Raw genomic sequence first — 125,217 nt, forward strand, 5'->3', positions numbered from 1 at the left:
ACATTCTATATTACATTTTACAGCTGTATGTGTTGTATGTGTGAGATGAGGTAGTTTTTATTATAGTGTCTATGTTAGACTATATATTATATATTAGACTATTATATATATTAGACTCTGAGTTATATTATATACATTACACTATGCATTATGTATTATATAGACTATATATTTTATGTTAGACTCCATATTATATGTTAGACTTATATATCATATGTTAGACTATATATTATATGTGTTAGACTACCTATTCTATATATTAGATTATATATTATATGTCATATATTAGACTATGTAATATATGTATCAAACTGTATACTATATATGCTAGACTGTATGATTATATATATGACTATATATTATATCTCAAATATATTAGACTATATATTACATCTAGGTTAGACTATATTTATATATGTTAAACTATATATGTTAGACTGTATATGACATATCAAATATATTAGACTATATATTACATGTAAATTAGACTATCTATGTTAAATTATAGAATTATACATGTTAGGCTATATTATATGTCATATATTTTAGACTATCTATTACATACAATTACCTCTAATACTATATATTACATATAAATAGATACCACATATTAGACTAGACGTTATATGTGTGAATCTATATATATTATACATCTCATGTTAGACTATATATTATATATGTCAAACTACATTATATACGTTAGACTATATAATTCTATGTGTTAGACTATATCATTATATGTTAGACTAGCTATTAGATATGCTACAGTATATTATATATATATTTACATTTATAGAAACAATTTGTGACAGTCCCAGGGCTTGAACTCAGGGCCTCATGCACTCACTTGATTCTTTTGCATTCCACGTCGGCCCTCTACCACCTGAGTCAAAGTTCAACTTCTGGTTTCGGTGGCTTCCTTGAAGGCTGGCCTCAAACCAGGATCCTTCCATCTCAGCCTCCTGAGCCACCAATGTCCAGCTCTCTATCTTTGCCAAAGACTCCACTCTAGTGGCTTTCCTACTTTAGTTCTGGGATTAGTCGTTAGGGGGCCACCCTAGAAATGGCGTGTGGTAGGGCGTGGGGGGGTGTCATCCGTTCCTTCTAATGAGCAAGGAGGAATTTACCTTCCGCAGACGCTGTATGGCCAGGGTGGTATCTTCATCAGGGAACACGTCTATCTCAGCCAATTCTCCTGGGCTGGTGGACATGTTGGTCTCTGGAGTGAAACCATAGGCCTGACAACAGAGAGATTCGGAGTAGAATTAATCGACTCTCGGGAAATCTCACTTGAGAGGAAATACCATTGGGTTTCTGTCAGCCTTGAGAACAGTCTGGGGTGTCATTCTTCTTAGCCAGGGAGCTGGTGGCTCACACCTGTGATCCTAGCTCCTCGGGAGGCTGAGATATGAGGATGGCAGTTCGAAGCCAGCCTGGGCAGGAAAAAGAAAAGCACATGGAGACCACTCCAAAGAAATAAAAATAAAAAGCCAGGGGCCAGGAGTGTGGCCTAGTGGTAGAGTGCTTGCCTAGCATGCACAAAGACCCGGGTTCGATTCCTCAGTACCACAGACATAGAAAAAAAGCCAGAAGGGGTGCTGTGGCTCAAGTGGTAGAGCTCTAGCCTTGAGAAAACCCAAGGACAGTGCTCAGGCCCTGAGCTCAAGCCTTGATCCAGGCAGAGAGAGAAAGCAAAGAGAGGGAGAGAGGGAGGGAGGGAGGGAGATGGTAACTCTGGCTCTCTATTGCCACATGAGCTCTCACACCTGTCTTTCAGCCTCGGATTGCACGGTGGTGGGGGAAGCATTATTCTCTCCATTCAAATCTTCTGCATCGACTTCTTCCTCTGCAAGTGGGGCCAGTCGAATGCCATCATTCCCTGGGCTTGAGATCTTCCGGGCTGGGGTGAACCCATCCAGCTCCTCCCAGGACTTTAATCCTCCTTTTTTCATCTCAGTGACCAAAGGATTCCTAGCTTTGCTCTTGGCAGCAGAGCTTTCCTCCGGCTCCTCCTCCGGCTCCCCGGGCTGGGGTCCGGGGCGCCTCTTGCATGCCTTGCAGCAGAACTGGGCAAGAGTTCGGGCCAGAAAGGTGAAGGCCCGCTGAAACCGCTCCATCGCCAGCTGAACTTTGGTCTTCCTGACATCTCCATCGGGGCTTCCACCTCCCTCCTCGTTGCTGAAGGAATTGAGCAGCAAGGCAATGAAAAGGTTGAGCACCTGTACACGGGGTCATGGAAGCAAGGGAATGAAGGAAACTGAGGTATCAAGGACCAAAAAAAATCTCCCCCACACCCCAGGAGTCCAACTCTCACAAGGAAGGGTAACCTGGCCTCCCAGCCTCTCAGGAGGCTGAGATCCGGAGGCTCCAGGTTCGAGGCTGAGGCCAGGTAGGGAAAGGCTGTGAGTCTATCACCTCCCAGTGAACCACCAGAAAACCACACGTGGCGCCAGGTAGTGGCAGAGTGGCCAATCTGGAGCCCCAAGAGGCCCCACGAGGCCCTGAGTTCGAATCCCCGTAACCCCCAACCCTCCGAAGCCGGCTCACCACGAGCTTCCCGATGACCATGATAGACACGAAGACCACGATGCAGAGCGGCTTGCTGGCCTCGTTCATGCACTCCCACATGTTCTCAATCCACTCCCCGCACAGGATGCGGAACACCACCAAGAAGGAATGGTAAAAGTCCCCCATGTGCCAGCGCCGGACACAAGGCTGCTCCTCGGCCGTGCACAGACTCCTGCTCTTCTGGGCACCGAACTTATTGCCAAAGAGCTGGGTGCCCACCATGGAGAAGATGAAAATTACGATGGTCAGGACCACCGTCAGATTGCCCAGCGCGCCCACCGAGTGGCCAATGATCTTGATGAGCGTGTTCAGGGTGGGCCAGGACTTGGCCAGCTTGAAAACCCGCAGCTGTTCAGACACAACATCAACCGGAAACGAACGAACGAATGAATGAATGAATGAATGAATGAGGTACCAAACAAAAAGAAAAAGTGGGGGAGGGGGAAAGCCTGGGAGTTTGGCCTTGTGGTTAAAGTGCTTGCCTAGCATGCATGAAGACCCGGGGTCGATTCCTAGGTGCCACATACATAGAAAAAAGCCGGAAGTGGTGCTGAGGCTCAAGTGGTAGAGCTCTAGCTTTGAGAAAGCTCAAGGACAGTGCTCAGGCCCTGAGTTCAAGGCCCAGAACTGGCAAAAGAAAAGAAAAGGGGGGGAGAAAGAGCCTATTAAAAGCAAAGGAGTCTAGGCAAATGGAAATTTTGCTCTGGAATCTGTCATCCCAGCTACTCAGGAGGCTGAGATCAGGAGGATCAAGGTTCAAAGCCAGCCCCAGGCAAGACAAAATAAATCCATGAGATGGTTATGTCCAGTTCATCAGCAAAAAGAAAAAGGAAACTGCAAGTGAGGGTGCCTGGTGCAGGGGGTAGAACGCCAGCGGTGGGTGGAGAAGCCAAGCAAGAGAGCAAAAGCCTTGCATTCAGGTTTCCAGTACTCCTATGAGACAGGGGAGGACAGGGAAGAAGGAATGGAGAAAGAAAAGGAAGGAAGCAAGGAAGAAAAAGAAGGTGGAAGGGATGCAGAGGGGAGGAAGGGGGAGGGAGGGAGGGAGAGAGGAGACGGAGGGAAGGGGAGGAAAGAAAGGAGGGCAGGAAGAAAGGAAAGAGAGAGAAAGAGGAAGAGTGGAAGGATGGGAGGATGGAGGGAGGAGGAGGAAGGAAGAAAAGAGGGAGAGAGGGAGAGGGGAAAAGAGAGGGAAGAAGGGGAGGGGAAAAGGAGGGAGGGAGGGGGAGGGGGGAAGCTCACCACTCGGAAGGAGCGGAACAAAGACCAGCGTTTGTTGGAGAGATTGATCATGACGTCGACAAAACTCAGAAGAGCAACAATGCAGTCGAAGACGTTCCAGCCATGGCGGAAGTAGTGGTAAGGATCCAGTGCCATAATCTTCAGGAACATCTCGGCGATAAAAATGCCAGTGAAAACCTGGCGTGGACGAGGGGAGAAGGAGACCAGTGAGCATGGCGACCTTCAGAAGGCAAATGTCTGAGAATGGTTCAGGATGGGCCAGGGGGTGCAGGGGCTCACGCCTGTCATCCTGGCTACTCACGAGGCTGAGATCTGAGGATCGTGGTTCAAAGCCAGCCTGGGCACTAAAAAATGTGAGACTCTTATCTCCAATGAACCACTAGAAAACCAGAAGTGGTGCTGTGGCTCACAGGGTCGGGCGGTAGCCTTGAGCTGAAGAGCTCAGCGACAGCGTCCAGGCCCAGAGTTCAAGTCCCAGAACCAGCCCAAAAATAAATGGAATAAACCAATGGAATGGTTCAGAGAATCAGCATGCCGATTTGAAGAAGCCAGGCTGAGAAGAACATAGGTTGGGGGGGGGTTCTCTCCTAAATATGTATGGATTGCACACACAGGCATGGAGTATGTATGTGTGCATAGATGTATGTATGTACGTATGTGTGTATTAGAGCTGGATGAGATAGACGACAGGCACACATACATACATGTATAGCATAGGTACATAGGTAAGTAAATAGATACATGGATGGACAGACAGACAGATAGATGTTAATAGCTGGGTAGATAACAGATACATGCATAGATGCTAGGCATATAGATGATATAGATACATGATATATAAAAGGTAGATAATACATAAAGGTATAGATTATAGAAAGATAATCAATAGATGAAGGGAGGAAAGAAGGAAGAAAACAAAGGAAGGAGGTGGAAAGGAAGGGAGGGAGGGAGGGAAGGAGGAAGGGAGGGAGGGAGGGAAGGAGGGAGGGAGGGATGGAGGGAGGGAGGAGAGATGTTTATGAGACTGTTTAGAGAGGAAGACAGAAAATATCAGAGCGAAAATACCAGAATACATAGTATCTGTGAATCAAGATTGGAGGGGGGAAAAAAATCAAATATTGCTAAAAAACTGTTGCCGACAGAACCCATGGTGAAAGAGAGTGGATGAAGAGAATACATGGCAAACCTGCTTTGAACAATAAATATTCATTTTTGAATCCCTTTTTGTTCTGTATCATGGTGGTGATCTCGAAATAAGTGCACAGGGCAGCTTCAACCTATCCGTTCACGATGGCAATGCATCTTTTGGGTTGGTTGTTGTTTTTGGTCCCTTATGGGTCTTGAACTCAGGGCCTGGGTGCTATCCCTGAGCTCTTTTGCTCCACATTGGCAACTCCATCACTGGAGCCACATATGGCGCCACTTCCGGTTGGTTTGTTTCTCTGGTGGCTCCCTGGAGATGAGAGTTTCACAGACGTTCCTGCCTGGGGCTGGCTTTGAACCACGATCCTCAGATCTCAGTTTTCTGAGTAGCTGCAATGCCAGCCAGAAGTCACCATCTTGGCCCAGTTTGTGTGTGTGTGTGTGTGTGTGTGTGTGTGTGTGTGTGTGTGTGTGTGTGTTAAAAGCCATTACCTCTTCCCTGGACCACTTTTGACAAGAACCCGAGGCCTCATTGCATTTATAACACCCACGACATTTGCAGGGTGGTGTCTGAAGGGTGGGAAATTACCCAGTTGCCTTTCCTCAGAATATCCTGCAACTGCTCCGGCATCTTGTAATACTCCATAGCCAAGAACACTGTGTTGATGATGATACACAAGGTGATGGCCAACTCGGTGAAAGGATCCATCATGATTATCTTCAGAACCCTCTTGATGCGAACCCAGTAGGGGCTACAATTCCATACCAGGTATCTGGACGCCATGTTTTCCCCACAAGGGAGACAAGGCTCCTGGGATTTTTTCTTTTCTAGGAAATGATGAAGGAAAAGAATTCAAATCTAACTCGCTGAGTGGTGAGGCTGAATAATTTTGTTGTTACTGTTATTGTTTCCCCTGGGGCTTGAACTCAGAGCCTGGGCACTGTCCCTGAGCTTCTTTTGCTCAAGGCTAGTGCTCTACCACTTGAGCCACAGCACCACTTCTGGCTTTTTCTGTGTCTTTGGTCCTGAGGAATCGAACCCAGGGCTTCATGCATGCTAGGCAAACACTCTACCACCTTCCAAGCCAGGGTGGGGGGAACCATTTTCTCCAAATCACTTTGTATACATGCCCCCCCATCCCTCCCCACTACAAGAAATGTGGGTGCCATGAAGTGGGGGAAAATCCCAGAGGACTGAGGAGGGGAAGATTGAAAAGTGAGATTTCGCCTCAGTCCAGGCTTTACCTTGCAAGCTAATGGTGAGGATGCTGACAGCACTGAGTGCCCTCTGTCTCTGCAAAGGATCTACGTGATCGGCCTGCATATCCACTGGCAAATTCTGGGACAGCCGTTTGGTTTGCTGGAGAAGGTGTGGGGGCTGGGAAGAAAACCCATTTATTTGTATTTGTTTCCAGTCCTGGGTCTTGAACTCAAGGCCTTGGACATTTATTTGTTTGTTTCTTTTGTTGCTCCAAGCTAGCACTGTACCCTCCCTAAGCCATGAAGATGGCGCCACTTCCGGTTTTGCTGGTGGTTCAGTGGAGATGAGAGTTCTCAGGGACTTAACTGCCTGGGGTCAGCCTTGAACCTTGGTCCTCCCAAGTCTCAGCCTCCTGAGTAGCTGGGATGGCAGGTGTGAGCCAGCCCCCAGTGGAGCTATGTATGTGTTACTCTTTCTTTTTCTGGCTCCCCATGTGGACAGTTCCAAGAGACATTCATAAATAAGTGGGAAATTGGAGAGACAGCCATGGTGTGGAAATATGTGCAGATGGGTCAATGAGGGAATGAAGGAAAGAATCTTTCACGATTGGTCCTCAGGACATCGATTCCCACCCCCTTTCCTCCCCCCCAAAACCCACCCTCCCACACCTCCCACACCAGACGTCTTGAATTCCTTACAGGAGACTTACATTTCTGGGAGATTCTTCATCGGAATCGGATCCTGGAGTGTGGTCTTTTCGAGATTTCCTTGAAAAGAAGGATTTCCTGTTCTTGCTTCCAAAGAACTTCCTTTTCCTGGGGGAAAAGGATGAGGCTTCCAGAGAATTGAGTGACGTCCTGTCGATTCCCATAGCAACCAGCGCCTTAGGACAAAAAGGAACAAACGCAGTGAAGGAAGCCGAGTTCAAGCCTGTCGTCCTTACTAGTCAGGAGGCTGGGATCGGGAGGATGGTGGTTTAAAGCCAGCCCAGGGCGGGAAAATGCGTGAGACTGATCTCCAAGGGAACACCAGAAAACCACAAGTGGTGCTGTGCCTGAGGTAGGGCCGTGGCTCAAGTGGTAGAGCGCCATCCTTGAGCAAAAGAGCTCAGGGACAGTGGCCAGGCCCTGAGGTCAAGACTCAGGACACACACACACACACACACACACACACACAGTCTATCAAAATAAAGAATAAGTTGTTAAAAGAAAGGGAAAGAAGGGAAAGGGACAGGAAAATGAAAGGGAAAGAAAGGAAAAGAAATTAAAGAGAAAGGGAAGGGAAGGGAAAGAAGGGAAGGGAAGGGAAAGAAGGGAAGGGAAGGGAAAGAAGGGAAGGGAAGGGAAAGAAGGGAAGGGAAGGGAAGGGAAAGAAAGGAAAGGGGAAGGAAAAAGAGAGGGAAGGAAGGGAAGGGAAAGAGAAAGAGAAGGGGAGGAAAGGGGAAGGAAAAGGAAAGAGAAAGAAAAGGAAAAGGGAAGGGAAAAAAAGAAGAAGTGAAAGGAAAAGGGAAGAGGAGGGGAGAGGAGGGAGAAGAGGGCTGCAGAAAGGAGGAAAGGGAGGGGGGAGGTGAGAAGGCTGGAGTAGCCTCACCTCCTTCTCCTCCCGCAGCAGCTTCTGTGCCTCCTGGAACATCTTCTCCTTGGCCTGGGTCTCGTCAGCCACATTCTTGTTCTGCTCCTCATAGGCCATGGTGACCACAGCCAGCGTCAGGTTGAGAAGGTAGAAGGAGCCCAGCAAGATCACCATCACGAAGAAGAACACATAGTACAGCCCAGAGGTACGGAGCGTCTGCTCAGGAAACAGGGCCTCATTTGCATCTCATTCGCATCTCATTCGCATCTCATTTGCATGTGCCTTCGAGGATCATGGTTCAAAACCAGCCCAGGGCAAGAAAAAGCCCTGAGACTTTCATCTCCAAGGAACCATCAGGAAACCAAAAGTGGCTCCACATGGTACAGCCCAGGCTCTGAGTTCAAGTCCCAGGAGTGACACAATAAATATTAATTGACTAATTCAATGTTCCAATTGATGACAATAATTTTCTTGTCAGTCCTAGGGCTTGAACTCAGGGCCTGAGCACTGTCCTTGGGCTTTCTCAAGGCTAGAGCTCTACCACTTGAGCCACAACAACATTTCCGGCTTTTTCTGTGTATGTGGTACTGAGGAATTGAACCCGGGTCTTCGTGCATGCTAGGCACGATAATCAGATAACCAAAGTGGGAGACAAATGTTAGGCTTGGGGGGAGTTTGGGGACTTGAACTCAGTGCCTGGGCACTGTTCCTGAGCTCTTTGTGCTCAAAGGCTGGTGTTCTACCACTTTGAGCTATAGATGGCACCACTTCTGATTTTCTAGTGATTCATGGGAGATAAGAGTCTCATAGATTTTTTTTCTGTCCAGGGTTGGCCTCAAACTGTGATCCTCCAGATCTCAGCCTCCTGAGGAGCTGGGATGACAGATATGAGCCACCATTACCTGGCAAATGTTAGATTTGGGTTTGTTTGCTTTACTAAATAAATAAATACCAGATCCTATGGGGGATTTTGGTGGAGAGAGATAGGAAGAGATTTCGGAGAGCTAACCTGTCTGTACAGTTTCTCCCAAGAATCTTGGGTCATGAGCCGGAACATAGCAAGAAAAGACCAGCCAAAGTTGTCAAAATTCGTGAAGTCATAGTCGGGGTTCACTTCCGTTTTGTTGCACGTGGAATTAATGGGACAAGCGCTACATTGGGGAAATGAAGAAGCAAAAAAAAGGGATCATTTTCCCAACCCAACCCAACCCTCTCTCCATTTATAAGGATGTACTTTTTTTGGGGGGGGGGAGTGCCAGTCTTAGGACTTGAACTCAGAGCCTGGATGCTGTCCCTGAGCTCTTTTGCTCAAGGCTGGTGCTCTACCACTTGAGCCTGAGATCCACATCCAGTTTTTTTTTGGTGGCTCATTGGAGATAAGAGTCTCGCAGACTTTCCTGTCCAGGCTGGCTTTGAACATGCGATCCTCAGATGTCAGCCTCCTGAAATCTCACTATGGCAATGTTCTTTAGAAGGAACTTGAGCAACCCTCAGAAAGCCCTAGAGGATCCTGAAGACAGGCTTTGCAGGGCTCCCCCATTCCCTGTCTCCTCCCGTTGTCCTCTTAAATGTGAGGATTCATTGATTATTCTCCATTGAACTAACTCACACATTCCTATTAGCTAGCTTTTCATGGAAATATAAAGCGCAATTCTCGCTACTCCAGAAGGCTGACATCTGAGGATCACATGTTCAAAGCCAGCCCCAGGCAGAAAAGTTCATTGAGTCTCTGCTCTCCAATGAACCACCAGAAAACCAGAAGTAGCGCCATATATGTTTCCACGTGGTAGGCCAGCCTTGAGCAAAAGAAGCTCAGGGACAGCTCCCAGGCCCTGGGTTCAAGCCCCAGAACTGGCCAAAACAAAAAAGGAACTGTTTGAGAAGTGTCCCCATTGCTTCCTTCATTAATGTAGATCCTTGCATGCACATTATTCTGAAAGGTCTGGAAGCGTCCCACTTGATATCAAACACAGCATTTCAACCTCTTACCTGCTACCAAGCCAGTTGCCACACATTATGAATTCTTTGCTATTGTTTTTTCTTTCAAAGCAAGACTCTGAGAGAAGGGAGGAAGTAAAATCAGATTTGAACCAAAAGCACCAAAAAAGAAAAAGAAGAGAACGTAGGATAGATTATCCATATTTTTAATTACATATTCCCCACCACTCATCCATCTAACTATCCATCCACCTATCCATCCATCCACCCATCCTCTAGCCATTCATCTATCTACCTGCCCACCCACTCATCCAGCTATCTGCTCACTCACTTACCCATCTACACATCCATCTATTTAGCCACCCCACCCTTCCACACCTATCCATGCAATCATCCATCTATCCATCCATTCACCACCTATCCATCCATTAATCCACCCACTTATCTATCCATCCATCTACCCATCTATTTTTCCATCCACCTGTCCACCCGTCCACCCACCCATCCACCCATCCGTCCATCCACCCATCCACCCATCCATCCATCCATCCATCCACCCATCCATCCATCCACCCGTCCACCCATCCATCCACCCATCCATCCATCCACCCATCCACCCATCCATCCATCCACCTGTCCACCCACCCATCTATCCATCTTTCCATCCATCTACCCAGCCATCCAACCACCTATACATTTAACCAGCCAGCAGGCCTGAGTAGACAAAATCTGAGGCTCATAGCTCCAATTAATTAGCAAAAAAAAAAAAAAGCCAGAGGTGGAGCTGTGGCTCAAGTGGTAGAAAGCTAACCTTGAGGGAAAAACATAAATAAAAATTTTAAACTATAGAATAGTGTCCAAGCCCTGCATTCAAGTCCCACTACTGGTACTTATACACATTAAGAAGAAAACTAGCCTGAATAGTAATAATAATAATTTTTTAAAGGAAGTTCTATCCCATGCTAAGACCTGAATGAACCATTAATTAAATGCAGATCATTAAAAGTAGATCCCACACGCCCGGAAGAAAGCAAGCTGGGGTGCTTACTGTTGGTTTTCCAGTTGGTGGTATTGATACAGATGTCTTTGACACACTTCTGGCTCAAATTCCCCATGAAGAGTTGCTGACCTACCAGTGCAAAGATGCTAAGGCAGAACAAGGTGAGTACCATCACATCGACCAGCTTCTTCACTGAGCGGAGCAAAGCGCCCACAATGACCTTCAAGCCTGAGGAGAAGGACAAAAAGGCTGGAACAGCACCGCTGTGTCTATGATCAGAACTAGGCAAGGAACCAGGCACTGGGGGATTCACACACCGCCAACCCCAGCAGACAAATCCAAGAGACTCTTTTGTCCAATCAACCAGCAAAACAAGAAGGCAGAAATGGAGCTATGACTCAAGAGCCTGGCATGGGAGAAAAACTAAGAAGAGTGAGTTCAAGCTCAGTACCAACACACACACACACACACACACACACACACACACACACACACACACACACACACACGTCCTTTCTAACACCCATGGATGGAAAAAAAAAATCACATACCTGACACTACCGAAATGGCTTTCAGAGCTCTGAACACACGGAAAGTTCGCAGAAAGGACAGTTTAATCTGGTTGTCAGCAATCCTGTCAGGTAAACACAGTGAAATCCAGACTGGTTCTGGAAGGTTCTACACCACTGTCTCCACAAAAGACTGAGGAAAGCAGAAGCTCAGCATCCACTGTGCAAGCTCACAATGGAGAATCCTTGAAATGGCTCACACCGCTGGGCAGAATTGATGGGTGCAGAGAAATCCTTACAACAAAACCAGGGGCCAATGGCTCACACCTGTCATCCCAGCTACTCAGGATGCTGAGATCTGAGGATTGGGGTTCCAGGCCAACATGGGGCAGGAAAGTCCAATAAACCACCAGAAAACCGGAAGTGCCGCCATATAGATCTGGCTCAAAGTGGTCAAGCACCAGCCTTCTTGAGCACAAAGAGCTCAGTGACATTGCCCAGGCTCTGAGCTCAAGTCCCAGGATGCGCTCTCTCTCCTCTCTCTCTCTCTCTCTCTCTCTCTCTCTCTCTCTCTCTCTCTCTCTCTCTCTCTCTCTCTCTTTCTCTCTCTCTCACACACACACACACACACACACACACGCACACGCACACACACACAGAGTGTTTTAATATTTTCTTACGCTGTTCCAATGACAATGGAATCCAACCAGTTCCATGGGTCTCGGAGGAAGGAGAATTCATCCAGGATTAAGCCCCTGGCCAATATTTTTATTACAGCTTCCAAAACGTAGACCCCCGTGAAGATATATCTGTGAGAGAAACCAGAAGAAGGAGGAGGAGGGGGGGGGAGGGGGGAGGGGAGGGGAGGAGGGGAAGAGAAATAATGAGATAAATGGTGGCAGGAGAGGGTAAGAGAGCCCCTCTACCTTATCCAGCCTTGATATTTTATTCTGTTTCAGGGAAAGATGAAACATCCAGATCTTGGGTAAAAAAACCACATGTCAGGAAAGGCAGAACCTTCCAGTACATTCTAGCAAGTAGGATTTCTGAGATAACACGACAAACCCACTTTCTAAAGCCCGGAAACCATATTGTATCCAATATGGAGGTCTGAACTCAGGGGATCTCACATTCTTCACTTTGCTTTTTCCATCCAGGTTGGGCGCTCTACCACTTGAGACACACACACACACATACACACACACACACACACACACACACACGGCTCAAAGTGGTAGAGCACCAGCCTTGAGCACAAAAGAGGCTCAGGGACAGTTTCCAGGCCCAGAGTTCAGAATAAGGAAGGAGAAATAAATGCTTACTCAGCAGAAATAAATGCTTACTCAGCAGAAATAAATGCTTACTCAGCATTGCGGTCCAAGTTTTTGCTGCCTGTGGAGCCAGCCATGAAAATACAGTTGATGACCACAGTGCAGATGATAAACATGCTGAACAAAGTGACGGGGCATCGTTAAGACCAACACACAGCAGCAGCACGAAGGCCAGACCTGAGCATCACCAGGCTACCATTTTCCCTCTCTGTGTGGATATTCTCACTTGGTTGGGGGCAAAAACAATTTTGTTTAAATCCATACAGTCCCTTCCTCTGGGGAATGTAATTTCTTTGATGCCTGTGTTGAGAACTTGAACTCAGGACCCCGAGCCCTGAGTTTGGATATCTAATTCCACAATGAAAGTGAAGATTGGGACATCTGCTGGTGGCTCACGCCTGGCATCCCAGCTACTCAGGAGGCTGAGATCTGGAGGATCGTGGTTCAAAGCCAGCCCTGGGGCAGGAAAGTCAGTGAGACTCTTATCTCTATTGAACCACCAGAAAACCAGTAGTGGCGCTGTGGCTCAAGCGGTAGAGTGCCAACCATGAATGAATACACTTGTGGACAGTGCCCAGTCCCTGAGTTCAAGCCCCAGGACCAGCATAATGATAATAATAATAATAATAATAGATGATCATCATAATGTCTTCCTTTATCCCTTTCTGAAACCCAGGGCCCACCCACCCATAGCCCCAGTGGCCCAAGATTTGTGCAAACAATCTTTGCTTCCATCCGATCAATACAGCCAACTCCAGCATCAGAAAGGATATGAATGGACGGAGATTTTAATGGCGAGGCTCCTGAGAGGGTGGAATGGACTTAAGATGAACAAAGCCCGCTTGGCACTAAAGCGATAGATTGTCCTCTTCTTGTTCAGCACCATAAATGTCTGCAAGCAAGCAAACACACACCTCACACACACACACAGGCGTGATGGCCTGACTCAGACAGGAGGTTGAGATTGGGCCCAAATCCAGGCCAGGAAAGTCTACCCTGAGACTCTTTATCTGCAATGAACCCACAAAAGGAAAAAAAAAGGCTTGGAATGGTGTCGTGGCTCAAGTGGTACAGCACCAGCCTGGAATGAAAAATGCTCAAGGACTGCACCCAGGCCTTGAGTTCAAGTCCCAGGATCAACGCACACACGCATGCAACTTTCTGATCAGATACCTGGTGACTCTTCTTAAGGGCAAACTGATTTTTCTCCCACGTGGCCTGGAACTCAGGGCCGAATTCTAGCTGGAGCTGTGGCTCAGGTGGTTGTACACCTGCCTAGTAAATGCATGGCTCTGTGTTCAAACCCCAGTAGAGATGGGGTGGTGGGTTCTGAGGCTTGAACTCGGGGACTTGGGGCACTGCTTTGCTTTACTCAAGGCTGGTGCTCAACCGCTTGAACCACAGCTCCACATCTGGCTGGGGTTGATTGGAGATGAGAGTCTTTCTCATGAACATTCCTGGCCTCCAACTGCCATCCTCCAGACCTCAGCCTCCTCCCCCCGGAGTAAGCAGTCTGCATGGCTGCCCCCTCTCCCTCCAGTCCCAACCTTATGGTTTCTGTAGAAAGGGTCCAGGTCCTCCAGAGGCCTCGCCACCAGCCGGTGGGGGATGTCACCGTACAGCTTGGGCAGCCTCCGGGAGGCCTTGAGGTCCAGCTGCGGGCGTGGTGGGGCCTCCAGGCCCGGCTGCTGCTCCTGGAGTGGCTTCTCCTTCTGCTGCTGCTTCTCCTTCTTCTTCTTCTCCTTCTGGACAGCCAGCCGCTTCTCGATGGCCGCCAGGGAGTCGGCAGTGAACGGGCGGAAGTTCCTCTCGTCCGGAAAGATGATGGGGTAATAGCCATCTTCCATGGCCACCTGGGGACCCAGACCAGTTGCACACCCCAGCCCCGTGGACACAGACACGTGTGCACGCCCTCGGGGCCGTGTACACCCCCCACCCCTGTGGGCATTCTGCAGACAGGAAGAATGTGACATGCTGCTTCTCTCTCTCTCTCTCTCTCTCTCTCTCTCTCTCTCTCTCTCTCTCTCTCTCTCTCTCTCTCTCTCTGCTAGAACGGGGACTTGAACTCAGGACCTAGGTACTAGCTCTTTGCTTTTTCATTCAGGTTGCTGCTGACAAAGAAACTCAAACTCAGGGCCCCGGGCACCCATCAGACCTAACCAAATGACCAGCCAGGCACTGTGGCTCACGCCTATCATCCCAGCTACTCAGGAGGCTGAGATCTGAAGATTACGGTTCAAAACCAGCTGAGGCGGGGGGGGGGGAAATATCCAAGAGACTCTTCTCTCCAATGAACCAGGAAGGAGAAGGAGAAGGAGAAGGAGAAGGAGGAGAAGAAGAAGAAGAAGAAGAAGAAGAAGAAGAAGAAGAAGAAGAAGAAGAAGAAGAAGAAGAAGAAGAAGAAGAGGAGGAGGAGGAGGAGGAGGAGGAGGAGGAGGAGGAGGAGGAGGAGGAGGAGGAAGAGCAGGAGGATGAGGAGGAGGAGGAAGAGGAGGAGGAGGAGGAAGAAGAAGAAAAAGAAGAAGAAGAAAAAGGGGAAGAAGAAGAGGGAAAAGAAGAAGAGGAGAAGGAGGAGGAGGAGGAGGAGGAGGAGGAGAAGAAGAAGAAGAAGAAGAAGAAGAAGAAGAAGAAGAAGAAGAAGAAGAAGAAGAAGAAAAAGGGGAAGAAGAAGAAGAAGAAGAAGAAGAAGAAGAAGAAGAAGAAGAAGAAGAGGAGGAGGAGGAGGAGGAAGAGGAGGAGGAGGAGGAAGAAGAGGAGGAGGAGGAGAAGGAGGAAGAAGAAAAAGAAGAAGAAGAAGAAGAAGAAGAAGAAGAAGAAGAAGAAGAAGAAGAAGAAGAGGAAGAAGAGGGAGAAGAGGGAGAAGAAGAAGAAGAGGAGGAGGAGAAGGAGGAGGAGAAGGAGAAGGAGAAGGAAAAGAGGAGGAGGAGGAGGAGGAGGAGGAGGAAGAGGAGAGAAAAACCAGAAGTGTAGGTGTGGCCCAAGTGGTAAAGCAACAGTCTTGAGTAGAGGAGAAAAGAAAAACAAGACCACAAGACCCCTACATCTAAGTTCCAGTATTAACACCCCCCCAAAAAATAAGTAAATGAATAAATTCCAGACGTTAGTGTGGTGATTACCATGGCAGAGAGAGCCTGGCACCCCAAAACAGCCATTTACCCAGAGCGGGCGGGTGGTGGCTTTTGCTCTGAGGACCTCAAAGCCTTGTTTGTTGACGTACGTGACAGAAATAGCATCTCTTTCACCTTTCCTAGAAATGATTTGGACACATAAAAACGAAAAATAAAAAAGCATAAAAACAACAACAGCAACAAACAGCGTGAATAACCAAGGATCTGAAATTGGATTTTAATTTTTGTTTAGCCTCCCCGGATCCCTGTTCAAAAGCCTAATTCGCAAAAGATTGAGAGATCTCACTGTCTCCCAGAAAGAAACCCTAACATCAGATTCATCTCCAGGGAAAATCCATCCATTCGTCTTCTTCTTCTTCTTCTTTTTTTTTAAGGACACAGAACTTGAAATCTAGTCCAAAAATCTACACGATCGTAAAATGTCAAAGGAGACCAGAACAGAACCTAACAAGCAGAGACTCCCAGGTCTAACTGTGAGTCACACACACACACACACACACACACACACACAGGCCTCACCTGAGGTATTAAGCATTCAGGCTCTGACGCTCTGTCTTGGGTTCGATCCTCCGATCCTCGGATCCTGGCCTTGCTTTCAGGCGCAGCTGCTAGGGAGACTGGATGGATGAGCTAAGAGAGCCCAAGACTGGGCAGTTTGGGAAGAAAGCCAAAAAGGATGTTTTAGGGGCGTAGGCTAGCAAAACCCAGCAGACCCCAAAAGTGACTCCAGGGAGGACGGGCTGCTTCACTTTCTTACGTGGCATTCAGCGGCACACGCCTTTAATCACTGTTCAAGCTAAAACAGCCGCTTCCAGAAAGCATCATGAATAAAGAAACGAGCTGCTGGGATGGTGATGGCTTTTCCCCTCCCCTTTCCTCCCCCTCCACTCCCTCCCCTCCCTCCTCACCCACCCTCTTCCACAGCTGGGTGAGGAAAATACAGACAATTCCATGCAGCCTGCCTCAATGGGAAGCTTGAGGGGTGAGACTCCAGGAAGGACTTCCATGCAATGTCTTCTGATTTCTTTTCTTTAACTGTTAGGGCTAGTACTAGGACTTGAACTCAGGGCCCAGAGCACTATCCAGGGAGTTTCTTCACTCAAGGAAGGCTAGCACTCTATTGCTTTGTAATCCCAGCTACTCTGGAGGCTGAGAGCTGGAGGATGGAGGCTCAAAGCCAGTCTGAGGCAGGAAAGTCCATGAGACTCTCACCTCCAATGAATTACTAGAAAAAATAACCCAGAAGTAGCACTGTGGCTACTAGCTTTGGGTACATAGAGGCTTACGGACAGTGCCAGGCCCCAAATTCAAGCCCCAGGAATAGTATTAAAAGAAGAAGAATTTAAAAAAAAAGAATTGTTCTTTATTTTTATTTTTTGAAGAAGGAAAAGATATTTAAGATATTGGAGAGATGGGGTTGGGAGTTTGGCCTAGTGGTAGAGTGCTTGCCTAGCATGCACGAAGATCCAGGTTCGATTCCTTGGTACCCTATACATAGAAAAAGCCAGAAGTGGTGCTGTGGCTCAAGTGGTGGAGCTCTAGCCTTGGGAAAACCCAAGGACAGTGCTCAGGCCCTGAGTTCAAACCTCAGGATTGGCAAAAAAAAAAAAAAAGGATATTGGAGAGATCACTATCACTTAATTTCTCCAAGATGTAGCAGAAGCCTTGTAAAATGGCATGCTTTCCAAGCTTTCTACCCCTTAAGGAAGGAATTGGATAATAGCTATAAAAGCTGTTGGCAAAACACAGTGTCTAATTGCTAAAGTGTCCGGTGACTTGTTTGGCAGTGTGTGCGTGTGTGTGTGTGTGTGTGTGTGTGTGTGTGTGTGTGTGTGTGTGTCCTGAGTCTTGAATTCAGGGCCTAGGCACTGTCCCTGAGCTTCTTTTGCTCAAGGCTGGTGCTCTACCACTTGAGCCACAGCACCACTTGCAGCCTTTTGACTTCAGGGTAACTCTCAAACTCAGAGAACAAAAGCCATGAGCCATTTACTTCGGGTTAGTGGGCAATTCTTTCACAGATAGTCACATGTACATTTGAAGAGGCTAGAAGCCTCTAACTCCATTATCTTAAAAGGCTCTGAGTTGATTTGTGTATGTGTGTGTGTGTGTGTTTTGTGTTGTTTTTTTTTTTTGTCCTCTCCTTCCGCTCATTTTCAGCTCATTTTCAGCTCATTTCCGATGAATAAGTGAAGAAGAAGAATCTTCTAAGTGTTCCCTTTTCTCTCCTCCTCCAAGGATTCTGCGTTTAGGGGAAATGCAAAATGAAGAAAAGCTGAGATCTGAGGATCACGGTTCAAAGCCAGTCTGGGCAGGAAAACCCATGAGACATTCCTCTCCAATAAAACTATCCAGAAGAAGCCAGAATGGGGCTATGGCTCAAGTGGTAGAGCATAAGCCTTGAGCACAAAAGAACTCAGGGACAGGGCCATGAGTTCAAGCCTCAGGACTGACGAGAGAGAGAGAAAGAGAGAGAGAGACAGAGACAGAGACAGAGGCCTTAGCCACTCTGATCACCCGTCCGGCAGATAATGGATCTGATGTGATCCACAATATCATAGCATTATTATTATTATTAATTATTATTACTACTCCCCCCCATCCCCCCAAAAAAGCCAGAAATGGAGCTGTGGCTCAAATGGTTGAGTGCCAGACTTGAGCACAAAGGACTCAGGGACAATGCCCAGGCCCTGAGTTCAAGCCCCAGGACTACCCAAAACAAAAACAGATAAGAGTCTCCCGGGTTTTTCTTCCCACCGCCACCCCCCCCCAGGCTGGCTTTGAACTTCAATCCTCCAGATCTCAGCCTCCTGAATGGCTAAAATGACTGCCAGCCAGGGTTTGCTGGAGGGGCAGGGGATGGAGAGGCGTTCTGCCAGCTCGGAGCTTGGTAGGTTGGCTGGTGGAAAAGCCCAGCCCAGTGCAGGGACTGGCTGAAAGTCAAATGGGATATAATTAACTTAAAGAATCTCAATAAACTTGTTGTCATGCTTTATAATAGATTTCAAATACTGTCTCCATTTACCGTGTCTCCATTTCTAATTGGCTCTGGGCCTCCTATTGTCCTATTGAGAAGGAAAGAAGACTGGTAAGCCTTAAAGCAACAGACAGCCCTGCTGGTTTATTAGAGGGAGGAATTTTTAAAAAAAAAAAAAGTCTAACCAAGCTGGGTGCTGCTGGCTCACACCTGTCTTCCCAGCTATTCCAGAGGCTGAAATCTGGAGGATCGTGGTTCGAAGCCAGCCCCAGGCAGAAAAGTCAATGAGACTCTGATCTCCAAGGAACCACCAGAAAACCTGAAGTAGTGCTATGGCTCAAGTGGTAAAGCACCAGCCTTGAGTGAAAGAGCTCAGGGACAGTGCCCAGGCCCTGAGTTCAACACCCAGGACCCACACATACTGGCATGGGAGACAAAAAGAGTTTCTCCACTCACTAAAAGCTCAGAGTTCTAAGCAGCAGAACCCAAATAAATAAATAAGTAAATAAAACATTTTAAAACAAAAAAAACTCATTTAAAAGGGCCAAGGAAACACAAGCCAGCTGTTAATGGTACTTTGGAACTGGGATGAATTATTCTTTCAGCCACTTGGTTTCTGCTCTCGGTCGTTATGTATGGGGTTCACTGGAGGGAGAGCAAATGGTGAGCAGACCAGAGTTTCAGGGATCTGCTACCGTCTTGGGGTGGCAGGAAGGTTCTAGAACCTTCTAGAACCTTCAGTTGACTTGGCCTTCCAGCATGCTGGTCAGGTTTACTAGTTATATTACAGCTCTTCTTTCCTGGCAGAACCTGAGCCATCTGCAGATCTAAAGGGGAGAAAAATGGAAGATGTGATTTGTGGGGTCAAGAGTCACTAAATAAAGGCCAGGAGTTTGGCCTAGTGGTAGAGTGCTTGTCTCGCATGCATGAAGCCCTGGGTTCGATTCCTCAGTATCACATACATAGAAAAAGCCCAGAAGGGGCACTGTGGCTCCCATAGGCAGAATGCTAGGCTCAAGGAAAAGAAGCTCAGGGACAGGCCCTGAGTTCAAGCCCCAGGACGACAAAAAGAAAAAGGAATAAATAAGAATGCCTAAGAGTGAAATTCTAGACCATCAGAGGCAGCTCCGTGGTGAAAACTCTCCTAGAAAAAAAAAACAAAAAACCAGAGATCCTGTTCCAATGAGTGGCACGGTAATTGATGGCTGACACCTCAAAGCAATAAAGGAATTCAGAAAGACAATGGGAGAAAAGATCCTGTGTGCCCAGAGACACAGCGAAGAAATAGCAAACCTGTCAACCTGCAATTTTGCACTGACAAAACGAATCTGCCAAGAGCCACCATGAGACACAATTCCAGACAAAAGCCAGAAGTGTAACCCTCAACCCAGGAGGAATCTGAAAGAAATAGTTCAAGGAACAGAGACTTTTTTTTGTTCCCCCTCCTTACAGAGAAAAGTCTGAGATACTTAAAGGGATAATTCAGAGAGCATGGGGAGGGAATAGCTTAATATACAAATACCCCTCAAAGAGATGGTGAATCAAAACAGGTTCATATGGAAACAGACCTGAAAAGGATGGTAAATTAAAAGTAAGGTTAATATGTAAATAGTCCTTAAACGGATGGTGAATTTTAAAAAGGTAAATATGTAAAAAAATAAAAGTTAACATGTAAACATCCCTTAAAGGGATGGTCGATTTTAAAAAGGTTAACATGTAAATAGTCCTTTTAGGGATGGTGGAAATTTTTAAAAATCACTGTCTTCCTCTGAATCTTAATAATATATCCCAGAAGTCATTCCGAAAGCTGGGGAAATGGCTTAACGGTGGTTCCAGTATAAACATAGTTTTGGTGCTCTACTCCTTGAGCCACAGCACCAATTCAGGCTTTTTGGTGGTTCATTGGAGAGACAAGTCTCCTGCACTTTCCTGACCAGGCTGGCTTTGAACCCCGATCCTCCCGATCTCAGCCTCCTGAGTAATTAAAGTGTGAGCCACCATTACCAAGAAATGGCTTTTCTTTTTAGGTAAAGTGATTGTTCCCCCAAGGCAAAATATGAAAATAGCCATTCCGTAAGCCACAGAGAAATTTCCAACTGGAAACCACGAAGTGAAGAAAGGCCCAACTCATGCTTCCTTAACTTTCCAGTGAATCCAACAGGAAATGTAAAAGAGAGACTGCATTCATTCAGAATCGGGGGAGCACAAGTGCTGGTGGCTTAGCACCTATCATTCCCAGCTACTCAGGAAGCTGAGATCTAGAGGATCACGGTTCAAAGCCAGCCTGGGCAGGAAAGTCCATGAGACTCTTATCTCCAACCAACTGCTCAGAAAAAAGCCGGTGCTGTGGCCCAAGTGGTAGAGCACCAGCCTTGAGCACAAAGCAGCTCAGGGACAGTGCTCAGGTAGTGAGTCCAAGTCCCAAGACTGGCACAAAAAGAAAACAACATAAATAAATAAATAAACTGCCAAATGAAGAGTAACATTAGGTCCTTTGAGGACCAAAAAACCAAGAGAAAGCCAACAGTCCTGTTGTCTACTCTAAGTCCATCAGGGATCAGAAGAGGAAATTTGTTTCCACAATGGAAAAAGGAAATTAGCTTCCATCCCATGAATCTTCCTGGCCTACTCGGGGATCATTTCTTTTTAATGGCTTAATAGACTCTGAACAGAAAGGTTGTGTGAGGCCAGGTACCCGATGGCTTACATCTGTCATCTCAGCTATTCAGGAGGCTGAGACTCAAAGGACCGTGGTTCAAAACCAGCCAGGACAGGACTCTTCTCTCCAACAAACCACCTGAAAACTGAAGTGAAGCGGTGGCTCAAATGGTAGAGCGCTAGCCTTGAGCACAGGGACAACACCTAGGCCCTGAATTCAAGCCCCAGTGCCTGCCTAATAATAACAATTATTATTATTATTATTATTATAAATATAAATATAAATTAAAGTCAATCTTCCAGCCCAAGCCATTAGCTTCCCACAGTCAACCCCATTTGCCTCTTTCCAATCTCCAGTTTGCACCTTTCCAATAAACACATCACCTCCTTTGATTACAACAGAAATTCTCTCTACCCTAATTGACTTCCAAACATTAAAGTTTTACTGAGCCGATCTCAGAGGCTCTCTGGGGAATCCGGGGAAAGTGCTCAGAAACCCTGGCCTCCGGGACCCTGAGATTTGCAGGAGTGTTTGCAAAAGGGAAGGACAGAGCACCTTCTGCAGGAGCCTGAGAGAGAGAGAGAGACAGAAAGGGAAGGAGGGAGGGAAGGGAGGGAGAGAGAGAGAGAGCAGAAACAAAGCACCATAGACTGGCACTGGTAATTCACATCTGTAATCCCAACAACTCAGGAGGCAGAGATTTGAGATTTTTCTGCCCAAGTGGATTGTTTGTTTTTGTTTTGTTTTGTTTTTTAACAACTCCTGGTTGCCTGGCTCTAGTTGATGATTCCCTCCCTCAAATCCCCCCACACATACTAAGACAAAGTCAGCAGATGTGGAGAGGAAAAGAGGAACTGTTTGGGGAGGACAGGAAGGATTTGGGAAATCTGAGGTTCCATCTTAACTGGCTTTTCCAAGATGGAATAAAACAACAACAAAATTTTGCAGCTCAGAAGGTTCCAGAAAGAAAGCAGAGCGTGCAGGTGTGCTGTGAGATTGCTTGTCTACCTGTTCATCTTATTAGGGGACAAACAAGGCGAATACAATGTAACTACAGTCTTCCCCCTATGTAAAGCAGCCAATCGGGAGCCCTCTCTGAATAAGCCAATCACCAGCCGCCGGTGAACCTGAGCTCGGCCAATCCGAGCAGAGGGGCGTGGCCTCCTGTATGAGGGGTGGGGTTGGCCTGCCTGAGGGATACCCTAGGTAAATGTAGATCACCCTATCCACACTAGCCAATCACAAGCAGCATGCGAACCTGAGCTCGGCCAATCCGAGCAGAGGGGCGGGGCCTGCTGCAAGAGGGATGAGCTATGTAAATGCATCTCACCCTATCCACACTAAGCCAATCACGAGCAGGGCCTGAACCTAAGCCCAACCAATGGGAGCAGAGCGGGGGGACCTGCTGCATCCTCATGGTGAACCTGGGGTCTTCGAAGCTTGCTTGAGGAGTGAGAGATGATAGTTCCTGGAGTCTGTTGGACAGGGAATCTGAGCCAGACCACTGGGCAGAGCTGGCCAGGATCTGAAGCACACCCAGTTGTTTCTCTCAGATCTACTTTTATTTCTAGAAGCAAAAACAAAACAAAACAAAGAGTAGAGTTGAGACCTCATGGCCTGTCATCCCAGCTACTCAGGAGGCTGAGATCTGAGGATCACAGTTCAAAGCCAGCCCCGGGACAGAAAAACCCATGAGACTCTGCTCTTCCAATGAACCACCAGGAAACCAGAGGTGGGGGCTGTGGCTCAAGTGGTAGAGCACCAATCTTGAATATGAAGGAGCTCAGGGACAGCACCCAGGCCCTGAGTTCAAGCCCCAAGACCTGCAAAAAAATAATCAGTTTTTAAAAGTGCCCCTTGCCAGGAGATTCCTTGCTTTGCAAATTCTATTTCAGGTGTTGCTTTCTCTTTCCGATCTGTGTAGGTAGCAATGCTTAAGCAATAAGTAATGAGGGTTCATCTCTTCCTTTTTATTTATTTTTTAGACTCATTTCTATAGCTTCTCCTGTAATTATATGTGCCTCACGTCTAAAAATGTACCTGCAGCTAGAGCTGGGAAATGCAAGGTAAATGCTTGATGAGTTGCAATTAGGGGGTTCCTGAAAATAAATGCTGGAACGACAGTCTGTGCTGTTCATCAAAAAGCATTAACAGAGGCCAGAGAGACATCGTGTGGGGGGGTTTTCTTTTTTCTTCCTTCTTTAAAAACAACCAAATGTAGGGGCCAGGAGTTTGGCCTAGTGGTTAAAGTGCTTGCCTAGCATGCATGAAGACCCGGGTTCGATTCCTCGGTACCACATACATAGAAAAAAGCCGGAAGTGGTGCTGAGGCTCAAGTGGTAGAGCTCTAGCCTTGAGGAAGTCCAAGGACAGTGCTCAGGCCCTGAGCTCAAGCCCAGGACTGGCAAAAAAAAAAAAAAAAAAAAAAAAAAAAAAACAACCAAATGTAGAAAAGTCATCAAAAATGTTACCCCTCGGAAACATAGCTGCTTTTAACAGACTCAGCTACGAACAGTGTCTTCCAGTGTTTTTTCTTGCTGGGATGGGAAAAATGAAGCAGTGGAGGGCACATTTCAAAGATATAACCCACATAAACTTTATATATGTTATATATGTGTTAAATAGACATATTGTATATGATACACATTTATAATAGATATATGATATCTATCTATCATAGATACTATATATAATAGATATATTATTTATGATACATATCCATAGTAGATATATCATATATATCTATAATAGATATACATTACATACAATTGTAATAGATATATTGTACATAATATGTGTCTATGATAGGTATATGATACATGATTTTTATAATAGATATATGATATACACCTGCAATAGATATCTTACATATGTATCTATAATAGCTACATGTGTACTATTATAGATATATATGACTGCTGTCTATAATAGCTATATAGATATTTATAATGCATTATAAAATGTATATCTATGATAGATATTATATGATCTCTACCCATAATACATATACAACATATATCTATAATAGACATATTATATGATCTGTATCTATAATGGATATATTATACATCTATAATATATACTATTCATCTATGATAGATATCATATGTATCACAAGAGATGTGTATTTTATATCTATAAACTATTAGGTATCTATCTATAATACTTGATATATCTATGATAGATACATATCTAAAATAGGTCTATAATAGATGTCTATATATTCCTCCATAAACACACACATATATATATATATTTGTATATCTTGCCAGGCACTGGTGGCTCACGCCTGTCATCTTAGCTACTCAAGAGACTGAGATGTGAAGATGAGGTTCAAAGCCAACCTAGGCAGATACACCCTCAAGACTCAACTCTCAGTCACCCCCAAACAGCTAGGGGTAGTGGTGTAGCCCCAGCCAGTCATGAGAGCTGCAAGCCTTGAGCCAAGTGAGAGCCCCCAGGTCCTGAATTCAAGCCCCAGGACTGGGGCACAACACAATATGGATATCCTCAGTAACCACAGGTTCAGGGGTGTTTCCCATGCAATTTGTTACAGTTCATACCTGTGTGTATGTGGGGGGGGGTATGCACGCATGTGTGTGAATCTCACAGGCTTTCTTCGAATCATGACCCTCAGATCTCAGCCTTCTGAGTAGCCGGAATGGCAGATGTGAGCCACCAGTGCCAGACCTCCATGTATTTTTTTTTGCCAGTCCTGGTCTTGAACTCAGGGCCTGATCATTGTCCTTCGACTTTCTCAAGGCTAGAGCTCTACCACTTGAGCCTCAGCACCACTTCCAGCTTTTTTCTATGTTTGTGGTACTGAGAAATTGAACCTGGGTCTTCGTGCATGCTAGGCAAGCACTCTACCACTAGGCCAGACTCCCAGCCCCTCTCTGTGTAATTTTTAACGCAACTGTTAGTATAGCAGCAAGCTGAATTTCTACAAGAACAGCTACTCTATTTCTCCCTGCAGTCATTACATGCATTTACCCTCCCACTCAGAGTCAGTGAAATCATGGTTTTTCCCACATCATCTGAACATAGTGTCTTATTAAACTTTCAGATCTTTTCCGATCCGTAGGTGAGAAGTAATATTGATATAACTACATCTGTTTCTTCCTTATAAATGAGATGAAAGATATTTACATATCATTTAAGCCATTTCTTTTTCTTTTTTTTTGTGTCGGTTGTGGGGTTTGATCTCTGGATCTGGGTGCTGTCCCTGAGCTCTTCAGCTAAAGGCAACCACCCTACCCCTTGAGCCACTGCACCACTTCCGATTTTCTAGTGGTTAATTGGAGATGAGCCTCTTGATTTTTAGTGCCCGGGCTGGCTTTGAACCGCGATCCTCAGATCTCAGCCTCTTGAGTAGCTAGGGTGACAGATGTGAGCCACCACATCCAGCCATTTATTTTCTTTCTCCAGGGGATGCCTGTTCGTATCTGATGGTTCATTTTTCTTTTTCTAATGTGCTTTGGTAACTTACGAGAACCCTTTGTATATATTCTTAAAGGGACCGAAATGCCCAGTTTCTCATAAATATGAGCTCTTGAAGCTAATCACACTGGTGGCTCACGTCTATGATCCCAGCTGCTCAGGAGTCTTAAATCTGGAGGATCGTGGTTCAAAGCCAGCCTGGGCAGGAAAGTTCATGAGACTCTTCTCTCCAATAATTCCCATATACATGGCTCAGAATGATAGAGCACTTAGCCTTGAGCAAAAAGCAGTTCAAGAACAGTGGTGTTCAAGTTCCAGGACTGGCACAAAAAATAAAGAATACAACATTTGTTTTTAAATATAAAGTCCAAGGCCAAGTGTACTCCATGGGACTGGAGCTGGCTCATGAAAGACAGCTTTTCCACTGAAACAGATGGCAAAGGCCTCACCTTCCCCATTCACCCAACCCTGCCAGAGAGAGTTCACTTAATGGGTGTGCCAGCAGGGGAAAAGTGTGCATTAGCCTGTTACCATGGAAACCACCCCGCCCACTACATTTTCCCCAGCGGCTGGCTTTGTGCACAGCAAATTATCGGGGCCAGGAAGGGTTATTTTTTTTTTTTTAACAGCCGGAAATGCAGCTTGCAAGGCACTGGGCAGTGTAGAGAGAGAAAGGATGCCTGTGGTTTCTGTGGGGAGAGGCCTGCTCACCCCCCAGCTCCTGTGAGCTGGACAATTTCGGGGTATGCTTTTATGTGTTTGGAGGTGTCCTGTTCATTCTTGGTCTAGCAAGCCTGATGGGTCAATGGGCTGGGTTTCCATGGCTAGGCAGAAAGTACAGCTAACTTAAAAGCTTCCCTGAAAGCTTGCTTTTAGTGAACCCCAACCTTCATCCCCAAAAAACAGAAGTGCTGAAGGAATTCAGTGGAAAGCTGGGAGTTGGGGGGTTTGAGCAGCGGGGTCAATTCAGGGGATTGGGGGAGGAGGGGTTACTTCATTTTTTTTCTACTAAAGTCTGGCGCTCTACCACCTGAGCCACAGCTCCACTTCTGGTTTTCTGGTGGTTCATTGGTGATGAGTCTTGTGGACTTTCCTGTCCCCCAGCTGGCTCTAAACTGCGATCCTCCAGATCTCAGCCTGCTGAGTAGCTGGGATGACAGGTGTGAGCCCCCAGCATCTGGCTTATGCCATGTTTTATAAGAGACTTAATGCCGGGGATAGTAAGCAAGGATGTATTCACCGAGTGAGCAAAATAAAGATGGATGCCATCCTAGCTCCTCAGGAGGCTGAGATCTGAGGTTCGAGGTTCAAAGCCAGCCCAGGCATAAAGGTCCAAAAGACTCTTATCTCCAATGAACCACCAGAAAACCAGAAATGGTGCTGTGGATCAAGTGGTAGAGTATTTGCCTTGAGCTGAAGAGCTCAGGGACAGCGCCCAGGCCCAGAGTTCAAGCCCCATGAAAAACAAAAAATTAAAAATAAATTTAAGATATTTCCCTAAGGGTGGATCCACAGATATCCACCCCATTGGTACCAGTATCCTTGTCATTACACAAAAATTCCTTTATTATTTTATTTTTTTGCTAATCCTGGGGCTCGAACTCATGGCCTGAGCACCATCCTCGGACACTTTTGGCTCAAGGCTAGTGCTCTGCCACTTCTGGCTTTTCCTGTTTATGTGGTACTGAGGAATCAAACCCCCAAGGCTTTGTGCGTGTTCACAAGCTCTCTACCACTAGGCTATGCTCCTGGCCCCAATTTCCTTTATTTTCTTTCCCTACAGAGTTATAGCACCTTGTAGGAAAAAAAAAAAAATCTCCCCCAAAAGGTACTTCATGATTTTTCTTTTTCTTTTAGTTCCAAGATGTAGACTTGAACTCTGTTCCTGCTGCTTTTAACTCACTGGCTAGTGCTCTACCAACTGAGCCATGCCTCCAGCACCACTACATGGCTGGTATCACTGAGGATTAAACTAAACTCTCATGCCTGACTTGAGGCTTTAGGGCCTGCATGGGTCTCTGCTGCCCTCTAGTGGCAAGAGGCACAAGTAGGATGGAAAACGGACAAGGTCATCTATATAAATGTGTGTATATATACATATATACATATATGTGTATACATATGTATATATACATTAGGTTGTGGGGCTTTATAGTAGGTTGTGTGACTTGAACTCTGGGCCTGGGCGCTGTCCCTGAGCTCTTCACCTCAAGGCTACCGCCCTACCCTTTGGGTCACATCCCCACTTGCTGCTTTCCAATGGTTAACTGGAGATAAGAGTCTCAAGTCCTTTTGGGCCTGGGCTGGCTTTGAACCTCGATCCTCAGATCTCAGCTTCTTGAGTAGGTAGGATGACAGGCGTGAGCCACGACAGCCGGCTTGGGTTGTGTTTTTAATAGTGGCACGTAAAAAAAAAAAAAAAACCAAATAAAATAAAGGAGCTAGCAAGGCAATGATAATCATAATCCTTAGCTCCTCAAAAAAAGCTGGAAGTGGGGGCTGGGAGTCTGGCCTGGTGGTAGAGTGCTTGCCTAGCCTGCACAGAGACCTGGGTACCACATACCGAGGAAAAGCAGGTGGCTCAAGTGGTTAAGAGCTGTAGCCATGAGAAAGCCCAGGGACAGAGCCCAGGCTCTGAGTTCAAGTCCCATAACCACCACCACCACCAACAATAATAACGATGATGATGATGATGATGATGATGATGATGATGATGGAGGCTGTCACAGGAGATCTAAAAAAAATAAAGTCCATGCGAAGAGCCAGTGGCGCAGATGGCGGAGGCCCAGCCTTGAGTGAAAAGAATAATACAAATAAAATTAAAAGCCAGGGGCAGCGCCCAGGCCAGGAGGTCAGGCCCCCCAGGACTGGCATGCGCATGCGCCACCCGTCACCTAGGCAACCGCCTCCCCGCCCCGCCCCGCCTGTCCTGGACCAAACCGGGCCGAGCCGGGGGAGGGGCGAGCGGGGAGAGGGCGGGACATCCGGTCGGGACGCTCCTTCCCGGAAGTGACGTCGCAGTGTCAACATGCAAGATGGCGGCGCATCACCGGCAGAACACGGCGGGGCGGAGGAAAGTGCAGGTGAGGGAGGCCCCGCTCCTCCACCTCCCGGATGCCGCTCGCAGGCTGGGGCCCGCCGTGAGCGGGCGGACGCTTCGGGCCGCGGCCGGCCGGCTGCGCGCGGCGTAGCGTGAGGGGGAAGAGGGACGCCCAGGGAGGAGCGCGGCCGGGCGGCGAGGGGAGGGGCCGCGGCGCTAACGGACGGGGAAGGCGCGGGTGGGATGGGGAGGGACGCGGGGAGGCCCTGGCCCCGGTCCCGGTCCCGCGTGGCGAGGGGAGCGGGGAAGCGAGGAGGCCGCGGCGCCAACGGCCTGAGGAAGCCGGGGCGGCGAGGAAGGCGCGCGCTCGGCCGCGCGGTGCCGGGAACCGAGCAGGGGGGGGGGGGAGGGGGCGGGGCGAGGCGAGAGAAGGGGCGGGGCCGGGAGCCGCGGTGGGCGGGGCCGGGAGCCGCGGTGGTAGAGGCCAGAGGTAGCAGCTGGGTGAGTGGGCGGGGCGAGAGAAGGGGCGGGGCTGGGAGCCGACGTGAGGTGGGCGGGGCAAGAGGTGCCGCTAGGTGAGTGGGTGGGGAGATGGGAAGGGGCGGGACTGAGAGCCACGGTGGGTGGAGCGAGAGGTAGCAGCTGTGTGAGTGGGCGGGGCAAGCGTAGGGGCGGGTTAGAAATGACGGGCGGTGATGGATGGGGGCGGGGCTTGTGCCGTGGGAGGGGCTTTGCCGAAGGGGCGGGACCAGCTAACCCCTAGCCTTGCCCACTCATGCCCCCATTATATCTTCCATTGGGTGGAAAAGGCTCAGATCTGGATTGCCGGAGCACAGGGTGGTTAGATGATGAGGGAGAGAACCCGGCAACGATTTTGGATGCTGATGTTTGATCGGTGGTTTTTCTTTTGGTTGGTTGGTGTTTGGTGTGAGTCCTGAGACTTGAACAGCTATCTCATCTCCAAAGGACCCCCAAAAAGCCAGAAGTAGAGATGTGGCTCAACAGGGGAAAATGCCAGGGGCCAGGAGTTTAGCCTAGTGGTAGAGTGCTTGCCTAGCATGCACGAAGACCCAGGTTCAATTCCTCAGTACCACATACATAGAAAAAACCAGAAGTGGTGCTGAGGCTCAAGTGGTAGAGCTCTAGCCTTGAGAAAGCCCAAGGACAGGGCTCAGGCCCTGAGTTCAAGACCTGAAACTGGCACCAAAAAAAAAACAAGTAGAAACAACAACCCCATCTCTTGAAGAACAAAGCTAAGGGACCATGCTGGGGCCTTGAGTTCAGGTCCCCAGTATTAGCACACAAAAACCAAAAGCAAGTTTCCTGTGAGAAATAGCACTTGGTTTCCTGGCTGGTAACACGGATCGGGTGTCTTGTCAGGTTTCCTATGTCATCCGTGATGAGGTGGAGAGACATAACCGGAATGGTGTCAACGCCCTGCAGCTGGACCCTGCGCTCAACCGGCTCTTCACCGCCGGCAGAGACTCCATCATCAGAATATGGAGTGTCAATCAACACAAGGTAAACCCAGGAGCCCACCTTTCCTCTCTTCCTCACATTCATCCACCCTGAGCTCTCTGAGTGCTGAGGGCTTTTTGTTTAGTTGTGTGTGTGTGTGTGTGTGTGTGTGTGTGTGTGTGTGTTCGTTCCCATCCTGGGGCTCGAACCCGGGGCCTGGGCCCTATCTCTGAGCTTTTGTGCTCAAGGCTAGCTCTCTACCACTTGAGCCACGGTGCCATCACAGATTTTTTTCCTACCTGGGCTGGCTTTGACTCGTGATCCTCAGATCTCTGCCTCCTAAAGAGCTAGGATGACAGGTGAGCCACCAGCACCCCGTGTTTGTTTTGGCACCCACTACCAAGACATAGCCATCCGTGTAAGCCTCTGACCAAAGACATCCCAAAGGGAATTTCAGAAGTAGTTCAACTAAAGCAAGATCTTCATACATAAAAACTAGCTTTGCTTTTCAGAGCTCTCTGCCGTAAAGGAGCAGGAATAAAAGCTGCACACACACACACACACACACACACACACACACACACACACACACACACACACACGAGATTTGGGCTCCTAACAAAACTCTACATCCCAATTACATTGAATATAAATCAAATAAGATAAGGATAATAATATAAGACTAAAGGCTTCTTTTAAAGTGCACAACAAAACTTATATATGTGAAAAACCCCAGTGCTTTGGGGCCTTAGGTTTGAATGCCTATATTCTGAGGGACGTGGCAGAGAAGGGACAGGTAGGGCCAAGGGATATTTAATTAATGAGCACTTAATTGGTGACAGATATCTTGGCCCTTTCATGACCACCAGAATCTTAATTCTCAGCTAACCTCCCTCTCGCCACAGGCCCCCAGAAATCCCCAGTTAACTGATGAGCAAGAGACATCTAAGAGCCTTTGATCCTGGTACCAAGGCCTCTGCCTGTCATCCCAGTTGCTCTGGAGACTGAGCTCCGAGGATCATGGTTTAAAGCCAGCCAGGCCAGAAAAAGTCCGTGAGACTCTCATCTCCAATGAACCAGAAAAAAAAACAAAACAAAAAAAAAAGCCAGACATGGAATAGAACACCAGCCTTGAAAGGAAAAGGCCAAAGGCTAGTGTCCTGACCCTGACACAAGAGGGAAAAAAATAAGACCTTGATGAGCTTTTATCCCTGCGCCTAGTCTTTGTGTTTTCCAGTTTGTCTTTAAGAAGTTGCTCTATAGGCTTAATGTTTGGTGCAGGAAAAGAGATTGTCCTTAGCAGAATTGCTTTTTTTTTTATACTTTTAGTTTTATTATATTATATTTTTTAAATTTTTATTTAGGGGTGATGGCAGGTCCTGGGGCTTGAACTCAGGACCTTCAGGCTGTCCCTAAGCTTTTTTGCTCAAGGCTAGCCCTCTACCACTATAGCCACAGCTCCACTTCTGGCTTTTTTTTTTTTTTTCTTTTTTTGAGTCATTTCTTGGGAGATAAGAGGCTCACAGCCTGGGCTGGCTTCGAACCATAATCCTCAGCTCTCAGCTTCCTGAAGAGTTGCATTGGCTGCTATTATGAGCCTCCATGGCTCACCTGGCCTCTCCTTTATTTATGACAAGATCAAAACTCAGTTCTTTTCCACCCCGAAGGCTCTTTTCTCTGCCCAGGATGCATCTCCAATGCAGGATGTAACTAAATCCTCGTCTCTACAAAACTACTCCTGGCAATGAAAGCAGCGTGAGAACCCCGAGTCTAGTTTCTGAGTTGACATGGCGATCTCCTAGCCTCTGTGTGTAGCCTCAGGCTCCATTTCTTCTCGGAGGGAGTACAGATTGCAGGAGGAAGGCTTTGACAGCTAAAAGCAGACAAACAGCTTTCCCTGCCTCCAAGCCTCATGCTTCGTCACATCCCTGGGGCTCTCCTCTCCCCGAGTCTGCAGATTCCCCTCACGTCGTGCCTGTCCTCCCTCGGAAAGCCAGAGAGCCTCTAACTGAACAAAAGTCACTGAGGAGCTCAGCACGGTGGCTCACACCTGTCGTCCCGGCTACTCGGGAGGCTGAGATTGGAGGATTGTGATTGGAAGCCAGCCTGGGCGGGAAAGTGCATGAAACTCTGCTCAGGAACCACCAAAAAGCGGCCTTATGTGGTAGAGCGCTAACCTTGAGCACAGACGCTCAGGGACGGGGCCCGAAGCCTGAGTTCAACCCCATGACCAGCGCACGCACGCACGCACGCGCACACACCCGCACACAGTAAAGCATGTGTTGAGGGTTCAAGCTTTCCCTTCGTGAAAGGGGTTTATGTAGAAATATATTTTATGTCTTTTGAGTTCACCTGTCCATACATTATGCATTACAAAGAATCTATTTAAGGAAACTTACTTGGTACAATCATTGTAATTAAGAGTTCTAGCCCCTATTGAAATTTTATATTGTTCAAAAAACAATAATTAAGCATTTCTTCAGGACACTGAGGCTTTTATTACTGAACCAAAGCAGTGTTAGGGACTCACACCTGACTGAAATCTGAGAGTCATGGTTTGAAGCCAGCCTCGGCAGACAAATCCAGTTAACTAGCCACTGAAAACTAGACATGGAGGTGTGGTTCAAGCCACAGAGCACCAGCCTTGAGCAAAAAAAACCAAAAAAGGCTGTCATCTTTTTGGTCAAAGTCTTGTCTGAATGTAGTTTTTTTTAGAGCCGTGTGTGACTTAATGGAATAACGTGGAAGGATCTTTCATGTGTAACGTCCTTTAGTCTCTGGCACAGCTTTGTGGTTTTTCTTTTGATTCTAGCAAGACCCCTACATAGCGTCGATGGAGCATCATACAGACTGGGTGAATGACATTGCAGTTTGCTGCAACGGGAAAACCCGTAAGCATTGCTTTGGGGTACTTGGCTTTTGGGAGATCTCACTTCACATAAATAATTTATTATTTATTTTTTTAACATCCCGGTCCTGGGGCTTGAACTCTGGGCCTGAGCTGTCCCTGAGCTCTTTTACTCAAGGGCTACCATTCTAACACTTTGAGACTTTGAGCCATATATATATATATATATATATGGCGCCACTTCCGGTTCCCTGGTGATTCCTCGAAGATATGAGTCTCACAGACTTTCCTAGCCCAGGCTGGCTTCAAACCAGGATCCTTCAGATTTTAGCCTCCTGAGTAGCTGGAATGACAGCTGGTAGCCAGGACCAGCCCAAATAAGAAATGTTTTGGATCAAATTAGTTGGTGAACCAAAAGTGTGCCTCATACAAGACTTTGGGTTCAAATCTCAGTACTGCCAAGAAAAAAAAAAAATTCATTAGTTGAGCCTTCACTTAAACATTAACAGCGTTTCCTCTGTCTATTTTAAAACGTGTGTGTGTGCACACGTGTGTGATTTGAAGTAACACACAATACTTGTAGAGAACACCTTTAAGACTGTGTGTCTGGCTGGACACTGGTGGCTTCACGGCTGTAATTCCAGCTTCTCAGGCTGGGACAGGAGAATGGAGAGTGCAGCCGGCCTTCAGGGCAGGAAAGGCAAAACGCTTTCTCCAGTTAACCAGCACAAAACCAGAAGTAGAACTGGGGTTCAAGTAGTAGAACACCAGCCTTGATTTCCCCCGAAAAAAAGTTAAGTAAGAGCATGAGGCCTGAGTTCAAGCCCCAGTACTGGCATTTCGTTGCTCCATTCTGTCTCCTGAGGATTCTATCCCCCCTTCTCGGCCTCTTGCAGTGATTTCCGCGTCGTCTGACACAACTGTGAAAGTGTGGAATGCACACAAGGGATTCTGCATGTCGACGCTAAGGACGCACAAGGTGTGGTTTCGCAAGGGGCTGGCCCTCGGTGTTTGGGGAGGCTCGTTTGCCAGTGCTCGCAGAGATGACGGCGTGTGTGCTGTATTTCAGGATTATGTAAAAGCCTTGGCCTACGCCAAGGATAAAGAATTAGTAGCCTCGGCCGGACTGGACAGACAAATATTCCTTTGGGACGTGAATACTCTCACAGCGTTAACTGCCTCAAATAACACTGTCACAAGTAAGGTGCTGTGTGTGTGTGTGTGTGTGTGTGTGTGTGTGTGTGTGTGTGTGTGTGTGTGTGCGCGCGCGTGGGTGCGTCCAGGCGTGGGTACTGTCCCTGAGTTTTTCTGATCATCGCTGGTACTTTAGCACTTGAGTCACAGCACCACTTTGGGCTTTTTGGTAGTTCATCAGAGATGAGAGTTTCACATACTGTCCTGCCTCAGGCTGGCTTTGAACCTCGATCCTCAGATCTCAGCCTCCCAAGTAGCTAGGCTGACAGGCGTGAGCCACCTCGTCTGGCGCCAGCTGTCCTATCTTTGACTTTACCTTTCCCTGGCTGGCAGGAAATGGCTGAAGATCTGCGCATGCTCAGCTTGCTCTCCTTCATTTTTCACCCACGTAGAAACCCAGGGGCAGTGGCTCAAGTGGTAGAGTGCCAGCCTTGAGCAACAGGAACTCCAAGACAGTTCTCAGGCCCCGAGTTCAAACCCCAGGACTGGGAAAAAAATAAAGTTGCCTTTTCTCTTCAACAGCCTCTTCTTTAAGTGGAAACAAGGATTCCATCTACAGCCTTGCCATGAACCAGCTGGGAACCATCATTGTGTCAGGGTCCACAGAGAAGGTAAGGGGACAAGGGGGGGGGGGGGGGGGATTGGAACCAAAACAACCCGCCAAGGCATGGATGGCATCAGTGTGACAACCCCATAGGCAGACAGTGCCCTGCAGCGTGGCTCCTGCCTGTAGTCCCAACACTCTCGGGGCTGTGTGCTTGGGAATCGTTTGACTCCACGAGTTTGAGACCAGCCTGGGCAAACACAGGGAGGACTCTCACCTCAAAAAGAAAACAGAAAGGGGCTGGAGGCATGGTTCAGTCCTAGAGCCCCAGCCCAGGAGCAAAAGCAAGTGTCTGCTAACAGCTTCAAGTCCTGTGGTCTTGAACTCTGGTCCTTGCATTGTCATTTGGCTCTTTGGCTCTACCGTGTGCCCCCAGCCCTTTTTTTGGAGGGGGCCTAGTTATGTGGGGGACCCCTGGTCCCCTACAGTTTCCCCCGTGCCTGGGATTACAGTCGTGAGCCTCCGTCTCCAGCTTACTTGTTGAAATGAGAGCTCAGAGCCTCTGCTTCCTTCCGGGGCGGGCCTCTCACTCCGATCCTCCAGATCTCTGCCTCCCAAGTGAGCTAGGACGGTGCATGGCATGGCGTGGCCCTGTCCAGCGTGACACGCCCCCCTCCCCCGGGCTCTCACTCCACAGGTATTGAGGGTGTGGGACCCCAGGACATGCGCAAAGTTGATGAAGCTCAAAGGCCACACGGACAACGTGAAGGCTTTGCTGCTGAACCGAGATGGCACTCAGGTACCCTACCCGGCCATGCCCCAGACCCGGGCCCGGCCTGCCAGCGCAGAGCCACCCAGGCTGGCCCCACTCTTGAAAAAGAACTACAGCTGGGAGCGTGGCCTAGCAGTACAGTGCTCGCCTAGCATGCAGGAAGCCCTGGGTTCGATTCCCCAGTACCACAGACACAGAAAAAGCCAGAAGTGGCGCTGTGGCTCCAGTGGTAGAGCGCCAGCGTCGGCGTTGGAAGGGGTAAGTGTGCAGAGCCCCGCGTGACCTTCCTGTCGTCTGCTCGCAGTGTCTGTCCGGCAGCTCGGACGGGACCATCCGCCTGTGGTCGCTGGGCCAGCAGCGGTGCATCGCCACGTACCGCGTGCACGACGAAGGGGTGTGGGCGCTGCAGGTGAACGAGGCCTTCACGCACGTGTACTCAGGAGGGCGCGACCGCAAGATCTACTGCACTGACCTGAGGAACCCCGACCTCCGTGTGCTGATCTGCGAGGAGAAGGCGCCCGTGCTCAAGGCAAGTCCTCCCCTTTGCGCTAAAACACGAGGCCTGCCTGTAATCCCGGAGACTCGGGAGGCTGAGGTCTGAGGATCACGGCTCAAAGCTGGCATGGGGACCAGGAGTGTGGTCTAGTGGTTAAAGTGCTTGCCTAGCATGCGGAAAGACCTGGGTTCGATTCCTCAGTACCACATACATAGGAAAAGCCAGAAGTGGTGCTGAGGCTCAAGTGGTAGAGTGCTAGCCTTGAGAAAGTCCAAGGTCAGTGCCCAGGCCCCGAGTTCAAGCCCCAGGACTGGCACAAAAGTAATAACTGAAAGAGCAAAAAGAAAGCCCTCCGTCCTTCTTAACGGCATTCATTTAGGTCCCCCTGGCTGATGGTACTTAGAAAAAACTTGGCGTCGGCTGGGCTTGGGAGCGCATGCCTGTAATCCAGGTATGTAAGAGAATGGGGCAGGAGGATCTGAAGTTGGAGCCAGCCTGGCCTGAACGCCACACCAGTAAAAGAGCTGGGGACATTAGTATACGGGGCCAGCTCCTCGCTGTGCCATCGCTAAGGTGACAGTAAGGCTGTGTTAGTGGAACAGTGCAGCGACGCCACACGAGACCATCCCCCACCAAGCGTCCGTGCTTCTTTCTTCATTTCAGATGGAGCTGGACAGATCCGCTGACCCGCCCCCTGCCGTCTGGGTCGCCACAACAAAGTCTACGGTCAATAAATGGGTAAGTGAACCCCTGATGTGCTAGCCAGGTTTGGGGGTGTTTGTGTACTTGTTTGTTTTGATTTTTTTGTCCCAGACCTGGGACGTGAACCTAAGGGCTCCTGGCTAGTGTTCTACCACTTGAGCCACGCCTCCAGTCTGACATTTAGCCAGCCGATCCACGATGGCAATGAAATCTCACAGATGTGTCCGGCCAGGCTTACTTTGAACAGGGCTCTCGCACACCTCAGCCTTCCTGAGCAGCTGAGATGACAAGACGCTGGCACACCCAGGATGTGACTGGTTCTCACATTCAGAGGGGGTAGCCACACCAAACGAGACAGGGGACCCTTGGCTCCGCGGTCCACAGGTGGCACCACTGCCAGCCTCTCTGTAGTGTGAAGAGCAAGTAAAGAAAGCAAAGCAAAGTGGGCATCATAGACTCACGCCTGTCATCCCAGCTACTGGAGGCTGAGATGTGAGAACCCAGGTTCGAAGCCAGCCCCAGACAAGAAAGTCTGTGACTTTACCTCCAGGGAACCACCAAAAAGCCCGATGTGGCGCTGTGGCTCAAGTGGTAGAGCACCAGCCTTGAATAAAGAAAGCATCTGGGAACTGAGAGTGGGGCTTAGTGGTCGAGTGTTTACCTAGCACGCATGAAGCCCTGGGTTCGATTCCTCAGCACCACATCTACAGAATAAGGCAGGAGTGGTGCTGTGGCTCAAATGGTAGAGCACACTGGCAAAAAAAAGAGTGCTACTGGGCCGGGAGTTTGGCCTAGTGGTTAAAGTGCTTGCCTAGCATGCATGAAGACCCGGGTTCGATTCCTCGGTACCACATACATAGAAAAAAGCCGGAAGTGATGCTGAGGCTCAAGTGGTAGAGCTCTAACCTTGAGAAAGTCCAAGGACAGTGCTCAAGCCCTGAGCCCAAGCCCAGGACTGGCAAAAAAAAAAAAAAAAAAGAGGGGGCCGGGGGTTTGGCCTAGTGGTTGAGTGCTTGCCTAGCAGGCACGAAGACCCGGGCGGTACCATATACATAGAAAAAACCAGAAATGGAGCGAGGCTCAAGTGGTAGAGCTCTACTCTTGAGAAAGTCCAAGGACGGTGCTCAGGCCCTGAGCTCAAGCCCGGGACTGGCAAAAAAAAAAAAAAAAACAGAGTGCTACTGCTTTTGTGCAGTTTTTCTCCTATCCCATCTTCATCGTCGTGGTTGTTGTCTTTCTAATTATTATTGCACATTGTAATTGATTGCATTTGCAGTTAGTATTAAGTCATTATAGGAAGAGGTAAAAAGACCATAAGTCAGCTGACCAGCACGTGTTTCTCATCCTTTATTCTCTGATTTTTTTTGGTTTTTGTTTTTTTCTTTGCCAGTCCTGGGGCTTGAACTCAGGGCCTGAGCACTGTCCTTGGGCTTTTTCCTCAAGGCTAGAACTCTATCACTTGAGCCACAGCACCACTTCTGGCTTTTTCCTATGTATGTGGTATCAAGGAATCGAACCCAGGTCATCATGCATGCTAGGCAAGCCCTCTACCACTAGGCCAGACTCCCGGCCCCACTGTTGTTGTTTTTAATCATGCGAATAATTGCATTGTGACAGTTGGCTGCCGCTGTCACAGACAGGTGCAGCTCCAAAAAGAATGCACGGAGTAAGTAACTCTTGGTTTTTTCCTTCAGACACTGAAAGGAATTCATAATTTCAGAGCCTCGGGTGATTATGACAACGATTGCACAAATCCCATCACGCCCCTGTGTACGCAGCCTGACCAAGTCATCAAAGGTGAGACATGCACAAGCTGTTATTCCTTTGACGCCAGTCCCGGGACTTGAACTCACAGCCCGAGCACCATTTTTGCTCAAGGCTGACACTCTACCACTAGAGCCACAGCACCACTTCCGGCTTTTTGCTGGTTCATGGGAGGTAAGTGTGTCTCAGACGGCCTGCCTCAGGTTGGCTTTGAACGGCCATCTTCAGGTCTCAGTCGTCTGAGTAGCTGGGATTATTAGAACCGGCCTGGTATCGTCCCCTTTATTGGGGTTAATTGCAGCTATGTAAGAATCCACAATGATGAAGGTGTAATGGCCTCATTTTCAATGAAATCCCGCCATAAATGAAAGGGAAAAGACCCTAGAGAATGAGCCAGGAGCCAGCGGCTCACGCCTGCCACCCCAGCTACTCAGGAGGCTGCGATCGTGGTTCAAAGCCAGCCAGGGCAAGAAAGGCCATATGACTTATCTCCAAGGAACCAGCAAAAAGCCAGAAATGGGGCTGTGGCTCAGGTGGTAGAACGGCCACATGGAGCACGAAAGCTCAGCCTGGCTGTGTGTCTTCCTTCACCTGCAGGGGGCGCCAGCATCATCCAGTGCCACATTCTCAATGACAAGAGGCATATACTGACCAAAGACACCAACAATAACGTGGCCTACTGGGACGTGCTGAAGGTTGGTGTCATTGATTGTCCACTCTTCCTTTCTATGCGTGTGTGTGTGTGTGTGTGTGTGTGTGTGTGTGTGTGTGCGCGTGTGCGCACGCGCACCAGTACTGGGGACCAGAGCTTGAGCTGGGTCTGGGAGCTGTCCCTTTATTTCCCTTCCAGGCTGGTTTATATTACAAGTTGGGCCAAATGCTGTCCACGCATAAAATGACCACACTCAGGTTTCCCATCCTTGATTCCACTAGCATCTGGGCCTCTCCCACTAATTGCTAGTGGTGTCTGGGCACCAGCGCTCACGCCCATAACCCTAGCTGCTCGGGAGGCTGAGATCTGAGGATCGCTGTGTGCAGGCAAATCCATGAATCTTTAAATTTCCAGCTTTCCACCAAGAAGCCGAAGTGGCGCTGTGGCTCAAGTGGTAGAGCGCCAGCCTTGAGCAAAGAAAGCTCAGGGACAGTGCTCAGGCCCTGAGTTCAAGCTCTAACACCAGACCAGAGAGAGACAGAGACTTGTCAGTTGCTTCACTGCTTCTGGCTAAGTGTGACAGTGTATCAGTATTAGTGACCTTTTCTTTTTTGTTGGTCTTGGGTCTTGAGCTCTGGGCCTGGGCACTGTCCCTAAACTCTTCAGCTCAAGGCTACCGCCCTACCCCTTGAGCCATAGCACCACTTCTGGTTTTCTAGTGGTGAATTGGAGATAAAAGTCTCATGGACTTTAGTGTCAGGGCTGGCTTTAGACTGCAATCTTCAAATCTCAGCCTCCTGAGTAGCTAGGATGACAGGCGTGAGCCACCACACCCGGCCTCAGTGAACTTTTTTTTTGTCGTCTTTATTTGGTCCGACACTGGGACTCAAACCTGGTGTTTTCATTGTGACACTACCAACTGAACCATCAGCAAAAAAAAAAAAAAAAAAGACCATTCTTTTTGAAATGACACAAATGTTAAAACAACTACAAAATTTTGAGTGGCAAAGTCTCAAATCAGTCACTTTGTGTTGACGTGACCCTTCGTGTTTTATGTACAGGCATGCAAAGTTGAAGATCTGGGCAAAGTAGATTTTGAAGATGAAATCAAGAAAAGATTTAAAATGGTGTACGTGCCAAATTGGTTCTCGGTGGACTTAAAAACGGGGGTAAGTTAGCTGCTGTGCTTTGTGGCATTTGAGTAGTGGAAATCTCATCTTTGCTTTTCGGTTATTTTTAGTTTGTTCCTGGTGCCTCTCCTGGGTCTTGAACTCAGGGCCTGAGCACTGTCCTTGAGCTCTTCAGCTCAGGTCTAGCACTCTTACCACTTGAGCCACAGCACCACTTCCGGTTTTTTGGTGGTTCATTGGAGATGAGAATCTCACGGACTTTCATGCCCCGGCTGACCTTGAACCTCGATCCTCAGACCTCAGCCTCCCCAGTAGCTGGGATGGCAGGCGTGAGCCACCAGCCCCCAGCCTCATTCTCTTTTTGTAGATGCTAACCATTACTTTGGACGAGAGCGACTGCTTTGCCGCTTGGGTCTCTGCTAAAGACGCTGGCTTCACGAGCCCGGATGGGTCAGATCCGAAATGTAAGTTCTGCCTTCATCGCTTTCTCCATCTTTGGCAGAGTCCCTTGATTTTTGCCATACGTGGCCATTTTAGAGGCTTCGTAAGGGAGTAGATGTGCTGTGCTTTAGCTGGGCTTGGTGGGGTGGGGTATGCCTGTACTCCCGGCCTGGACTGAGTTCAGGAAGACACAGCCCCCCCCCCCATCTCTTAAAAATGAATCAACAAGCCAGGTGCCCTCCTCCTACTCAGCAGGCTGAGATCTGAGGATCTCGGTTCAAAGCCAGCCCAGGCACTAAAGTCCATGAGACTTATCTCCAGTTAAGCATTAGAAAACCAGAAGTAGGGCTGTGGCTCCAGGGGTAGGGTGGTAGCCTTGAGCTGAAGAGCTCAGGGACAGCGCCCAGGCCCTGAGTTCAAATCCCCCCGTGACCCCCCCTGTCCCCCCACCCCCAGAAAAAAAAAAGAATCAACAACAACCTAAACCTTGCGCCTGACATGTAAACGTTGTATTCCTTTCTTCCATTTTCACACGACAGCTAACGGGCTGTCTTTTCCGTTGTGTTTGTGTTTGCTCCTCGGTCCCCTGGCTGTAGTGAATCTGGGGGGGCTGCTGCTGCAGGCTCTCCTCGAGTACTGGCCTCGCACACACGTGAACCCCGTGGAGGAAGAGGACAATGACGTCAACCACGGTGAGTGGGTGGGAGTATGTGTGTGTGGTCTGTCCTGGGTCTTGAACTCAGGGCCTGGGCCACATCCCTGAGCTTCTTGTTCAGGACTCCACGGCCTTGCCACATCTCCCCCTGGCGGTTTCTGTCCGGGGTTCCTGGGAGAGGAAGTCTCTGGTGCTGCTTCACACACCCCGCTTCCCCCCCACCCCCGCTGTCTGGGAGCCCTGGGCGACCCCAACTCTGCGTGTGTTTTGCAGTGAATGGAGAGCAGGAGACCCGCGTGCAAAAGGGGAACGGCTACTTCCAGGTGCCCCCCCACACGCCCGTGATCTTCGGCGAGGCCGGGGGCCGCACCCTCTTCAGGTAGGCACACTGGGGAGCCCAGTGGGGAGGGTTCGGGGTCCCGGCCTGTGAAGCCCTGGGGTCAGCGCGTTCACACAGTAAGAATTGGGGCTCCCGTGCCTCCTCTCTCCAGAGTCAAGGGCAGGGTCTCCGCCGTGATAGGATGCTCTGGGGCCCGCCCCAGTGCCAGCACCCAATCAGGCGGGAGGGGCGGGGCTGCCCCTGAGAACCACGAACAAGTGAACTTCCCCACAGCCAATCAGGAAGAGGGGCGGGGCTACCTGGGACCCTCTGTGGAGTGGGCTTCCCCACAGCCAATCAGGCGGGAGGGGCGGGGCTACACTTGGGACCCGCTGTGGAGTGGGCTTCCCCACGGCCAATCAGGCGGGAGGGGCGGGGCTACACTTGGGACCCGCTGTGGAGTGGGCTTCCCCACGGCCAATCAGGCGGGAGGGGCGGGGCTACACTTGGGACCCGCTGTGGAGTGGGCTTCCCCACGGCCAATCAGGCGGGAAGGGCGGGGCTATACTTGGGATCCGCTGTGGAGTGGGCTTCCCCACAGCCCATTAGGCGGGAGGGGCGGGGTGCAGGTGGGACCCGCTAGGGTGGCACCGCCCCTGCCGCGAAGGGCTTGGTCTGGCTCGCTTCCAGGCCCGGAGTTCAAGCCCTGGGATAGGCAGTAGCGTATACTTGGGGGTGAAGCCTGCCCTCCGGGGCCAGGCAGGATCATGCAGGGGCAGCGACCCCTGACCCTCGACCCTGGCCCGTGTCTGCAGGCTGCTGTGCCGAGACTCGGGTGGCGAGACGGAGTCCATGCTGCTCAACGAGACGGTGCCTCAGTGGGTGATCGACATCACGGTGGACGTAAGAGCCGCTGGGGTCGGGCCGGGACGGAGCGGGGGTGGGCCGGGGTTGGGGGGGAGGTTGGTTGCAAGTGGCCCCACCCGGCCCCCGCCTCCCAGGAGGCCGGGATGCGAGGATCGCGGCTGGAGGCCGCCGGGACAGGGAGGCCCCGCCAGACTCTCCTCTCTTGACATGTACTTTACCGCCCAACTAAAACCCACATTTGTGGTGCATCTTCGGTAAGGCTGAGACTGTGACTTACAGTTAACCCTGACTTGTGGAGGAGGGCGGGGCCGGCCACGGTCTGTGGAACGCTTTGCATTTTATTTGCTCATAGAAACAGTGACTCTCCACCTCGTTCGTATTTCAGAAAAACATGCCCAAGTTCAACAAGATTCCTTTCTACCTCCAACCTCATGCGTCTTCAGGAGCAAAAACCTTAAAAAAGTAAGTCAACAGGGCCGGGAACATGGCCTAGTGGTAGATGCTCACCTAGCATGCACCAAGCCCTGGGTTCCATTCCTCAGTACCACAGACACAGGAAAAGCGGGAAGTGGTGCCGTGGCTCAGGGGGTAGAGCTCTAGCCTTGAGAAAGCCCAAGGACAGTGCTCTGAGTTCAAACCCCAGGACTGGCCAAAGAGAAAAGAGAAGGTAAGGCAACACACTCGCCATGCCATCCCTAAGCCACGTTAATGAGTCTTAATTACTATTATCCTTCCTCGGGAACGCTTAGGCAGCACATTTGAGAATTGAGGCTGATTTTACCTTGTCTCTGTGCAGACTCCCAGTTTAGGAGCCGATCTTTGTATCATGAGTTTTGTGGAGACTCAGGGGACAAAGGAAATTTTCAGCCAGTGCTGGTGGCTCGCGCCTGTCATCCCAGCTCCTCGGGAGGCTGAGATCTGAGGATCGCAGTTCAAAGCCAGCCTTGGCAGCAAAGTCTGTGACACTATCTCCAGTGAACCATCAGCAAACTGAAAGTGACGCCATCTATGGCTCAAAGTGGTAGAGGCTAGCTTTGAGCAAGAGCGCAGGGCCAGCACCCAGGGCCAAGTTGAAGCTTCAGGGCAGAGAAAAGGAAAAAGAGAGAGAGAATATAAGCCATTCTGTGTGGACGTCAGGAATGCCAGAACACGAGTCTCACCATCTAGTCACAGGAAACCCCAGACTTCCGGAATGGACAGAGCCTGAGGCCGAGCGGCACTGGGTTATTTGTGGTCACCAAACAAGAGAATCCTGGGAAAAAGGGTGCGGATGGATGGATGATGGATGGATACGTGAATGGATAGACGGATGGCTGGATGGATGATGGGTGGATGGATAGATGGATGGCTGGACGATGTCCCCCCCAGTGCCCACCTGCCCCTCCCGCAGAGACCGGCTGTCGGCCAGCGACATGCTGCAGGTTCGCAAGGTCATGGAGCACGTGTACGAGAAGATCATTAACCTGGATGGCGAGTCGCAGGCCACCAGCTCCTCCAACAACGAGAAGACGGGCGAGCAGGAGAAGGAGGAGGACATCGCCGTGCTGGCCGAGGAGAAAATCGAGCTTCTGTGCCAGGATCAAGTGAGTGGCCGCGAGCCTGGGGACGCATGTGAGTGCGGGGTGGGAGACGCTGGGGTCCTTACCCCACCCCCACACCCACTCCCCAGGTACTCGACCCCAACATGGACCTGCGCACCGTGAAGCACTTCGTGTGGAAGAGCGGGGGCGACCTCACACTCCACTACCGCCAGAGGTGCCCGTGAAAGGGCGGATCGCTGTCCAGGGCCGCGCACCTCCCTCCTCGTCCTCCCCCGGCTCCCCCTCCTCCCTTTCGAGCTCCCCCCAGCCCTGCCTGGCCTCCAAGTGGAAGCCACGGCCCAGTGTGGATTCCAGGTGTAAAGCAGACGGGAGACTGAGCCCACGTCCTCCACACCTGTCCCCGCGTGTCTGTCCACGTGCCCTGTGCACACGCGGCCAGCCTCGCCACGAGAACATTCCATGGCAGGCACTTCCCGCCAAGGCTTCTTTTTCAAAAGTTTGTCATAAAAAAAAAAAAAAAGATCAAAGTCATCATCTTGAGACAGTTCCTTCTCCGCGGAGGCCCTGCGCGTGCGCGGGTGTCGTGTCGGTTTTGCCACGGGAGCTGTGCCCTCGAGGGGGGCGGGCCACGACCCCACCTCACTCACCCATGGCACCAACGCCGCCACTGCCGCCGCCCGGAAGCCTTGCTCTTCTTTTTTATATGCAAAAGGTTCCCGTCCCCCCAAGCCTGGAGCACCGCCTGTGTGGGGAGGGAGGCCCCGGCCCCCCCAAAGTGACAAGGACTGGGGGGGGGAGGGGTTCCTTCCCCATTGTCCCCAGACTCCACTGACCCACACAGTTGAGACAACCCAAGCCAGAGGGAGACCAGGGCTCAACGCCTGTCAACCCAGCCACGCTCTCACGAAGCTGAGATCCCGAGGATCAGGGTTCGAGGCCAGCCCCAGCCAGAACATCCATGAGCCTCTTGGTTCCAATAAGCTATCCAGGAAAAGCTGGAAGTGGCGCTGGGGCTCGAGTGATGAAGAGCGCCAGCCTCGAGCGTGGGAGCTGAGCATGGCGCCCAGGCCTTGAGTTCAAGCTCCAGGACACACACACGCGCGCGTGCGCGCATGCTCCACAGACCTACCAGGAAGAAAGAAATAACCATTCCCCCACCCCTTCTTCAGAAAGCTGAAGACAGCAGCCCCCTCTTTGTCCTCCTCCGTCCTCGTGTTCGACAGTGCACTCTTGTTGCACTTTTTTTTTTTTAATTAGTTGTGAACTCATGGCAAAAAAAAAAAAAAAAGTAATTGCAAACTGGAAGAAAACACAAAGAAGCTCCATTCCTCAGCCCAGGGGCCCCCAGGCCTGAAGGAGTTAACTCAGGCCCCGACCAGCCATCGTTTCCAGAAAGTTCCACCGACTGCAAGGCCGAAGGTAAAAACAAAACCGCACCTCACAGTTGTATAGAATAAAGGCTTTCGTTGAATTATTTCGGGGGAGTGCGTTTATTTTCCCACCTCTGTTCCTTCATAGCAAACCACGGGGAAAGAGACCTCTGCTGCTCTGTCCATCCTGGAAATGGCACTGGTTCTTGCTTACATAGCAAGAGGGGCACTAGAATGTTCTAGAACCTTCCAGAACTTTCCAGTGAGCAAGCGTGGGTCAGACTACAGAGCTAGGGAAAAGAGCCAGCCCCAGACCCTGAAACACACACACACACACACACACCAAGATCACGGTGCGTAAAACTCAGTGCTTCTTTCTGGGTCCTGGTGACACACCTGTCATCCTAGCTACTCAGAAGGCTGAGCTCTGAGGATCACAGTTCAAAGCCAGCCCAGGCACTAAAATCCATGAACCTCATCTCCAGTGGCCCACCAGGACACCAGAAGTGGCGCTGTGCTCCAGTGGTAGAGCCTCGAGTTCAAGCCCTGGGACTGACGCACACAAATGTCCAGCAGGCCATCGGCCCCTCCTCCCCTCACCCCGTCCTCTCCACGCTGCACCTTTTTAAGACACCCAGTCCCCACAAGTGACAGCCACCCCCCTTCCCTGGGCACGAGGTGTCGTGCCCCTCAACCAGCAAAGGCTTTCCAACCTGGGGGCCCCCCAAAAGACTCCCCTGAAGCACTGGAACCCACAACCATCCACCAGGGGACAGGGGCTGGCACCTGTCCATCGGGCTACTCGGAAGGCTGAAACAGGAGGATCGTGGTTTATCTCCCATGGGCTGGCGGGAAATGGGGCTGCAGAGCACTCGCCCTGAGACCCCACCAGGAAGAGGCCAGGGCTTTAGTGGCCAACTTCCCGGCCCAGGGCGGGTCACGGCCCGGGCTGGGCCTCTGGGGAGCCGCGGGGGATCTGGCTGCCGGATGCCTGGGCCTCTGTGGGGTCGTCGGGGAGTCCGGCGCCGGCTGGCCTCTCCTCCTCATCCTCCTCTGCCTGGGCCTCCAGCAGCTCGGCCGACAGCCCGTCCTCGGGGGAGGCCGCGGAGGTGAGGCTGTCGGGGAGAGTCAGCCGGGGCAGGTGGTCCGCCTGGACGCCACCAGGGCTGTCCAGAAAGGAGACTTCAAACTCAGACCCCGACCACGTGGCCTCGCCTGGAAGGACAAGCACAGTGTGATCTGGAGGATCACAGTTCAAAGCCAGCCCGGGGAAGGAAAGTCCCTGAGACTCTGATCTCTGATGAACCACAAGAAAACCAGAAGTGGTCCCGTGGCTCAAGGGGTAGAGCGCCAATCTTAAGCGGAAAAGGTCAGGGCCCAGTCCCAGAGTTCAAGTCCCAGTACTCACACAAAAGTTAGAAGAGTGGGGTCCAGGAGATCACAAAATAAGACCACAGCACTGGCACCAGGGAAAGCTCTTCCCCCACCCCAGACCTTCAGACCCAAGGGTTGTTTTTCTGCCAGTCCCAGGACTTGAACTCAGGGCCTGAGCACTGTTCCTGAGCTCTTTATGCTCAAGGCTGGTGCTCTACCCCTTGAGCCACAGCACCGCATCCAGTTTTCTGGTGGGTCCTTGGAGAGGGATCGGGGGCTGGGGCGGGAGGGGGGAGGGAAGAACGGCCCAGTCCCAGCCACTCACCACCCCGTTCGTGGGAGCTGCCGCTGGAGCCCACATCCTCTGGCCCCGAGGCTGGGGCAGGGGCCTGGCTACCCACGCTGTCATGATTGCTGTCCAGGAGGGAGATGCCAGATACATCCAAGAAGCCTGGGGAGGGGAGGCATGGAGACCACTGTGGTTTAATTTGATGCCAGGCCTGGTGGGGTCCCTGAATTATTTTTTCCTCAAGGCTGGTGCTCTGCCACTTGAACCACACCTCCACTTCCGGCTTTTTGCTGGTTCGATGGAGATAAAAGAGTTTCATCCACTCCCCCCTCCTCATCCCCAAGGGGGCTCCTACATCCTCTCCCACCCTCAGGCAGCGTGGTTGGCAGCACAGAGTCTGTGGTCTGTCCACCTAGCACCCTCACCACTCGGGAGGCTGAGATCTGGAGGACGGTGGTTCACAACCAGCCCAAGCAAGAAAAGTCCGTAAGACTCTCATCTCGAATGAACCACCCAGAAAACCAGACATGGTGCTGTGGTTCAAGTGGTAGAGCGCCGGCCTTGAGCAAAAGAAGCTCAGGGGCGGAGCCCAGGCCCTGAGTTCGAGCCCCGTGGGCTCCTCCACTGCAGGTCTGGCTTGAGTACCTGGATCCATGACTCGCTGCACGGGAGGGGGCGGCTGAAGCGGGATCTGCCTGGAGCACGGGGGTCCCTCCAAGTCCGGGGCGGCGTGGCTGGGGCTCCCAGGGCCGTGGTGCTCTGGGAAGAGACCCGGGGCCTGCAGCAGGGCCTGGAGACCAGGAGAGGGAAACCGAGGCCGGGGTCAGTCAGGAGCCACGCTGGCTTCATGCACACCACCAAAACAAGGCCCCTCGCTCCACCATCCTGCCCCGATGCACGAAGCCTTCGTTTAATCTCAGCCGTGCTCCCGGCCTCTATGGGGTTCAGGCCGAGCCGCTCCACCACCCCAACCCCTCAGGAGGCCGAGCCCTGAGGATCACGGCCTCGAGCAGAGACAGTGGAGTCCAGACCCCGAGTTTGAATTCCAGGACCAGCACAAAATAATGAAGGCTGTCCCTGAGCTCCTTCACTCAAGGCTGGCGCTCCACCACCTGAGCCACGGCGCCACTTCCAGTTTTCTGGGTGATTCATTGGAGGTGAGAGTCTCATGGACTTTCCTGCCCTGGGCGAGCTTTGAACCCCAATCCTCAGATCTCAGCTTCCTGAGTCGCCGGGATGACAGGCGTGAGCCACCAGCGCCCGGCATGGGGCACAGCTCTCCGAGGCAGTTTTGGGGGGCAGCACAGAAGCAGCCACAAACCTCCTTGTATCCGCTGGGCTCTGGGTCTAGAGGGCCAGGCGGGGCGGCGGGCTGGGAGGTGACCGGGGGCAGGGTGTGCTCATGTAGTGGGGTGTCACGCAGCGGGGCAGCGGGCGGGGGGGTCCTGGGCAGCTTCTTGGGGTGACTGGAGGGCTGAGTGGGGATGCGGTGTAGATAGCCGTAGCCGATGCCACACCCTAAGCTGAGAGCCAAGAGGGAAACATCTGTTGTATCTCATCTAACGGAAGAGCCAACAAAGTAGCTCATTGAACCAAATGAGGTCGGCCCACCCCACCCAGCATGGGGCAGGAAAGGGGGACCGAGGGGAAACTGAGGCATGATTTCAAGGGAGAGAGCAAGCAGCCTGCGGTGAGAAAGCCAAGAGGGCAGTGAGGTCCTGAGTTCAAATCTCAGTAGCGGAGTCAAAGAAATTGAGCTGGTTAACAGCGGGGCAGGAGAAGGACAGACACGAGGAAGGAAGGACTCGGCTCTGGAGTCCACGCCAGCTGGCAGTACCTGCCCTCTCCACCCCAGGCGGCATTCGGGGTGACAGTCAGCTCCCGGCAGGCATCTGACTCCGAGTTGTACACCATGAGCTTGAGTGGCCTCCCCTCGTGGGACTCGATGAGCGAGAAGAAGTCCTCTGACTGTGGGGGAGGGCGGAGAGGGACACACACAGTGCCCACAGCCCGGGCTGTGGGGTCCACATCCCCCCCCAAGCCTGGGGTCCCCCTCACCTCCTGGAGAATCTGGTCTGAACCAACCACGTAGTCAGTGTAGGGGCGCAGGCCGGCCAGGGCGGCCGGGGAAGAGGGAGCCACGTCCTGGAGGGGGGGAAGGAGGAGGGAGAGCAGCAGTGAGTCCTCCCCCCACTCCCCAACTGGCCCCAGGTACAGCATCACACAATGCTGCCCAGTAAGTACTCCTGCGATCCCCGCCACTCAGGTTCAAAGCCACCCTGGGCAGGAAAGTCCACGAGACTCTCGTGCCCACCAGAAAACTGGACGTGGAGCCTTGAGCACCAAGAGTCAGGGACGGCGCCCAGGCCTGGAGTTCGAGCCCTAGGAGTGGCAAAAGGGAAAATAAGTAACACATGTAAGTGTACTAAACAATAGCGAAGTAATAGTAATCACAGGCGAAGCAGGGTCATCTGTCCGGGGAAACAAGGCCTGACGGAGCCTAAGCGCTCTACCACCTCTGGTTTTCATTGGACTTTCCTCCCCGGGCCAGCCTCAGACTGCCATCCCCCTATCTCAGCCTCCCAGCGGCCTCCGACCTCGATCCTCCTATCTCAGCCTCCCCCGAGTGACCTCACCGGCCTACCCGGGACTCACCAGCACATGCCAGACCTGCTCGCAGGCCCTGCGGAAGCTGCAGAAGCGCACGCTGGCCCCCAGCAGGCCCTGGCCGCCCCACAGGTTACTGGGTACCACCTCCACATCGCGCACGCGCAGCGTCTTCATGCTGTACACCTCCAGCTTCACCGGCTTCTCCACGTTGGCCTTCAGCAGCGCCTTCAGTGTGTCGTTGCCCTTGTTCTGCAGCGGAGTGGAGTGGGGGGATGACTGGGGGGGGACTTCCGAGCCCCACCCCACCCCAATCCACCCCAGAGGAGGCTGAGATCTGGATGGCAGTGGTAGAGTGCCAGCCTGGAGTTCCAAGAGCAGCTCGGGGACAGCGTGCCCCACAGGCCCCGAGTTCAAGTCCCAGGCCTGGCAAGAAAAGGGGGACGTGGGGGGCCATGGGGGGGTGGATATGGAGGGGGAACGTGGGGGGACGTGGAGGGGGGAGTGGGGGGGACGTGGAGGGGGGACGTGGCAGGGGACATGGGGGGGATGTGGAGGGGGAACAGGGAGGATGTGGAGGAGGGTGTGGGGGGACATGGAGGAGGGATGTGGAGGGGGGTATGTGGAGGGGAGATGTGAAGGGGGGATGTTGGAGGGGGGCGTGGGGGGACGTGGAGGAGGGATGTGAAGGGGGGACGTGGAGGGGGGACGTGGAGGGGGGAATGTTGGAGGGGATGTGGAGGGGGATGTGGAGGGGGACAGGGAGGATGTGGAGGGAGCGTGGGGGGACGTGGAGGAGGGACGTGGAGGGGGGGATGTGGAGGGGGGACGTGGAGGGGGGATGTTGGAGGGGGGATGTTGGAGGGGATGTGGAGAGGGATGTGGAGGAGATATGGAGGGGGGATGTTGGAGGGGGGATGTGGAGGGGGGATGTTGGAGAGGGGATGTTGGAGGGGATGTGGAGGGGGGATGTGGAGAGGACGTGGAGGGGGGATGTTGGAGGGGAGATGTTGGAGGGGGGATATTGGAGGGGATGTGGAGGGGGGATGTGGAGGGGGGATGTTGGAGAGGGGATGGGGTAGGGGACATAGGGGGGACGTGGAGGGGGGATGTTGGAGGGGATGTGGAGGGGATGTGGAAGGGGGATGTTGGAGAGGGGATGGGGTAGGGGATGTAGGGGGGGATGTGGAGGGGGGATGTGGAGGGGGGATGTGGGGGGGATGTGGAGGGGGACTGGAGGGGGACGTTGGGGAGGATGTTGGGACGTGGGGGGGCCATGGGAGGGATATGGAGGGGAAACGTGGGGGGGACGTGGAGGGGGGGTGTGGGGGGACGTGGAGTGGGGACGTGGGGGGGACGTGGAGGGGGGGTGTGGGGGGACGTGGAGTGCGGACGTGGGGGGACGTGGAGGGGGGATGTGGGGGGACATGGAGTGGGGACGTGGGGGGGACGTGGGGGGACGTGGAGGGACGTGGGGGGGGACGTGGAGGGGGTGTGGGGGGGACGTGGGGGGACGTGGGGGGGGCGTGGGGGGACGTGGGGGGGGACGTGGAGGGGGTGTGGGGAGGACGTGGGGGGACGTGGGGGGACGTGGAGGGGGTGTGGGGGGACGTGGGGGGACGTGGGGGGACGTGGAGGGGGTGTGGGGGGGACGTGGGGGGACGTGGCGGGGGCTCACCAGCCTGGAGTGTCCGATGGTGATGATGAAGTCGAAGTAGGGCTCCAGGCCGGCCTGCTGCGCCGGGGAGTTCTCCTGCACCTGTGCAGCGCGCCGGGCCTGAGGGCGCGGACGGCGCGGACCCCCGCGCTGATCCCCCCCTCCCCGCCCCCCAGCCCTCCCCGCCCGCTCCGCCCCGCCCCGCTGGCCCCTGGGCTCCGGGACGCCACGCACGCGCACGCACGCACGCGCACGCACACTCACGCACGCGCGCCGGCTCACCCCGTGCAGGTGGAAGCCCTCGGCGCCCCCGGCCGGCTGCTCCGAGCTGGCGCCCAGGCCCATGGCTCCGCTCCGCTCCGCTCGGCGCTCGACGGCTCCGGCCTGGACGCTTCAGCGCGCGTGCGCCCGGGCGACACTTCCGCCCCCCCCCTTCCCCTGGTCACGTGAGAGCGAGCAACCCGCCGACCAGGCCCCGCCCACTCGCGCCGGCGTCGGGCCCCGCCCACTCACGCCGGCGTCGCTCCCCCTTAGCAACCCGGCCGGGCCTCCTAGTTTCCCAGGACGCCGCCGCCGCTCGTCTCCTAGTCACGTGAGAGCGAGCGCGCCAGCCAGCGAGGCCTCGCCTGGAGACGCCGACGTCACCATCCCTAGCAACCAGCCCCGCCTCTTGGTTACCAAGGACGCGCGCGCACGCGCACTGCCTTAGCCTGGCCCACAGGGGACGTGGACCGGCGCCGTTCCGCCCGGCAGCGCCCGCCGACCTCCGGGCCTCGCCCGCCCGCCGCGTCCCCGCCATGAGCAGCGACGACTCCGCCCTCGTGGTGCGTGACCGTGAGGTGCCTCCCTCCACCCGGGCCCCGCCCCTGCGCCGACCCCCCTGCCTCAGTCTACCCGGAAGTGATGTCCCCCTCCCTGCCCCTAGCCCACACCACACCCCGCAGTCACCTCGAGGCGCGCTCCCGGGCCCCCGCACCCCAGCCCTGCGTCTCCCCTCCCTCTTGTGCAGTAGCTACACTTCTGGTGTCCCGGTGGTTCGCTGCAGATGAGAGTCTCATGGGGATGTTCCAGCCCTGGCTGGCTTTGAACTGCCATCCTCCAGGTCTCAGCCTCCTCCTGAGGAGCTGGGATGACAGGTGTGAGCCACTCTACTCGAGACACAGCACCACGTTCAGCTTCGTGTGTGTGTGTGTGTGTGTGTGTGTGTCAGTCTTGGGTCTTGAACTCGGGGCCTTGGGCTCTGTGTCCCTGAACTTTATTATTATTATTATTATTATTATTATTATTATTTTACTCAAGCCATCTATGGCGCCACTTCCGGTCTGCAGGTGGGACTCTTTTCTTGCAAGGAAGCCAGGGTTCATCTCACCCGGCTGGAATCAAAGCTGAAGAAAGAAATTGGGGTTACTCTCATCGTGGTGGGTGAGCGTCTGTCTGTCCGTCCCTCCACAGGCTGAGATCATTTATTACAGTCAACAGCAGTACTTTAACCAAGTTTACCAGGCTGCAGCCCAGGGCCTGGAGAAATTCAGCAGTGATCCTGTGCTGTTATTTTTTAAAGCCTATGGACTTCTCAGACAAGGTAAGAACCACAACTCTTGTTTTTTTTGGTTGTTGGTGGTGGTGGGTCTTGAACTCAGGGCCTGGATGTCATCCCTGAGCCTCTTTGTGCTCAAGACGGACACTCTACAACTTGGAACCATATATAAGGTGCCACTTCCGGTTTCCTTGGAGGTGAGAGTCTCACAGACTTCTCCTGCCCAGGCTGGCTTTGAACCGTGATCCTCTGGATCTCAGCCTCCTGGATGGCTGGGACCTCCTCCACTTCTTTTAGACTTTTCCAGACTCCTTTCAGATCTGTTGGTCCTTGGGGGCCTGGGTGAAAGAAAGATGGTGCCGAGCCTCTGGGGCTCAGGCCAAAGCCAGGGCCTACCTGTGTGTTTGCAGGGCACTTTGGAGACGCCATTAATGACCTGGAAAATATACAGAGCCATCCATACCTGTCGCTGTGCTCAGTTATGGCCCTCCTGTATGCTCACAAAAGCTACAAAGTTAGCGGTAAGTTCGGTCATTCACGGAACACACACACACACACACACACAGCCGGTCCCACCAGTAGTCTAGTCCTCTGCCACTGAAAGCACAGCTCCACTTCTGGCTTTTTGAGGTTGGGGGAGTCGTTGATGGGAGAGAAGGATCTCAGGACTCACACACCTGCTACTCTGGCTACTCAGGAGACAGAGATCTGGAAGCTCATGGTTCAAAGCCAGCCCCCAGGGGGAAGCGGGGAAGAGTAGAAGCACACTGATGCTGTGATTGATTTCTAAATTGGCTTCATGCTGAGAGCTGTCTATTGGTCTCCACAGTTGTCTATCGGTCTTTTGTATCTGTGTGTATGCTGGGACTTGAACTCAGGGCCTGGGCAGTGACCCTGAGCTCTTTTCACTTCAGGCTGGTTGGTGCTCTCCCACTTGAGCCACAGCATCACTTTTTTTTTTTCCTGGTGGTTCACTGGAGATGAGAGTCTCATGGACTCACCTGCCCTGGGCTGGCTTTTAATCGTGATCCTCCAGATCTCAGCCTCCTGACTGGCTGGGATGACAGGCGTAAGCCAAGACGCCCGGCTCTCGCAGAAGGAGAGTCAGTTCTGGGGCTGTGGAAGCCCGAGGGAGCTTGCTCTCTGCCTGGACCTCACCAGCCTCTGTCTCTCCTGGGCCAGCAGACCGGGAAGTGATTCAGGAGCTAGAGGGTAACTTGAAGGAGCTTCGCCGGAATGCCAGCCACACGGCCTTGTATTATGCCAGCCTCTTCCTTTGGTTGATGGGACGTCACGAGAAAGCCAAGGAGTACATCGACCATATGCTCAAGGCTTACAACAGCAGCGACACCAGAGAGGTACCTGCCACGGAAAGCCACGAGAATGCCTGCCCCCCACTAACCCAGCATACTTTTTTTTTTCTTTGTCAATCCTGGGGCTTGAACTCAGGGCCTGAGCACTGTCCTTGGGCTTTCTCAAGGCTAACACTCTTCCACCTGAGCCACAGCACCATTTCTGGCTTTTTCTGTGTGTGTGGTAGTGAGGAATCAAACCCAGGGCTTCATGCATGCTAGGCAAGCACTCTACCACTAGGCCACACACCCCGCACCTTTCTGGGATTTTTCTTGGGGGGTGGGGGGGCTGGCTTGAAATCCTAGCAGATCAGGAGCTTGGATCTGAGCAACCCAGTCCCCAGCACACAAAATCAAGAGACTCTTTAGTTCCCATTGAGTAGCAAAAAAGCCAGAAGTGGAGGTATGGCTCAAGCGGTAGAGTGCCAGCCTTGAGGAAAACAATAAAAAAGACTATGAGAGAGCATGAGGTCCTCAGTGAGGGTCCCATATGCCAGCACGAAAAAGAATTATCACTTATATTTATTTATAATTTTAGATAGTACAATTTTATTAATTTCTTTATATATGTAGATACTTGTATTTTTATTTTGATAGGTTCATGTGGTATTAATAAATTTATTTGTATTTCCTAATTATGATATTTAATTTCTTTTTTTTATGATATTTAATTTCTACTTTAATCTTATGTCCTTAACCCAATATACTGTTACAGTATAACATGTTATATAATATAGTCTTTAAACTTATCACTTAATGTGAATTTATAATTAACTATTAATACTTATAATATTACTATTGTTTATTTTTATCTGTTGCTGATTGTGACTAAATTTATCACGCATTTGATTTTATCCCAAATTCATTGTCTCAATAAGTGCATTGAGGGGCAGGGAGTTTGGCCTAGAGGTAGAGTTCGTGCCTAGCATGCATGAAGGCCCAAGTTTGATTCCTCGGTACCACATACATAGAAAAAAGCCGGAAGTGATTCTGTGGCTCAAGTGGTAGAGCTCTAGCCTTGAGAAAGTCCAAGGACAGTGCTCAGGCCCTGAGCTCAAGTTTCAGGACTGGCAAAAAAAAAAAAGTGTATTGATGCATTATAATTGTTAATAAATGTAATTTACTGTACATAATACATTACATATCATTTACATAATCTACTTTTATGCATTATATATTTACATGTGTGTATGTCTATCCCGCCTTCTCGTCTATCTGTCCTGCCTCAGTTTCCCCCTCAACAGTTGTGGGCCCTTTAATCTGAAAAGGAACAAAGTAAAGCCAATGTAGCAGATGGGGGGGGGGGAGTAAAGGCTGGATAGGATCGGACAAGGTCAATCAAGGTCACAGGAGCAGAAGCCTGGTGTCTCCCCCCATAGGGCCTGGTCCTCAAAGGCTGGGTGGACCTCACCTCTGACAAGCCTCATGTGGTGAAGAAATCCATCAGGTACCTGGACCACGGGACTCAGGACACCAAAGACCTGCTGGCACTCATGGGAAAGGTAGGTGGAGTCATGGGGGAGAAGAGGGTGGGTCCCCAGCTGAGTGGCAGGAACCGGAGACTTCAGGCCTCCCCTTCTGGTAAAAGAGAAGCCAAGGCCAAGAGATGTCATCTCAAGGTCATGTAATGGCCCCTGGCCTGGCTCGGTGCACACACACGCACACCCTTGATGGAACCTCTTCTCTCTCCACTTCCTCGCTTCCAAAGGCAACGTATCTCATGATACACCAGAACTTCTCGGCCGCTCTGGAGGTGACCCATCAGATTACCGCGGGGTCTGGGGGCTTCCTGCCTGCCCTGGTCCTGAAGATGCGGCTTTGCCTGGCTCGAAACGACTGGGAGCAGACCATAGAGACCGCCCATAGGTGAGCAGGAACACAGCCACCCGCCTGGCGGTCCCTTCTCTCCAAGCCCAGGGTTGCTGACCTGATCAGACAGGTGACTGGGTGCCAGGGACTCAACGGCTGTCATCCCAGCTACTCCAGAGGTTGAGCTGTGGAAGATGATAGTTCAAAACCAGGCAGGAAAAGTCCATGCCGGAAATGAAGCTGTAGCTCAATTAATAGAGTTCCAGCCTCAAGTGAAAAAGCCATGTATGTGAGCGAATGAAGCTCTGAGTTCAAGCCTCGATACTGGCATAAAAGAGAGACAGACAGACAGACAGACAGACAGATAGACCAGAGAAGTCACCAGTCCACCCTCCTAGCTGGCTGGCAATTTCGAGAGAAAGAGGAACCGTTAGGTAGATGGGAATTAAAAAATAATTAGCCTAACTGGGTGCCAGTGGCTCACGCCTGCCATCCTAGTTACTCAGAAGGCTTGAGATCTGGAGGCTTGTGGTTCAAAGCCAGCCCAGGAAGGGAAAGTCTAGGAGACTCTTATCTCCATTGAACCACCAGAACACTGGGAGTGGAACTGTGCCTCAAGTGGTAGAATGCCAGCCTTGAGTACGAAAAGGCTTAGGGACAGTGCCCAGGCCCTGAGTTCAAACCCCAGGTTGCCTTCCTTAATCCCAGCCTCCCCCTCCCTCACCAAGTAATGGCAGACAACACATAGCCCATCAGGCTTCTCCAAGGTCCTACATGCAAACACTTTTCATTCCTTGAATGCACTGGGTGCCCACTCAACCAATGAAAAGAGCAGGGGCGGGGCATGCAGGAGCCATTGGCCAATGAGCTTGCAGCTCAGGATTCAGGGCGGAGCCTAGTGGTATATAAACTGGCCTGTGAGAGGGAGTCCTTGGGCCTCCATTCCAAGCTCCAGTTGGGACTGATGGGAAATCTCTTCCCCTTTTTATGTTTTTTTCCCTCTGCTTTTCAAATAAACTTGTTTTTTGAGCCTTACACACACACACACACACATGCACACACACACACACACACAAAACCCTCTACTTGTGTGCTTTCTCTTCCTGTTCTAGAATCCTTGAAAAAGATGAAAACAATATTGATGCCTGCCAGATGCTAGCGGTGCACGAGCTGGCGAGAGAAGGAAACCCGATCATAGTAAGCTGTCTGGACCTGCAGAAATTCACTCTTAAGACAGAGGCAGCAGGAACAAAGCCCTGGCTCATGTGGTAGAACACCAGCCTTGAGAGGAGGGGGAAAAAAATCTTCAGCAAGAGCAATGAGGTCCGAAGGCTAAGTCCCAGTACTGACACACACACACACAAATAATAAATAACCCTTCATAACATTATTTAAAGAAGCCAGGTATCAGTAGCTTACGCCTATCTTCTGAGCAACTCAGGAGACTGAGATCTGGAAGAGCACAGTTTGAAGCCAGCCTGGGCAGGAAAGTCCGAGAAACCCTTATCTCTGTTAAACCACCAGAAAATCAGAAGTGGCACTGGGATTCACATGGTAGAACACCAGCCTTGAACAAAAGAGCTCAGGGACAGTGCCCAGGCCCTGAGTTTCAGTCCCACCACCACCAAAAAAAAAAAACAATCTCAGGGACTTACCTGCCCAAGGCTGGCTTTGAACCTCGATCCTTGGATCTCTACCCGAGTAGCCAGGATGACAGGTGTGACTCATTGGCACCCGGCTATGTTTTAGTTTTTATTTTTATTTTAGAAGAATCCCCAAACTGCCTTCCACAGTGGGTATGTTAATTTTCCTGCCACGCATGCTCGCGCGCGCGCGCACACACACATACACACTTTATGTTGCCTGTTTGTTCTCTCAGGCTGCCAGCTGTGTGGGAAATCTGATTAAAGCCCTGGAAACCAAAGAGCCCGGAAATCCAAGCCTCCACCTCCAGAAAGTTCTTGTGGTTAGCAGATTGGTAAGACGATGGCTTCTGGTTTCTAACAGACTGACGGCTGCTCTCTGCCATTTGTCCCCCAATGTCCTGCTCAAACGTGACCTTTTCTGATTGGTGACCCATGTCCTGTGTCTCCTAAGAAGAACATGTAGCTAAACGCTGGTGGCTCACGCCTGTCATCCCAGCAACTCAAGAGGCTGTGATCTAGAGGATTGAGCTTCCAGGCCAGCCACGGCTAATACATAGGCTTGGAACTCTACCACGTGAACCATGGCTCTGGCCCAGTATTTTATCAGCTCACTAGAGCCACAGCTTTGGTGGTGATTGCGGGGGGGGCGGGGGGGTTGGTAGTTAAGTAGAGATAAAAAGCCTTGGGCTTGGAGTTTGACCGAGTGGTAGAGTGCTTGCCTAGCATGCATGAGGACCCGGGTTCAATTCCTTGGTACCACATAACCTAGAAAAAAGCCAGAAATGGTGCTGTGACTCAAGTGGTAGAACACTAGCCTTGAGAAAACTCAAAAACAGTGCTCAGGCCCCGAGTTCAAGCCCAAGAACTAGCAACAACAAGAAAAAAAGAGTCTCACAGACTTCCCTGCCAAAAGCTGGCTTTGAACTGCGATCCTCAAATCTCAGCGTCCCGAGCAGCTGGAATTACAGGCATGCACTCCCCATCCCGCCTCATGTGTCTCTCCACCTCTGATGTGACGGTGAGGGGGACAGGCCAGGCTGTCCCCTGCACCCCAGCCCCACGCCCTGCCTGGTGTCCTTGCAGTGTGGAAGGCACCAGGAAGTGATCCAGCTGGTGAGCAGCTTCTTGGAACAAATTTTTGCGGACACTCCTTCCTGTGGCCTGGCAGCCACGGAGCTGGGCTACCTGTACCTCCTGCAGAACCAGCCAAAGGGGGCCCGCGTGTGGTACACCGAGGCCACGAAGCTGGAGGAGAACAGAATGGCTGTCTTGACAGGTGAGTGCAGAGACTAGGAAGACAAGATGTGACCCCCCTCTCCCTCTGGGACCCCAAAATAGTGCATGAGCAATTAACACTTGCTGGATACCACTGTGTAAGAAGCAGGCTTGGGCTGCGCGCGTGTGTGTGTGTGTGTGTGTGTGTGTGTGTGTGTGTGTGTGTGTGCCTGGACCAGCACCACGGCTTAAACTCAGGACCTGGGTGCTGTCCCAAGGCCCAGCCCTCTACCCCTTGAGCCACACCTTCTTGGTCTGTTTTGCTGGTTCCTTGGAGATAAGAGTCTCATGGACTTGCCTGCCCAGGCTGGCTTTGAACGTGCATCCTCAGATCTCAGCCTGCTGAGACAAGGTTGAGGCACTGGTGCTCAGCTCGTCATGCCTTTCACAGCCAGCTGGCTGCTCATCCTGTTCTGGTCCCGTTCTAGGGAACATCTGGTGTCACATCCTGCAAGGCCAGCTGGAGGAGGCCACACAACAGCTGGAATTCCTTAAAGAAGTCCAACAATCCCTTGGGAAGTCTGAGGTACCGGCCTGGGGACAGGGAACGTTTAGATTGGAGGAGGTGACCAGTCCTAGGACTTGAACTCAGGGCCTAGACGCTGTCTCTGAGCTCTTTTTTTGTTGGTATTCAAGGCCAGCGCTCTACCTCTTAGAGCCATATATATGGCGCCACTTCCAGTTTTCTGATGGTTCATTGGGAGATGAGAGTCTCCTAAATTTTCCTGCCCGGGCTGGTTTTGAACTATGATTCTCCAGATCTCAGCCTCTCGGTTGCCGGGATGACAGGCGTGAGCCACCAGCGCCTAAATGGCCTCTAGGCTGTCTTTCCTGCTGGTTTTTGCTTCCCTCTTGGGTTCGGCGCCATCACGTCCTGTTGGTGGGTTTCCACAGGTGCTGGTGTTTCTCCAAGCCCTCCTGGCCTCCAAGAAACACCAGGGCGGGGAGCAAGAAGCCCCAGCGCTCCTCAAGGAGGCCGTGGAGCTGCACTTCTCCGCCATGCAGGCCCTGCCCCTGGGCCCCGAGTACTTTGAGAAGCTCGATCCCCTCTTCCTCGTCTGCATCGCCCGGGAGTTGCTGCGCTTCTGCCCCAATCAGGTTAGGAAATGGCTGGGGAACAGGAAGGAAGGAGGGAGGGAGGGAGGGAGGGAGGGAGGGAGGGAGGGAGGGAGGGAAGATGGAAGGGGAGGGAAGGAGAGAGAAGGGGGAGGGGGAGCCTTGAGGGGGAGCCCACAGCCAGCACGCGTGTCCCCACAGCCACGGGCGCCGGGCCAGGTGGTGTCCCCGCTCCTAAAGCAAGTGGCCATGATCCTGAGCCCTGTGGTAAAAGCCGTTCCCGCCATGATGGAGCCTCTGTTTGTGATGGCCGAGGTCAAGTACCTCTCAGGTGGGTTCCGCCTCTCACGCCTGGCCTCCCGTCCCCTCCAGCTGCTTTTTCTCTTTTTGCCAGTCCTGGGATTTGAACTCGCAGCTTGGGCGCTGTCCCTGAGCTCGTTTGTGCAAAGGCTGGCGCTCTGCCACTTGAGATAGATATGGCGCCACTTCCGGTTTTCTGGTGATGTACTGAGGATGAGCGTCTCATGGGCTTCCCGGCCCAGATCCTCCAGATCTCAGCCTCCTGAGCAACTGGGACGACGGGTGTGAGCCACCGGCACCCAGCTCCTTCCCCCCACAGCCCCTCCTCACCCTCTCTCACCACTTGGGGGGGGCAGGGGGGGGTGTCTCCAAGCCTGTGATTGCTTCCTGCTTGGTGCCAGTTCGTGGTCCATAAACTTTGGGATGGGTAGCGAGAGGCTGAGATCTGGAGGATCGCGGTTCAAAGCCAACCTCAGGGCGGAAGAGCCCGTGAGCCTCTTAACATCCAGGGAACCCCGCAAAACAAAAGCAGAAGTGGAGGTGTGGCTCATTGGTAGAACACCTGGGCCTGGAGTTCAAGCCCTTAGGATCTGGCCCCCTGCCTCCACCCCTACCCCGCAACCCCGACACATCTGCCCAAGATTGCTTTGCCGCCGCCAGGAGACCTGGAGAATGCGCAGAGCACGCTGCAGCGCTGCCTGGACCTGGACCCCTCCTTGGCAGAAGCGTACCTCCTCATGGCCCAAATATACTTGGCCCAGGACAACTTCGCCATGTGTGCCCACTGCCTGGAGCTGGGCGTCAGCCACAACTTCCAGGTGTGTCATGTCAGGGGTCGCAAACACCACCCCCCAGCGCGTCACCCCTCCCCAGGGGAAGTGGGGTGCTGCCTGATCCCTCAGGCCTTCTTGATCTGAGAGCCTGTGTGCCCTCTCTCTCTCTCTCTCTTTCACTGGCCCCTCTGTAGGTTCGAGACTACCCCCTGTACCACTTCATCAAAGCTAGGGCCCTCAACAAATCCGGGGACCACCCAGAAGCCATAAAGACCCTAAAAATGATCATGAACCTGCCAGCCACTAAAGGGGAAGAAGGAAGCCGCAGACCCCGGGCACCATCTTTGCAGCCCAGCGAACGGGCATCCATCTTGCTGGAGCTGGTGGAGGCTCTTCGACTGAATGGGGAGCTGGTGAGAAAAAGCTGGGGGTGCAGGGGTTGGAGCGGGGGGGGGGGGCGAGTCTGGGACAGGAGGAGGCCCTGATGGAGCTGGGAAGCTGGGCGTCGTCCCTGAGCTGTTTCCTGCTCGAGGCTGACAGCTCTACCACTTTGAGCCATATATATGGCGCCACTTCCTGTTTCCTGGTGGTTCATGGGAGATGAAGAGTCTCATGGACTTTACTGCCCTGCCCCTGGCTGGCTTGGGACCGTGATCATCCGGATCGCAGCCTCCTGTGTGGCTGGGATGGCAGGCAGGAGGCACGGTCGCTCGTGGCCAGGATGGATTTGGGGTCGTCGGGGCTCTGGGGTGCGACGCCTCCATGTGGTTTTGCAGCACGAGGCCACGAAAGTCATGCAGGACGCCATCCACCAGTTCCACGGCACGCCCGAGGAGAGCCGTGTCACCATCGCCAACGTGGACCTGGCCCTGAGCAAAGGCCACGTGGACGCCGCGCTGGACATGCTGAGAAACGTCGCCCCTACACAGCCCTACTGCATCCAGGCCCGGGAGAAGATGGCCGACATTTACCTGGAGATGCACAAGGACCCTCGCCTCTTCATCAGCTGCTACCGGTGACGGCGCCCCTGCTGCCTCCGTTCCCCTTCCCCTTTCCTGTCTTCCCTTCCCCCTTCCTCCTTCCTTCCTCTTCCTCCCCCTTCTTCCTTTCCCACTCCTTCCTGCTTTCCCTCCATCCTCACTTCCTTCTTAACTGCCTTCCTTCCTTCATTTCTTTTCTTCCTTCTTTCCTTACTGCCTTTTTGTTATACTGTCCTTCTCTTTCTTTCCTTTTTATCTTGCTTCTTCTTTTCTTCTTCCTTCCTTCCCTCTCTCTCTCCCTCTCTTTCTAGCTTTTTCCTTATTACTCTGGTCCTGGGGTTCGAAGTCAGGGTCTGGGTGCTATCCCTAAGCTCTCCAGCTCTAGGCTGGCACTCTACCACTTCGAGCCCTATATATATGGCGCCACTTCCGGTTTTCTGGTAGCTCTTTGGAGATGAAAGTCTCACTGCCTTTCCTGGCCTTGAACCTTGACCCTCCGCATCTCAGCCTCCTGGCATGGCTGGGGTGACGGGTACCAGTCGTTGAGATGCTGGTTCTCCTCGCAGGGAGCTGTGTGAACACCTCCCCGGCCCTCACACCAGCCTGCTCCTGGGCGATGCCTACATGAAGATCCAGGAGGTAAGCGAGGTGCCCAGACCCCACCCCTCTCTCCACACACACACACACACACACACACACACACACTCTCACACACATTCTTCCTCCACCAGCCTGAAAAGGCCCTGGAAGTGTATGAGGAGGCGTACAAAAAGAACCCCCATGATGCCTCGCTGGTCAGCAGAATTGGACAGGCTTACGTGAAGACTCACCAGTACAGCAAGGTCAGGCCGGCCCCAGGGAGGGAGGGCAGGAGGAAGGGAGGCTGGGAAAGGGCTAGGGAAGATGGAACAGGGTGCAAAATAGCTGTTTCCACCACAGCTCCCTGCTGAGGGTCCAGCCTGCCAAAGAGCAGATCCGGCCATCACCTGTCCTCCTCCTTTCCTTCCTTCCCTCCCTCCTTCCATCCTTCCTTTCCCTTCTTTCCTTCCCTCCCTCCCTTCCTTCCATCTTTCTCTCCCTCTTTTCTTTCTGTCTTTCTTTTTTCTGTCAGCCCCAGGGCTTGAACTCAGGACCTGGGCAATGCCCCTGGGCTCATTGCGCTCAAGGCTGGCTCTCTACCATATAGAACTTTACATATGGCACCACTTCCTTATTTTCTAGTGGTTCCTTGGAGATGAGAGTCTCATGGAATTTCCTGCCCCGGCTGGCTTTGAACCACGATCCTCAGATCTCAGCCTCCTGAGTAGCTAGATATGAGCTATCAGGACGCTTGCTCTTTATGTATTCAGTGTGTGTGTGTGTGTGTGTGTGTGTGTGTGTGTGTGTGCGTGTGCGTGCGCGCGCGCTACGTCTTGAGCTCAGGACCTTGGGCGCTGTCCCTATGGCTTTTTCTTTTTGCTCAAGGCTAGTGTCCTATCCTTTGAGTCAAGGCTCTACTTCTGGATTTTTCTGAGACCGGATTGGCCTCGCATCATGATCCTTGAGATCTCAGCCTCCTGTCACTGGGCTGGCAGGCACAGCCACAGGCACCCATGTCTTTGTCCTTGGGTGTTGAAATGACCCGTGTATCCTGGAGACCTGAGATCCGAGGTCTCGGGGGTAAAGGAAGCCTGGACGCTCTCAGTCACCAAACCAAGGCCACCCCCCCTCCCTTCTCCAAAATGGTCTCAATTCTCACCAAGGCGATTAATTACTACGAGGCAGCCCAGAAGATCAGCGGGCAGGACTTCCTGTGCTGTGACCTGGCCGCCTTGCTTCTGAAATTAAAGAAGTTCAGCAAAGCCGAGAAGATTCTGAAGCAGGCGCTGGACCGGGATGCAGGTAACGTCGGGTTGAGCTCACACGCACACCTTTATCACCAGCCTTCCCCCACCGTGACCTGGCCCCCTCCTGACCTCACCCAGCACCCCAAGAACACAGAAACAAACGATGGAGATTTCCTTCCCACAGCCAAAGATATCGCATCCATGATGAACCAAGTAAAATGCCTGCTGTTGCTTACAAAGGTCTACAAGAGTCACAAGAAGGATGAGGTCATGGAAACGTTGAACAAGGTAACCCACAAGACTGGGTTGGTTTTCTGTTTGTGCCACTCTTGGGGTTTGAACTCACAGCCTAGGGGCCGTCCCTGAGCCTCTTGGTGTTCAAGGTTAAGCGCTCTACCACTTTGAGCCAGATACATGGCGCCACTTCCGGTTTCCCGATGGTTCTCTTGGAAATGAGTGCCTCATGGACTTTCCTGCCCAGGACTGGCTTTGAACCACGATCCTCAAGATCTCAGCCTCCAGAAACCTGAGCCCTAGGATTTAAGGTTCACCAGCCCAACTCACTTTTTCCCCCCAAGGCCTTGGAGCTGCAGTCAAGAATACTTAAGCGCTTGCCAATAGAGCAGCCAGAGCTCCTCCCCACCCAGAAGAGATTGGCATCCTCCATTTGCATCCAGTGTGGGGAGCACTACATGTCAGAGAAGGACTATGCCAAAGCTGTGCGGTCTTACAAGGACGCTCTCTCCTACTCACCTACTGACAATAAGGTGGGTGATCCCGGAAGCAAGATCTCAACTCCTCACCAGGGTGGCTGTGGAGTCTTTGTTCAGATAGGGAAGCTCCAGCCTTCTCTGGGGAGTTGGGGTTGGTTGGCACTGTCCCTGAGCCTTTTCATGCTCAAGAGGAGCACTCTACCACTTTGAGCCATATAGATGGCGCCACTTCCGGTGTCCTGGTGATTCTGTTGGAGATGAGAATCTCATGAACTTTCCTGCCCCAGGGCTGGCTTTGAACCACGATCCCCTAGCTCTCAGCCTCCTGAGTAGCTGGGATGGCCAGCGTGAGCCACCAGCACACAGCCTGGGAGACTCTCATCTCCAAGGAACCATCAGAAAGCCGGAAGTGGCGCCATATATGTGGCTCAAAGAGGTAGAGCGCCAGCCTTGAGCACCAAGAGGCTCAGGGACAGCGCCCAGGCCCTGACCAAAAATTAAAAAAAGAAAGTCATTAATGTGGGGTTCCCCCCCTACCCCCCCACCCCTACTCCCCCACCCCCGGTGGACATTGCTTGTGTCTGCCTGTGCAGGCAGTGTTGGAGCTGGCACGGCTGCATCTGCTCCAGGGAGAGCTGGACCTGTGTGAGAACCAGTGCACCACGCTTCTGCACGTGGCGCAGGCTGACACCTCCACATCTGTGGTGAGTGGGGGAAGGGAGGGGTTCCCTCCCCCCCCATCCACATCGGGACACCGGGAGACCACACTCAGGCTGTTTCCAGTCGTTCCATGGAAAGCCCCCAGTCTGTATCACCAAGGAAAAGATGGGGTGCACCCCCCCTCCCTCCCACCACCTGCCAGGCCCTTCCCTGGCTAGCAGGCAAGGGGCAACCAGAAAGCCCAGCCGAGCCCAGGGGGTGAAACTGATGGGCTCCAGACAGGCCACACCCACTGAGCATAGGGGATGAAATTGATAGGCTCCGGGGAAGCCACGCCCACTGAGCACCGGGGTTGGAAGTGATTGGCCCCAGGAAGGCCACGCCCACCACACACAGGGAATGAAATTGATAGGCTCCGGGGAAGCCACGCCCACTGAGCACCGGGGTTGGAAGTGATTGGCCCCAGGAAGGCCACGCCCACCACACAGGGAATGAAATTGATAGGCTCCAGGGAAGCCACGCCCACTGAGCATAGGGGCTGAACCTGATTGGCTCATGAGAATCCACTCTTCCTGCCAGTAAAAGTAGGACTGGCCAAGGTTCTTTTTGTGTTTTGTTCTGTTTTTATTTTTTGCCAGGCCTGGGGCTTGAACTCAGGGTCTGGGCACTGTCCCTGAGTTTCTTTTGCCCAAGGCTGACCACTCTACCACTTGAGGCACTGCCAGCTTTTTCCTTGTATGGGGTGCTGAGGAATCGAACCCAGGGCTTCGTGCATGCGAGGTCAGCGCCCCGGCCTGTGTGCTTTCTGACAGATATTAGCTGACCTGATGTTTCAGAAACAGAACTACGAAGCAGCCATCGGTCACTACCGCGAAGTCCTGGAGAAAGTTCCAGGTAACTCTGGCCTTTGCCAACCTCAGATCTCATCCAACAGCCACCTCAGGCCCCTGCTTCTCCCCAGCCCAGGGCGGGCCCGCTCTTCTTCTTCCGGAACGGAACGGGCAGAGGAAACCCTTCCTCTGGATTGTTCTAAAGAAGCAGGAAACTGATAACACAGACCCAGGATGTGTTGGGTCCTCTGCCCAAGGCCATAGCTGTTTCCTGGTCCAGGACACGCAGCCCTAGAATCAGCATATCATGTGTAGTGGAGCTCAGTGTACCCCTCTTTCTGAGATCACAGCCACTTAGAACTAGAAAGTAACCCCCATTTCCCTGGGCTGTAAATTAAGATCACCAGCTCCACCCCCTTTCATTTATTTATGTATTTATGGTGTCCATCTGAGGCTTGAACTCAGGGCCTGAACACTGTCCTTGAGCTTCTTGTGCTCAAGACTGGCACTCTACCACTTGAGCCACAGCACCACTTGGGGCTTTTTCTGAGTAGTTCATTTGGAGGTAAGAGTCTCACAGACTTTCCCCGCGCTGGGCTGGAAGTCACTGGCTCCTAGCTTGGTCTTCTTTCTTTTTCAGACAACTTTGAGGTACTGAACAAATTAATCAATCTGCTACGACGCTGTGGCCGACTTGAGGAGGCTCCCTCGTTCTTCGAACTAGCCAAGAAGGCGTCAAGCAGGATACTGTTAGAGCCAGGGTTCAACTACTGTAAGGGCGTCTACTACTGGTGAGCAGAGCTGGGGTGGCGAGGTGGGAGGGGGGGGTGAGGAAGGGTCAGCCATGCTTCAAGAGCTCGTCCGTACTGGATGGCTAGGATATTTTAGGAAAGCAAGAAGAAGCCGGTGGCTCACGCCTGGCGTTCCAGCTACTCAGGAGGCTGAGATCTGAAGGATCACCGTTTAAAGCCAGCCTGGGACAGGAAAGTCTGTTGAGATGCTCATCTCCAGTGAAGCACCAGAAAACCAGAAGTGGCACTGTGGCTCAAGTGGTAGAGCACCAGCCTTGAGCAAAAGAAACTTAGGGACAGTGCCCAGGCCCTGAGTTCAAGACCCAGGACTGGCAAAATAATAAATAAATAAATAAAACAATGGTTCCTTGCATGTGGTCTCCAGGGCTCTCCTGCCTGGGGCTGGCTTTGAACCATGATCCTCCAGATCTGTTTGAGTAGCTGGGATGACAGTCCCTGGTCTCTCATGAGACCCACCTGCCTGCCCAGCTTGGGCTTAGCCTCCAATTGCGATCCTCAAGATGGCAGCCCCCCGAGAATGACAAATGGCATCTGCTGGCATCCTGTGGCCTCTACAAAGGCTTCGTGTGTCCCCCCCCTTCCCCTTCAGTTCTTGGGGGGATTTTACCTTCTCCAACTCCAGGCATATCGGACAGCCCAATGAGGCCTTGAAGTTCCTGAACAAAGCCCGCAAAGATGGCACGTGGGGCCAGAGCGCAACCTACGACATGGTTCAGATCTGCCTCAACCCCGACAACGAGATCGTGGGAGGAGAAGCTTTTGAAAACACGGGGACTGAGAACAAGTAAGGAAGGGAAAATGCTGGGGGGAGGGTAGGGAGGGGGGTGTTGGGAAGAAGGGGGAAAAGGCCTCAGTCTCCAAAGGGAAGCCAGGGAAAGGGCCCTGGGGACGGGCCGGCAGTCTCCCCCCAGAAATCCTCAGCTCTGAGCCATACACGCTGGCTCACGGCCAACAGGCTGAGATCTGAGGATTGTGGTTCAAAGCCAGCCTGGGGCAGGAAAGTCCAGGAGCTTCTCTCATCTCCAGTGAACCACCAGCAAACCATATATATATATATGTATGTATATGGGGCTCAGAGTGGTAGTGTGCCAACCTTGATTGAAAAGAAGCTCAAGGATAGCGCCCAAGCCCTGAGTTCGAATCCCAAGACTGGGGCTATAGAAACATCTCTAAACAGGTAAAGCATATCCAGTCATGTAAATACTAACAATTGTGACCTGTGCATAAACGAGTCTGCACGCGGGGCAGGGGGGAGGCCCGGCAGCACGGGGTGCGCACGGCGGAGCGGCTGCTGCAGGAGTCCTCTCCATCCTGGGACCCGGGTCCAGCCCAGCTGCGACTCCTCCAGAGCCTGTGTCTGCTGGCCACGAGGGAGAAAGCCAACGTGGAGCTGGCCCTGGGCAACTTCGTGGACATGGCACAGGCCGAGGTGAGTGTGCCCAGGGTGGAGGGAGGGGTGAGGTGAGACAGGGGGGTGCAATAGGATCCCCAAATTCCACCCCACCCTACACACCCATCCCTCCCCGCTCTCCGTGTGCCAGAAGGAAAATGTGGCCCCACTTCTGGCCATGGCTCAGGCCTATACGCTGCTCAAGCAGATACCCAAGGCCCGCACGCAGCTCAAACGCCTGGCCAAGGCCTCCTGGACTCCGCCCGAGGCGGACGACCTGGAGCGGGCCTGGCTGCTCCTGGCTGATATCTACTGCCAGAGCGGGAAGTTCGACCTGGCCTCCGAGCTGCTGAGACGCTGTGTGCATTACAACAAGGTGAACTCTGTGGGGAGGGGGTGGTGGTCAGGGAGGAGAAAATGGGGTCCCGGGGTGAGGAGGACAGAGGCCAGGCTCCCAATAGACGAGCACACACATATGGCCAGAGAGAAGAGAAGGACTGGGAGTGGTGGCTCACGCCTGGAATCCCAGGGACTCAGGAAACTGAGATCTGAAGGGTCATAGTTCAAAGCCAGCCCTAGGCAGGAAAATGCCTGAGACTCTGATCTCCAATGAACCAACAAAAAACCAGAAGTGCAGCTGTGGCTCAAGCAGTAAAGCACCAACCGTGAGTGAAAGATCTCAGGACAGGACAGCGCCAGGCTGTGGGCGCCTCTCAGCTATAGAAGAGCTTGGTGGAAGGGGGTTATGCCAACACTATTATTCCTGTTATTATTATTTGGCACTTCCTCTCCAAGGCTGGCGCTCTACCGCTTGAGCCACAGCTCCACTTCCGGCTTTTGGGCTGGTCCGTTGGAGATGAGAGTCCTCGTGGCTTTGAACTGAGATCCTCAGGATCTCAGCCTCTTGAGCAGCTAGGATGACAGGCGAATGCCTGGCCATCCAGGCCCCTTTCTCTGGTGTTGGGGGACCCATGTGGCTCTTCAGGTGAGGAGCTCTGAGTGGCGTTACCCCCCTACCCCCCGCCTCCCTGCACGCCCCACAGTCCTGCTCCAAGGCCTACGAGTACATGGGCTTCATCATGGAGAAAGAGCAATCCTACAAGGACGCCGCCACCAACTACGAACTGGCCTGGAAATACAGCCACCATGCCAACCCAGCCATCGGTGAGGCGACCAGCTAGGGTGATCGTGGCTGGGGGGGGTGGGGCGTGTGGGTCCTTCAAGGCTGGGGATGAGGATGGTGATAGGCTCTCGCCACAGTCACCCACCTGAGCCCCGGAACTTAAAGTCCGCATGGTGCCACCTCCTATGCTGTCCCCCCCTTAGGTTTCAAGCTGGCATTCAACTACCTGAAGGACAAGAAGTTTGTGGAAGCCATCGATATCTGCCGTGACGTAAGCCGCCCGCTGTCACCCCCAAGAGGAGGGGTCCTGGGGTGACTGAGGTACCAGCCTTGGGCAACTGGGTTCCCCTCCCCTATTTTTTTTTCCTGCACTAGGTTCTGTTGGAACATCCCAGTTACCCCAAGATCAGAGAGGAGATTCTGGAAAAAGCCCAGGGATCTCTGAGGCCCTGAGGTGGCAGGGTAGAGGGGGGGATGGAGTTGGAGGGTGGGTTGCACCCCTAGATTGGCGGGAATCATTAAAGTCGGGAGGCAAAGTGGATTTCTGGAGAATTTAGACAATTCCCTATTCAGCTGCAGCTCTGTGTTGGAGGCAGATTATTCAGGGTGATTTTCCAGAGATGGGTTGTGGGGGAAGGGGAACCCCAGTTTTGAGGCCCCTAGAGTGATTTTCTTTCCATATTTTTTTGGTCAGTGGTAGAATTTGAACTCAAGGCCTGGGCACCATCCCTGAGCCTCTTGGAGCTCAAGGTTTGCCTCCCACCATTTTGGAGCCATAGGTTATATGGCGCCACTTCCGGTTTCCCGGTGGTTCGTTGGAGATGAAGAGTCTCACAGAATTTCCTCATCCCAGGAGGCTGGCTTTGAACCACGACCCTCCAGATCTCAGCCTCCCTGAGTGGCTGGGCTGTCCTCCCTCCCCAAAGCTTAGTCTTAACCCGGAGGCAGCGAGGTGAAACAACCTCCTGGACTGGGTGCGGCCTGTTGTTTTGGCCTGGGGCCCAGGGGTGGCTGCCAGGGACCGGGTAGACAGGTTTGGCTGGTGAGGATGGACAGGAGATTTCTCCCAAGTTTCCAAGTTTCCTGCCCCCCCCCCCCCGACTTCCTGAACTACATCTGTGTGGCATTCACTGACTGTCCCCCCCCCAAAAAAAATCCCATCCTGCACCAGGGTTATCTGTAGACACACTCACACACACAACTTTGGTGCTGGTACAGGCTTGAATCAGGGCCTCTTACACTTTTTTTCCCACTTAAAGCCGGAGCTCTGCCACCTGAGCCACACCTCCACGTCTGGTTTTTTGCTGATTGTATGTATGTGTGTGCGCGTGCGCGTGCATAGCAGGTGCAGATCTGAGGGCTTGAACTCAGGGCCTGGGCGCTGTCCCTGAGCTGCTGCTTTGCTCAAGGCCCCCCCAATCCCTTCATGGCCTATTGGGGTGAACAGGTGAAAGCGGACCAAGGCTGTGAAACATGCGTGTGTATGTGCGTGTATAGATATAGATTAGATATAGTCCTCTTTGATTTTTCTGTTTTTATTACTGTGTCCCCACAAGTACAAAGAGAGACCAGTGCTTCCCCCACCCCCCACCCCGCCAAGGAGAACTGGAGTTTCTTCACACAGATCCACAGAAGGGCGAATAAATTAAGGATTGTTGACACATCATGAGACAATATTAAAAAAAAAAAAAACAGGGGGGGAAGGTTACAAAATGACAGGAACAAAATGAAAAAAAAAAAAAGCCCTGAAGTGTCACCGTGCAATAGGTAAGACGCCAGGGGAGGGCTGGGAGGGCTGAGCCCCCCCCCCCCACCACAGATGGATTTGGATTTATTTCTAAGGCCCTGGGGCCTAAATTCAGAAGGGTGCAAGAAAGACAGGGCGCCGGAGTGCACACCTATCATCCCAGCTCCTCAGGTGGCTGAGATCTGAGGATCGTGGCTCAAAGCCAGCCCCAGGAACGGGAAAGCCCATGAGAACGCTCATCTCCCAGACAGGAAGTCGTGCCATATACATGGCCCCAAGTGGTAAAGTGCCAGCCTTGAGCAAACACACACACACAAAAAAAGAGCTCAGGGACAGCACCCAGGGCCCTGAGTTCAAGTCCCAGGGCTGACAAAGAAGAAAAAGACTAAATAAATAAATTGATCGATGATGTGAAAAAAATAAAACCAGGACACCAGTGGCTAAGCCAGTCAATGACAGATTTCCTTGTTGGGGGGACTGGGTGCCCCCAAAACACAAAATAAAGCAGCAATAGGGCTTTTACAAGTGTAGGGGGGCATCAGGGTACCCCGATTTCCTCCTCACACGGGCACAAGTTCGGCATTCTGACTGTCACTAAAGAGAGACGTGGTTTCTGTGGCTGGTTCAGAGAAGCCCAGGAGAGATTCCAGAAAGCCAGGGCTGAGGTCCCCGGATGCAGGGCCGTTGGCCATTTCGGGGGACGCGTAGCGGGGCCCCAGGCTGTAATCAGGTAACGTCTGTAGCAACCCCAACGAGTCACTGCCCAGCTGCTCCATGGGACTCGGGGCAGGGTCCACGCTGGACGGTGTGGAACCCCCATATGGGTGGGCGTCACCCCCAAACCCACCCGCATCCAGGTTGGCGTTTTCATCCAAAATCCCCGGGGTGAGATTCGAACCCGCGAAGTAACTCTGGGTCCAGTGGACTAGGCTGCCAGCCCCGAAGACGTCAGAGACGTGGAAGTAACTGAGCTGGTCTAGGGAAGATGCTTCCTCTTCCTCCTCTTCCTCGTCCCACGGGTTGAAGCTGGGGCTGGGGCGCGGTTTCTGGGGCTCCCCCAGACTGGATGACGATGACGACAAGGTGGTGGAGGAATCTGTCGTATCGCTGCCGCTGCAGCTGTGGTCACAGCCCGGATCGCTGGTGTCTCTCAAATCCCCGGCTTGTTCGACCTGCAGCCGGGCCAGGGTGTGGACGAAATGAGTCTGAACCCGGGCCTGGTTGAACTCCACACGGCCCGTGGGGTTGGCACAGCCCTCTTTGGTACAGCCGCAAGGAAACGAGGTGTGATCCATCTGAGGGAGACAGAGAAGGGGGATTGGGCACACTGAGATCTGAGGATCATGGTTCAAAGCCAGCCTGGGCAAGAAAATCCGTGAGACTCTCATCACCAATAGAACCACCGGAAGTGGCGCCATATAGATGGCTCAAAGTGGCAGGGCATTATACCCTTGAGCTGAAGAGCTCAGGGACAGCGCCCAGGCCCCGAGTTCAAGTCCAACGATTCTCTCTCTCTCACACACACACACCCCAATGCTTGTGTGCCCACCCCCGGATGTCCCACCTGGCATCGGATGCCTGCCAGGCTGCAGCTGCAGGTGTCGGGGTCGCAGGTCTCATCACAGTGACAGCCGCAGTCCTCACGAGACTGGCGCAGGATCTTCAGCTCCCGCTTCTCCTCCCGATCGATCCTGCGCACGCCGGCGGCTCGCAGCAGAGCCCTGCGCTGCCGAGCAGGCTGAGGTTGGAGAACAATCTCCTCCAGCCGGCCCTGAGCCACCGCCGACCTCAGCTCTTCCTCCAGCGAGGCATCGTCCACTGAGTCCACCATGGGACACGGGTTCGAGTCTCCCTCCGCTAGGCCGGCTGCTGCCAGCTGTGTGGGGAAGGAGAAGGAAGTCTTGAGAGGGAGATCTTGGTGTGTGAGGCAGGGGGAAAGCAGACCTGGGGCTTGAACTCAAGGCCTGGGTGCTCTACCACTTGAACCACAGCACCAATTGTGAGTTTTGTTTTTTGGTGTTTTTTTTTGGTGGTTTATTGGAGTTAAGTCTCATGGACTTTCCTGTTCCGGGGCTGGTTTTGAACCATGATCTCCAGGGACTGGGACTGGAAGCCAAGCCAGGCAGGGAAGCTCATCCGACTCTCATTTCCAATGGTATCAGCAAAAGGCAGAAATGGAGCTGTGGTTCAAGTGGTAGAACACTAGCTTTGATCAAAAAAAAAAAAAAGGGCTAGGTGACCGCTCACGCCTGTCAGCTACTCAGGAGCCTGAGATCTGGGGGACAGCAGTTCAAAGCCAGCCCAAGGCAGCAAAATCCACCAGACCCAGACTCACCTCCAAGGAACCACCAGAAAACCGGAAGTGGCGCCATTACATGACTCAAGTGGGTAGAGCTCCAGCCTTGAGCACAAAGCGCTGAAGGACAGCGCCCAGGGCCCTGAGTTCAAGCCCCACAACTGACAAGCTACGAGATCAACACCCCGTCTCCCCTACCTTCTGCCGCTCCGCCTCCAGCTTTTCCTCCTCCAGTCGCTGGCGGAGTTTCTCTCTGCGCAACCGCTCCTGTCTGCGAGTGAACCCGGCCAGGGAGAAGCGGTGCATGGCTCGGTGGCGGGGTGCCATGCCCAGGGTACAGCCGCCTCGGCTGGGCACGCTGATGAACCCCTGACACCGAGGGAAGTAGAAGACGGTGACATTGCCAAAGGCCACGCGGCCCGGGCATGGTTTCGGGGAGGTCCGTTTGAGGATGGAAAGAGCTGGAAGGCCGGTGGGGGGAGAGGAAAAAGGAGTTACTAGTCTGATCAAGGGAAAGGCCAGGGACCCCCGGGAGATCTGGAGAATGGTGGTTCAAAGCCAGCCCCAAGACCCTTCCATGTGATGAAAGCAGCTGAACGTTGGGAATATGGTTCTCGCCTATCATCCCGGCTACTCAGGAGACTGAGATCTAGAGGATCATGGTTCAAAGCCAACCCCAGGGGTAGGAAAAGTCCACGAGACTGATCGCCAATGAACCTGCAAAAACCAGAAGTGGTGCCGTGGTTCAAGTGGTCGAACGCCCAACCTTGAGTGAAAGAGCTTCAGGGACAGTGCCCAGGCCCTGAGTTCAAGTCCCACAAGTGAGAAAAGGAGAGGAGGGGGGGGGGAGGAGGGATACGGCCATTTCTCCAGGGAAGATCTGACTCACGGGTGAAACTTTTGGGGTTGCATAAATCCTGCTCCGGCTGGGGTTCCTGGATCCATGGCACCTCTTCATCAGAGTCCCACACGGGGGAGACGGAAGTGGAGGAACAGGGCGGTGAGATGGCGGACGTGGAGGAAGGGGAGGAGGAAGGGGAGGAGGGAGGGGAGGAGAATGAAGGCTCGCCTTCCTCCTCTAACTGGTCAAATTTCCTCTTCATGGCGGCTCAGCGGGACGACAAACCTCCTACAACAGAAGAACCAGAATGTTCTAAGTGGTGGAAAGGTGAATGGACAAGTCCTGACGAGAGAAACATGGCGCCCACAAGCCCCACCTCCACCACCATCCAGCCACCATCATACCCGCATTGTTGAGGTGTCTTGGGTTCTCTGACCCCTCCCAGCCGAAAGTTCTAGAACAGGCCAGATTTTGGGGGGGGGGGAGTTCTCTTCCCCAGACACTGCTATTCTTTCCCCCTCTAAGCAGAAAACTGGGAGTGGCTCACACCCAGCTAAGTCAGGAGGCCAAGATCCAGAGGCTGGAGGTTCGAGGCCAGCCCCACCCACCCAGGACAAGGAAGCCACGAGGCTCTATCTTCAAGAAACCAGCAAAATGCAACCTTGAGCCAAGCCCCACTTCCTGCTTTCTACAGGTTTAAGTGGAGATAAGAGTCTCTGGTCCGGGGCCAGGAGTTTGGCCTAGTGGTTAAAGTGCTTGTCTAGCATGCATGAAGACCAGGGTTCGATTCCTCGGTACCACATACATAGAAAAAAGCCGGAAGTGGTGCTGAGGCTCAAGTGGTAGAGCTCTAGCCTTGAGAAAGTCCAAGGACAGTGCTCAGGCCCTGAGCTCAAGCCCAGGACCGGCAAAAAAAAAAAAAAAAAAAAAAGTCTCAGGTCCTTTTGTGCCCTGGCTGGCTTTGAACCTTGATCCTCACATCTGAGTAGCTAAGGTGACGGGCGTGAGCCACTGTGCCTGGCAACAAGGACCATGTTAAACTCCCAAAAGAGCCTTCTCAAGAAATCCTGCTCACCATTTCCTGTAACCACCCACACATGTACGCGGGGAGGCAGACAGACAGATGGACAGACAAGAGTCTGGTCTAGATCGTTCTCTGATTTGGGGGGAGTGCGCTGACTCATGGAAGGCTGAGTCACTGGTGGCATCTGTGTGTGTGTGTGTACCCCACAGTCTGCACAGCCTCCTCTAGAAACACACCACACACACACACACACACACACATACACACCCTCTCTTTCCTATTCAAACAGAGGCTCTCACTCCCAAACCAGGCTGGCTTGAACAGACAGGAGAATAGGCTAGATTTATTACTGGGCCACCCTCCCCCCAAAAAATGGGGGATTTTCCCCATCCTATGACATGTGTGATTTTTCTCAGAAACTCCCTTCGGGAGAAAAGTCCCTGCCTTTCACGCCCTGCCATTTTCCCTGCTCACTGCAACTCACTCAGAGCTGGATATGGCGTGGCTCAGGCCTGCCATCAAAGCTGCTGGTGGGGAGGGGGGAGGCTGAGATCTGAGGATTGCAGTTCAAAGCCAGCCTGAGCAGGAAAATCTGTGGGACTCTGATCTCCAAGAAACCACCGGAAAAAAAAAAAAAACCCATAAGTAGAGCTGTGGCTCAAGTGGTGGAGCGCTAGCCTTGAGCTGAAGAGCTCGGGGACAGCGCCCCAGGTCCTGAGTTCAAGTCCCAGGACTGGTGCTGGTACATGCACACGCAGAGAAGTAAGAAACCTTTTCTCCTTGGCGCAGGGGCCCACCCCGGGGTCTGGGGAGGGTGGGGGGGGGAGAGGATGTGCAGGTGTTTCCTGGGGTGAGTTTCTCAGGCTTGGTTCCCCCCACCCCAGCCTTCCCTAGGCCAAAACCACAAACAAAAACAACCCCAGCTCCTGCTTGCACTACAGATGAGGACTTCTGATGAGCCAGGCCTGCGCATGCGCACACGCCCCTGACCACTATCTTGTTTTTTTTGGGGGGGGGACCCCCATCTTTCTCTTCCCTAATTCCCACGCCTGACTGAATGCAGTCACCCTAAATCAAATACTCTGATGGATTGAGAACACCACACACACATATACCCCAACACATGCACACTCTTCCCCTGTAAATACAATTCCACAGAGCCCCAAAGCTAACCCCCTTGCCTTTGTGCCCCCCACCCCGTTTCTCCACCCCCACAAGCGCCATCTTCCCCACCTGCCCCGACACACACCCCTAGAAGCACAAGCCAATTTGAAGCCACCTTTCTTTTCGTTTTGGTCAGTCCTGGGGCTTGAACTCAGGGCCTGGGTGCTATCCCTAAGCTGCTTTAGCTCAAGGCGGGGGCTCTACCACTTGAACCACAGCACCACTTCTGACTTTTCATGTGGTTCATGGGAGATCAGAGTCTTACACACTTTCCTGCCCCGGGGATGGCTTTGAACTGTGATCCTCCAGACTTCAACCTCCTGGATAGCTGGGATGACAGATCTGAGCCACTACCCCCAGCCCCAGTGAACTACATTGAGCAAAGGGAGTTTCTGCGAGCAGAATCGAATTGGATCGGATCTCACACAATACATCCAGCATTATAAATCCTGAGCTCCGGGCCTGGGCAGGGTGGCTCACGCCTGGCATTCCAGCTACTCAGGAGGCTGAGATCTGAAGGATCATGGTTCAAATCCAGCCCTGGGGACAGGAAAGTGTACTAAGACTCTTGATCTCCAATGTGACACGGGGTGTGTGTGTGGGGGGGGGAGCCTTGAGTGGAAAAAGCATAAGGGACAGCGGCCTGGTAAAGGCACACACGCATGTATACATACACACACACACACACACACACACACAGAAAAAGGAAAAGGAGAAAACAGACAAGAGACAAGGAGAGGCCGTGTCAGAGGGAATGAAAGATGGTAGCGAAAGAATCCAAGAGTGTCAGACAGTGACTCACGGGAGGGGGCTGGGCCCAGGGACTCAGGCTTTGGCCTGGGGCTGGGTTCCCAGGGAGAGTACAATCCCCCACCCCCACCTACCCACCCCACCCCCAGGGTCTTACAGGAAGGAACACGAACACACACTCACGCACACACACTTTCCCAGGATTTGGCTCAGAGATACCAACATACACATACACACACATCTCCCTAATATCTCTCTGACACAGCCCAGTGAGAATCTAAGCAAGCCAGAGGCAGGACCTCCCCAAGGGCTGTCCGATTGAGGGTTCAAAGCCAGGCTGGGGGGGAAGGGGGGAAGTCTGAGAATACTCTTAATCTCCAATGATCTGCTCAGAAAAAAACAGAAGTGGAGCTTTGGCTCAAGTGATAAGAGTAGAACAAAACAAAACAAAAAGCTCAGGGACAGTGCCCCAGGATTGGCACCCCCCACTTGGGCAAGTATCCCCCCCTCCAGCCCCCTCCCCCCGGAGGAGAGCTGATTAAAAGGGGGGCCTCTTTAGCTATAATCACCCCCCTCCCTGGAATCTCAAGAATGTGTCCTTTAACCTCAGAATCTCAGACAACCAAACTCCCCACCTCCCCCCACTCCATTCACTAAATCCCCTCTTCCCTCCCGCCCCCCAAATCCAACACCTGGAAGGTGGGGTTCACCAAGAATCCAGGGTCTCAAGAAATTACTTCCTGGGGAAGCAATAGGGGAAAAGACTCTAGAAGGTTCTTCCTCTTGGATCTTCAAACTGAAGAAGCAGTGAGAGTCTGAAAAGCCGGGAGACTGGAGGACAGGAAGTGCTGGCACATGCCCCTCCCCCCTGCCTGTCAGAAAATAATGGAGGGGGGAGGGGGGAGACTTCCTTAGCTTCAACCACTTAGGGCCAAGGCCCTGTGTGGGTGCCAAATTCTGGGGTGACCTGGGATGGGGGACGAGGATTGCACCTGACAATAAAGAACTACTTTGCTTCTAACCACTGCAAGCTTCATTCATTCATTCACACATGCAGTCATTCATTAAAATATCTTAGGGGGTACAGATAAGGGCTCCCCCAGGAAAGGAGCTCGGGAAGACTGGACTAGGGGGTGAGGAGGGCTGGAAGAGGAACAGGGGACCCCACCTCCTGGGCACACACACACACACACACACACTCTGGGACAGATTTCAGCCCTAGAGCACAGGAAGCCACAGGAGGGCTGAGTGACAATACCAGATTTGCATTTTTTTTTTTTCTTAAAGATGGCTCAGCTCTAGGTGGGGAGGTTGGGTGGTGGGGGTGGCAAAGCCAGCTGGCAGCTGGAAGACTGAACAGGACCCCAGGACACAAGAGAAAGGGGGTGACTTGAAGGACAGATGGATGGATGGATGGATGGATGGATGGATGGATGGATGGATGAAAGAGACAGGGCGTCAGGCATTGGGGGAGGGGGTTGGGGTGACTTTTGATGGGAAGTGGGGAGGATTCTGGGCTGAAGGTGTTGGGGTGGAAGAGCCAGGAGAACTGGGAGGAATCATGGGGGGGTAGTATCAGGAAATTGTGGGCTGCTGTGTGACTCTGCCAAGTCAAGAAAAGTGACTAAGCCTGGTGACTACAGTGCAGGCCACCTCCAATCCAAGCTCGAGGATGGGGGGAGGAGGGGAGGAGGAGGAGGAACACTGAGGCTCCCCAGAGGAAGTGTACCTGCCAGGGAAGAGAGGGGGGGAGGAGGGGGGGAGGAGGAGGGGAGGAGGAGGAGGAGAGGAGGACGGGAGGAGGCAGGCAGCAAGCCGTGTGCACCTGGGATCTTGAACCCTGAGGACAGCCCGAGCGTAAAGCTGGCCCCAGCTGGCCCCAGTGACTCATGGTCGTGGCTTTCCAGTGGGTGACGAGGACAGGGACAAACAGGTGAGTGCAAAACACAAGCCCTCCCTTTCCTGGGGGGGGGGGGGAGGAGGGTTCTGTGACTCACTCACTCAGCCTCGGAGTCAACTCCATGCTTCCCTCCCTCCATCCGCCTATCACTCCCTACATGTATCCCACCCTCCCCTCCTCCATCCATCCATCCACCCATCACTCCATCCGTGTATCCATCTATCCATCCTTCCATCCATCCACTCATCCATCCATCCTTCCATCCACTCATCCATCTACCCCTCCATCCTTCCATCCATCCACTCCTCCATCCATCCACCCATCTACCCCTCCATCCATCCTTCCATCCACTCATCCCTCCATCCATCCACCCACCCACCCATCCACTCATCCCTCCATCCAGGACCCCCTGCCCTGGCCTGGGGAGGGTGGTTAAGAAGAGAGGAGATAAGAGGTGTGTGTGTGTGTGTGTGTGTGTGAGTGTGTGAGTGTGCACCCCCGCACCCTGATGGGGGGGAGGAGGAGGGGAAGGAGAGCCTGAGGAAGGAAAAAGCCACCCGTGTCACCTGCTCGGGCCACGAGAGTAACTTAAAAAAAAAAAGTTCTCAAGCACCAACTAGGTCAAAAGGGAAGAGGGGAGAACACACGGCACCCCGAACCGTGGGGACCCCGCCCCCGGGGAGCGCGGCGGGCGGATCGGGGTCCGTCCGCCGGGGGGAGGGGCGCCCAGGCCTCCCCTCCCCCACCCACAGCCGGAGCCCCGCCGCGGCGCGCCCACTCCGGCGTGGCACCGCGGGGTGCGGCGGGGGTCGGGGGCGTCCGCGCCCGCCCCGTCCCGTGAACTCGGGGTGCCCCGGGGCTCACCTGAGACCCCGCCGACTCCCGGGCTCCGAGGGCCCCGCCGACGCTCGTTGGGTGCCGCCGTCCCGGGGAGAGCAGGAGGACGCGGCCCGGCTCCGGGTACCCGGGGGGCTCTGCGAGTCCGGCGGCGGCGGCAGGGGTGACCGCCGCGGGAGACTGCGCCCGCTCGGCCCGCCGCGGCGCTCCGCTCCGCTCCGCCTCCTCCGGGAGTGGAAAACTCCCGGGCTCCACGGCACTGACTCACCGCGGGCCTCCCGCCAGCCGTCTTCATCCCGCACGCCACGCCCCCGAGCGCAGACCACGCCCCCGAGGCACGCCCGTAGGGCCGTCGCCTGGAGGCCACGCCCCCTGCGCGAGCCGGGCACGCCTCCGGGCCACGACCATTGGCCCGTGCTCTCTCGGGACACGCCCCTTCCCTCCACTCCCGGCAGCCACGCCCCTTTGGCGAGCCCACCCTCCAGTAACCCCAGGAAGCCACGCCCCCGATCTTCCAGCCTCTCCTCCAGCCCCGCCCTCCTGTGCCACGCCCCCCTCGGCTCTCCAGCCACGATCATTGGGCCTATAGCCCAGGAAGCCACGCCCCTCGTTCACTCCCTATTTTCCCCGCCCACCCCACCCTACACGGACTCTGACCCCAGGGCCCAGCTCTGTCCACCCGCTTCCCAGCCCCCCTCCCTGGACCCGATCTCACTCCCAGCCCAGCTACATACGGGTAAACTGACTCCGCACACCTCCCCCCCCCCCGGAGAACCTAACACACACACCCAGGGCTTTTACAAAGTGGGTTTCTCATCCCCTTCCCCACCTACCCTTCCCCACTTCTTACCACAGCACCCCCTCCAACCCATCCTACCTTCCATTCTCCCTGCACCCCTTCCCGCCCTGCATCCCCCACCCCTGCATTCCTCTCCCCCTCCCAGATTGGCCATAAAAGCAAAAAAAAAACAAAAAAACAAAAAACACAGCATACTGTGAGCCTCGGGTTGGGTAGAGGTCGGGGAGGAGAAGCCACAGGGCACTGGTGGGCCTCAGTTTCCCCTCTTCCCCACAGGGCCCAGAATGGACAGAAACCTGCAATGAGTCAGGTGCTTGGTGGGTCACGCCTGTCATCCTAGCTACTAAGGAGGCTGAGATCTGAGGATCGCAGTTCAAAACCAACCCAGGGACTGGGACTGTGGCTTAGTTGGTAGAGTGCTTGCCTAGCATGCATGAGGCCCTGGGTTCAATTCCCTGGCACTACATAAACAATAAAACAAAAATAAATAAATAAATTTAATTTAGGGCTGGGAGCATGGCCTTGTGGTAGCATGCTCGCTAGCATGCACAAAGCCATAGGTTCAATTCTCTGGAACTACATACACAGAGAAAGCCTGAAGTGGTGCTGTGGCTCAAGTGGTAGAGCACTTGCCTTGAGCTGAAGAGCTCAGGGACAGCGCCTAGGCTCTGAGTTCAAGCCCCATGACTGAAAAGAAGAAACCTGCACTGACATTCTATCCCTGGAAAACAGCTCTTCTACCATAACAGCCCCAACTTTTTATTATTACTACTATTAATCATCATCATTTATTATTGTTATTTTGCCAGTCCTAGGGCTTAAACTCAGGCTCAGGGTCTGGGAGCTGTCCCTGAGCTTCTTTTACTTAAGCCTAGAACTCTACCACTTGAGTCACAGCACCACTTTTCTAGGTGAGTGTGGAACTGAAGAATTGAACCCAGGGCTTCCTGAATGCTGGGCGAGCACTCTAGCACTCGGCTACTTTTTTTTTTTTTTTTTTAAAGATATTCCAGGATGATAGGGTCAGGCTAGCTTCAAACTCACCATCACCTGCCTCAGCCATGTGATAACATTACAGGAATGAGCCACCCTATTGCACCACCTCCACGAAAATTCTTTGTTTCCTTTTGTTTTTTGTACTAGTCCTGGGGCATGAACTAAGGGCCTGGATACTGTCTCTGAGTTTGTTTGTGCTCAGGCGAGCCACGGTGCCATTTGAAGCTTTCTGTGTGTGTGTGTGATTAATGTGAGATAAGAACTTCAGAACTTCAAGCCAGGCACGGTGGCTCTCGCCTGAATTCCTAGCTAGCTACTCAGGAGGATGAGATCTGAGGATCAAGGTTCAAAGCCAGCCTGGCACAAAAGGACCTGAGACTCTTCTCTCCAATTAACCTCTAGAAGACAGGAAGTGGGGATAACACCCTTAGTTTATGCCCCAGTGGAAAAAGTTTCCACTTTTGCTTGCAGGTATTCCAACCCTGCCTTTTTTGTTTTTTTTTTCTATAACTAGACATTTATTTATTTGTTTGTTTTTGTGGGTCATGGGGCTTGAATTCTGGGCCTCAGTGCTGTCCCTGAGCTCTCCAGCTCAAGGCTACCACCCTACCCTAGAGCCACAACACAACTTTCCATTTTCTAGAGATTCTCAGATCTCAGTCACCTGAGTAGCTGGATTACAGGTGACAGCCACAGCTCCTGGCTCCAGTCTTGTTTTTTTTTGTTTTGTTTTGTGAGTCATGGGGCTTCAACTTGGCCTGGGTGCTGTCCTGGTGCTCTAACAGCTCAAAGCGACTCCCCTACCCCTGGGCCTAGGTGTTGTCCCTGAACTCTGCCGCTCGAGGCTCCCACCCTACCCCTTGAGCCAAGCCCCACTTCCCTTTTTCTAGAGGTTAATTGGAGATAAAGAGTCTGGAATCCTTTTGTGCCTGGACTGGCTTTGAACCTTGATCCTCAGATCTCGAGTAGCTAGGTTGACAGGCGTGAGCCACCACGCCTGGCACTCACGTTTTTTATTTAGTTATTTAGTTGGTTAGCTATTTAGTGCAGTCCTGAGGCTTGAACTGAGAGCCTGGGTGAGCTGTGCTGTCTCTGAGCTCTTTTTTATTCAAGGCTGGCGCTCTACCATTTGAGCCACAGAACCACTTCTGGCTTTCTGGTGGTTCATTGGAGATCAGATGATAGATAGATAATGATTACATGATGATATTACATGTTATGTTATTATGCATTTGGAAGTATTATATATCATGTAAATATATATGTATTCTGCATATGTAAATAAAATAGGGTCCTTTATGGGCGCAGGGGGTAAATCCAGGCCCCCTGGATTTGACATAAACAACTTACCTGGCAATCGTTTCACAAGCACACAAAACCCAGCTGTGCCACACGCCGGCCCCGCCAGGCTCCTTCCCCCCCCCCCCACCAGGCAGGTTTCTGGCGTCCAAAGGGCCTCCAGGTTCCCTGGAACCCTAAATCCCCGGCTGCCAGGTCCAGCCCGGGGGGAGGGCGGGGGAGGGGCCATGCACCTGCGTGAGCTCCAGCGAGATTCCCCAAGAAGAGAAAAACTTGACAGAAAATGAAAAGTTCCCCGGGCGACGGCTGCAAACCCCGCAGGGCGGGACGGCCCCGGGCCGGGGCCGGGGCCCAGGGCGCGGATCCCCCTCCCCCCCGCCCCTCCCCCCACGTTTTCCGGCTCACTCCTCCAGGCTTTTTTTTTTTTTTTCCTAACTCCTGCACAAACTTTGGATTCCGGGAATCGAGGCGTGACCTTCGTACATCCGGGACCTTCAGGGAACGCCTCCGCTCTGACGCGAAAGCAGAAGACAAACGACGTCTGGCGACGCCGGAGGAGCGGGAAGGAGGTGGGCGTGGCGTCGGGCGCTGACGTCAGCGCCGAGGGCGTGGGCTGCGGGGGATGACGCGTTGGTGGGGGGCGTGGCCCGTAGGCGGGGAGGACGCACGTCGTGGAGGCGGAGCTTTGCGGGTGGAGGACGCTCGTGGTGGTGGGCGTGGCTTGCGGCCGCCGTGACGCCGGAGGGGCGGGGTTCGGATTGGACGAGACTGGGTGGGCGTGGTTTATGGGGGGCGCGGAGGCCGGTGGGATGGTGCTAGGGATTAGACGAGACTTGAAGGCGGGAAAATTGGTGGGCGTGGTCTTTGCGGTGAACCGGAGGGGCCGTGCGTGGATTGGAGGAGAGTTGAGGGCGGAGTCATTTGGTGGGCGTGGCTTGGGGTAGACGCCCGCCGGGGCAGGTAAGACCCGGAGACTCTCAGCTAAATAAATATATTAAATAAATAAATAAACGAGGGGTTGGAGGCGTGGCCAGGGAGGAGGGCGCCAGCCAGTGAGCACCAAGGTCAAGATAACTTGGATTCCTGCGCGGAAACATTCCCCAATGAACCCGGCAGGACCGTTTGGTTCTGCAGTGTTGGGTCTCGGGGAGCAGCGAAGATGACTGGAAAACCTGCGGGGAGGAGAGGCAGGAGGTGTGACGGGGAGGAGGATGTCGTCCTTGGTCACAGCAGGACGGCAGAGGGGCTGATCAGAAAAGGCCCTTCGGGGAAGACGTGCGAGGTCCGATCTGAGTGCCAAGAGCACGGCCATTGAAGATCTTGGAGAGACAAGAAGGGGGATGGAGGAGCGGGAACAGCAAATGCAAAGGCCCTGGGGCTAGGAAACCCATTCGCCTGGCCTCTCTAGAGCTGGCCGGGGGTGAGGCGTCCCGAAGGAGCTGGAGGAAGGGGCGAGGGAGGGAGGGAAGGAGAGAAGGAGGGATGAGTGATTCTGCTCTGACAGGCCGGGGAGTTTCTGTCAGGCCACAGGGAAAGGGTGGAGATGATAGAACGGGCAAGGGGGGGAGCGGGGAGGAGCGCACCCCGGAGGCCGGGTTCTGAGCCCGCCTGTCAGTACCTGACTGACCCCGGTCAGGCTTCGGCGACGTCGGGTGAGGACCGGAATCGCCGTCCCTTTGGGATCTTGGAAGGAAGAAGGTGGAACAAAAAAAAAAAAAAAAAAAGGCTAGGCTCAGCCAGGACTGCGCATGCGTCCCGGCCGGCATCCGGCGGCGTCTCCGTGGTCATGGCAACGCGCGGGCCGGCTGGTCGTCTCCAAGCAACCACCCAACGCCCCGCTCCTTGCGTCTCCGTGACGCCAACGCCACCCTGGTAACGGCGGCAGGAAACCACGCCCCCCGGGCTGCGGAGTGGGCGTGGTCAGAGGCGTGGCTTCCTCCGCGGCTCAGGCCCCGCCCCGCGCGCTCCCCGGAGAGCCTAGGCCTGCGCAGTAAGGGAGGCCGCGGACGTGCAGGACGGGTGGGACGGGTGTGCAACACACCCGGGGTCACTGTCGGCCAGCCAGCTGGCTTCGACCTTTGACCTCCCACAGCAAGTATATTATAAATATATACCTATGCATGCATACCTCTACATATTTCTAGACAGGTGTATATTATATATAGGTGTGTGTTAGATATAGGTATATGTGGTGGAGGTATATATTAATGTGCATATGTCTATATTAATTAGGTCTATAGTAACTATGCCTATATTGTGTAAAGGTGTATATAAACTATATGGGTATATATATGGCAATGTTCTTGTATGTATGTTTCTACATGCATATGTATATATGTGCAAGCAGATATCCAGTCTGCTCATGCATCATCTTCTCTTTCTTGTGTCAGTTATGAGACTTGAACTCTGGGCCTGGGCGCTGTCCCTGAGCTCTTCAGCTCAAGGCTACCTCCCTACCCCTTGAGCCACACAGCCCCACTTCTGCTAGAGATAAGAACCTCATGGACTTTCCTGACCTGGCTGGCTTTGAACCTCAACCCTTCAGATCCCAGCCGTAGGCTACGGCGCGCACACCAATGCCTGGGCTCAGCCCAATGTATCCAGAACATTCTTCTTTTTGTGTGTGTGCCCATCCTGGGGCCTGAAATCAGGGCCTGGGCTCTGTCTTTGCGCTTATTTATCATCATCATCATCATTTTATTACTATTATTATTAATATGCTCAAGGCTGGCACTCTGCCACTTGAGCCACACGGCTCCTCTTCTGTCTTATTTTTAGTTATTTTTGTTGGTTCATTGGAGATAAAGAGTCTCTTGGATTTGTCTGCCTGGGGCTGGCTTTGAACTGCTTTCTTCTACCAACTCAGCCTCCTGAAGAGCTTAGAGGCCAGACATGGAGCTGAGAGCTTTCTAGAAAAAAAAAAAATCATTTCTTCCATGGCCAGTCTGGGTCTGTGAGCCTCTGTCCTCACCTCTGTGGCAAAGTCCAACCTCAATGGAAAATGTACAACTTGATGTATTCGGGTCTTGCTTCTAGAAGGTTCTGGAATCTTCTGGAAGACTCTGGAAGTCAGTGTGGTTCCTGTGGTTGGCAGGGCCGTGGTGCAACATTGTCCTGGAACTCGCACCCCCCTCCATCTGTGGGGTTCTGGCCTGGGTGGAGAAGACAGGGAGCTCGCACTAAGCATTTGGCCAGGTTGGAAGGTGGAGGGATGTGAGCTAGGTGTGCAGGCTTGGGGGGGATCGGTGGCTTCTTCCCGGGTGGCCTGGTGGGGTGCACTTTATGGGGGTCTGCTTGTGTCCCCAGAGGGTCACTTGGGCCAGCAGGAGCAAGGCTGAGGGTCTGAAGCGTGGAGTGGTGCAGGAGCTGGGCATTCGTCCAGATCGCATCGCCCTGGTGGCAGCCTGGGAGGGTGAACTGCAATGGACCGGTCACCGCTGCTGGGGGGGCAGGAAGGAGAGGAACAGAGACCTGGTTATGCGGCTGCAGGGTGGGGGGTTCAGAAGACTGGCCCACCCCAAAGGGATCCAAGGTCATCACGGGATGAGCTGTGTAGACACCATCTTGAATCATCTCCCCTCCTCGCCCCTGGGGAACCCCACTGACCTCTCCAGGGGCTGCTGCAATCTTGGGGTGTCCCACAGCCCCAGGGCCGAGGCGATGGCCCCGGGGTTCATCTTGAGCAGGCATGGCCGGGACTACAGGACTGCGGCACGGGGGGTGTCCATTGAGCACGGCTTGACTCATGCTCTTGGCCTCTGCCATGGCGGCCCGGAGATTGTGCATGGCTCCTTGGAGATCGGGGGTCCCGGGTCCTTTCAGGGTGTCCTTCTCTCTCTTTACCTTTTCCTCTTCCAGCCCAGGGTGGCTGTTGTCTACTCTTGGCTTCCTTTGGGGGTCCCCAGTCAGAGGTGAGCTTTCAGGGAACCCCAACTTCCCCTCACTGCCAAGTGGGGGACACTGGATGACGTCTGCCTTTGGTGGAAGGTTCTGGATCTCCTTTTGGGCCGGCACGGGAGTGGGATCTTCTGGGGTTTTCCATCTCAGGTGCTGAAGCTCAGCTGGGTCGCCATGGTTGATACAGCTGGCCACTAGCCGGACACCCCTTCTTTTGGGGGTGCCACCAGTCATGGGGAGCTGGAGAGAGTAAGCCAGCCAAGCCGCAAGGTCCCCTTCAGTTTCCTGCAACACCAACCCCATCTTGACCATGCAGGGGTCCAGGCTTCGTGTCAACGGCTGCTGGAAGTTGGGGTGCAGACCCAGGGCGGGCAGCTGGAGGTGGAGTAGCTGGAGCTGGTTCAACGAGTCACCCCAAACCAGCAGGCCCTGGGGAGCCACATCTGGCCGCCTGCACAGCTGGCAAATGACACCAGCCAGTTGGCCAGACACCACTTCCTCTTTCTGGATGGTGAAGTCTCCATGGCCCAGGCCTGGGAATCTGAATTTGGCCAGGTGGAGCTGCCCAGGTCCCAGAGCTTCGATGAGAACTCCACCATGATGCAGAAGACCCGGCCTGGACTGGAGAATCTCCAACGTCTCCTTGGCTCCCCCCAGGTCCTGTTCGGAGCCATCGAGAAAGTTCTTTTCAGGAACCAAAGGTACCACGTGATTGTTTTCAAAGAGCCAGGTGAATCTGCACACGGGTGGGGTCAGGCTGGCTTCCCCCTGGGTTCTGGAAGTTTCTTCTTCCTCTCCCTGGCCAGGCTGCAGAGTTTGGACAATCTCTCTGTGGCGAGACACCCGCCCCGAAGGCAGATAGACCCGGCTCCAGCACCTGACCAGCCCCTTTCCGCCATTGCCGGGATTACAGGAGGTCTGCAGAGGCTCAGTATCAAACAGGTGTCTGTCTGTCTGTCCGTCCCCAGCTTGCCCCAGGCTGGCTTCCAGCTGCTGTTCCTCAGAGCCATTCACCCAGCCCTGAGCTGGAGAATGGAACAACCAAGTACAAGATGGCGGGTTGGCCCCGGACCCCCGAGACAGTTCACTGACGGGACGGGTCTCGAACAACCACCGGATGGTCTGTACGGTGCCTTTGGGGGTGACCTCTGGCGGGGGTCCCTCTTTCTTCTCACCTTCTTCTGGCTCAGCCTGGGGGTGGATCGTGGCCAGAGGCTGAGTCTCGAAAAGCCATCGGGCAGTGGCCACATCACCGCATCTCACCTCCTCCCGTGTGACACCTCGTACAAGATCCACCATATTGGCATTCTCCCCAATCTGGTCCAACGGCTGAGTCTCGAACATCCACCTGTAACTCTGCACATCGCCCCCAAGCACCTGTTCTCTGCTGACCGAGGTCAGGGCATACAGCTGGCCTTGGCTGTCCTGCATGGCGTAAAGGGGGGCACTCTGATCCTGGGATGACCCCATCTCACCTCCTGTGCCTGCCTTAGGAATATTCCCTGGGATGGGAGAAAACTCCTCCTGGCCAATCCTATCCAATGGAAGGGTCTCGAAGAGGTGTTGAAAGGCCTTCACGTCCCCCTTGGACACATCTGTGTGGGGGGTGGCAGCAGAGGGGGACCCTTCCAGGTGCTCCACTTTCTGGAGTTCACCCACTTGAACCTGGCGTGTTGTGAAATCGTCCAAGGGTTGGGTCTCGAACAGCCACAGGGTAGATTGGACATGGCCGGGGACAATTGCTTCCTGGGGTGGAGCTTTCTCTTCCCTGTCTCCTTCTCCTCCTCCTTCTTCATTCTCTTCTCCTCTCAGTGTATCCAAAGCCCGGGTCTCAAACAGCTGTCGCTGCCGTCGAACCCCTGGGCCCTCGAGGACGAGGTCGGGCGAGGCCTGGAATTGATGCTCGTCCACTGCCACCTCCCGGATAGTGTCCAGGGGCTGCGTCTCAAAGATCCACTGCATGGCCCCCACATCAGGCCGGGCCACCTCCTCCAGGGACAGGCCCCGGATAACCCGCACCTGGCCAGGGTCTTGGTGGAAAGCGTCCAGCGGCCTGGTCTCGAACAGCCAGCGGGCGGCCCTGACGGCGTGGCTCTGGATCTCCTCCCGGCAGGCGGCCCGCACCTCATGCATGCCGCCCTGGGCGTCCTGGATGGCGCACAGTGGCTGCGTCTGGAAGAGCGCCACCGTCTTCTTCACATCGCCCCTCAGCTCCTGGATCTCGGAGCGGAGTTCCAGGGGGCTCCGGTCCTGCAGGGAGGGACTAGACCCCAGGCGATCCAGCGGCCGCGTCTCAAAGAGCTTCCGGGTGCCTTGAACGTCGCCTCCGGTCACTGCCATGCTGCTGCTGGCATCCATTGGTGATGTCTGGCCTGTCACCGCATGTGATGGCTCCATTGGTGATGTCTGGCCTGTCATTGCATGTGATGGCTCCATTGGTGATGTCTGGCCTGGCATTGCATGTGATGGCTCCATTGGTGATGTCTGGCCTGTCATTGCATGTGATGGCTCCATTGGTGATGTCTGGCCTGTGGCTGCACATGGCGTCTGTGTCTCGAACAAGCCTCGGGCTGCCTGGACGTGGCCGCCTGCCACCGGCTCCCGGGGGGGCGGCGAGTCCCGTTCCCCGATGGCGTCCAGCCGCCAGTTCTCAAAAATCCAGCGCATGCACTGTACATCGCCCTGGCCTGGCTGCTCCCCATCCTCCTCGGGGCCCAGGATGGTGGCCAGGTCCTGGGCCACCGCCTGGGCCAGCGGCCCGCGCAGCTCCGGGTGGATGTGACGAGACAGGCGGCGCAGCTCCCCGGCCCGGCGCTGCTGCTGGAGCTGGGAGAAGGCCGCCCTGGGAGGTGGCGGGGGTAGAGGCGCCTGGTCACCTGCAGTGGCCATCGGGGGACACGGCTGGACAGACGGACACACAGACAGATACTGCCACGACCTGCAGAGAAGGGAGGACTTGAGGTGACAGGGCGATCTCTCTCCCTTCCTGCCCTCCCTCCTTCCCTTTCCCGCCATCCTCCAGCTCTCAGCCACCTCAGCAGCTGGGATGGCAGGCGTGAGCCACAGAGCTCGGCTCTCCACGCAGTGTTTTCCTCTTACAAGGGATACCCAGATTCTCCAGTGTGTGTGTGGGGGGGGAATTGAAGGAGCCCCCCCCCCCCATGTGTGGAGGGGTGGAGTCTCTCCCACGGGGTGACTCCTGGTCAGGGAGATGAAATTCCCCCCAGTGGACACGAGAGGGCGCGCACGCCCCACCTGAATTTGCTCACCGGAAACCTCCTGGGTTTAGTCACCCCAAGATTCACCATCATCACCCCCAAGCCCATCTGCAATCCTCACTTGCTCAGGAGGCTGAGGTTGGAGGATCTGACTGCAGGTTCAAAGCCAGACCCCAGTAGCTGGAGAAAGTCTGTGCGATTCTCACTTTCAATGAACTACCAGAAAACCAGATGTGGGGTGGTGGCTCAAGTGGTAAAGCACCAGGCTGGAGCACAAAGAGCGGCCTGGGCCCTGAGTTCAGGTCCTGGGATCGGCATGTCTCAAAGGCTTCCCTGTCCCAGGCTGGCCTTGAACTGCGATCCTCCAGATCTCAGCCTCCCTGAGAAGCTAGGATGATGGGGGGGGGGTGAGCCCCAAGGCACTGGGCTTCTGTGTGTGTTGTCTATCCACTTTGTGACAGGTGACTTAACAATCTCCAGAGACCACAAGAGTCATTACTGGGGAAAGAATGAGAACCACGCAGGCACGCAGGCACGCACGCCCATGCCAGCCACCCTGACACACTGCTAAATATAGCGAAGGTCCTGGCCTGGGAACAATATTTCTGTGCTTAGAGAGAGCTCCCCCCCCACCCCACTTGAATGACAGAACCTGGGTCATCTTCTATGTTGAACCCCTACTCTCTTAAGAAGTCTGACTACAGTCCTGGGGCTTGAACTCAAGGCCTGGGCGCTGTCCCTGAGCTGCTTCTGCTCAACTAACACTCTACCACTCAAGCCAAAGTGCCACTTCTGGCTTTTTCTTTATGTGTGGTATTGAAGAATCGAACCCAGGGCTTCATGCAGGCATGCTACCACTAAACCACGCTCCCAGCTGGTAACAGCTGGGCCTGGGGCAGAGCTAGGCCTCCCTCTGGCCTGTTTCCAGTCATCTTCCTCCAGCCCACATGAGCTTTCCAGGGAAGGCTCCCACCCACTCCCCAAAGCCCTTCTGGATTCCTCCACAGGGCCTAGGCCCTCACACCAGCCTCTGTGACACACCCACAGCTGCCCCCCCCCCACATGGATTCCAGGGACTCAAGGGCTAAGGCTGGGTGCTCACTCGCCATCTGGACTCCTCAGGAGGCTGAGATCTGGAGGACGGCAGGTTCGAGGTCAGCCTGGGGCAGGAAAGTCTGTGAGACTCTCATCTCCAATGAACCAACAAAAGCTGGAAGCAGAGGTGTGGCGCAAGGGATAGAGCCCCAGCCTTGATCACAAAAGCCCAGGCCTCAGGTTCAAGCCCTGGGATGCGCACAAAACAACTCAAAGCCAGACCCACAGAGGGACCGGAAGGCCCCAGCCTGATGGGAGAAGTCATTCTGGAGAGTTCTCCAGGGGCAGTGACTTACCCGGGTCCTGTGGTTCTGAGGGGGTCCTGTGGTTCTGAGGGGGTCCTGTGCTGGGCAGCTGTGTGTGGGGTTCGGTGGTCTTGGCTCCTGGAGCTCCTGTGCCCCTGGTGAGACTGCAGCCGCCTTTATCCCCCCAGTGACAGGCAGGGAGGGGGTGGTGGGGCGGGGGCGGGGGTGACGGGGCGGCTATGTTGGGAGTATTAGGTGACTTGGTTATTTTTAGGACTCCTGGAAGTGGCTTGTCCATCCCGGAACGGGGTCCAGGGCCTGGGCTGGGAGTGGGGTGGAGGGGGTGGGGGTCAGAGGAGGGGTTGGGTGGAAGGGGCTGGAGAAAACTGGGAAGGAGGGGTGGAGGAAGTGGGGGTCAGGGGAGGGATGGGGTGAAGGGTGGAGGGTTAGGATAGAGGTGGGGGTTAGGAGAGGGATGGGTTGGAAGGGGAGGGGGACAGGGGAGGGTCTGGAGGGGAGGGAGGTGGAGTGGAGGACATGGGGGGGTCAGGGCGTGGAAGGGGTAGGAGGAGGGGCAGGGGTGAAAAAGGCGTGGCCCGGGGAGGGGCGTGGCCTGAATGAAGGGGGCGTGGTCGAGGCAGAGGTGGAGAGAGTGTGGCCTGGGTGCAGAGTGTGGCCTGGCCTGGCTGTTGTGTGGGCGTGGTTATGGGGCGGGGGCGGGTCAGGATGCAGGGGTGTGGTCGCTGGGGGCGTGGCAGGTGGAGGGGCGGAGCCTGGTGACTGTGGGTAAGGCCTATGAAGGGGCAAAGGCTGGGTGCGGTGAGGGGGCGTGGCCAGCACGATGGGCGTGGTCAGCGAGCAGGTGTGGACCATGCAGTGGGTGTGGCCTGTGAAGGGGCGTGGCAGGCACTGCCAGTGCATGGTCGTGGCCGGCGAGGTGTGGCCTGTCTGGTGGGCGTGGCCAACGGGGCGTGGCCTGCTTTGTGGGCGTGGTCAGAGTCATTCCCTCCAGAGGGGGTCTGGTGGCTCAGCCCTGGCTTGGGGACGATGACCAGCCGGCCTGTGACCCAGATGTCCCCTGCTCCAGTGACCCCCCCCCTCTCTGGACTCTACTGAGTTTTTCCTTTCTTTCTTTCTTTGTGCTGGGCCTGGGGCTTGAACCCAGGGCCTGGGCGCTGCCCCTGAGCTCTTTTTACTCAAGGCTGGCGCTCTACCACTTGAGCCACGACACCACTGTGGGCTTTTTGGCTGGCTCATTGGAGATGAGAGTCTCACAGACTTTCCTGCCGGGGCAGGCTTTGAACCGTGATCCTCAGATCTCAGCCTCCGGAGTAGCTAGGATGACAGGCGTGAGCCACGGGGCCAGTGGCCCCTGTGTGTCAGGTGTGTGTGTGTCAGGCGTGTGTCACTGGGGACTGGCGTGGAGTCACGGGCGTACACCGTGTCCTTCTGGACTCTTCCCCCATGTGACTCAGGCCCCAGCTCTCTGGAAGGGTGACAGGCTCGGGTGGCCTCTGGGTTTATTTCTGACCCCTGCAGTCATCCGCTGTGTGTCAGGAGCCCAGCACCTGCGCCTCCGACCCCGCCCAGCCTGGCCCTGGGCCTGCCAGGCAGCACAGGCTGCCTGGGCCCTGGCACTCAGAGACCTAAAGGCTGGGAGATGGAGGCCGGGTCTTAGAGGCCAAGACCTGGGGATTCACCTCCATCACACCAGCCCGCCCCCCAGCCTCCTCCCGGGGGGAGAGGGCTGAACAGCAGAAGCCACACTCCTCCTCTCCTTCCATCCTCCCTTCCTCCCTCCTTCCTTCGTTTTCCTTTTCCTGCCTTCCTCCTTTCTTCTCTGTTGATTGTGGGGCTTGAACTCTGGGCCTGCACGCTTCAGCGCAATGCTAAGTTGGTCAGTGCTTCTCGGGTGACATCTGGGCATCAGGGTTCCAGCACGGGCTATTTGCCCATGGCACCTGCTCACTGGGCCTGTGTGGGTGTGGAGGCCGGGCCTCCGTGCCCTGGCCTCCAGGTTTCCGATTGCCAGGGCAATCTGATAAACCCAGAGGCCACTGGACCCTGTCACCCTTCCAGAGAGCCAGCGCTGAGTCACAGGGCAGAAGAGTCCAGAAGGACACGGAGGAGCCCAGTGACTCCACAGTGACACACACACACACACACACACACACACACACACACACACACACGCATCTATTATATTTATATGTTTGAGGGTGGGACAGTCAGTGCTGAGGCTTGAACTGGAGACCTCAGGTTCCTGCCCTGGCGCTGAAAGCTGGCTATGGACAATTCAACATGAGGTGGCGCTGAGACTTTGTTTTTTGGAGTTTTTTTTAATGTGGTTTTGGGTTCTTTTTATTTTTAGGTCTTCAGGATCTTGTCACCCCAGCCCCTTCCTTTTTTTTTTTTCTTTCCTCCTTGGCTCACAACACTGGAGAATCTGCTGTGTCTCGAACTTCTGCCCCCATGATAGCAGAGAGAGAATGGGTCACCAGTTACAGCCCACAGAACAGCTCTCTCTGCAAAGTAAGCTGACCTTTGTTCTTTACTTCTACTATTGTCATTATTGCTGTTCTTTTTCCAGTGCTGGGGCTTGAACTTAGGGCCTGGGTGATATCCCTGAGCTCCTTTTCTTTGTTCAAGGCTGGCACTCTACCACTTGAGCCACAGCCCCGTTCAAGCTTTTCTGGTGGTTCAGTGGAGATCAGAGCCTCACTGATTTTCCTGCCTGGGGCTGGCTTCGAACCACGGATCCTCCAGATTTCAGCCTCCTGAGTAGCTGGGATGACAGGTGTGAGCCACGGGTGGCCTGGCTTGCGTGGGCTGGCTCTCTCAGGTTGTGCTTGGTGATTATTTGGTACTGGTTGCTCCGGGCCTGGCTCGTTTGATCTTCGTGCGTTTCGAATTCACAGAACTGAGAACTGGAAAGTGCTGACTGTGGTCTTCTTGCAAATCCTTGATCACGAAACACATCAAGCACGGAGGACAGACCACTCTTCCCACCCACCGTCCATTCCTCTTTCCTCCTCCAACATCCTGGAGGGACTGAATGGAACGTCAAAAGTCTCAGGGCCGGGCCTCCAAACTGGATCCTCAAGATCCATTGGCCTCCACTGCCAACATACAGTATTGCTGATGAGGGGAGCAGAGGGAAAGCATAAAAATTCAAGTTTTCCAGAAAGGCTTGGAGAAGCTAGCACCCCAGATCTCCTGAACCAACCTTGTATGCTGAGAGAGGAGAGGTTCGAGCCCCCCTGGCCCTCAGTGAAAGTGGGGTTCATGGCAGATTGGTTGCTCAGAGTTGCAGACTTCTGAGGCCTTTGCAGGGATATTTAAAATATATATATATATATATATGTTTTCTCTCTCTCCCCTGCTTCCTCTCTCCTTAAAAATAGATCTTGCTCCAGCCAGCCTGGATTCTTGTGCAAGACACAAGCCGCCCAGGGTTGGTTGGGGATTTATTTGTGTGTGTGTGTGTGTGTGTGTGTGTGTGTGTGTGTGTGTTTTCCTCTAAATAGAAGCATTTGCTAAGGATCTGGCACAAGAAAGGTCTTAAGAAATACAGCTGGTCTTTGTCGGCTGAGGTTTTAAAAAGCAAACAACAACCAAAAAAAAATATATTTTCTTTTTGGTTGTTGTTTACTGAATCATCACAGAAGACATGAGAGAAAAAGAACAGAAGAGAAATGAATACACTACCTGGGCCTGGCGGCACACGCCTGCAATCCCAGCTATCCAGGAAGGTGGGATCTCCCAAGCTAAGCCAGCCTTGGGCTACAATGCAAAACCTAATCTCATAACAGCAACAAAAAAAAGAGGGCTGGGGGCCAACAGGGTGGCCTAGTGGTAGAGTGTTTACCTGGCATGCACAAAGACCCGAGTTTCATTCCTCAGTACCACATACAGAGAAAAAGCTGCAGGTGGTGCTGTGGCTCAAGTGGTAGAGTGCCAGTCTTGAGAAAAAGAAGCTCAGGGGTAAGCGCCTGGGCCCTGAGTTCAAACCCCAGGACTGACACATAGCACAAAGACACCCACCACCAGAATAACTCTTCAGGGTTTGGCATCTCTCGTAAGGGGGTACGGGCAGAAGGGTGGTGCAGTTTCCTGCCTGAGACCCAGAGCCGGGGGCCAGGGTGGCCCTGCGTGGAGAAGTGTGAAGAATACGCCCTGCCTGAGGGCGGCAGGCCAAGCTGAGGGCTGAAAATGAGAGGTGTGCCAGGGAGGGAGCCATATGCAAATGAGGGTGGCCAGTATGCAAATGAAGCCCTGTAAACGAGGTCCACAGATATGTAAATAGTGGCTGCCAATATGTAAATGTGATTCCCGATATGTAAATGAAGTTCACCGACTTGCAAATTGTGGTTGCCAATATGTAAGTGTGATTCCAGATATGTAAATGAGGGCCGCAGGTATGTAAATCATGGCTGCCTATATGCAAAATGGTGGGCGTGGATATGTAAATGATCACTTCTGGTTTCTAGGCCAACCTGGGCCCCAGCCTTAGGGCCTTGTCAAGCTCAGGGTTCTTGTCCCTGAGCTTCTCTCTGCTCAAGGTGGGTGCTCAACCACTTGAGCCACAGGACCACTTCTGGCTTTTTGCTGTTTCATTGGAGATGAGAGTCTCATGGGCTTTTCCTGCCTGGGGCTGGCCTTGAATACAGATCCTCCAGATCTCAGCCTCCCCGAGGGGCTGAGCTGGCTGGGCTAGGATGAGGACTCTTTCCTGGGAAGAGGTTGCCAGGATCCTCAGGCCTGTGGGCAGCCAGTGGTGGCCCTGACTGAAAAAAATCACCCAGCAAGGCGAGGGGGGACAGGGCCTGGCCTCTTCCCCTTTCACTTCCTGATGGCAGACATGGAGTGGAAACTTCCACATGCAGAGAACCAGAGAAGGTGTACTGCAGCTGGGCGCGGTGGCTCACGCCTGTCATCCCAGCTTCTCAGGAGGCTGAGATCCAGAGGACTGAGGTTCAAAGCCAGCCTGGGCTAGGAAAGTCCATGAGACTCTCATCTCCAGTGGTACAGCAAAAAGCCGGAAGTGGCACCGTGGCTCAAGTGGTTGAGCACCCGCCTTGAGTATAATAAGCTGAGCCAGAACAAGGGCTGTCCCTAGGCTTTTGTGCTCAAGGATGGCGCTTGAGCCACAGCGTGGCCTACTGGTAGAGTGCTTGCCTCGCATACATGAAACCCTGGGTTTGATTCCTCAGTACCACATACACAGAAAAAGCCTGAAGTGGTGCTGAGGCTCAAGTGATAGAGCTGTAGCCTTGAGAAAACCCAAGGACAGTGCTCAGGCCCTGAGTTCAAGTCCCAGGATGGGCAAAAGAAAGAATAGGCTGGGTGCTGGGAAGACAGCTCATGCCTGTAATCTCAGCTACTGGAAACCTCAATGGCGCTGAGTAGGTCTGGACATCTGACATCTTCCCCTTTCTCTCCCAGGCCTGGCTGACAATTAGCTGCGACAGCAAAAAACCCGAAACCCAGCGACAACCCCAAAAAGAGGAAAAAAAACCATTCTGCAACTCAGAACCCCAAAGGGGAAGTATTGGGGTTTTCTCAGCTTTCCCACCCCACACCCAAACCCCAACTCCCCCTGACAAGAGACTAATGCAGACAAACAAGCAGTGGGATGTAAAGGAGGGGATTTGAACCCCAGAACGGGCAGGGGGCTCGGGTCTGTCATCCCAGCAATTCAGGAGGCTGAGGTACGGAGGATCACGGTTCAAAGCCAACCCAGGGCAGGAAAGTCTGCGAGACTCTCATCTCCAGCAAAGCAGCAAAAAAAGCCCAGAAGTGGCAGGTGGGGTGGTTCAAGTAGTAGAACACCAGCCAGCCTGGGGTGAGAAAGCTAATGGAGAGTTCAAGGTCCTGAGTTCAAGCTCTAATATTGGCACATTTGTGCACACACACACACACACACACACACAGATTCACACATGCACATAGCTCCTTGCAGTTTTTGGTTGGCTCCTAGCTTGCCTTTATATTTTGCAAGTTGTCTGGTGCTGGGCCTTGAACTCAGGGCCTGGGCGCTGTCCCTGGGCTTTTTGCTCAAGGCTGGTGCTCTACCACTTGAGCCACAGTGCCAATTCTGGCTTTTCTTTTTTCTGATGGTTCCTTGGTGATAAAGAGTCTCATGGGTTTTCCTGCCCAGGCTGGCTTTGAACCTCGATCCTCCTATCTCAGCTTCCTGAGTGGCTGAAATGGCAGGCGTGAGCCCGGGAGCCAGGCTCTCATGAGGTCAGTATTTATCCAAGCTAATCTGTGAGACCCCGTCAGGGTAGCAGAACCCAGATGAGATTCGTTCTATTGGGGAGAAAAGAAGAAAATAAGCCTAATGGGGTGGCTCACGCCTGTCATCCTAACTACTCAGGAGGCTGAGATCTGAGGGTCGTGGTTCAAAACCAGCCTGGGCACTAAAGACCAGGAGACTCCTATCTTTAAGGAACCACCAGAAAACTGGAAGTGGAGCTGTGGCTCAAGGGGAAGAGCTCAGGGACAGCGCTCAGGCCCCGAGTTCAAGTCCCACGACTGACAGAAATAAATAAAAAGAAGAAGAGAATAAAAAGCTCATTGTGGTTTGGCCTTTAAGCAATAAATTCGAATCTGTGCCTCAAATGACTCAGTGAGATGAGTCAGACATTGAGAAATGAGTTTATTCCGTTCAGAGACGTTGCCCGACAAGACGCCAAGATTGCTGGATTTCCCTACTCAGCTAGACAGCAAAATACATCAAGAGCACTATTCATGCGTTTACACATTGTGTATTTACATGGGTGTCCATGTTTATATTTGTACAATTCACTTTTATATTAACTATATCATATACAGTATATGTCTATGCTTACGTGTTTATTTTATATATTAAATATATATCAGTATTTTTATATATTAACTATATATCAGCTGGGGCACAGTGGCTCACGCCTGTCATCCTAGCTACTCAAAAGGCTGAGAGCTGAGGATCAAGGTTCAAAGCCAGCCTGGGCACAAAAGAACTCGAGACTCTTATCTTCAATTAACTTCTAGAAATTGGGAAGTGGGGCTTGGCTCAAGGCTAGGGTGGTAGCCTTGAGCTAAAGAGCTCAGGGACAACACCCAGGCCAAGTTTAAGCTCTATGGCCCCCCAACACCCCCCACAAATATATATATATATGTATATATTTAATCTAAAGCTACGCATATATTATATATCATATATAAATGTATGATATCTAATACAGATGCTTATATTTAATATATTAAATTTATATATTTATACATCTAAATTTATATATTTGATATATAATGTATAATATGTAAAATATATCGTACTACATATGGATATTATATATAAATATATATATAAAGATATTTGCATTTATATATTAAAATATATCTACATCCTGCGTTCATGTTTTTTGTTTTGTTGGTGGTGGGCACTGAGCACTGTCCTTTGGTTTTCTCAAGGCTAGAGCTCTACCACTTGAGCCTCAGCACCACTTCTGGCTTTTTTCTATGTATGTGGTACCGAGGAATCGAACCCGGGTCTTCATGCATGCTAGGCAAGCACTTTAACCACTAGACCAAACTCCCGGCTCCACGTTTATATTTTTATATGTGCGTATTTATGGATTTACAGTGAGGGAAGTGGGGAAGGACGGAGGGAGGGAAGGAAGAAGGGAGGGAGGGAGGGAAAGAAGGAGACTAAATGTCCCCACCTACTCCTTTAACAATGAGGACGCCAGGAAAGGCACACTTGTACAATGCCGCCCGGCCTGTATTTTGCTCCAACCCCAGGAGGAAACAACCAAGCGGGTGCTCTGCCATCTTGTTAGAAAACCAGTTTATTCATTCATTTCTCGCATGCATTCAACAAACCTAACCGAGAGCCGAGGCAGGGACAACCAAACAGAAGCAAGCTGGGAGAAATCTAGAAGCATCTCGGGAGGCTGAGAGCTGGAGGATCCCAGGGCGAGGCCAGGAAAGGCCACGAGAGACTCTCATCTCCCAGGAACCAGCCCACGAAAGCAAGCAGAGGTGGAGCCATGGTGCCATGTGTTAGGAAGCTGAGTTCGGCCCACCCAATCCACCCACCCCAGGCTCCAGGCTGCAAGTTCGAGACCCAGGGCCTGCAAAAGGAAAATAATACAAATGTGACGACAGTGGAGGGTCCAGGGGTTCAGAGCAAGAGCGACTCCTGCCCCTCACTGGTGTCCTGCGTGCAGGTGACACTGAGCATGCTATCCGGGCCACGTGGCCCCCGTGGGGCCAGGCCAGCCTGGACAGGCCTCCCACAAGAGCCCGGCAGCCACTTCCTGAGCAGGTGGCTGAGATATCTCCGGAACTTCTCCCCGGCCAAGGCGTAGATGAGGGGGTTCAGGCAGCAGTGTGCGAAGGCCAAGGCCTCCGTCACGGTGACCGCCAGCCTCTGCCCTCTCCTCACCCCGCAGCTGGGGAAGAAGCCGTAGAACCTGAGCGTCTCCAGGAAGAGGAGCACTTGATAAGGAGTCCAGAACAGAAGGAAAGCCGCCACCACCAGCAAGACCAGTCGGATAGCCCTGGTTTTTTTGGGGTCCCTGCAGGCCCAAAGCACCCGGATAATCCGGCAGTAACAGAAACCCATAACCAACACAGGCAACACAAAACCCACCACGTTGACTTCCACATTGCGAACCACAGGCCAGATAGGCTGCAGGACTTCTGGGTAGTCACCCATGCACTCGTGACCCTTGACCTTGGTGAACATGAACTGGGGGGCAGAAGCCAGCAGGGCGGCAGACCAGGCCACCAGGCTGCGTGTCACGCCCCGTGGCACCGTGCGGCGTGGCAGGGAGTGGGCAGGCCTCACAATGGCCAGGTAACGATCCACACTGATCAGCGTGATGAAGAAGATGCCAGCGAAGAAGCCCACGAAGAACAGGGCGGTGGTGAGCTTGCAGGCCACGTGAGACAGGCCACGCTCGCTGACCACGTAATGAGTCCACAGGGGCAACGTGGCCACGAAGAGGAGGTCACTGAGAGCCAGGTTCAGCAGGTAGATGTCAGTCACGCTCCGGGCCTTGCTCCTGCTGCTGCTGCTCAGAGCCCACACCACCAACACGTTCCCCACCAGGCCCACGGCGAACACCACGGAATACAGCACAGGCAGGAAGATGGCGCCAAAGGCCACCACGTCTTCCAAGATGCAGGCTTCAGCCGACTCGTCGTACTCGAAGCCCTCGGGGTCGTAGTCAGGGAAGGAGGTTGCCATTGTAATCAGGGCCTAGAATCAGTAGGGAAACAGCCAGAGCTGGGGATGGGGGGGGGGGGTGTAGGCCACAGTTTATCCTCACCGGTGGCTCCTGCCTGTTATCCCAGTCCTGTCAGGATGGCTGAGCTGGCTGGAGAAATGATGGCTCGAGGCCAAGCTCCCCCACCACCATGGTGGGGAAAGCGTGTGAGATGCTGATCACCAGGGGCAAAAAACAAAACAAAACGAAAGACACCAAAAAAAGCAGGAGTGGAGCCGTGGTTCAAGTGGTAGAGCGCCAGCTTTGAGTGAGAAAGCTCAGGGTCGGTGTCTGGGTCAAGTCCCTGGGACTTGAACTCTGGCTCTGAATATTTGGAGCAAGGCAGAGAGAGGTAAATATGGGGCCAAACTCCTACCAGACTGCTTGGTTCCTGTCACCCTTCCTCCTCCTCCTCCTCCTCTTCCACCTCCCTTCTCTTTCTCTTCCTCCTCTTCCTCTTCTTAGTTGTCAGTCGTAGAGTTTGAACTCAGGGCCTGAGCACCACCTCTGAGCTTCCTTTTACTCAAGGCTGGTGCTCTACCACTTGAACCACAGCACTACATCTGGATTTTTTTTTGCCAGTCCTGGGCTTGAGCTCAGGGCCTGAGCACTGTCCTTGGACTTTCTCAAGGCTTGAGCTCTACCCCTTGAGCCTCAGCACCACTTCCGGCTTTTTTCTATGTATGTGGTACCAAGGAATCGAACCCGGGTCTTCATGCATGCTAGGCAAGCACTTTAACCACTAGGCCAAACTCCCGGCCCCTGGATTTTTTTTTTTTTTTGTGAATATAAATCTCAAGGACTTTCCTGCCAGGGTGGGGGTGGGGGGCTGCTGGCCTCAAACCGCGACCCTCCACATCTCACCCTCCTGAATTAGCTGGGGTGAGGGGCGTGAAGCCACCGGGCAGCAGGCCTCAGTACTTAAATACTTAGTACTTCTAAAATCCTTTTTCATTCCCTGGATAGGTGAGGGGGGTAGAAAACACCCAGCCTCCAGCACTTCTCTGCAAATGCTTGGTACCCCAAAAGCTTCCTTCCCAGCCCCACACCAGCCCCAGGAGTGTTTGCCTACCAAGAGGAGGAGGAGGAGGAGGAAGAAGAGGAGGAGGAGGAGGAGGAGGACGAGGAGGAGGGGGAGAATGCCCACCAGATCCGTACCTGTCAATCAGAGAGAGCTTACAGGCTGGAAGTGCACCCCAAGTTGAGCCAGTGATTTCTCCCTCCGCTTCTGTGCTTCTTGGCGGGAGCATCTTTATTCAGCTAGTGAGCCAATCACCGTGGGTTTCCTGTGCAGCCGGGCTGTCTATCTTTAGATGCTGCAGCAAGTCTAGCTTAGGCATTGCATGCTGCAGACCCCAGGAAAGCCAAGTCAAGAGGGAAGGAAGGGGGTTTGACCGGAACTCCAAGCCGGGGAGACGGAGTGGACACTGGGGTCGGTGAGGCTGAGCTGTGTGGATCTCCTTAATCCAGGCCCATTGGCTGAGCAAGCAGGGTGACAGGGTGGGAAAGCTAATGAGGGCCCCCTGGTGGCTCCCGCCTGTCTTCCCAGCTCCTCAGAAGGAGACTGAGATAAGGAGGGTCAAAGCCAGCCCCGGAGCAGGAAAGTCCATGACATTGTCATCCACAAGGAATCAGCAAAAAGCTGGAAGTGGTGCTGTGGTTCAAGCGGTAGAGCACCAGGCTGGGGCACATAGAGGCTCAGGGACAGTGCCCAGGCCCTGAGTTCAAGCCCCAGCACCGGCAAAAAGAAAGGAAGAAAGATAGAGGAAGCCGTGCTGTACTCCTGAGGACCTGAGCTCCGCTTAATACCAAAAATCAATTATTAATAAACTAGAGTCATTAACTATAGTTTTAATTAGACTATCACAACGCGATGCTATAAGAAATACTATTATACATAATATACACAATAAGTTTATTAAGATTACAAGAATCTGACCATATTACATTCTTATATAACACATGACATGTAATATGATTAATTTAGTATATATTGTTTTATATGTGATACATGTATAACAAATATTACATAATAAAAACAATATATTGTGTTATACTATATAAATTATATACTTTACATTACATATTATATCCTGTACAAATAATATACTCTGTATATGTAATTTATATTACAAATAAATTAGCTATATTTTATAGAGAGAACTTTATACATTAATATAAGAATGCTAGTATAATATAGGACCGGGAGTTTGGTCTAGTGGTAGAGTACTTGCCTAGCATGCACAAAGACCCGGGTTCAATTCCTTGGTACCACATACATAGCAAAAAGCCAGAAGTGGTGCTGAGGCTCAAGTGGTAGAGCTCTAGCCTTGAGAAAGTCCAAGGACAGAGCTCAGGCCCTGAGTTCAAGCCCCAGGACTGGCAGAAAAAAAAAACAACAACCCAAAAACAAGGAAATAAAATAAACTACAATTATAACTCAAGTTCAACCCTTGGAATTGAGACAGTTTGAGAATTCTGTATGTATTACTCAAAGCCATAACACACGTAAGCCTTTCAAAATTCAGAGATGTCTTTAAATGCTCAGATTTAATTGACCCAGGTCAGTTTAAGTCAAAAAATGCAAAAGTAGAGAGTCAGCCAACCAACTGTGAAAAGATATTCACCAACAATATATCTGACAAATGCTTGATATCCAGTATCTACAGGGAACTCAAGAAACTAATCCCCCAAAAACCCAAAAAACCATTCACTAAATGGGCAAGGGAACTAAAGAGAGACTTATCAGAAGAAGAGATTAAAATGGCAGAAAAACATATGAGAAAATGTTCATCATCTATGATCATAAAGGAAATGCAAATAAAAACAACCCTAAGATACCACCTTACCCCAACAAGAATGGCCAAGATTTTGAACTCAGACAATGACAGTTGCTGGCGGGGTTGTGGAGAAAAAGGAACCCTACTACACCGCTGGTGGGAATGTAGACTAGTTCAGCCACTCTGGAAAGCAGTGTGGAGGTTCCTTAAAGAACTGAAAATAGATCTTCCCTATGATCCCGCCATACAACTTCTGGGCATCTACCCTGAACAGCATGACCCAGGATATGATAAGGACACCTGCTCAGCTATGTTCATCTCTGCACTATTCACAATAGCCAGGCGATGGAAACAACCCAGATGCCCTACTGCAGATGAATGGATACAGAAAATGTGGTATATATATACAATGGAATTCTACATAGCCAACAGACAAGATAAAATAATGGCATTCGCAGGGAAGTGGATGAACCTAGAGCGAATCATGTTGAGTGAGACAAGTCAAGACCTAAGGAACAAAAGGCGCATGGTATCCTTAATATGCAGCTATTAAATCCAAAGAGTACAAGAGCGAGGACTCAATAACTGCATACCCAAAGCTATGGGCATGGTAATGGAAATACAAACATAACTATACAGACAAAAAAAAAAACCTATGACTCTATAATCATAATGTTTTATTTCATAAACTGATATGTTTCTATGACATACAAACCGTTAGCCTAATTTTGATTAAGTTCTAAAGACTAAATCCCAGAGACTGTAATTAGAGATTCCCTCCTTGAACAATTGTTTGTTAAACTTGTCATTTAAAATATGATGTAAACATAAGCCATACAATGAATGATTGTTGTTCTTAAGGTGCTATGTTATCTCTCATCACTTCTACTGTCCCTTGGTTATCTCATATTGTTACAGTATCTCACTTTGTCACCTGATACATCGGATATATTTGTACTTGGTTATTTGAAATTGGATAGGGAAGGGGGGAAAACAAGATGAGGGGAGGGGGAGGGGGGAAGGAAAATGGGGACCAAGACATGTGAAAGGGTATCAATGTATGGGAATGAATGCACCATTTATCTGGCAAATATCATGTAACCCTTCTATTAATTACAATAAAAAATATATTTAAAAAATGCATAACTGGAAAAAAACTCAAGTTCAGTGGCGGTCAGTTCCGCCGCGGCCCAGCAGGTGGCACTGCAGACTCCCTCCGCCACGACCCCGCCCTCCCGGATGCAGGGCCCCGCCCCCTCGTCCCGCCCACCGGAAGCCGCGGAGCTTTCTCCTCCCCCTCTTCCAGCCACAGCGGAAGCGGTCGGTGTGAGACAGAGTGGCCGAGTGCGTCGCGGAAAGGCCACCGAGTGGGCGGAACGAGTGGCGGGTGCGCGCAGTTCCGGCGCCGGGCTCGAAGGCGAGGGAACTTCCGGCACGCTCCGGGGGCGTGTCCGCCCTTGCGTTCCGACTTCCGCGCTCCTCGTTCTCTGCTTCTTTTCTCTCCCGTCGTCGGGGGCCGCCGCGGCTCGCGCCCACCTATGCGCCGGGGACCGCGAGTCCTCCGCCGGCCTCCTCGCCGATGATCCAGAAGTCGCGCCCGGCGCTGCTGCCTCCTCCCCAGGATGTCGGAGATACGGTGAGGAGCTGCGGGGAGGGAACGGAGGCTGCCGCGCGCGGCCCGGGGCTGGGCGACGCGGCCGGCGCGGAGCGTGTGTGTCCCGCGCTCCGTATGGCAGAGGAGGCTCCGTCCGCGGCCCTCTGCGCTTGCGCGGCCGGCACGTAACGGGGAGGGGGAAGGGGGGGCGCGCCGCTGCCATCCGGGTACCGTAGCTAGCCTCGCGGATAGCCTTGCCGTTGCTTAGCGATGGAGCCCCGCCCACAGTCAGGATTGGCTGCCCCGTTTATCGCTGTCCCGCGATTGGTGGGAGTTCAGCGTGTTGAGGGGGGGCGGGCTCAGGGAATCGTGAGACGTCATTGGTTAAGATGAGGGGCGGGGTGTTGATGTATACCGGGCGGCCATTGGCTGGGGCGGGGGTGTGGCCTGGTTCCGGAGGCGGGCCCTCGGCAGCCATTGGCTGGGGCGGTGGTGTGTGGCTCCCGCCCGCTCCCCTTTTTAGGTCTCTGTTTTCCTGTAACTCCTACCCCTGACCCTGTGGCTTTAGGGTGATGCAAAGGATGTAAACTTTTTTTGAAACGTCTTAAAGGTTAAGACAGATGAGCTGTGTACTCAGGCATTTTTGAAACATGCTTGCCATTCCCCTCACCCTCCTCCTCCCAGTCCTGGGTCTTGAACGTGGTCCCTGCGCTTCTCTGGCGTTTATTGGGACCATCTGGCCAACCTGAGTGCCCCTCATGTCTCTTTGAGATGCTGCGTGTTGCTTGCCGATTGTTCTGGCCCTTCTCAGCCCTAAAGCTGTGGATTATTAGCCGTGCGCCGTTGGCTCACTCCTGTCATCCCAGCTACTCAGGAGGCCGCGATCTGGAGGATCGCAGTTCGATGCCAGCCCGGGCAGGAAAGTCTGTGAGACTCTCATCTCCAAGGTGACACCAAAAAGCCTGGGGTAAGAGCTGTGGCTCGAGTGGTAGAGCGCCAGCCTTGAGTGGAAAAGCTCAGAGACAGGGCCCAGGCCCCAGGACCAGCACAAAGAGAACTTATTCTTTGTGTTTGGGCTCGTGTTTGCACTCACACCAGTACTGGAGCTCGAACCCAGAGCCTTCGAGTTCTCACTTGTAGCTTCTTTGGTGCTTAGCTGAAGGTGAGTCTTCCAGATTTATATTCTCCAGGCTGGCTTCCAACCAGGATCCTCAGATCTCCGCCTCCTGAGGGTCTGGGAGGACAGGGAGGGCGCCACTTGTGCCCAAACTCCCGCATTCATCAGAGTGCCTGGAAAAGAGGAAGAGTGTGAGGAGGCCGGGAGCCCCGGGGCGGCTGGAAAGGAGAGCTCTGGACTCTAGTCTTCCTCTTGGGCTGGTGGGATTTGAGAGGCGGGGGGGGGGGGGGGACCCTCCAGGAGCCAGGAGGAAGGTGGTGGTGCGGGAGAGCTGGGGGGGGCGGGGAGGAGTGGTGGCTGTGCTCTGGGCGAGGCTGCCAGCCTGGCGGGAGATAAGGGAGAGCTGTAGGGCGTGGAGAAATACCCGACGATCGAAGTGAGATTAGGAGAGGGGCCGAAGGGTTCAAGCTTCAGGTTGGAGTGCAGGGTCGGCCAGGCCGGGGACGATGGCGGCGGACCCAGCGAAGCTTCCCGCGGAAGAGGGAGGCGCGGCCCCGGAGGGCTCGGGGACCGCGGTGAGGCGGGGCACGCGCGGCCGGGGGGGGGGGAAGGTGTGTGTGCGCGCGTGTGCCAGCGTGTGTGTGCGTATGCGTGTGCTCGAGCGCATCACCGCGTACGTGCGTCACTTGATTTACGTGGGTATATGCAAATAATGGGGTTTCTAATTAGCATAGGCCGTTTGCATAAACGGACGCAGGGAACGTGCAGGGAGCCCGGCGGACGTCGTTTACGCGCAGCCGCACTTGCCTTCTAATTAGCGTACGTACTTTACGTAAATTGAATGGGCGCACGCAAATGAGCACCGGTTTCCAGTCCCGCGCCTCTTATGGAAATGAATATGCAAATGAGCGCGCCGCCGGGTCGATGCCGAGCCTGAGCCTGTCCCCTGCCCCCCCCCCGTTCCCCCGCAGCTGCACCCCGCGATCAAGGCCTTCCTGTGCGGCTCCGTCAGCGGCACCTGCTCCGCGCTGCTCCTGCAGCCCCTGGACCTGCTCAAGACGCGCCTGCAGACGGGGCCGTCGCCCGCCGCCCCGGGGTAAGCCCCGCCCCGGAAGGGGAAGAGGCGGGACCAGTCTCCGCCAGGCGTGCGCGCGCTCCCACGCAGCTTCCCTGTCTACCCACGCGGGCGCGCGCGCGCTCACGACACATCCCTAGCGCTACCTTAAGTAACGCGCGTGACGGGTGCTCCACGCGCCCTGCGGGAGGAAGCGGTCGGCCCCGTGGGCACGTGTGACGCGTGCCACGGGGTAACTTACGTCACGCCTTGTGTTCCCCTGACCCCCGGTGAACCCCCCCGACCCCTGGTGAACCCCCCCCGACCCCCGGTGAATCCCCCCGACTCCTGTGAACTCCCCTGACCCCCGGTGAACTCCCCGACCCCCGGTGAACCCCCCCGACCCCCGGTGAATCCCCCCCGACCCCCGGTGAACCCCCCCGACCCCCGGTGAATCCCCCCGACCCCCGGTGAACCCCCCCGACCCCCGGTGAATCCCCCCGACCCCCGGTGAACCCCCCTGATCCTCGGTGAACTCCCCGACCCCCGGTGAACCCCCCTGACCCCCGGTGAATCCCCCCGACCCCCGGTGAACCCCCCCTGACCCCTGGTGAATACCCCTGACCCCTGGTGAACCCCCCATCCCCGGCGGCCCCCCATCCCGGTGAATCTCCCTGACCCCGTTGAACCCTCCCCCGACCCCGGCGTCCCCCCGACCCCTGGTGACCTCCCCGGTGACCCCCCTGGCCCCTGGTGACCCCCCCATCCCCGGTGACCCCCGGCGTCCCCCCGACCCCCTGTGACCCCTCCGACCCCCGGTGTCCCCCGCAGGTGCAGGCGTGCGGGGATGGTGGCCCTGTGTGTGAAGGTGGTGCGGGCCGAGAGCCTCCTGGGCCTGTGGAGGGGGGTGTCCCCGGTAAGACGCCCTCCCCGCTGCCCCCAGTCCCCCCATACCTCCCTCCCAGACGAGCCCTGGCCTCCATGATCAGCGCTGCTGGAACATTCCAGAGCTCGTCATCCGTCCACGTCCTCTCACTTCGCGTTGATTGCTGAGGGCTTTCCGCGCTCACGCCGCTCCCCCTCATTGTGTGTGTAATCTTTTTATTTTCCTCGGCAGTACGGGGCTTTGGGCTCAACGCCTCTGACTGGCTGGGGCGGGTGTTGAACCGCTTGCGCCAGGCCTCCAGCCCTGGGTCTTGCCCTCTCCACAGTCCATCCTGCGGTGCGTCCCGGGCGTGGGTGTCTACTTCAGCACCCTGTACGCCCTGAAGCAGCGATTCCTGGGCGGCCGGGCGCCCACCCCGCTGGAGGCCGTGCTCCTGGGTGCCAGCTCTCGCTCAGTGGCTGGACTCTGCACCTCGCCCATCACGGTGGTCAAGACACGCTATGAGGTGAGCCTGGCCCTGATCAGGCCTCACCCAACACAGGCCCAGCCTTGGGCTGGCCTTCCTGACCTGGACTCAGCCTTGATCAAGCATTGCCTGAAGCTGGCGCCCCCCATTCCCTCCCCGCTGCCCACAGAGCGGCCAGTATGGCTACCCCAGCGTGTGTACAGCCCTAAGAAGCATCATCCGCAGTGAGGGTCACCGTGGCCTCTTCCGTGGTCTGACTGCCACCCTGCTGCGAGACGCCCCCTTCTCTGGCATCTACCTCATGTTCTACAGCCGGGCCAAGAGCCTGGCCCTTCCCGCTGCAGGTAACCAAGGGTGGTGGGAGTCGGGGGAGGCGAGGGTCCTGGGGCTTGTTTTTTCCTGAATGGTTCCCTGGACATGAGTGTTTCAGGGACTTTCCTGCCAGGGGTTGGCCTCAAACTGGGATCTTCCAGCCGGGAGCCACGGGGCCCAACTTCAAATCATTCTCTGACCCTGGAGAAGGCACAGCCTAAGGCTGAGTGTGACTCATGGCTGTCCGTCCGTCTGTCTGTCTTCTCCCTGGTTGTGTTGCAGAGCGGCTGGACATGGTGCCAGGGCCCGCAGTGAACTTGGGCTGCGGGGTACTGGCCGGTGCTCTGGCCTCGCTGGCTACTCAGCCCGCAGATGTGATCAAGACACACATGCAGCTGTCACCAGGGTCATCCCAGGGCCTGGGCCAGGCCGCCAAGGCCATTTTCCAAGTAAGATGGCCTCATGGCAGTAGTGTGTGTGTGTATGTGTGTATATGTATGTGTGTATGCACACGTGCGTGTGAGTGTCTGTGAGATGAGAGTGTCAAGTCTTTACTTCCCCAGGCCGGCCTTGAACTGTTGGCCCCTGGATCTTGGCCTCTGAGTGGCCAGAACAGCAGGTGTTTTCCCCCCCACAGACCCATGGGCTGCGAGGCTTCTTCCACGGCGGTGTCCCCCGCATCCTCCGCAGGACCTTAATGGCTGCTCTGGCCTGGGCAGTGTACGAGGAGATGATGATCAAGGTGGGCCTCAAGTCCTGATGGAGACCCGACGACCCCAAACACAGCCACAGCACACAGGGGGAACCCTCCCCATGCCAGGGTCTCGTTCCTGCCCTGCAGCTGGCCTTGCAGGGCCCGGAATGACCCAGCCAGCCGGCCAGCCAGGGGTTGAGAGAGGAGAGAAGATCTCATTAGAACCTTCACTGCACGCTTGAGCAGCCCTCCCCGGCCCGGTGTGTGACCCTAACCCGGGGGACACTGGAAACAGCCTCCAAAGGACACAGGAGACGACAGAAGGGGCCATGGCCCCCCTCACAGCCAGAGCTATTACTAATATTATTCTCATTGTTGTTGTTATTATTATTATTTCAGGACAGGGTTGTGGATTCTCTATATAAAGCGTTTTTGCCAGCTGCTGTGTGTTTTTGTTTTCCTCCCTGACCGCACAGTTAAATACCCAGTGAATAAAACGCACCTTGAATCATGAAAGCCAGGTTGTCCCGTGCAGAAAAAGAAAACACGAGCATATCCAGGGTCACGGGGATTTTATGAAAAGCAAAGAAGCAACTTCTGTGTCCTAGGTCGATGGGCCCAGGCACTGTCCCCAGCTTTCCAGTTCAAGGTCAAGCAGCGCTCACCCAACTGAGACACGGTTTCCATCATGGCTTTTTGGCGTTCTTCATTCTGGGACTGGCCTCGAGTCCCCAACCTCTGGTCTCAGCCTCCCAAGGAGCAGGGATCGCAGGCCTGAGCCGTCCCAGCCCAAGTAGATTTTTTTCGTCCTCGTTTTTGGCCCCATGCTATTCATCTACCTCTAGCACAGACTTGTTGGTGTTTCTGGGTAATTTTTACTCGGTGTCATTGTGACTGTAAATCACATTTCCCGTGTCCCATCCCTCCCTTCATGAAACCACGTACCCACACTGCCCAGCCGACACAGCTACATTCTGTTCATTTGTTTGTGCCAGTAGTAAGGGCTTAAGTTCACAGCCCTCCCACTCTTTCTTAGCATTTTATTTTTGCTCAGGGTTGGAGCTCAACCACTCAACCCATGCTTCTGCTTGTAGCTTTTTGCTGACTATTCAGGGCATTAAAAAAAAAAAATCCTCACCTCTGCCTGTCCAGGTTGGCTTTAAACTTATCATCCTCAGACCTCAGCCTCATGTAGTAGGCTGTGTGTGTGTGTGTTTTTTTTTTAATTTATTATTACTATTATTTTTGCCAGTTGAGAGCTTGAACTGTCCTTGGACTTTCTCAAGGCTGGAGCTCTACCACTTGAGCCACAGCACCTCTTCTGCCTTTTTTCTATGTATGTGGGACCGAGGAATCGAACCCGGGCCTTCGTGCATGCTAGGCAAGCACTCTACCCCTACGCCAAGGTCCCGGCCGCCCATTACTATTAGATTGTGTTTACATACCTGCCACCCGGGTCCTGATCGTTATCCCACCACGACCAGGCAGGCCGAGTCTGCATCCGCGCACGCGCCGCTCACCCAGCCAGCCTGCCAGTCAATCTACACGCCCTCGATTGGGCCCGCCCACTGACGCCAGGCCTCCGCCTCTGCGCGTGCGCGGAGGCCTGTCTGGCCGAAAGGGAACCTCCCATCCGGGCAACTTGTCCTTTGTGGCTCCGCCCCTGCGCTCAGCGTCTCCCGTCATTGGCTGGGGACGCATTATATAAAGACGTCACTTCCGGGCGCCCGTCCTTTCCGCGCTCACCAGGCCGGGCTCCATACGGCGTTGTTCTTGGTGAGTCTTTCTTGGGGTCGTTCCGGGCTCTCCCCGTTCCCACTGTCCGCGGGGCCCGAAGTCCCCGCTCCCTCCCCATCCCGACCTGGGCATCCACTTCTGATGGCGGGAGACGACCGGGGTGGAAGCGCTCACGGCCGGGGCGCTTCTCTGCCTGGCGGCTTGCACGTGTCCCGGCCCGACCTCCTACTGCGCCGGCGCGGGGACGCGGGTTGCTCCTCGCGCTCCGATCTTACCCGCTGCGGGCCGCACCGTGGGACACGCGGGTTCCAGGCCTGGCTTTCCCGCCGATACACTGCTTACTTCCATGTCTTTTTACCCCTTCCCGCTCCTCCACCCCCAAAGAGGACCCCGTAATCGAGGCGTCCAGTGTGTGGGGCCGGACTCGAATGAGCCTTAGAATATGCTTGGAATACGGGGATCACGGAGGAAGCATGGGAAAGTTCTGCCAAGATGGGAGCTTTTTTGTATGAGATACTGAGGAATCATGCGTGCTAGGCGACACCCCCGGAGCACTGCCTGGTCATTATTATTCTGTTCATTTTTGTGTGTCTGTCTGGACCTGCTTGTTCCCTTATGTAACTGGAGACCTGGGACCTGCACGGCGTCCGGGTGTGAGGCGGGTGGGGGGAGCCGGCGTGGATGGCGGGCTGCGTGTACGCCGTGAGGCTGCCTGCGGTTTGTGTTGGGGGCCTGGGACTGATCGAGCCCCGGGCCGTGCGCTCCTTGCTCCCCCCCCCCGCAGATTCCCGTCGTAACTTCCCAGGGAAATTCACACAATGTCCGGAGCCTTGGACGTGCTGCAGATGAAGGAGGAGGACGTGCTCAAGTTCCTGGCGGCGGGCACCCACCTGGGCGCCACCAACCTGGACTTCCAGATGGAGCAGTACATCTACAAGAGGAAGACGGACGGTCAGCAGGAGGCCGATGGGGGCCGGCGGGACGGATGGGGAGGGAGGAACCTGATTGGTTGGAGGGACTAGAGCAGGCGGGACTCACCTGCAGGCGAGCGCCCTGATTGGGTGGTGGTACTAGGGGAGGCGGGACTCGCCCGCAGGGGAGCCCTCCGATTGGAGGGTGTGACCGGAGGGGGCCGGGACTCCACTGGAAGGCTTTGGTCCCGATTGGGTGCTTTGGTCCCGATGGGAGGGCGGGGCTCAGCTGGGAAACGCTTCAGCGGGTCCCGAAGTGGAGCTGGGGCCTTGGGGGAGCTCCGGGTCCGCCGCCGGCTGGCAGCCGCGATCTGCGCCTCATCACCGCACACTATTAAAACTCGGGCGAGGCCCCCGCTGGCCCGTGAGCCCTGGGTGTCGGAGGTGTGCCACAACAAGCGCAGGGCGCCCCATCCGCGCCCCGCCGGCCCGTGGGGGTCGAGGAGGGGACGCCTGCCACACAGTCCCGGACCCCCGACCCCGGGCCCCCCTGCTCCCCACCCACTACTCACCCCGCTCCCGCCCCCAGGCATCTACATCATCAACCTCAAGAGGACCTGGGAGAAGCTGCTGCTGGCCGCCCGCGCCATCGTGGCCATTGAGAACCCGGCCGACGTCAGCGTCATCTCCTCCCGCAACACCGGCCAGGTAGGCACGGGGCCGGCCTGCCGGAGGGAGGGGGCGGTGGGCCAGGCCGCCAGGGCGGGGTCCGGGCCCCAGGACTGACCCCGCCTCTCTGCAGCGCGCCGTGCTCAAGTTCGCTGCGGCCACAGGCGCCACGCCCATCGCCGGGCGCTTCACGCCGGGGACCTTCACCAACCAGATCCAGGCCGCCTTCCGCGAGCCGCGCCTGCTGGTGGTGACCGACCCGCGGGCCGACCACCAGCCGCTCACCGAGGCCTCCTACGTCAACCTGCCCACCATCGCGCTCTGCAACACCGACTCGCCGCTGCGCTACGTGGACATCGCCATCCCCTGCAACAACAAGGTAGCCGGGCGCAGGCGCGGAGATCCTCCCCCGCCTCGTCCCCCCTCCCGCACATCGTTAGAGCCGAGGACTGGGCTGCCACGCGCCGCCCCGGAGTCCCCGGTGTAGGTGGTGTGCCACACGAGGGGCAAGGCTCGCTGACGCCCCGCGCTCGCCGTGCGTGGGGAATCCTAGTAGGCCTTGCTACAGCTCCCGCCCAGCTCCTGCTTCGGGTGTCTTTTGGTTCTCTCGATGGGCGGGGATGGGAGGCTCACGTCCATCTGTCTGTCCACCCGCAGGGCGCACACTCTGTGGGTCTCATGTGGTGGATGCTGGCCCGGGAAGTCTTGCGCATGCGCGGCACCATCTCCCGCGAGCACCCGTGGGAGGTCATGCCCGACCTCTACTTCTACCGCGACCCCGAGGAAATCGAGAAGGAGGAGCAGGCGGCCGCCGAGAAGGCCGTCACCAAGGAGGAGTTCCAGGGCGAGTGGACGGCACCCGCGCCCGAGTTCACGGCCGCGCAGCCCGAGGTGGCCGACTGGTCCGAGGGCGTGCAGGTGCCCTCCGTGCCCATCCAGCAGTTCCCCACCGAGGACTGGAGCGCGCAGCCCGCCACCGAGGACTGGTCTGCGGCGCCCACGGCGCAGGCCACCGAGTGGGTGGGGACCACACCCGAGTGGTCCTGAGAGGGCCAGGGCCATGCCTGAGAATAAACGATTTCCCTGGTGCCAGCCTCCAGCTTCTTCCTGTCTCCATGTCATCTGGGTCCCCGTGCACAGGCACGGGCACACACGCACGCCCCTCTGGCTGCAGCACAACTCCTGGCTGGCATATGGTGGCTTATTCCTGAGACACCAAGTGACCAGTTCTCCACCTGCTCAGAGCTGTCCCTCACCATGTCAGGACAGGACAAGCCTGAGGTGGGTCCCAGGTGGTGGAACACCAGTCACGAGTTTCAAGGGTTCAGGACTCATTACCAACACACCAACACTGCTCTGCTAATGTGTAAAGAAAGCTCAAGAGAAATTGCCTGTTCAAATGTCATTTTATTCACTTACAGGCAGGTAGCATCCACAACAGGTAGTCTGCATTTGGGGGGGGTCCATGTCACCCCTAGCTTGGGTTTTCTCAGCTTCCCTATGCCTGCTTACAACTACACAAGATTATAAATTGCAAAGGACAATTCCAGTCTTGGGGATCTCTCCTAAAATTCCCCAGAGGTGACCCAACGCCCCTTGTTTAGACACCAAAGTGCTTTTGTACCTCTCAGATTCAAGGCTTTTTCCATTTTCACTTGGTCTCCGCATAAGGCTGTTGTTGCTCTACCATCTGAGCCGTGCCTCTGCTTTTAGCTTTTTCCTACTTCATGAACTATACAGCAAGGATTACAGGCGTGAGCCACCAGTGCTGGCTCTGTGATTCCATAAATCCTAGACTGAAACTTCCTGCTTCTAAGGCACAACCCAAACCTTTAAAGCACCCCAGATTCGTCCAATTGTGTTGGCTCTGTTATGCCCCTTCAGAGGACTCCTTCCTCTTTCTGTAGGGGTTTTGGGGGTTTTATGCAGCTTGAATGGATTTATTAAACTCCCTCCCCCACTGCTGTCCTGGTCCCCTCAGCACCTCTCCCCTGGCCTGGTGGTGCCCTCCTGTTACCCCAATCCCCAAGGCCCTGTTAAGTTCCAGGCCAGCCTGGGCTACATAGCAAGACCCTGCCCTCCCTTCCCTCTTCTCCATGGGATGGGGGCTTGCAGGGCACCCCATATATCCACCATGACCCCCCCCTTTCCCTGCCCTCTTCCAGAGCCCAGATTCCCTTCGAGGAAAACTAAGCCAGCTCCGGTCAACAAACACTTAGCTGAGCACTTACTTAGCATCAGGCAGGTGGAAGGGGTCCAAGTTGGCCTGGGGGCCTAGGACTTCAGAATTGGGGGAGCGGGGTGCGGCCCACCCTTGAGGAAAATTCCAATATTCCTCTCAGCATCATGAGCATCCTCCATTTGTGTTTTGCAAAAACAATAAGGCAACAAATGTAACATCCCCGAACATGGATGGGATGTGACAAGTGATTCCAAAACCCCTGGGAGATCCCTTGCCTGGCATGGAGACACCAATTCCAATACATTGTTATGAAATAAGCCCAATAGTTCTCCCCTCTTAAGGTGGAGAGACAAAGGGTGGGGGAAAAAAAGTGACATCACCATGAAGACCAGACCCAGCCTCGTTCAGTGAGGAAGAGTTTGGACAACTTGGAAAGAAAAAAAATTTTATCTAATATGATTTAGTTCTCCAGGAAGGAAGAACCAAAGAGAGAGAGGCTAAAAAATAACATTTGATCCCACCATGAGAGACACGGGGAGGGGCACGGCCTGCTTTCCTGTACAGGTAGTAACGCCAACAGGACGGTGACCCCTCCTATGTGTTTGCCAGTTGCTGGACAACTAGGCCCTGGCTGGTCTGCTTTTGGGGGGTGGTGCAGGGATGAGGTGCTGTCTCAATCTCGAGAGACCTTACTGCAGCAACAGTTAACCCCACCTGTCACCTGCGCCGGGGCTGCCGACTTTTTCTAACTCAATCTGTAAAAGACAAGCATTTCCAGCTCCTAACAAGGTCATACTGCAGGCCTGGAAGGATCTAGAATTGGGGTGTGCATGTGTGTCTGTGGGTATGTGGGAGGGGGGAGCCAAGCAACTGTCAATTCTCTGCGAGCAAAAGAAGTGAAGTTTACAAGGGAGTGCCTGAGAAGACAGATCCTTTTCTGTTGGGGGGGTGGAAGGTTCTAGATGCTTTTCCTCTAGGGTCTTTTGAGCATTGCTGGACTATGCAATCGGACAAGAACAGCAAAATGACGGCCGGCCGGCTCTTTTCTAACTTACAGGGTTTTGAACTACATCGTAAACTACTAAATGGGGTTTAGTTTTTAAAATACTGTCAGCAGCTATCCCCCCCCTTTTTTTCTTTTAAAAGAAAATATCTATTCCTAAATAGCTGCCCTGAATGTCTTGCATTCCACTGGCTCAAAAGGCAAGGCAAGAAAAAAAAAAAAAGCAGATGGAGCCAGTGGCTCATGTGGTAGAGCGCCAAGCGTTGAGTAAACCAAGCATGGAGACAGTGCCCAGGCCTTGAGTTCAAGCCCCATGATTGGCACCAAAAACAAATTTTACAATCAATTTTAAAAATGAGTTTTGGTTTCACCCACCCCCCCATACCTGTAATAACATAAAGGTCAAGCTGAGCAATTGCAGGGGTGGAGGGGGGGGAAGACAGTGTGTTCCGATTCTGTAACTAGCAATCACACTTTCATAGATATTTAAAAAGAAATGAATCATCAAAGCACGCCGCAGAAGTTGGAAGAGTGCATAACCAGAGAGGCAACGTTGATCTCCACTCAATCCTAAACTCAGTCGAGAGTCTGGTGGGGGGAGGGAGCTGCTTGTGACACAAGGTCTACAAGTGTGCGCACAAAATGCCCCCACCCACGGAGTAAGCAGAATTCCCAGGATTCCCCAGGAAATGTATAATGTGAAAAACTTTATTGAAGGAAAATACTTCGGCATCAGCTATGCCTTGACTTTTCCTAGTCCTATGGTAACTTCTAGAATAAAGTGATTATTTATTTTTTGAAAAAGAAGTCATGGCTGACTTTCTTTGAATATTGTCACATCTAGTCAAGCCAAGAAGAAAATGAATCAGGACAACCAAGTTTCTTGCTTTGCAAGGAAAATCACCGCTTTCCATGGACGGAAAGAAAATCTGGCCTTTCCAGTTTGAGAACTCCTGGTGTTCGGGTGACACCTGGGCCCCTGGTGGAGGCTGGGGGTCTGGGGTCTCCAGGTTCAAAGCCCAGCAGACTCCTCTCCCTTCAACCACCAAAAACCTGGAAGTTGAGGTGTGGCTCAAGTGGTAGAGTAAAACAATAAGAAGAATAATACGTGCACAAATGCATAGGATAAGCTCAGGAACAAGGCCTGCCCCAGAACCAGCACCAAAAAATAAATAAAAATCAGGTTTAAAAGTCATTTTACTCTTCAACAATATATGCTGAGACACCAAGCGCTCGCCCTAGGGCTACAGGCCCCAGACCCCAGGCCCTTGACACAGACACAGAGGCTCTGGAAGGTCTTTTGGGGGGGATTTGGTCCTTAGTGTATGTGTGTGGGTGGGGGTGGGATAAAAAGAGGAGTGGGTGGGGCAGTTAGCCAGTGAGGTCATTCACAAATATGTAAATGAGCTGCATAGGAATGAGATCGAATTACCATAGGCCCACCCACCCACCCCTCCTCTCTCTTTTCACTCTGGAGGAAAACACAAAAGAGAATGAAAAGAATACTTAAAATATAAATAAAGCAACCCTGTTCCAAGACTGGGGGAGAGAGGAGGAAAGGAAAATTAACTTCCTTGTTTTCCTGTGTATTCTTATTTTTTTTTTTTTTCACATTTTGCATTTCCACAGGGAAGAGGTAAGGAAAATACTGTTTCCATCAAGTAAACGTGATGGAGTCCAGTGTGGATCTGCTGGCTCCCGCCCCGGGGGACAGGAAACCACCCAGTTCTGCCCTCAGTTTCACCACCTGCAAGCTGCAGGTACATCTCTCAACTCCCTCTTCCTCTTCTCCTCTTCCTTTTCCTCTGGGAAGCTGGCTGACTCCGTTGCCCAGCAGGCTGTCACTGTCCCACCGGTGTGGAAGGCCCAGGCACCACTCTAAAAGCAAGCAGGGGGAATAATGGAAACTGGCTCCCACCTGTCATCTCAGCTGCTCGGGAGGCTGAGATCTGGGGGATCGAGGTTCAAGGCCCAGCCCCGAGGGGAAGGGGAAGTCCTGAGATGCACCTTTCCAGCGAGCTCACAAAAAAGTGGGAAGTGGAGGGCTGGCTCAAGTGGTAGAGCACCAGACATGAGCTTAGAAAAGCCAAGGCCCAGAGTTCAAAACCTGGGTCAGGCACCAAAAAGACAGGCAGATGGACAGATGGACAGTTGGACAGATAGATGGATGAATGGATGGATAGATGGATGAATGGATGGATAGATGGATGAATGGATGGATAGATGAATGCATGGATGGACAGATGGATGAATGGATGGATAGATGAATGGATGGATAGATGGATGGATAGATGGATGGATAGATGGATGAATGGATGTATGGATGGATGGATGGATGGATGAATGGATGGATAGATGGATGAATGGATGGATGGAGAGATGGATGAATGGATGGATAGATGGATGGATGGATGGATGAATGAATGGATGGATAGATGGATGAATGGATGGATAGATGGATAGATGGATGGATGGATGAATGAATGGATGGATAGATGGAGGAATGGATGGATAGATGGATGGATGGATGGATGAATGAATGGATGGATAGATGGATGAATGGATGGATAGATGGAGGAATGGATGGATGGATGAATGGATCGATAGATGGATGAATGGATGGATGGATGGATGGATAGATGGATGAATGGATGGATAGATGGAGGAATGGATGGATGGATGGATGGATGAATGGATGGATAGATGGATGAATGGATGGATAGATGGATGAATGGATGGATAGATGGATGAATGGATGGATAGATGAATGGATGGACAGATGGATGAATAGATGGATAGATGGATAGATGGATGGATAGATGGATGAATGGATGGATGGATGGATAGATGGATGAATGGGTGGATAGATGGAGGAATGGATGGATGGATGAATGGATGGATAGATGGATGAATGGATGGATGGATGGATGGATAGATGGATGAATGGATGGATAGATGGATGGATAGATGGATGAATGGATGGATAGATGGATGGATAGATGGATGAATGGATGGATAGATGGATAGATGGATGGATGGATGGATAGATGGAGGAATGGATGGATAGATGGATAGATGGATGGATGGATGAATGAATGGATGGATAGATGGATGAATGGATGGATAGATGGAGGGATGGATGGATGAATGGATAGATGGATGAATGGATGGATAGATGGATGGATAGATGGAGGAATGGATGGATGGATAGATGGAGGAATGGATGGATGGATAGATGGATGAATGGATGGATAGATAGATGGATGAATGGATGGATAGATAGATGGATGGATGAATGGATGGATAGATGGATGGATAGATGGATGAATGGATGGATAGATGGAGGAATGGATGGATAGATAGATGGATGAATGGATGGATAGATGGATAGATAGATGGATAGATGGATAGATGGATGAATGGATGGATGGATAGATAAGGAGGTGAAGAGCTCAGGGACAAGATTCAGGCCCAGAGTTCAATCCCCACGACAGAAAAAATAAAATAAAATAAAATCAACGCCCCCCCCCCAGCCTCAGTGAAGCTTTACATTCAAAGTGAAACCTGGAAAGTCCTACTCAAGTCTCACCTGCTTCTTCCTCCAGCATGACCTTTCAGGCCTGGAAAGGCCTCGAGTTTTGTCTGCCATGGGAGAGGACTGTGGGAGGGGATGGAAGGAAATGGGGGATGGACCCCCATTTCTCTCGGTTCTCATCCATCCACGTTAGGCCCACGCCCTCTGGCACAGTCCCCAGGGTGGTCTCTGTAGGCCCTGGTGTGCAGGTGCTGGGGGGAGAGGCCAGGCAAGCAGACACCTGTGGGGGGAGAGGGAAGGGGTTAAAAGCAATGGGGGGAAGGGTGTGTGGGTACAGGTAGCTCCTGCTCGTCATCTCAGCTACTCGGGAGGCCCAGATCTGGAGGATGGAGGTTCAAGGCCCAGCTCTGGGACAGGAAAGTCCATGAGACTCTGATCTCCAATGAACCACCAGAAAAAGGACTAAAGAAAAGTGGGGTGTTTAGGGGTGGCTCAAGTGGTAGAGCTCTAGCCTTGAGAAAGTCCAAGGACAGTGCTCAGGCCCTGAGTTCAAGCCCAGGACTGGCCAAAATACTATTACTACTACTACTACTAATAATGATAACAACAACAAAATTATATATATAAATATATATACATATATATTCTGATTTTGGGGGTGGGATGGGAGATTGAATCCAAGCCAAGATTTGAGCAACAAAGCAATGGGGTGCTTTACCAAAGACACCCAAAGCACAGTTCACCCCCAAATCCGGAGTACCCCCTCCCTGCCCCAGGCCCCACAAATTCACCCCAGTGAGACAGATCTGGGGGTGATGGCAGCACCCCACGAATGCAGTGGCCCCGAAATCTGGGGCCCCCAAGTGTGTAACTGGGGGGCTCCCGGAGCCCTCCTTGTTTGGGGGTGCGGGGACCCCCGGGTTTGGGGGTGACCTGGGCTCCAGGCTGGGCTCTTTCTCTTTCCACTTCTGGGGTTCCGGATGGAGTCCGGGTGAGGGTGGAGGCCAGGACAGGACGGAGGGGTTCCAGGGCCTCGTCGCCTCCCGAGCTGGGGGTTCCCCCACTCTCGTCTCTGGGTCTTGGGGCGTCCTGAGGAAAGACCTGGCTTGGCCCGGCGGTTCGGGTTCTTGACCTGCGACCCCAACGGTTGTCAACGGTCCCCAACCGTCCCCGCCAACGGCGAGGCCTTGAGCCCGCACCCCAACTGTCCCCAGCCTCGCCCCAAACCCTCAGCCAGGCCCCCAAACCCCAGGCAGCTCCCCAAACCCCAGGCAGCTCCCCAAACCCCAGCCAGGGCCCCAACCCCAACCAGGCCCCCAACCCCAGCCAGCTCCCCAAACCCCAGCCAGGACCCCAACCCCAGCCAGCTCCCCAAACCCCAGCCAGGACTCCGACCCCAGCCAGCCCCCCAAGTCACCAGCCAGCTCCCCCCAACCCCAGCCAGCTCCCCAAACCCCAGCCTCGCCCCAAACCCCCAGCCAGCTCCCCAAACCCCAGTCAGGAACCCAGCCCCAGCCAGCTCCCCAAACCCCAGCCAGCTCCCCAAACCCCAGCCAGGACTCCGACCCCAGCCAGCCCCCCAAGTCACCAGCCAGCTCCCCCCCAACCCCAGCCAGCTCCCCAAACCCCAGCCAGCTCTCCAAACTCCAGCCTCGCCCCAAACCCCAGCCTCGCCCCAAACCCCCAGCCAGCTCCCCGAACCCCAGCCAGCTCCCCAAACCCCAGCTAACTCCCCCAATCCCAGCCAGCTCCCCAAACCCCAGCCTCGCCCCAACCCCCCAGCCAGCTCCCCCAAACCCCAGCTAGCTCCCCAAACCCCAGCCAGGCCACCAGCCCCAGCCAGGACCCCGACCCCAGCCAGCCCCCCAAGTCACCAGCCAGCTCCCCCCAACCCCAGCCAGCTCCCCAGACCCCAGCCTCGTCCCAAACCCCCAGCCAGCTCCCCAAACCCCAGCTAGCTCCCCCAACCCCAGCCAGCTCCCCAAACCCCAGCCTAGTCCCAAACCCCCAGCCAGCCCCCCAAGTCACCAGCCAGCTCCCCCCAACCCTAGCCAGCTCCCCAAACCCCCAGCAAGCTCCCCAATCCCCCAGCTAGCCCCCTAAACCCCCAGCCACCCCCTAAATCCTAAGCCAGCTAGCCCCCATAAGCCCCCAGGCAGCCCCATAAACCCCCAGCCAGCTCCCCTTAAAATCCCTACCAGCCCCCTGAAAGACCCGAGGAGACCCGCACCCAAGGACGCACACAGGGACCACTGGATGCAATAGGCAAGAGGATTTTATTGGGGCATATGCTCGGGCTTCTCAGGTACACCCGTGACCTCGAGATCCGTGAGGTTGGGGTCAGTGGCTGAGACCCCGATCTGTCTCGGGAGTGACTTTTTATACAGTCCTACAGTCCCTTACAACAGAGCCCGCGCTTTTACAGCCAAAGTTTACAGCAAGGTCTGCACGCAGGCAGCCAATCCTTGGGAAACAAGTTATACATTTTGACCAATAATTGCTCAGACAGGGCCCGGTGGGAAATTTGTCCTTTGTCTGGGGAAGCGACCCTTATCTGAGTTAGCACATGTTTGTTCTTTTCAAGGCCCAGGATGCTGGTTAGCTGTAGGATTCAGATAACAGGCCATGGACAGTTGCCCTTTGCCCTAATCCCAGGCCTCAAGGAGGAGGAGGGGTCTTCCAAGCAACCTCCCAGGGAAAGTGTTACATGGCGGGGTTTACAGAGGCCAGAAACAGCTTGGTCAGGCACAGAAGTCTGCTCCTTAACAATATGGGCTAGCAGGGTCTTCGCGCTGAGTAACACATTCCAATGGGCCCGGGTCCTGGGGAAAATGTCCCTTGTCTTGTTATAGCATTAGCTCCTTTCAAGGCCTGGATGGTGCTACTGCCAGCTAGTTGTCGATTACAGATAGCAGCAGAGCAACCAGGACGTTACAGATAACAGAACAAGCAGGACATGGGCTAAGCTTGTAAAAACTACCACCATGGGGAAGGGGCAGGATCGGGTTTTACACAAGTTCCTGCCCAGTTATGAGAGGTACAGGTATTAGTAAGGCGTGCTTACAAACTATTAAAAAGCGCCCTCATTCTGAAGCAGCAGCCGTCTTGTTGTCCATTAAGCTGCCCAGGGTATAGAGATGAAAAATAACTACCCCCAGACCCAAAATTATTCCTCATCAGTAAGCAGAATGAAAATCCCCAAGGACCCAGAGGCTGCACAAACAGGAACTTCTGAGCCCTAGTCAGCCATTGTTCACACAGATGTCCATAAGCCCCAGGAACCAACCTATTTGGTGTCAAAATTACACTGCACGTATAGCATTATATAGCATTAATTTCCCAAACCATACAACTACTCTCTGACAGTTGAATGGGACCCGGCGTCTGAGAACTTCCAGTTGGTTTCCACCAGCCTGGGAAGCTCCCCAACCCCCATTTTATCTCATCCGACCACCTGATGGGTGTAAATCTGTGATATTTGCCTTTAAAAAGACTGTGTAAACCCTGACTGTCAGCCTCTCCCCCGCACCTCACTGCTTTGAGGTGTGAGTGGACAAGTTGCTTGCCGGCTCCCTTAATCGATGGCCAACTTGCCACCGTTCCTTAGTTAGCAAAAGCATGCGTTAAACTTTAAGATGACAGCACTATGGTTCTGACCTGGGGTCTTTCACCCCTAAACCCCCAGCCAGACCCCTGTAGAGAGCCATTGCAATCGCCATGACAAGATGGCACTGACATCGCCTCTGTGGTTGCTTCTCTGAGCTGTTTAAAAGTTTCCAGGAGGAGATTTGACTGTTCATGCCCTTCATGCGTGATCTGAAGTGTGCACGTAGCCACATCGCTGTGTGTCCGCAGTGTGCTGGAGATGTGCATGTAGTTGATTGGATGTTAGTGTTAAGGACATCATTGTGATTGGTTGATAGGCCTATTTAAGGCCTATGTTTGAGGAAGTTGGGGTCGACCCAGCATGGCTGTACTAGCTTGTTGAATAAACTGCTGCTCGAGAAGAAGGTATCCTTGTCGTGTCCTTCCTTGCCGGCCGAGGGGGTCGCGACAAGTACAGGGACCCTCGTACACTTCAGAACTCGAGGATCGGTGCACCCCACTGGTAAGTTTCCCAGGCAAGGGGAACCGAAATAATTTTGGTGGTCTCTGTAGATAAAGAGAGAGCGGGGGGAGTTAAGACATGTCCACCCCTCAGTGTCGCCTTGGAATACTCCCATATTTGTTATTAACAAGAAATCTGGAAAATGGCGACTATTACATGATTTGCGAGCAATTAATAGTCAAATGCAAATCATGGGGCCTATTCAGCGAGGACTGCCTTTACTTTCTACTTTGCCTCAAGAATGGCCCATAATTGTTCTGGATATAAAAAATTGTTTTTTTTTTTCTATTCCTTTAAATAAGGATACTTGTAGGTTTGCATGCACCCTGCCCTCCATTAATCAAGAGAGCCCTGATAAGCGATTTGAATGGGTTGTGTTACCTCAGGGAATGGACAATAGCCCCACCTTGTGTCAATTGTATGCACATGCTGCTTTAATTCCTGTGCGGGAAAAGTTTTCATCAGTACGGTGTTTACACTATATGGATGATATTTTGTTGGCTTCCAAAGATCAAAGGGTATTGAATGAGGCTTTTATTTTATTAATAAAGTGTCTGGAAAATAAAGAATTATTTGTAGCCCCAGAAAAGGTACAGAAGAACAATATTGTACATTATTTGGGAAGTAAAATAACACCCCCAAAAATTATTCCGTTAAATTGGCAGTTGCGAAAAGATAATTTAAAGACCTTGAATGATTTCCAAAAACTTTTGGGAGATATAAATTGGATTCGAACCTCCCTGCCTATGAGTAATCGGGAGTTGCAACCTTTGTATGAGTTATTGCAAGGCCCATCAGGTTTGGATTTACCTAGAGAATTAACCCCTGCAGCAAGAAAAGTTTTAGAAACTTTAGAAGAAAAGTTACAACTGGCCTTTCAAAAAAGAATAGAATTGGGAAAAGAAATTAGTTATTTTGGCCTCATCTCAACAGCCTACAGGGGTGTTGTGGCAGGATGGTCCCTTAGCATGGATTCATCCGAAAATATCTCCTGCAAAATCTATCGAATATTATCCCACCGCCGTTGCCAATCTAGCTATTTTGGGAATAAAATTTAGCGTGCAGCATTTTGGCACTCAGCCCAGTTCTCTTATAATTCCATATAACAGTCAGCAAATTTCAAGTTTTAAGCGCCACCTTTACTGAGTGGGCTGTTTTAATTTGTTCATTTGTTACAGGGAAAATTGATAATCATTATCCAAAAAGTCCAATTTTGCAGTTTTTTAAGGAACACCCTATTATTTTCCCAACTATTACTGCCAGACAACCTATACCTGGAGCCGTCAATATTTTTACG

The 125,217-nt window shown here is 53.3% G+C and overlaps 9 protein-coding genes and 1 long non-coding RNA gene across 17 annotated transcripts in view; 4 read left to right on the top strand and 6 right to left on the bottom strand.

The window, feature by feature from the left end:
• Positions 1-14,351, bottom strand: part of Scn11a (sodium voltage-gated channel alpha subunit 11) — a 23,350-nt gene extending 8,999 nt beyond the window's left edge. The window contains 16 exon segments of the mRNA XM_090323191.1: positions 1,128-1,238; positions 1,767-2,219; positions 2,548-2,916; positions 3,811-3,987; positions 5,543-5,781; positions 6,199-6,331; positions 6,864-7,037; positions 7,745-7,942; positions 8,736-8,877; positions 9,716-9,782; positions 10,713-10,892; positions 11,216-11,298; positions 11,854-11,982; positions 12,538-12,630; positions 13,278-13,396; positions 14,052-14,351. Of these exon segments, the coding sequence (XP_090179317.1) occupies positions 1,128-1,238; positions 1,767-2,219; positions 2,548-2,916; positions 3,811-3,987; positions 5,543-5,781; positions 6,199-6,331; positions 6,864-7,037; positions 7,745-7,942; positions 8,736-8,877; positions 9,716-9,782; positions 10,713-10,892; positions 11,216-11,298; positions 11,854-11,982; positions 12,538-12,630; positions 13,278-13,396; positions 14,052-14,351 (2,967 nt within the window).
• Positions 14,352-28,702: 14,351 nt separating this feature from the next.
• Wdr48 (WD repeat domain 48) lies at positions 28,703-44,655 on the top strand. The gene is made up of 19 exons (XM_090323561.1): positions 28,703-28,788; positions 30,126-30,266; positions 33,016-33,094; positions 33,948-34,030; positions 34,121-34,250; positions 34,768-34,856; positions 35,487-35,588; positions 35,866-36,090; positions 36,721-36,795; positions 38,454-38,556; positions 39,121-39,218; positions 40,237-40,344; positions 40,673-40,769; positions 41,343-41,438; positions 41,675-41,780; positions 42,536-42,623; positions 42,973-43,049; positions 43,978-44,170; positions 44,257-44,655. The coding sequence occupies exons 1-19, from the start codon at positions 28,741-28,743 to the stop codon at positions 44,350-44,352; spliced, it is 2,034 nt and encodes a 677-aa protein (XP_090179687.1). The 5' UTR covers positions 28,703-28,740; the 3' UTR covers positions 44,353-44,655.
• Positions 44,656-46,378: 1,723 nt separating this feature from the next.
• Gorasp1 (golgi reassembly stacking protein 1) lies at positions 46,379-51,856 on the bottom strand. The gene is made up of 9 exons (XM_090323375.1): positions 51,708-51,856; positions 51,447-51,527; positions 49,817-50,020; positions 49,220-49,306; positions 48,999-49,129; positions 48,483-48,684; positions 47,807-47,951; positions 47,198-47,323; positions 46,379-46,713 (listed from the first exon to the last, which is right to left on the bottom strand). The coding sequence occupies exons 1-9, from the start codon at positions 51,768-51,770 to the stop codon at positions 46,436-46,438; spliced, it is 1,317 nt and encodes a 438-aa protein (XP_090179501.1). The 5' UTR covers positions 51,771-51,856; the 3' UTR covers positions 46,379-46,435.
• A 295-nt stretch (positions 51,857-52,151) lies between these two features.
• On the top strand, positions 52,152-70,578 carry Ttc21a (tetratricopeptide repeat domain 21A). 4 transcript variants are annotated; one of them, XM_090323374.1, is made up of 30 exons: positions 52,152-52,249; positions 52,878-53,007; positions 53,373-53,483; positions 54,148-54,320; positions 55,694-55,816; positions 56,023-56,180; positions 57,236-57,320; positions 58,003-58,101; positions 58,853-59,045; positions 59,473-59,570; positions 59,939-60,142; positions 60,302-60,431; positions 61,061-61,218; positions 61,368-61,586; positions 61,950-62,188; positions 62,720-62,792; positions 62,885-62,995; positions 63,896-64,034; positions 64,164-64,267; positions 64,558-64,746; positions 65,286-65,396; positions 66,165-66,246; positions 66,823-66,973; positions 67,617-67,778; positions 68,243-68,423; positions 68,536-68,760; positions 69,428-69,548; positions 69,711-69,778; positions 69,883-69,961; positions 70,202-70,578. In XM_090323374.1, exons 1-29 carry the CDS (start codon positions 52,223-52,225, stop codon positions 69,958-69,960), a joined length of 3,942 nt encoding a protein of 1,313 aa, XP_090179500.1. In that variant the 5' UTR covers positions 52,152-52,222; the 3' UTR covers position 69,961; positions 70,202-70,578. The 4 variants fall into 4 exon arrangements, with proteins under 4 accessions (XP_090179500.1, XP_090179496.1, XP_090179497.1 ...); XM_090323370.1 differs by lacking the exons at positions 52,152-52,249; positions 52,878-53,007; positions 53,373-53,483; positions 54,148-54,320; positions 55,694-55,816 and having other exon boundaries at positions 56,025-56,180; positions 70,287-70,578; XM_090323371.1 differs by lacking the exons at positions 52,152-52,249; positions 52,878-53,007; positions 53,373-53,483; ... (1 more) ...; positions 55,694-55,816; positions 69,883-69,961 and having other exon boundaries at positions 56,025-56,180; positions 69,711-69,828.
• A 549-nt stretch (positions 70,579-71,127) lies between these two features.
• Positions 71,128-84,873, bottom strand: Csrnp1 (cysteine and serine rich nuclear protein 1). Of its 5 annotated transcripts, none has more exons than XM_090323380.1 (5): positions 84,788-84,873; positions 74,440-74,679; positions 73,749-74,011; positions 72,819-73,130; positions 71,128-72,549 (listed from the first exon to the last, which is right to left on the bottom strand). In XM_090323380.1, exons 2-5 carry the CDS (start codon positions 74,651-74,653, stop codon positions 71,815-71,817), a joined length of 1,524 nt encoding a protein of 507 aa, XP_090179506.1. In that variant the 5' UTR covers positions 74,654-74,679; positions 84,788-84,873; the 3' UTR covers positions 71,128-71,814. The 5 variants fall into 5 exon arrangements, with proteins under 5 accessions (XP_090179506.1, XP_090179503.1, XP_090179504.1 ...); XM_090323377.1 differs by having other exon boundaries at positions 84,779-84,873; XM_090323378.1 differs by lacking the exon at positions 84,788-84,873 and adding an exon at positions 80,094-80,277.
• A 962-nt stretch (positions 84,874-85,835) lies between these two features.
• Xirp1 (xin actin binding repeat containing 1) lies at positions 85,836-89,954 on the bottom strand. Its single transcript, XM_090323367.1, has 2 exons — positions 89,598-89,954; positions 85,836-89,546 (listed from the first exon to the last, which is right to left on the bottom strand). Exons 1-2 carry the CDS (start codon positions 89,944-89,946, stop codon positions 86,230-86,232), a joined length of 3,666 nt encoding a protein of 1,221 aa, XP_090179493.1. The 5' UTR covers positions 89,947-89,954; the 3' UTR covers positions 85,836-86,229.
• Positions 89,955-99,448: 9,494 nt separating this feature from the next.
• Cx3cr1 (C-X3-C motif chemokine receptor 1) lies at positions 99,449-102,235 on the bottom strand. Its single transcript, XM_090323168.1, has 2 exons — positions 102,031-102,235; positions 99,449-100,865 (listed from the first exon to the last, which is right to left on the bottom strand). The coding sequence occupies exon 2, from the start codon at positions 100,851-100,853 to the stop codon at positions 99,783-99,785; it is 1,071 nt and encodes a 356-aa protein (XP_090179294.1). The 5' UTR covers positions 100,854-100,865; positions 102,031-102,235; the 3' UTR covers positions 99,449-99,782.
• A 2,753-nt stretch (positions 102,236-104,988) lies between these two features.
• Positions 104,989-109,900, top strand: Slc25a38 (solute carrier family 25 member 38). Its single transcript, XM_090323305.1, has 7 exons — positions 104,989-105,288; positions 107,335-107,459; positions 108,249-108,333; positions 108,629-108,808; positions 108,939-109,113; positions 109,364-109,530; positions 109,719-109,900. The coding sequence occupies exons 1-7, from the start codon at positions 105,232-105,234 to the stop codon at positions 109,839-109,841; spliced, it is 912 nt and encodes a 303-aa protein (XP_090179431.1). The 5' UTR covers positions 104,989-105,231; the 3' UTR covers positions 109,842-109,900.
• Positions 109,901-111,481: 1,581 nt separating this feature from the next.
• On the top strand, positions 111,482-114,179 carry Rpsa (ribosomal protein SA). Its single transcript, XM_090323164.1, has 5 exons — positions 111,482-111,551; positions 112,297-112,463; positions 113,013-113,131; positions 113,226-113,471; positions 113,750-114,179. Exons 2-5 carry the CDS (start codon positions 112,331-112,333, stop codon positions 114,137-114,139), a joined length of 888 nt encoding a protein of 295 aa, XP_090179290.1. The 5' UTR covers positions 111,482-111,551; positions 112,297-112,330; the 3' UTR covers positions 114,140-114,179.
• Positions 114,180-116,796: 2,617 nt separating this feature from the next.
• Positions 116,797-120,962, bottom strand: LOC150043243 (uncharacterized). Its single transcript, XR_016533462.1, has 3 exons — positions 120,746-120,962; positions 119,867-120,092; positions 116,797-118,155 (listed from the first exon to the last, which is right to left on the bottom strand). It is a non-coding gene; the product is annotated as an uncharacterized LOC150043243 (long non-coding RNA).
• Between the last annotated feature and the right edge of the window lie 4,255 nt (positions 120,963-125,217).

Source organism: Megascapheus bottae, chromosome 32 (assembly GCF_031878675.1).
Source record: "Megascapheus bottae isolate mThoBot1 chromosome 32, mThoBot2.hap1, whole genome shotgun sequence".
In the NCBI taxonomy this organism is placed as follows: domain Eukaryota; kingdom Metazoa; phylum Chordata; class Mammalia; order Rodentia; family Geomyidae; genus Megascapheus; species Megascapheus bottae.

Bases quoted from the DNA above. Each gene is read 5' to 3' on its own strand.
- Cx3cr1 (XM_090323168.1), bottom strand. From the start codon at position 100,853: ATGGCAACCTCCTTCCCTGACTACGACCCCGAGGGCTTCGAGTACGAC.
- Ttc21a (XM_090323374.1), top strand. From the start codon at position 52,223: ATGAGCAGCGACGACTCCGCCCTCGTG. The intron at 58,102-58,852 runs GTAAGACGATGG...GTGTCCTTGCAG, and splicing joins TTCTTGTGGTTAGCAGATTG to TGTGGAAGGCACCAGGAAGT. The intron at 62,189-62,719 runs GTGACGGCGCCC...TTCTCCTCGCAG, and splicing joins CTCTTCATCAGCTGCTACCG to GGAGCTGTGTGAACACCTCC.
- Wdr48 (XM_090323561.1), top strand. From the start codon at position 28,741: ATGGCGGCGCATCACCGGCAGAACACGGCGGGGCGGAGGAAAGTGCAG. The intron at 34,857-35,486 runs GTAAGGGGACAA...CTCACTCCACAG, and splicing joins TGTCAGGGTCCACAGAGAAG to GTATTGAGGGTGTGGGACCC. The intron at 41,781-42,535 runs GTAGGCACACTG...CCGTGTCTGCAG, and splicing joins GGGGGCCGCACCCTCTTCAG to GCTGCTGTGCCGAGACTCGG.
- Xirp1 (XM_090323367.1), bottom strand. From the start codon at position 89,946: ATGGCCACTGCAGGTGACCAGGCGCCTCTACCCCCGCCACCTCCCAGG. The intron at 89,547-89,597 runs GTGCAGCCACAG...ATGCAATGACAG, and splicing joins GTTCGAGACACAGACGCCAT to GCCAGACATCACCAATGGAG.
- Rpsa (XM_090323164.1), top strand. From the start codon at position 112,331: ATGTCCGGAGCCTTGGACGTGCTGCAGATGAAGGAGGAGGACGTGCTC. The intron at 113,132-113,225 runs GTAGGCACGGGG...GCCTCTCTGCAG, and splicing joins CCTCCCGCAACACCGGCCAG to CGCGCCGTGCTCAAGTTCGC. The intron at 113,472-113,749 runs GTAGCCGGGCGC...GTCCACCCGCAG, and splicing joins CCATCCCCTGCAACAACAAG to GGCGCACACTCTGTGGGTCT.
- Slc25a38 (XM_090323305.1), top strand. From the start codon at position 105,232: ATGATCCAGAAGTCGCGCCCGGCGCTGCTGCCTCCTCCCCAGGATGTC. The intron at 108,334-108,628 runs GTAAGACGCCCT...CCCTCTCCACAG, and splicing joins TGTGGAGGGGGGTGTCCCCG to TCCATCCTGCGGTGCGTCCC. The intron at 108,809-108,938 runs GTGAGCCTGGCC...CGCTGCCCACAG, and splicing joins TGGTCAAGACACGCTATGAG to AGCGGCCAGTATGGCTACCC.
- Csrnp1 (XM_090323380.1), bottom strand. From the start codon at position 74,653: ATGAAGAGGAAATTTGACCAGTTAGAGGAGGAAGGCGAGCCTTCATTC. The intron at 74,012-74,439 runs GTGAGTCAGATC...CCGGCCTTCCAG, and splicing joins CAACCCCAAAAGTTTCACCC to CTCTTTCCATCCTCAAACGG. The intron at 72,550-72,818 runs GTGGGACATCCG...TGTCTCCCTCAG, and splicing joins TGGCAGGCATCCGATGCCAG to ATGGATCACACCTCGTTTCC.
- Gorasp1 (XM_090323375.1), bottom strand. From the start codon at position 51,770: ATGGGCCTGGGCGCCAGCTCGGAGCAGCCGGCCGGGGGCGCCGAGGGC. The intron at 50,021-51,446 runs GTGAGCCCCCGC...ACTCCGCTGCAG, and splicing joins CCATCGGACACTCCAGGCTG to AACAAGGGCAACGACACACT. The intron at 49,307-49,816 runs GTGAGTCCCGGG...CCCCCCCTCCAG, and splicing joins AGCAGGTCTGGCATGTGCTG to GACGTGGCTCCCTCTTCCCC.